The sequence below is a fragment of the Crotalus tigris genome, unplaced genomic scaffold, assembly GCF_016545835.1.
Source record: "Crotalus tigris isolate CLP2741 ecotype Arizona unplaced genomic scaffold, ASM1654583v1 scf7180000024437.13266115, whole genome shotgun sequence".
Taxonomy (NCBI): Eukaryota; Metazoa; Chordata; class Lepidosauria; order Squamata; family Viperidae; genus Crotalus; species Crotalus tigris.
In genome coordinates, this window is record NW_024100606.1 from 12,808,140 (window position 1) to 12,945,624 (window position 137,485).

Sequence of the window (137,485 nt, forward strand, 5' to 3'; positions counted from 1 at the left end):
TAGTAGTAATAGTAGAGTTGGAAGGGATCTTCTAATCCAGTGGTTCTTAATCTTTTTGAATGAATTGCCCCCTTGAGCCAATGAGGAAGTTGTCATCGCCCCCCTCCCCCAACATAACCTCTCAATCACAACATAGGAAATAATTCTTCAATTTATGCAAACACTTTTTGGGTTTTCTTTAAGATTGTCATCAGGACATATTGATGCAAATAATTTATTTCCAGTCTTTTTCCCATACCTCAACTGTGTGAAAAATTTTGGTGCCACCCATCACATTTAATGACTGAATTACAAGTGAAATTTAAGACGCAAAAAGAAATATAAAAAGGGCATAAGAACAAACCGCAATGCAGGAACTAAGAATTTCAAGACGAAAACTCTGAAACTAAATTAAGATTCAAGGAAAGTATATATAGTCACGCACACTGTAAAAAGTTTTAAAAAGACACAAAGAAAATATAATATCGAACTGGAGTGCACGCTAAAAAAGTGCAATACAAAGACACACAAAATGTATTACAGAGCACAACAAAAATTCGAAAACAAAACTGAAAACTCAAACGGGAACGTGAAATCCAACGCAAGCAAATACAATGATAAAAGCATAGACAATTATTAACAAAAAATATATGTACACAAAAAGCAAAAAAAAAGAATATCAATGGCTACCTTGTGCTTGGTGAACTGATGCCAATTTCTTAATGTGTGGAACCATTTTTGTTAATCGCATTCTTAAATCACCGCGCTCAGAGATCTTCAACATTACAGCTGACATCACAAGGGATAGCCATTCAGCATGCGATGTTTTGAAAGAAGCGCTCCCCCCCTCCATCACTGCCCATTCTGGGCAATGGTGCACCACTGTATGGGTAGAGGCTACTGCTCAACGTGCATGAAGATAAGCGATGCGTATTCACATATGTACGATGTTCTGTACTGAAGCTAGCTGGAGGAACCTTTGATAACAATTCAATCCACTAATAGCGAGCAATCTGGTGTTTTTGTACAACAGATATACAGCCATTCACTGTACGAAAGTCTCAAGTGTCCCCAAAACATCTCACTCCATCGCCCCCATATCGCCCCCTTTTCGTTCCTTTGCCCCCGCGTTGCCCATTTTTGTTCCATCGCCCCACTGAACAATGAAATTGCACCCTGGAGAGCAGTATCGCCCAGGTGAAGAACCACTGATCTAGGGCCACACAGTGCCCCACCTCCTCCAAAAGAAACCTGGGGTAGAGCATCTCTGGTCTGCAGCGCTCCCGAGGACTGGCAGGTGGCACCAAGACCCGTCCTTTGCTGTCCCCTGATGGTCAATAGCAGAGCTGCTGCTCGGAGGTACTTTAAGGGCTGGAAAAAGCCACCATGTCACCCACAACAAAGACGGCAGTGGTGCCCCTCAAAGTGATGCTCGCCGCTGTTGCTGGGAGGTGTGAGGAAAGGGCCAGGGGTCCTGAAGGCTGGAGCTGCAGGGATGCCCAGGGGGGGCAGTGCAAGTGGAGCAGCCTTCATCCCCTCCCGGATCTAGGGAAGCACTGGCCGGTACCATGCTTGTGCTGGGCAGAAGAAACAGAAGCTGTGGAAAGAGGTCGCTGTTTTATTGTTTGCAGCTGTGGCGAAGACGGGGAAAGGAAAGGAATGAAGTGGGTGAGCACTTGGAAGGATGCCCCTTTTATGGCTCCTGGACTTCGACTCCCAGAATAGCTGATGCAGCCAAATACTGTCCATGCGGGCTCAGGAGTTCTGGGAGCTGAAGTCCAGAAGTCATAAAAGGGCCATCATTCCCCACCTCTGGCCTAGAACAACCTAAAGGAGGACCCAGCATGACCCAACCTGCTCCCCACTCCTGGGTTTGCACATCCAGACCCCTTGCCTGCTTCAACACGCTCTTTGGAAGCCAACTTAACTTGGCATAAGAGTAGCCAAACTGAGCAGGCTGTATAAATGTGAGAGCTTCCCTTTCCATTGAGGCTTATTGCAGGGACTCGCCCAGGTAGCGTCCACAGGGAGCCATCTCCAGGCAGGTAACTCTCAGTCTGTACCTGGACAATTCTGGATGATTTGTAAAGATTGTTTAGGCTCAGTTGGCAGTTGGATGGGGGACCATTAGGAGATGCAAGAGATGTTGTCTAGCACTGGAAAATTAAAAAAAAGAACCAGCTCAGTCTATATCGCTGTTCAGAAAATGCCTCTAAGGTGCTTGTGAAGACATGGGCTGTTGGGTTTGACTTGAGGATGGTTTGTCTGCTCAGTTGATTAATAGCTGATCTGGGAAAAGGTTAATTCAGGTCCAGCCTCTTTAGCACCTGAAGCAGGGCAGGGACTGGAATTGGAAAGGCAGTGATGGCCCATTGCTTACATGTTGCTCCCAAGAGAGCTGCAGACCCCTCCCCTCTCTAATAGCATCACCCAAAGATTTCTGTGCCTCAAGCAGCAAATTTCCATGCCTCCCATACCTCTTTGAGGAGGGGGCTTTGCTCCTGGGCTGGGAGGGGCAGGCAGGTGGTTGAGCCACAGGGAGCTTTGGTGTGCAATGCAGTAAGTGTTTTTCTCAGATGTAAACATTCGTTCCCCTTTTATTCTTCTCATAGTCATTGGGCATTGGGCTGCTCTCCAAATAAAAGAAGTCATTCCTAAATAAACAGGCAGCTCCCCCCAATTCCCTGCCCTTGGATATCCCAGAGAATCCCTTTGAAACATCTCTGATGGAACTTGGTTTCTATCTCAGGTATGCAGGACACAATCTGCCAAAAGTATTTCCAAGGTGGCTTATCATCATGGAGTCATGACAGTGAAATGCTCAACGTGGAACAACCATCATGTTATTACTGATTAAGATGGGCTGGTTCTTGACTTGGAGGGGAAAAAGTGAGCATGACGTCTTTTGCTCCCTCCCCCTCTCTTTCTCTTTTTCCTGGTTTGATGCTTCAGCTGCTGAAGCTGGAATGAGTTCCTGGGAACAGTTCAGAGCTGATATTGGTTATTAGTGAAGGCAAATTCAAATTTAAAATAGAGCTGGAAGGGACCTTCGAGATCAGGAGGAGACTCACAGAGCTGGAAGGGACAGTGTAGGTGGTAATAATCTTAATACTAATAGAGTTGGAAGGGATCTTGGAGGTCATCTAGTCTATCCACGTGCTCACGCAGGAGACCCTATATCATTTCAGACAAATGGCTGTCCAGTCTCTTCTTTAAAACCTCCAGTGTTGGAGCATTCTGGAGGCAGGTAGTTCCACCGGTTAACAGTTCTCCCTATCAGGAGATCTCTCCTTCCTTCCCCGGCCAGTTTCCCTCCCGACTTCAGGGAAGAGCTGGGCCCCCTCCTCTTCGGGCGCCATCCAGATATGGGAAGGCTGCTCTCACCTCCCCCCCCGCCCTTCTCCTCACCTGCTCCGACCCCCCCCCCCGCCCGGAAGAGGGGCTGCCTGGGGCCCGCGGGAGGGCCTGGCCGGAGCCCCCCAGGGGGAAGGAGAAAGGAAGCGCCCCCCCGCCCTGCCTAGGGAGACACCTCCAGTATGGGGAGGGTGGAGGGGGCCCCTCAGCTCCGCCGGCCTGGATGCGGGGGGGGGGGGGGGGCGAAGTGGGAGAAGACTTCAAGGGGTGCCCCTTGCCCCACCCCCTTGCCGAGAAAGAACCTTCGCTACTGCGCAGGCGCTATGTGGCTCATGGTTGGAAGGAAGCAGGACGCGGATTGCTCGCTCTGGGGAGGGCAGTGATTGGCAGGAGGACTCCTCGGGGCGCTCCATTCAAAAGAGGAAGAGCTACCGGTTACAGGCAAAGGTCTCGCAGCGAAGTCCCGCCTCCACTTCCGGAAACGAATGGAACGTAGGCGTCTGATTGATTCGGCCGCGGGCTGGCTCGCAATCCAAGTAAGGCGCAGGAGATGCTGGGAGTCGCAGTCCGAGAGATTCTCTGGCGGAGAAGGGAACCCCGGGGGGGAAGGGGGAGCCCGAGGCCTGGCCTGGCGGGACGGGAGCTGGGAGGGAGACCTGCCCGGAAAGTCTCACTGAGAGGCGCCACATGATGATGGATCGGGGGAAGACGTAGATTGGGCGCTCTGGGCAGGGCAGCGATTGGCAGAAGGATTCCTCGGGCGGTCCATTCAAAGGAAAGAGGAAGAGCAACCAGGAAGAGACCTCGCAGCGAAGTCCCGCCTCCACTTCCGGGAACGAATAGAACTGAACTGCCCTAATTGGTTCATCCACGGGCGGGCTCGGACCCAGGTAGGGCGCATGGGATGCTGGGAGTCGCAGTCGAGGGGGGCTCTGGCGGAGGGAGGGGGGAGCCCGAGGCCTGGTCTGGCGGGACGGGCGCTGGGAGGGAGGCCTGCCTGGAAAGTCTCACTGAGAGGTGGAGGCTTCGGCCTTCCTCCCCGGGCGGGTCTGGGACTCCTCTCCGGGGAAGGGACGGAGCCGTGACCCGCCTCTCCTCCTCTCCCTTCGCCCCTGCAGGTGGACGGGCGAGCCCGGCGGAGGAAGGAAGGAAGGAAGCGCCGCCCGAGAGGAGATGAGGCCCCGCGGAGCAGCCCCGGGAGGAGACGGCGGGGAAAGCCCGGAAGGGATGAGCCGAGGGGGACTGCGGGAAAGAAGGACGCCTGGAGGGAGAAGCGGGGAGCAGGAAACGGGCGGAGACTCCGAGACGGGCCTGGAGGGCGGAGGGTCCTTGGGGACAGGCGGAAGACTCGGGAACCCCCAGAGAATCCAGGAGGGAGGAGAGAAATATGAATGCGCAGAATGTGGAAAATCTTTCAAAACAAATACAGTTCTTGTAAACCATCTAAGAATCCACACAGAAGAAAAACCAGCTTTTATATACATCAAAAAATCCACTCAGGAGAAAAACCACATAAATGCCTGGAATGTGGAAAGAGCTTCAGTTAGAGGGGACACCTTTATATACATGAAAGGATCCACTCAGGAGAGAAACCACATAATGAGCAAACTTTATATACATCAAAGAATCCACTCAGGAGAAAAACCACATAAATGCCTGGAATGTGGAAAGAGCGTCAGTCAGAGGGGACATCTTTATATACATGAAAGGATCCACTCAGGAGAGAAACCGCATAAATGCCTGGAGTGTGGAAAGAGTTTCAATCACAGGAGCAACCTTTATACACATCAAAAGATCCACTCAGGAGAAAAACCACATAAATGCCTGGAGTGTGGAAAGAGCTTCAGTGTGAGCGGAAGTCTTTATAAGCATCAAAGGATCCACACAGGAGAAAAACAATATAAATGCTTGGAGTGTGGAAAGAGCTTCAGTGTGAGCGGAAGTCTTTATGTACATCAAAGGATCCACACAGGAGAAAAACCTTATAAATGCCTGGAGTGTGGAAAGAGTTTCAGTCAGAGGAGCATCCTTTATATACATCAAAGGATCCACACAGGAGAAAAACCGCATAAATGTCTGGAGTGTGGAAAGAGCTTCAGTCAGAGTAGCAACCTTTATTCACATCAAAGAATCCACATGGAGAAACCCTATAAATGCCAATTTAGCTTAGAACCATTGCAGTTACCTTTTTTAAAAAAAATAACAGCTGCTAGCCAGCTCAAGCATCTTCAGCTAGCAAAAGCAAAAACTGGAGCCGGCTCAGCACTTGTTTGGCCATGTTGCCATGGACAAAAAAAAACCCCAAATCCTGCCAACTTCTTGTAGCCCCAAACAGCCAAGGAAAATCAGAGATAAAAATGGCTGCCACAGCATTAGTGATTGAAACCAAGTCACATGGCTAGACAGACCTTTTTGGTCGCAATTCTGAATTTTTAATGTAAGTACCCTTCCTGAATTAATTTAATCGTTTTTGTGAAAAGTGGCTCAATGAACTCTCGTATCTGGGGGACTACCTGTAAATGCCTCCAGTGTGGAAAGAGCTTTACTGAAAGTCAAGATTTCCATAAACATCAAAGCATTCACAGAGGAGAAAAAGCATATAAATGTCGGGAGTGTGGAAGTAGCTGTAGTCAGAGGGGAAACCTTTACAGACATCAAAGATTCCATTCAGGAGAGAAATCATATAAATGCGTGGAAAGAGTTTCTGTGGGAAGGGAAGTCTTTATCAGCCTCAATCCACTCGGGAGAAAAACAATACAAATATCTTGAGTGTGGAAAGACCTTTATTGTTTGTGGACACCTCTATCGACATCAAAGAATTCACATGGGGAAAAAATGCTAAATATGCCTGAGTGTGGAAAAACCTTCAGTCACAATGGTGCCACTGAAATAACAATAGCATTTAGGCTTATATGCCACCCCATATGCTTTACAATGCACTCTGGGAGATTTATAAGGTAAACATTATTTGCATATTGCCACCAACAATCTGGGTCCTCCTTTTACCATCCTTAGAAGGATGGATGGCTGTGCTCGCTTCGGCAGCACATATACTAAAATTGGAACGATACAGAGAAGATTAGCATGGCCCCTGCGCAAGGATGACACGCAAATTCATGAAGCGTTCCATATTTTTTGATTTGTTTATGATATGTTATTAAGGTTTAAAGGGAGTTAAGGTTTAAGTATGATTTTAATTGTTGTATAAATTGTTAAACTTGTTTAGCTTATGATTAATATATTTGTTAACTTAATTAGATTATGTTTAATATGTTTGAAATACCCTGTATTTGGCTCCGGGAAGTTGGGGGGAAGGGTAAATGGGTTTATTTTGTAACTTTTAATAAAACTTTTTAAATAAAAAAAAAAAAGAATGGATGGCTGAGTCAAGGCTTGAGCGCTCTCAGAATCAAATTCCAGGCTGTGGACAGTCTGCCTGCAATACTGCACTAAAATGCTACTTGAATGTTTATCACAGACCTAAGTACAGCTCAGTAAGACAGGTGTGAACTCTTACCCTTCATTGCCATCTCAACCTTTGTCGACATGAGTGAATATTATATTCTCAGGAGTAAGTAAACTTATGCACAGCACCATTTTATTATTCCCTTTATTGCTATACTCTGTTTAATGATTGTGCTCGTCTGTGATGCCAAATAGTGGAATTTGAATAATTTTACACACTTTTTCAAGGGCTATGTAATGTTACTCATTAGCAGCACACCCAGGAATTTGATGCTGGTAATCATCTCCACAGGTGAATCATTAATGCACAGAGAAATGTGGCTGTGCCTGCCTTTTCTGAAATCGACAATGATTTCTATGTTTTTTACGGTATTTAAAACTAGGCTGTTTTCCTTACGCCAGATCACCAACCCTTCAACCTCCTTGCGTTAAGCGCCCTCGTCATCATGAATAAGGCCCGCTACTGTTGTATCATCTGCGAACTTCACTATATGGTTGGTGGCAAACCTAGCACAACAGTCATGACTCAACAGGGTGAACAGCAGCGGACGTGGGACGCAGCCCTGAGGAGAAACTGCTCAAGAAAATGGTATTAGGGGTATTTGTTCCAACTTTCACATATTGCAGCCTTTGGTAAGAAAATCAAGAATCCAGTTACACAGAGTGTTTAAGCCCAAAAGGCCCAATTTGTCTACTAGATGCTGGGGAATGATTGTGTTAAATGGCGAACTGAAACTCTTTGGTTGAAATTGTACCTTTTAGTAACAGCCTCATTTGACTCGTGACACTTTTCCCCATATCAGCGTTCTTTTAATGCAATGCACATTTCAATGGTTATGTTTAATATTATGGGATGTTGCTGTCCATGTCTCTGGCATAACTGAACAGGGTGATTTGTTCCATCCAATCAAGTCTTGTTTTGTACTTTTTCTACTATAAGGCATATAAAATGAAACCCGATTCTGTGTCCTAGATTCCCTCTTTTCATTCAGGGAAATCTCTTTGCTATAATAGACTAATAAATTGCCTTTAAATGATCATCCCACTTGGTGCCTAATTGGACCAAGTGTGACATGGCTGAATCTAGGCTAATTCAGCCTTTTTTTTGTGGCTGTGAAAGAGCTCCATCTCATTTTTGATATAATCTATATAGGTTTTCCATATGTCAGCACCACGTAAGGCCATCCCCAGATGTATGAAACTCTTGTAAATTGGATGCAGTAGAAAAAGTGATATCCCTTTCTAATGTATTCTCCACATTCATCAAGATTTCTCTCAAATGGAATCAAATATAGGCTTAAAATCTACAAAGGCTACAAGCAGTGATTTTGTCCATACCATTTTGTTTTATTTAGAAGAGCGTTAGTCATAAATCAGAATTTATACCCAATACATTATGCAACAATAAACTGTCCGTGCCATTTAATTGCACCAATTTCAACTGATTTCACAGTAAATTGAAATTATTTGGTAAAAAGATACCCTTAAATACTTTTTGCTGCAATGGGAGGATTTGATCATTCACCTTGTCCTTCTCTGCCTCTCCTGCACAGAATTTGAGGGGCCCAAACAGGGCACAGTATTTACAATGAACCGTCCAGAACAATTCTCGGTATTTCATGGAGTTCTGGGAGCAGAAATCCAGAAGTCATAAAAGGGCCATCGTTCCCCACCTCTGGCCTAGAACAACCTAAAGGAGGATTCATTGGGACCCGAGACTGTTCACACTACCTGCTTCCCCACTCCTGGTTTTGCACATCCAGACCCCTGGCATTGTTCAATAGGCTCTTTGGAGGCCAACTTAACCGGGCAGAAGACTAGCCAAAGTAAGCAGGCTGTGCAAATGTGAGGGCTTCCCTTGCCATTGAGATTTATTGCAGGGACTCGCCCAGACAGTGAGCCAGGTGATTCTCAGTCTGGCCCTGGACATTGTTGGCTGACCTGGGAAGTGAAATTTGTTTAGGCTTAGTTGGGGCTTGGATGGAGGACCACCAGGAAATGCAAAAGATGCTATGTAGCACTGGAAAGTTAAAAAAAAGAACCAGCTCAGTCTGTATTTCTGTTCAGAAAATGCCTTGAAGGTGGTTGTGAAGATATGTGCTGTTGGGTTTGACGTGATTAATGGCTGATCTGGGAAAGGTTAATTGGGGTCCAGCCTCTTTAGCACCTGGAGCAAGGCAGGGACTGGAATTGGATGGTCCATTGCTTACATGTTGCCCCCAAGAGAGCTGCAGACCCCTCCCTTCTCTAACAGCATCACCCAGAGATTTCTGTGGCTCACCCAACAAATGTTCCATACCTCTTTGAGGAGGGGGCTTTGCTCATGGGCTGGGCTGGGGGGGGGGGACAGGAAGGTGGTTGAGCCACAGGGAGCTTTGGTGTGCAATGCAGAAGTGTTTTGTCCAGGTGTACACATTGTTTCCCCTTTTATTCTCTTTTGTAAATCACTCAGTTATTGGGAATTGGGCTGTTCTCCAAATAAAAAGTCATTCCTAAATAAACAGGCAGCTCCCCCCAATTCCCTGCCCTTGGATATCCCAGAGAATCCCTTTGAAACATCCCTGATGGAACTTGGTTTCTATCTCAGGTATGCAGGACACAATCTGCCAAAAGTATTTCCAAGGTGGCTTATCATCATGGAGTCGTGACAGTGAAATACTCAACGTGGAACAACCATCATGTTATTGCTGATTAAGATGGGCTGGTTCTTGACTTGGAGGGGAAAAGGTGAGCATGACGTCTTTTGCTCCCTCCCCCTCTTTCTCTTTTTCCTGGTTTGATGCTTCAGCTGCTGAAGCTGGAATGAGTTCCTGGGAACAGTTCAGAGCTGATATTGGTTATTAGTGAAGGCAAATTCAAATTTAAAATAGAGCTGGAAGGGACCTTCCAGATCAGGAGCAGAATCACAGAACTGGAAGGGACAGTGTAGGTGGTAATAATATTAAAAATACTAATAGTAATAGAGTTGGAAGGGACCTTGGACGTCATCTAGTCCAGTGGTTCTTAACCTTTTTGAATGAATCGCCCCCTTGAGCCAATGAGGAAGTTGTCATCGCCCCCTCCCCCAACATAACTTCTCAATCACAACATAGGAAATAATTCTTCAATTTATGCAAACACTTTTTGTTTTCTTTAAAATTTTCATCAGGACATATCGATGCAAATAATTTATTTCCAGTCTTTTTCCCATATCTCCCATATTCTGGCCAATGGCGCGCCACTGTATGGGTAGAGGCTGCTGCGCAACGCGCATGAAGATAAGCAATGCATATTCACCTATGTACGGCGTTCTGTACTGAAGCTAGCTGGAGGAACATTTGAAAACACAATTCAATCCATTAATAGCGATCATCTGATGTTTTTGTACAACAGATATACAGCGATTCACTGTACAAAAAAAATCTCCAGTCTCTTCTTCCAGTGTTGGAGCATTCATAGCTTCTGGAGGCAGGTTGTTCCACTGATTAATTGTTCTAACTGTCAGAAAATTTCTCCTTAGTTCTAGGTTGCTTCTCTCTTTGATTAGTTTCTATTCCATTCCGTTGCTTGTCCTGCCTTCAGGCGCTTTGGAGAATAGCTTGACTCCCTCTTCTTCGTGGCAGCCCCCGAGATATTGGAATACTGCTATCATGTCCCCCCTCGTCCTTCTCTTCGTTAAACTAGACATACCCAATTCCAGCCATCATTCCTTATATGTTTTAGCCTCCAGTCCCCTAATCATCAATGAGGGAGCAATCCTATTCCAAAGGCTTTAATTTAATTTAATGTTTCATTTAATTGTTAAAGAAAAATGAGTTATCAATCCAGGTGCAGGACAGAGCAACTGAAAACCACAACAAAAGAACCATCCAAATGCTAAGATTTCAACCAGTTTTCTCTCTCAGAATGGCTTTTAAATAAATATTTGTCCATTTCTGCACAATCTAGGATTTTCAAAATTATAATCTGGTAGGTTTTCATTTTTCCAAAATTGGGCAAATACTATTCTTGCAGCTGTTAATACATGTAATATTAAATAATCATTTTCTTTGCCATGATTAGGTCTTAATATACCTAACAGGAACAGTTCCGGATTAAATTCTATCTGGATTTTCATCATCTTTTCTAACCATCTATGAATCTTAGACCAATATTTTTTTGCAATAGAACATGTCTACCAGGCATGATAATAAGTACCCGGTTTTTGCTTACATTTCCAACATGTATCCGATAAATTTTTAAACATTTTCACTAAGTGAACTGGTGTCATAAGCCATCTATAAAACATTTTATATATCATATATTCCGGCGTATAAGACAACTTTTGAGAGTGTTGAAACAGGCGCCGAACTCAGGGGTTGTCTTATACGCCGAGTCATCTTATACACCAGAAATAAAGTAGTTTCTGGCATATAGGACGACTTTCTAGGCATGTGACTCGGTGTCAATCGTCTTATATGCCAGAAATACTGGTAGTTTCCGGCGTATAAGACGACTTTCTAGGCATACGACTCTGCGTCGAACTCAGGGGTTGTATTATATGCCGGGTCACCCTATATGCTGGAATATACGGTAAGTTTTCTTTGTATGTTACTGCTTTAGTAAGTTTGATATTTTTATCCCAGTTTTTGCCAGTCTTCTAATTCTATAGAATGTCCAAAGTTCTTCGCCCATACTATCATTGTCTCTTTTACTTCTTCTTCTTCCATCTTCCAATTTATTAAGTATTTATAAAGCTTTTTAATCAAATGTTCATCTGTTTTTAAAAGTATTTTATCAAGTGGAGTCAGCTCTTTATAAAATCCCATTATTTTTATGTCTTTTTCATATCTTGTTTAAATTTTCAAATAGGACCACCATATTAAATCAATACCTTGTTGTTGAAGGGCTTGCCTGTCTTTGAGTTTTCCGTCCTTGTCCAAAATGTCTTTATAACTAACAAGTTTATCATAATTAATCAGATTCGGATAAGCAAATGCTTCCATCGTTGAAAGCCACTCATCGTTGAATTTTCATATACATTTTGTGTCTAACTTTCTCCCATTCAGAGAGTAAAACATTTCTTATAGCATGGTTTTGAAAGTACTTATGTATTTTAGCTTTCTCGTACCATAAAAAGGCATGCTAGCCTAGTTGAAGGTCATATCCCTCTAAATAGAGAATTCACTTATTTCTCAGAGTAATCCATTCTTTAAGCCAAAGCAAAATAGCTGCTTGATAATAAAGTCTCCAATCCAGAAGTCTAAAACCCCCTCTATCTTTTGAGTCTTGTAGAAGTTTACATTTAATTCTTGCTTTCTTTCTTTGCCATATAAATCTTAATATCATTGTATTTAAATCGTCAACAAATTTCTTACCCAGCTTTACAGGAACTATTTGAAATAAAAAAAATTAGCTTTGGTAAAATGTTCATTTTAACAGTCCCTATTCTTCCTAACAATGATAGTTGGAGATTTTCCCATTTTTCCAGGTCAATTTTTATTTGTTTTATTAGTCTCTCATAGTTATCTTCTTTTAGTAATGAATATTTCGCCGTAAGAGAGACACCTAAATATTTAACTTTTTCAGCTATTTGAAGATTTGTCTTTTTGGCGAGTTGAGTTTTCTGTTTATTAGTTAGATTTTTTTTAGTTTTTTCCCTATTTATTTTCAATCCAGCCACTTCTCCAAATTTCTCAATTTTCTGCAAAAGTTTAGGGACTGTTTCCAAAGGCTCCTCTAAGATAAAGACCAGATCATCCGTGAAAGCCTGTAATTTATATTTCTGGTCTTTAATCTCAAGACCTTTAATTTCTATGTATTGCCTGATGTTTCTAGTCAATACCTCCAGAGTAAAAATAAATAGCAGGGATGAGAGTGGACATCTCTGTCTTGTGCCTTTTTTAATATCAAAGCTCTCTGTATAGTCTCCATTTATAAGTATCTTTGCTGATTGTTTCTTATAGATCGCTTGGATTGCTTTAATAAAGTTTTCACCAAAGTCCATTTCCTGTAGTTGTTGAAACATAAATTGCCAATTTAAGTTATCAAATGCTTTTTGTGCGTCAAGAAATATGAGCGCCATCTGGTTCCCATGGGACTTTCTTTATGGGTGGCTGAAAGCTAGGAAAGAAAAGCTTCATTCCACAGAAATCGTGATTGAGGATCAAAAAAATCTGTGATGAGGAGTATGAGATTTCTGTTTTGTCTGAGAAGCCCTGGCTGGAATAGCAATGGACTGAGATTGCAAATTATTGTCCACTTCTTTTCTTTTTCACCTCTTGTGTCTTTCACTTGTTTTAGCATTTTCACTTTGACATAAAAATAATAATAATAAAGTGTCTGGCAGCAGCTACCAAAGTGATCCTTCCTAGAATTTTGGAGAGGATGCACTAGGGTTACAGGAGAAGGATTTAGAAACTCCTCCATGCAGGATCTAATCCAGCGCATTCCATGCCTGCATACACACTCTGTTACATTAACAGTCAATGCCTTTCCTGTAGCCAAAACCAAGTTATAATCTTATAATCTCTTTCTATAATCTTGCGTCTTCCATTCCACATTTTCTGTGAACTATCTGATCTTGTACAGTAGGTTTATGTATGTGTGTGTGAGTGTGTGTGTGTGTGAGTGTGTGAGAGAGAGGGAGGGAGGGAACTACTACTCACCAACAGTAAAAGAAAAAAGAATATAAAATTCTTTTTATATTATACTAAGTTACTAAGAAAGGTAACTAATGGAGCTATTGTAAATCAACAAGCAATCTCTCGGCAGATTCCTCTTTTCTGCCCACGCCTTGTTGCTAAGGATGAGGGCGTGGTTTCCTGTGAGGTTACGCCCGTTACTTTCTAAACAGATCAGAACATAAATCTAGCGGAGCGCAGCCGCTCTCTAACTTAACACAAACTACATTTCCCAGAGTGCCTGCAAGTTTTGCCACGAGGAGTCACAATGAAGAGAACAGGAAAAATCAGGGTCGCCTACGAGGAAACCCGACGGAAGTGGAGGCATGGTGAGACTTAGAGGTAGTCCTCCTGGCTCTGTAAAAATACTTCCGCTTCTCACCTGCGCTCTGTTTCCTTTGTGAGAAGGCACTTGGAATGCATGCACCTCGGGTTCTCTAACAGTATTCGGGACCCTTGTGCTTTATTCTTTAGGGTTGATGCTTCCACTTCTCCCCTGCAGCAATTCAACAGATGAGGTCAGAGTTGTGAACGGCGGTGAAACCGATCTCTTTGAAAAACACCAACTTCCGCTCAAAATATTTACATAGTGGCTGGTGGGGGTGGAGGACACCGGATGCGTCCTCCTGCAGACTGCAAAAGTTGCAGCACGTTCAGCAAGAAGGCAGATACAACTACAACTACTTGCAGATGCACGATAGCCCAGGATAGGGCAGGGATTTGATCTCGCCAGAGAAGCGTGAGTGCCTCAAAAGTAAGGTCCATTCTTTACGGCCTGTCCCCGCTGTCAGGGTAGAGCAGTGTTTCTCAATCTAAGTGGCTTTAAGATCTACGGACTTCAACTGCCAGAATTCCCCAGCCAGCATGGCCATTGCTAAGAATTCTGGGAACTAAAGTTGCAACTCAAAGTTGCCCAGGTTAGGAAACGCTGCAAAGTGTGACTCAACTTTTATTATATCAATATATTTTATTTATGGGGTTTATGCTTGTTTTTATATTGATATGTACTATCTTAATTTATGGAGCTGCCCTACCACCTAGCAAAATACATTGTCCTCATTGGTAGTGACTGGGAGAATATATTAAGAACATGCAGACTGACTGATGAATAGCAATAGTATAATGTATACAGTATAATGTATTAATTTTTTTCTTGAAAATACTAGCATCTCCTCTGGGTAGCAATAACTGATTAAATCTAGTCTAGAGACATGATCTCATCCATCCACATATGATACAAAATACAATAAAGTTTACATTCCATGGTTCTCCATTGGTTTAAACTGGAAACAAAAGAAAGAACTTGTATATATTGTTTTATTATGCCTAGCATTTTGCTTGATTCCAGCAAATTATAATAAAATCATAATTAAACTCTGGGTTAGCCCACTGTGTGAACCGCCTCATTCTTATTTTTCAAAAGCATAGCTAAAGTCTCTTTTCTTCTTCTCTCAGCTAGTTTGCTGTGAGATTGAGTGACTTTCAGTTAAAAAAAACTTGATAAACTATATATTGTCTATAACAGTGATGGCAAATCTTTTAGAGACCGAGTGCCCAAACTGCAACCCAAAACCCACTTATTTATCGCCGGGTGCCAAGTGGGTGTGGTCCACTGGATGGGCATGGCTGTGATGGTCATGGCAGATTGGGTGGGTATGGCCAAGCTGGGCGTGATCACCTCAATGTTGCTCGTGGGAAGGGACGCCTGTGGGGGCCGGGCAGGGTTAAGGGAGATCCAGGGGGTCTCTGGCAGGTGGGGCGGTGGGCAGGAGGCTCGTCCTGTGGGGAGACGCAAGGCGAGGCAGGGCAGGGTGCCATTGTCACAGAGCAAGGTGAGGCAGGGGCCGGGGCAGCTGCTGCTTGACACCATCGACCCCTGCACACAGAGGCCAGATAGTGCATGGGTGCTGGGATGCATCCAGCCACGTGGAACCTCAGCGATTTAGCAGGCGGTTGGTTGAAGAGGGACGGTTGCCATCTCCGGGGCATGGCGCGGAGAGGGCTCTGAGTGCCGCCTCTGGCATGCATGCCATAGGTTCACCACCACTGGTCTATAAAGAAGTAAGATCCATCAATTTTTCTATAAAAATTACTAGGAAAGACGGTACTGTAGCATTCTTCAACCTGGATACCTTCCAGATGCATTGCAGTTGCTTTTCCCAGGCCATGTTATCTGAAATTGTAGGAGCAATAGTCTCCAGATGTTTGGCGAGTTCCAGGATAACTTTGGGTTTATTTTTACAATAAATGCTGTTTATGTTTATTTGGTATTAGAAATACGTACCTGTAAAAGTGATCTCAATTCCCTGAAAACAACTATTAAGTAATGATACACAGTAACTGAGCAAATCAGTTCCGGTCCAGTCCCCTCGGTGCAAACAATATTTTAAGTCTGCCGCTCTGATTCTTGACGGGCAGCTCAAAGGCAAGTCACGAGGCAATCCGAAGCTTTAATCCCGCCTCGACGAAATGCTCCATAGCTGCATTCGGCTGGGGCGTGGAGTAAAAAGAAACGTCTCGGTAGGCCGGTTGTGAGGACGCTGAAAGCACGATGAGCGGCGAGTCGCTGACTTTGGATTGTATTATTCATCTCTTCTCGTACTTGGAAGTACCGGATCTACTCAGAGCAGCTCAAGTGAACAAGGTACACCCGCTCCCCAATGTAGACTCCGCAGCAGAACAGGGATGGTGCGTACTTGACTAACTCACGGCGGTGAGTCAGTCATGCTCAGTACCAGTTTTCCCCAACCTGCTGCGGCTGTTGGGCATGAGATTTGCAATCCACGGATCAGGTTGCTGAAGGCTAGTATAGATCACGCTAACTTCAATCCTTTCCTTCGTATAGTCCGTTCATTTGCCAACAAGAGTGCTCTTGCCTTTTCAAGGCGGGAGGGAAAATGTCCCAAATGGACCTTACAATTCTCGAAGGAAAATGAAAGGGATTTTCGAATAGTTATTTTCGAAACAAGTCTTTATCTAGTTTAATAGAAGGGAGAAGACAGCGCGATCTTTTCTCCACCGCAAGAGCCTTTGAGTCGCTGCAGAATAGAGGAAGAAGGGAACCGGAAGTCTCACCCTTTTTAGGGAACTCAGTTGGCCGTGACGACATATCCGATTTTTGTTGGTTTACATGTTGGATCCAGTTTGAGTACTTCAACATTGCGTGCTGCGGGGGGGGGGGGGACTTTACTTCTCACTTTGGAAACCTGCTTGTCCTACATTTTATTGTCTTGAGGGCTTCAGAGCCTTTCATAGCCAGTAAAGCATTTGGCCCCACTTGACTGGATGCCAGGAATAGCTTTACCAACTGAGTTGATACCACTTGTAGGATTCTTTAAGGGTGAAATTCAATAAGGCTTTCTTATTTCTCCCTAAAGTAGCGCCTTCCTGGGAATTAGGTGTACATTGAATAAAATGGGCTTGGATCTTTGAGTAAATACAGTATGGGACTATCTTGCAGTTTTTCAAGCACTGGTTGAGTTCCTAAATTTTACTAAGCCATAGCTAATGTTGCATAACACACTAAACCACAATTTATTCAATCTCATTTGGGTTTATAGGACACACAGAACTATAAACCAGAGGGGCTGGGTTGACACAGTATATTAGGCATGTTTGGAGTTCAGTGTGTGGCATGAACCCAAGCATTATGGTTAGTTCAGCTATTGTACTTAGTAAGTATACAATGAATTGCCGTTGAGTATTAAACATGAGCCGTGTCATTATGGTTTATTCTGTCATGGTTAAATCAAATCATATTCTGTGCAAGCTGTGAATTCAAATCTTTTGGTTCAGCTGCTTCTGAAACCTGTCATTCCTTTCCTTCCCATTTTAGACATGGAATGAAGCAGCAGAGACCACCTTTCTCTGGAGGTGAGAGCAGCAAGAAATGGGAAAGTCTGGATTTCACCTGAAAATGGATGTTAGTGGATACAGAGTGTTGGATGAAGATACACTTCTTTCCAACAATTTAGTCCTGGTTGTTAGGTGGGAGGGTGAATTGTTATTTTTGCCACATCCTGCTTATGGTTTTCCCAGCGGTAGTGTTACTGGATCTCAGTTGCAAAAGTTCAATCTTGCCTGGATTTTTGTAGCCCAGATCCGTAGGCTCAGTGAGAAATGCCCAGTTGGTTTCTATATCAACAGAATGCTAGACTAGAGAGACCTCCAGTCTGAGAAAGTCTCTGTGCAGTCTTAAAAATCAGTTAATAGATGTACCTGGTAAATGCCATGAAAGTACCGTACTATAATCACATCTTTTTGCTTACTAAGCCTTAAAAGTTCCCTTTTATAAGAAAGGCTGGCCAGGTGCTGCCACCTACTGAGACTAAGCAAGCTTGATTGGTCTTGGAAACTCCATGGTAATGTCTAGATGGGAAAACTGAACCAGATGTATCAAGGGCATAATTATATTTCATATAAATATAAATATAGGACCATCATTTGAGGACCCTTCCATTTAATAGATACAGATGATGCCAAAAAGAAAAAGGCCTTCTTGGTCTTCTATTTAACAGCATTTCAGCATTTGATAAAGACTGTCTTGTTCAAAGAAATTCTCATTTTATCAAAAATGTAATTTTCATTTTAGCTCCTGAATCAGCTTATGTTTGCTATTTTTATTTCCTTAAATATGTAATTATATTTTATTGTTGTGAATCAGCCTTATGATTTTAAAGCTCCAGAAGAATATAAATGTTTAAATAATTTACAATGTGCCTATCGTAAATACTTGCATATTTGTTTATTCCACTGACTGTTAAGAAATGTAGGTGATTGCTCTATAATTGTTAGTAACTATTGAGTTCATGATATCTCTCAGTATTTACAGTACTTTAATTTCTTATTACAAATTGAGATTTGAAGAATTCAGAAATGACATTAAAATAAACCTTCTAACATTCTATTTAATCTAATAAATCATCACATTTTCAGAAGATGATTGTTAAAAATAAATAAAATTACTATTTTGTAAAGCAGATTTGGAGAAAGCAATTTACATTTCTCAGTAATAGTGCAATTGTTTATATTTATAGAAATATGTGTCTAAAAAGGTGGGCTTTCTGCAATATTTCTGTGATCCCAGGAACGCACTCTTGGAAAAAGTATTACCTTCATCGCTCAAAACTTGAATCTAAGATGACATCAGGACAACCTTCTGTTGATTATACATGTAAAGCTATAAGAGGACACAATGGTATGAGAAATGTGATAAACCACCAAAATAATCTTTTCTAGAAGAAAAAATATATTGCAATCATTTCTAATTCTCAACTTGCATTATACCATAGTTATGTGTATGGTTTGTATTCTGAAAAATAACTTCCAGTTCTGCAGTAATGGACGTGCACAGGATCCTATAAAACTCTGTGTGCATTTTTAGAAAGCAAGAATTCATAATCTGAGAAAATATGCCTGGTATATGTACCATAGTTATCAAATATTTTCCCAATCAGTAGCTTGTCAGTCCCTAGGTTTGGGGCCTCCAGGGAATTTTAAACCAGTTTTCTGGGAAATAGTTGAATCCATATCCATCCATCTATCCATCTGTCCATCCTCATACATTCATATAAGTGTAGAAACAATCTAAACCTATATAATTTCTCAAGATGGGTCTAATTCACCTCCTCCATTACTGTCATGGTTTCTGAATCTGAATGCAAATATTTGTTGGCTCAAAAAGCCTAATGAAATCATCCACTTTTACCCTGGCTGGAATGGCCTAGCAGGGCTTGGAATCAATTTTCTATTTAGGGAGTTGAGTGAGGGAAGAAAAATCAATTGCATCGGTGGATGCAATTCCACTGTTGCAATTGCACCACTGCAGACCATTCCAACAAATACATTGCAAAGGTTCTCTAAGTCAGGGCTTTTCAACCAGTGGTACGGGTATCACCTGTGGTACATTGGCACCTGGCAGGTGGTACACGACCATCCTAGAAAAGTGGTAGCGGGGGAGGGGAATGAGCTGAACCAGTGGCAGCACTGCACAAGCCTGAGCAAGAGATGGCTGAAGCTGAGGGCTGTCAGGGCTCAGCGGAAGCGCCAGGATCAGTGCATCTTCGGGGCTGTCAGAGCTCAGTGGAAGCGCCAGGATCAGTGCCGGGCTCCAGCTGAGCCCAGAAGAACCGCCTATCAGCTGGAATGTTGCAGCATCTCCAGGGTCTTGTGATTTACATTCAGATGCTTGGCAACTGATTCATATTTATGATGGTCACAGTGTCCCAGGGTCATGTGAAGTGACCAAAACCTGCTGCAACCACCCAGCAGAAGGGGGGGAATAAAAAACAAACACCCCCACCCCACCCCCGCTGCCAATCCTCAACAGGAATGCTCACAACAATTAAAACCTCGGATAGGAAGAACGCCGCAGGCAGGTGTCTTGCTCGGCTGTGCCTTGGGGGGCACGTTTTTCAGTGCTATTGTAACTCCAAACAGTCATTAAGCGAACTGTTGTAAGTCAAGGACTACCTGTACTTTATCACTTTTTTTCCTTTTTTTTTTCATCAAGTTTTTGACACTTTGCTAGGCGACTGGTGGTACTTGGATATTGCCGTATCCTAAAAGTGGTACAATGGGTGAAAAGGTTGAAAAGCCCTGCTCTTTGTATTTTATGCACTTCTACTCATTTGTGATCCAATTTTTTAAGACTGATCCAACTGCTAATATTTATAGTTGATTGTAAACCTACAGTGTATTATGCAAAGTGAAAATGCCATGGGATTGATAGTTTAGTTTTCAGAAAGAAACTGTTCTTCTGGAGCCATTGAACTAGATATGCAAGCCCCCCAATATTTTGCTTTTAAACAAAGATCTGTTGTGTTGCTGCAGGGGTGATATATGAAATGGCTTATCTATCAGAGAATGAGCATACGTTTGCAACAGGAAAAGTAAATTCCACCATATGTACCGTATCTTCTGATGGCACAGTCAGGGCATGGAATGTCCAAGAGGTAAGAAAAAGGAGCATATAGAGTAAATAACTTCAAAGATTTGCAGAGGAGAACCATAAAGACCTGGCTTTTTCCCAGGCTTCCGGCTAGTGTAGCTAATGCCCCCTTTGTTGGATGTTAGTTGATGCTGGGATGTTTTGTCTTTTTCTTTGTATCTGATTGTGTTTGATTATCTCTATTGTACTGTTTTTATTCAGTATTGTTTTTGTGTATTGCGAGCTGACAAAAGCCATTTGGAGTCAGTATCAAATTGGATAAATATATAAAATCTTTAAAAATGTTGTACATAAAAACTTAAAAAAAACAAACAAATCCAATGCATATTACTGAGCCCTTTGTTGAAAAGTTGGAGGTCTGAAGCTTCCTCTACCAGAAGATCTCTGTATCATGACACTCTTGTCCCACTTCCTGTTTTGGGAGAGTGGCTCAATAATTTCCTGTTGCTACCACCTATCTTTCAGGAGTGGCACATCTGCTGTCTACCCCTGACCCCTAATGTGCTTCCTTTCTGATGATTGAAAGGTCAAAAAGCAAATGCAGAAATAATTTTTATAGTTCCACCTCCTGGCCATGTAGCCTAAAATAATGTGAATAGAGAATTCAGCCCATTTCCCCCCCATCCCTGCTTTAGAAGTAAAACAGCTTCTAAAAATAAACAAAATAAAATATTAAAAAAACAGAAAAGAAAATGTAAAATACTCTATTCAGTTTTATGTAGTGAAATGCAAATAATCAGTGCTGTGAAAGAAAAGGTACCGTTACATCAATCATAGTCAACAGTCTTAAATTCTAAAAGAAAATATATTGGCCTGTGTAGGCCAGCAGATCATTCTTGTTGAAATGAGTGCTCTTGAGCAGAATCTCAGAGATCTCAGAAGAGATGCTGTTTACAATTGTTTTATAGATCATAAAAATATTCTAGAACAAAAGGAAACATTTTTGGATGTATCTGTAGTATGCAAACATACTATTCAGTTCCTTAACTTCTATAGACAAAAAGAACATGTGATCACCATCTACATGTTCTACACCATCTCAGCTAGCTTCTGATAAGCAAAGTCAATGGAGGAAATCTAGATTTACTTAATGACTGCAGATTTATTTAACTGTGATTTGCTTAATGTCCATGACAAAAAATGATTGTGAAATTGGGTGTGACTCACTTAACAACTATGCTGCTTAGTAGTGAAAGTTAGGATCCCAATTGTGGTCATAAAATGAGAATTGTTTATATATCTATTCTTTTACTTCAATTGGCAGGAAGTTATTGTGATTAAAAGTTGTCTTCTTATTGTTCATGAAACAGAATTCTACAATGAGTATTCATCAATGCACTTAAACAATATAGATGATTAAATTTTTGATTGCCAAAGGAACCCCTTTAATTGAATTTCACCACTGAATATAGGTTGTTTATGGGGATAATGGTGGTAAAATGAGCTTTGTGCATTGCTGGGTCAAAAATCTAAAGATAGTGAATCAGGCAAAACTGAATTTTGTTATCAAGAAGAAGGTGGATGATCTATGACAACTGATGAGTTTCAGGTAAGAAAGGCTGATAAGAGTGGTTGATGAACAATCAGCAGATCAAAAGGAAATTTCTGTCATATTGTTGCTACTCTTCCAAATTGCAAGATTTGTGCAAGATGCATCCTTTGTATGCTAATGGAAGAGATGAAAATGTCAAGAAATTTGCCAGCAAGTCATGTTATGAGAATAACGATGACTTTCTTTACTGCCTTGTGACAATTGATGACACTCAGGATCATTATTGTGTCCCAGAAATGACCCATCCATCCAGGGAATATCATCACTAAATTTAAGTTGCTTTAAAAAAATGTAAACCCTGGCTTTGGCAGGAAAACTCATGGTTAGTTTTTGGGGACTTGGATAATGCTATTCACATGGGTTTCCTGGAACCTGGCACCACTATCAACTCAGTGCTAAACTGTAACATTCAAAACTTTGAAACAGTTAAGCAGAATCCAGAAGCAAGAAATAAATTTTGCTGGAAGGTGGTAACATTAAACTTGACATCCCATCAGCCACCCAAAAGGCAATTGTAAAGTTGGAGCTCACTATCTTACCCCATCCATCATACAGCCCAGTTCTGGCACCATGTGACTACTTTTTCCCTAAATTGAAAATTTACTCTCAAGGGAATTGTTTGATCCAAATGAAGAGGTAGAAAGGACTCACCAAGGTCTGGGTAAAAGGATAAGTTAAAGAAGTTCTTTCATAACAGCTTTAAGATGCAAGTAAGAGAAAGCTGACCCACTCTATTTAACACATTCAAGAAACAGCATTAAATAACATTCCAATAACGTTCTGAAAGTGGAATGTTATTTTGAAGATGTAGTGCGAGCTATATAAACAATCTACTGTTTCTTGAAGAATGCAGCACATGAAAAATAGCTGATAAAGACATACCTGAGGCAGATAACAAAAAATCATGTGAAAGGAAATAAAGTATTACAAATCTGGATATTTAGACACTTTTTTCTCCCAAGACTGTTTTCACAACAATGCAAATTTTTAAATTCCCCGGTTTAATGGTCTTTGGGGGCATAGACATCACAACTGCGATCCAAAGGAAGTTCTTATTTTATGTGAAATGAACTAAACTCTTTTAGGAATTTTTGACCACAGCTCAGGACTTTGAAATACAATGGAAAAGTCTGACTCATTATCATGATCTAATAGAGAAATAAATTAAGTGAACAAGTTTCAACAAGATAAAAATTATTATTTTTTGCTAAATAAAATAAAAATACAGTTTTTCACCAAACAAGTGTATTGGAACAGAAACTAGATATCTTTTCATGGAAAAGTATTTCAGATTGAAAAGAATGCATGGTACATAAACTTGCAATAATGATTGCACTAACAGGAAGATGTGTTTTTTTTTTTTTTAAAAAAGTGTTAATCAGATAGAATGAATTTTCTTTTTTCTTTTATCAGGGTAAACAGATTTGGTCTAGTCCCCAACAGGAATTTCCACTAGTAAATATTATCACATTTCCTGCATTTAACCTGGCAGCTACAGCAGACACTCAGGGGACAATCACACTCTGGCATGGGACTACAGGGGAAGAGCTTTCTACTTTTTCAGTGTTATCCACATCATGCTGTATGGTAGCCTACACAATAAAGAATAATCCATTCTTAATGGTAAGTAACACACTAAAAGAGTTGATCGCCATCCTCAAGGAAACTTTCTTCTGATTGCAAAATATTTATAAAATAGGACTAAATATTTATAAAGTTATAGAACTAAAAGTAGCCTGTTTACCTGTGGCAGCTGTGTCAGTCAGAAATCAGCACCATCCCTTTTGTGTGGCCATAACATCTTGGGGCATCCATGGAGTTTGGGAAGTAGCACCTTTTTCTTACTTCACAGTTTAGCAGCATTTCCTCTAGACATGAAGCATGGGGAGTTTCCCATTGCTTGGAACTCCCACATTTCTCTTCTTAAAGCCTGGAATTTCCCCCTCTCCCTAAATGGTAAAAGTGGTCATCCTATATTCTCCATAGTTGCTTGGAAGATTAGGATTAGGTCTTTCTCAATGCGGGAAGTTTTGAAGATGCCTGATTCCTCTTGATGTGAAAAGAAACTTTAGCAAGGACGCTGAAAGGAGGCCAGGCACCAATTAGCTGCCACAATGTTACCCCGTTGGCCAGCTGTAAGAAAAATATTATTTGTAGTTCAGCGGTTGACATTCAAGGCTTTATAGAGCTGATGGAATTAGCTGATGGTCCAATTAGCTTAGCAATTTTTGTAGATACTAATTTGCCAGAAATTGGCTGTAGTAGAGTAGAGCTTTTGCTTATCTCCAGTCTGTTATTTTGAATTTTTATGAAGCAATTAGTATCTCTGAAACTCATTGTATTTTGCATACTTTTTCCTCTTCTTTGATTTAGGTGGGCACTGAAGAAGGCTCACTTTATACCTTGGCAGCAACTGATCTAAGCCAAATTTTATACAAAAAATTGTTTCAGAACTGTGGTATACAGTTGTCTTTGTGTTCACCAGATGGACAATGGATACTTGTTTGTCCTAGTGATACTGCTTTTTCACCAAAGGTATGGCTTCCATTATGATGAAATGTGTCTGTTGAGACCTAGTGGCATTGCAACAAAGCAGACAAAACCATTTGTAATTATTTCAGAAGGGCTAGCTAGGCAAAAAGCAAGAGGGATAAGAATGGCAAGGAAATAGAATTCAAGAGTCTTAACAGTTAAGAGATTCAACTCGCGGCGAGGGAGACTTTTCTTCACTGGAGGTGTGTATACAAAACATGGATGCCCATTTTTCAAGGTTACTACATAATGGATTCCTGCCGTGGTTTGGGCTTGATGACTTATAACAAAGTAATTTGCAACTGTTATGTTCTTTGACATAGGGCAGTCTTGGTGGATTTTAGAATGGCTGTAATATTTAAACTCTTTTGTTTCCTTCACATGACTAACATTCTGGATCTGATTGTTACTGCTTCTACCCAGCTGTTCTTTCTGAGAAAACATTTGTGAAATGCAGCCACAAAATTGATCGCAGCTAATACAGACTGAGGACAGTTACAGTAGCAAAATTATGGTTTTACTGTTTTGTGCTGCATTGTATGTCATCCTGAGAGTTTTGGCTCTGACTTATTAAATGCGTAAATAAAATAAGCATTTGTGTTTGCTCCATGTTTATTCTTTGCCTTTCTTTAATAAGTTGCTAAAGAAAACTAAGAACTTGAAATTTGTCTAATTAGTTTTTTGGTTCTAGTAGACATTATTCTGTTCAGATTTTTCTAACAAATTGGTAATCTGCCTGTAGCAGATCTTGTATATCAAAGTTTCACCTGTAGATAGTAGCCTAGGTTCAAAGAATGGTATTTCTAACTTTATGGTAAGGTTTGCATTTTTCAAATGGGAAAAATGGGAACAAGTTTCAAAAATCATGTATGATGCATTCAAATAAGATGGGTCAGGTATTAGAAGCTGTGGATTATAAGCAGATCAAAGGCTCAACTCCCAGCATTTTAGAAAGGTTTAGAAAGGATTTCTTGGAAAGTTGTTGCCAAGCAATATAAACCAGATGCTGGTAACCAGGTGCTTTCTCAAGCATTTGAACTGTAATTCCCATCGGATATGCTGGCTAGAGCTGAATGTAGATACACCATTTTTTTTATCTCATGGATAGACAGTCCTGAGATAAATCAATGTCCCTAGTTGGGACAAAAAGTTTAATATATTGACATATATTTTTGAATAAAGTTCAAAAGTTGCACTATTTCTAAAAAGTATAAAATAAATTTTTGGATCCCAACTTATTGGTATGATTTTATTTTTGCGTATCAGGTATTTAACACACTTTATGCAACTCAACCAGAAGATGATGATTTGATGCTATCTAGTCCTTTACCTATTATAAATCATTGTGATGTGATGTGCTGGTTACCAGCAGAATCAGCAAGAATTGCCATTTTGCACAAAAATGAGATGTTCCACATTGATAGCTTTGATATAGTAATTGAGAAGTCTAAATGCAAAAAGAATGTAACAGGTAGGTTTCATCAAGTTGTTGAGTAATTTTAGAAGTGCCACTGGATATTTAAAATGTGCTGAACCATAATGGAGAAAAATATAAAATGTTTTGTCAGACAGTAACATTATTAAGACTAAATATATCCAAATAGTAGCTTTTTACTATTTTTGACAACAATATATCCAAAGTTTTTCTATACAAACATACAGGTGTCATTTCTAATCCCTGAATAATATTCTGGAGAAAATCCTTTCTGACAGCTTTTAGAGTTTCTTAGATTACATAATCTTCTAAAATGACTTACTCTATTTGAAGTTCTGTAGAAATCTAGAGCCTTTAATTCCTTTTGAGTATTCATTCTTTGTTATTTGAAATACTCATACCCTACTTTGCTACCACAGTCTCCTGGAATATTTACAAAAAGGAAATATATGATAGTTGGAGTGGACAAAATGGTAAAAGAAATATAAATTATATTGGTTGGTTGAATTGCCTAGAAGATTGGTAATATACAGATTCTAAATTAATAGTTGGCAATCTAGTGCATATGATAGTTGGAATGGAGAGAAAGATAAAATAACTATGGCTGATAATTGGTTGAATTGCCTAGATGGTTGGTAATATACAGATTCTAATGACTTGCAATTTGTTGTAAACTGCCCAGAGTTACGTTGCAGTGAAATGGGCAGCAAACAAATTTAATAAATAAAATAAATAAAATTCATTTATTTATTACCAGGCTGTCCTGTCCTTGGTTAAGCTTTTCCTTTTCCTTTTATTTCTTTCAATTTTTATTGTTCTTATTACTTTCAGTTAAAATAAGCTTAGATTTGCTCACTAATGGTTGCCTAAATGCCTATGATACAGCCCCAGCTGCTGGTATGGACTCTCTTGGTGCAGCCCTATGTCCCAAGTGTAGAGACTCTGGTGAGTGGTAGCCACCAAGATGTCTTTGGAGGAATGAGTCCCATTGCTCATGCTATGCCAGAAGACTGGGTGACTTTGGGCCTGTCCCTCTCAGCCCAATTTGCCTCACAGAGTTTTTGTCGTGGGGAAAATAGCACTATTGGATATGTTCATTGCCTTGAGTTATTTATAAAAACAATAAAGGCAAGATGTAAATAAAATTAATAAAATAATGTTATCAAGTGAAATTATCTTCCCATCTTTGATGTTATTTGGCAGTGTCAGGATTGCAATTCTTAGAACTCCTAATCAATATAACAAAGAACTTTTGGGTGAAATAGAATACAGATTTTGATTGTTTATATGATAGAAGAATGAGTGTTATATTCTTTTTATGCAAAAGCTCAACAGGTTGCAAGCTTCACACTGCCAGCCCATCAGCAGATGACAAATATGAAAGGATTTGGCAAACAAACCCTTCTTATAGCAGCTGGACCAGAACTGACAGTATACTCTCTGAATGGGACTGTATTGATGGCTTTCAAGGATCATCATAAAATTATTACATCTATTTGGGTGGTATAGTGACTCTTCCTCATTTACAGACATTTTAGTCTATTATTTTGCTAAAAAAAAAAAACCTGAGTAGTTGTTACTTTCTGCTCTGCATAAGTATTAGGCATATTTAACTAAACAACTTTCCATCCTACCCCAGGATCCTTTTCATGTTGTGACATCTTCCATGGACCTTTCACTCCGTGTGTACTCCTGGAAAAATAACAAATCCTCTTTGTTGACAAGTTGTTATCATTTATTGGGAGGATCTCACAGATGGTCAAGGTAAGTTTCATCTTTTAAAAACTGTTATGGTTTGTTGCCATTTTAACGGCCTAGTGACAGTGTGAACATTTCATTTAATATTTTTTAAATGTGATTATAGTATTGAGCACCCACTGGCAATTTATCTTGTTCAGGACTCCCGTATAACTAGTTGACAGTTTCTCCTGCCTGAACTTGTCTATTTAAGATGTAGCAGAGAAGTCTTTTGTGTATTCATGCAGGCTTTCTGCACAGAAAAATTCCTCCATTCGTCCCCAAGTTGTTACATGCAGATTGAAATTTTCCTTTTCTTATTCAGCTTTCAAACCTCATCTGACCCTTTCAGGCTGATTAGAGAATATTTTAACCTGATTTGCTCATTATTAGCCATGATGTTCTCTTTAAAAGGTGGATTAAAAATGTTTAATTTCTTATTGTATATCTCAAACGGGGTGTGGGAGATCCGCTTTTCCTTTTATGGTGATACCTACTCACCAATTTATCCAAGCATTAGCAGGTTAATAGCTTTGATATGTCAAGTAATCTCTGTATATTTTTAAATTCTTTTAACATTTTTTTTATAATCACAAGTATTTGTATCTGAAGACCACAGATAAACTTTCCAATTGCAAATTACAGAATCAAGTGTAGTGCATCATGCAATGAGCCAACTGATGTAGGCTTTGGAGTATATCTCAGCCTGCAATGAAATATTCTGTTCCATGTAAAACCTGGGTCCATAGTTTGATTTCTTGTACTTTACATATTGATTTCAATCTGACTTGTTTAACTAAGTACAACGCAAATATTTCATTCACATAGTGGCTTCAGATCTGTGACATGCGATGATGTCAGTATTGTTGGAATAGTGGCTGGAATTGATGGCAAAGACATTTTAAGAGCATATTCTTTTCATCTGTAAGAGTTCTGTGCACTTCTGTTTCACTCTAAATCTTATCCACCAAGTTGTCCAACTCAAGTGACAATAGAAGCATGATTGAAACCACTACAACTAATTGACTGAAGTGATCAATTACCTTTTCAATAACCAATTTGACTAAATTCCACTTGACATGAAAAAGACCTACAAGAGCTTTGTTTAGCTTTATTAAATATACCTTATACCTTAGATGTGTGTGTATAATTTTACATTCTGTGTTTACATATGCTTGTTTTGCTTTGTTTTTCCATTAATAAATGCTACTTTCTAAAAGTTATGTCTGAATATACAGTATAAATTATACTCTCCAAGATTTTTGTTCATTGTGGAAAAATACTTCCTAGGCTAAGTGTCATTATAAATAAATAGATAACCTGTTTGCTGCATGAACAATGTGTATTTCAAAAATCATTTCATAGGGATCACCAAAGGTTATGTACTAGAGGTAGATATATTTTGTAGTGTTAAAGAAATTCTAATTTAATAATTGCATATATTGAACAGGATCATCCAGAAAACAATATGGAATTCTTTCCAAATCTTTAACACCAGTGATATTAGGAGATGTTGTTTTTTTAACATAGCAAAGTAACACGCTGTGCCTACGTGCAGACATATTGCTTCTGTTATGGGTAAGAATCTAGTCAGAGATATGAGAAACTGTATGAACAATAATTTAATAGGTACAAGAGGCAGGCCAGTCAAGGGGGGCGGGGGGTTGTGGGAGGAAAAAAGTTCCAAGATTCTATCTGAAGTGGCTTGCTGTGTGTATCACTTTTAGTTTTTGTGTGTGTTTTTTTTAAAACTGGGAACTTATTTTTATAGTTTAAGATTATGCTTTTTATCCTTAATGGCATTTTCAGTCACTTTCTGAAATTTGCTTGGCTCTTATTCCTTGAGTTTACCAGCTATGTGAGCTTGAAAAGAGGTGCTTATGTTTCCTGTGTTTCTGTTCTCCTCTTGTTTGCACGTTTATATTCTGCACTGGGAACCATGAGTCGGGCTGAATGAACCAGGAGGCGAGAGACTTAGAATGGAGCAGTTGACAACATTTCAAGACACTGTCCAATTGTCTTTCCCAGAAGAATACATTGGGAGAAACAAATTTGGGATTCTTTTTTCTCCCTGGCTTGATTCAGCCCATTTTTACTGTTTTTGTTTGTTTTTGCAGGATGGGGTGAGAGGAATCTGGTTCTTTTCCAACACCTTCTACAGTCCTGTTCTGTACAATTTTAGGAAAGTTATTCTTCTGATATGAAGACCAAATCTCAATCTCCTTTACCTAGAACACAGTTGCTTAGGCATACCAACAAAAAATATAGAGGTTTTATTAAAATATTAAAGACGTTTGTAGAAGAAAAAAACAGAAAATATTAGAAGTGAATACATAAGAAACACAATAAGCTATCTCAAAATAATTTCTTCTTGGACTGAATTTATATTTTATTATGAACATTACAAACATACAACAGCAGTTCTAGGCTTAAAATGAATTTGAAATCACAACCACACTTCTCCCTAGTATGCAGGTACATTTTTCTTTTTTGGTTCCTACATTCTTCTGGCAAAGGGAAAAGTATTCCATCAAGGCAGTTTAAAGAACCTCTGCATTATTGGTTTGATTCAAGGGACAAAAGTGTAATGGTAAATCTTGCAAACTTATACAATCACTTAAGATTAGGAACATGTAATTCGACCAACTATGATCCTGTTGTGATATTAAAGCCCTAAGAAAGGCAGCAGGTTGTATAGTTAACTCCTTGTAGGCAAAACCACTGCCCTAAAACTATGCAACCTACTACCTCTTCCTAGGAACCCCACCATTTCTTCTGTAATTCTTCTAAAAGAAAAGAAGTCATTGTGAAAAGTTATGCACATCTTTAAAGATTATGCAGTATAAAACACATGCAGGTTCATTACCATTGTTCATTTGTGGTAAACAGGAAACATCCTTAAGTGTTAAATATTTTGATATATGAAATCATTAATATATACACACATATATCCCCAGTCCATTTAAAACAAAACAATGGCTACTTTCTTAAAGTACAATTCAGCTTCCCTAGAATGTAGTTTTGAAATAGATATTCAGTAAGACCATGAATATACAAACATAACAGATATACTCTGTCCCTCATGAAGTATATTTCAGTAGATAAAAGCAAATGATTCTTACAACCTCATGTACATAATTTGACAGTAAAAACAAAGACACTTGTAAATTTATTTTAAGCTAAACTACAAATAATCCATTAAGAATACTGTAGAATTTTTACTCCTCAGGGAAGGCAATAGATTGTATAGTTATCTCCTGAAGAGGGCAAAATAACTACCCTACAACTATACAATCTACTACCTCAACCTGATAAGAGAAATATATTTAGAAAGTAAATTTGTTTAGAGAATATTCCTTTGAATTTGATTCTAAAGTGCACTAGGAAACTTTTGTTTCACATATCCCCCGCATCAAGGCTATATAAAAAGGAGCAGGCATTTTAAACTATGGAAAACAGGTACTAGGAATAGAAAACTACTGCCACAACTGGTCAAAAGTAATTTGAACACAAACATTTTTTTAATTACCTTTGCATGAATCATTTCCCTCGCAAGTCCCCCATACCATGGCTCAACTTTGAGTATTATTAAATATGACACTGGTGCAAGTTCCCTGTTGTTCACTTTGCTTCCTTGAAATAATGTTCAATTACGTACATTATCTACCACTGCAAGTACAGTTTCAGTAATAAAACCAGACTGATATTGATGATTATCTGCTTCCTTAGGAAAGACAGTAGACTGTATAGTTATCTCCCAGTGGTGGGTATGACCCTAAAACTATACAACCTACTACCTCATCCCACAGAGCAGTATTTTCATTTAAAAGATGGCAGTCTTTTTTTAAAAGGATGCTAAAACAAACATCTCTTCAGTTGTTTAATCATCTATTTCAAAGCCGTTCTTTCTAGTTCGATATCCAAATGATTCAGTCTGGGATAACTTCTTTGGATGAAGAAATTGAGTGCAAATACTGATGCAAGGCAACTATTATATGGCGTTTGTCATTCTATTCCACTTTCAAACCTAAAAGGAGGAAGGAAAGTTAATGAAAACCATCCTAAATAAATAAAAGCAAGCAACTGCAATTTCAGCAGTAAGAAATGCCAGATGTTATGACAATGCATAAATGGGGCACGAAAACAATCTTATTCTTTATACTGAAATAAAATGCAGGTTGTAAACAATGTTTTGGTGCATTTGTTATAGTGAAAATTGCTCCTGTAGATAACAATATTCAAGTGTTAGAAATTCTGAATGAACTATAGAAATGTTACTTATGTTTAAAATCTAGGGGTTTTTTTCTCCATCTCAAACAGATAATATATGCAAAAGTGAGTAAGAAATAGACAGGGACAAGTTGGGTGAGAATGAATAACCATGACAGTAAATAAAGATAGGGGACATACTGAAATTTGAAAGACAAGTATGTCCAGTGAAAGCTATGAGAAATCCATAGTTTAAAACCATAGGGCCACATAATAAATTTAAACTTTATTATATTTGAGCGGGATAATCAAACCAGTTGAATAAGGTTTATACTCCTATCAGAAAAACTGCCCTTGCAATATTCTAGTAAATTTACCTAAATTAATAAATTTACTGTGTTAAAGGTATGGCTTGTGTTTTAGTACATTGGGAATGAATTGAACATATTACATTTGCTTCTTTGCTCAATGAACTCTGTGATGCATACCATTTTTAAAAATACACATATTTTTCAGATGTAACAGCTCCTGAAAAGCTTATAAAATATTTGATCTAAGGTAACTGTATTCAATTACTTCTTCTAAGGACGAATATAAAAATGAGGAAGGCATATGACAGCTTATTCCTACAAGATAACTTTATTAGTATTCAATAATTTGATTTAGTAAATTTGTCAATCAGATTTCATGTCATTATTTGAATTAATCCATCAAATTACTTGAAATGCATAAATTTCATTGAAGCACTAACCCAGGGATGTCAAACTCGCAATGGCACGTGATATGTTGCGACATATCGTGACTTTTTTGCCATTGCTGGCAATGGGGTGAGCATGGCTTTGTTATGATGCATCTGGCCTGCGGGCTGGCAGTTTGACACCCCTGCACTAACTCATCACTGTGCTAGCTTCACTTTCAAGACAAAATGTTGTCAATTCTCCCCAACACCTGCATATATTCATAAATATTTGAGGTTTACCGGCAGAAGCAATCACTCAGCATTTGTAGCAAACAATCAAAAGGCATTCACCATTTGTTTGTTTCAAAAGTGCTTTTATAAGTGCTTTTAATCTTTTATAAGTTTAGGAAAAGATCAAATACACTGAAAGCAGCTCCCATATTTGATAGTTGCTTGAACTAAGCTTCACATATATACTAATATGCTCCAATTAAATTGAAACCAAATCCCTTTCAAATTGTTTAGTAAATCCTTACTCAGAAATGCACAAATATTTTAAATTTTAAAAGCCACGTTTGCTGTGATAATTGCTGTGTAAATTGAATGATTCTATATTCTATGAATTTCACACTAATATTAACATATTCCCCACATATTGGAAGTTCTGACCTTGCTCTTAGAAATAAAGTTGTCAACAGTCTATCCTTCTGTACACAAATAATCTTTTTGGAAATCTTGACTGGCTTAGTTTAAAGTAAAAGCAAATTGGTCAATTTCATGGCTTTTTATATGAAACTTATCTCTGTTACCAATATATTTCTATTTTGATATCTGTTATAACAGTTTCCAAAGAATGTTAAGAGTTGTTTTTTGAACAAATTACTAATTTAATTACTTTCAAGACATTACATATACAGGAAGTTTTCTGAAAGACTTCATCTTAGGTTTATGTTTATGTCTGGAAAAGAGAAAAAACATTCTACATTCCTTCATCATTTCAAATTAAGACACTGTACTGTCAGTTTGAAAAGTAAAGTTTAACTTAACAGGACCAAAACTTGCAGTGGCAAAAGAAAAGGCTTAAACACAGTTTTAAAGCATTTTCCTTTATCCCCTTTCAAAGATAAAATAGAGTCATCCCATCCAAGGGCAATGCTTCTCCTTTCCCAGCTGTGCATAAACAGATACACCTTGTCAGCTTTCAAGTAGGTAATGCCATGTAATGAAATTTCACTAGAGAAGAAATTTTTTGCAACTTTACTTCCAACCCAAAAGAAGATACAGGAAGGGCAGCTGAAAAAAGTAAGATACCAGCATCCATTAAAAAAGTACTATTCCCAGATTATAATCGCTCAATGTTTGAATTGGAGGTAAAGCTGCATCAAAAAGAATAATTAGCAAACCTGCCAGCAAGAAAAGAAAAACCGACACTCAAAATCCATTGTAGCCTTCGCACCTCCAACGAGTCCCAACATGATCTGCTGATTAAAATAGCGGATGGCTTAAATAAGGAGCGCCACAAAATGAAAAACTCCCCCTATCTCTGACGAAGTTACATTGCTTCAAATTCAAACTACTTTTAGTTTTCCAACCCGAGACGGGCTGTTCGAATCAGCTAAAGAGGCGCCAAACATTTCATTGCCAGATCTCCTCCAGCTGTTTCCCCAAAAGCAAGCCGCCTCTCCAATGAAAGGAGCAGGCTCGCCAAGCCAGCGTGGACAGTATTATTCCTCCGATCAGAAGAGAAAGACCGCGCGGGAAGGAGAGACGGCGCGCCTCGTGGTAGCAAAGCCGCTTGCCAAGAAGCAGCCCACCTCCTTTTTTTTGACCCGCTCCGGCCCAAGAGGCTCCGGGCCATCGGGACCCCCGCCGCCCAGCAGCGGGCCTTCCCTCATCTCTCGCGCTCCTCGCTCGCTCCCTCGCCCGGGCGCTCGTGGTCCGGTGCTCGAGCCGGTGGGGGAAGGGTGGGGGCTCGAAGGCGCGCGCGAGGAGGAAACTACGACAGTGCTCGGCCGGCAATAGGCGGGAAGTGGGGCGTCTCGAGAGATGGGGCGGGGCTTGCCCATCGTGCTCGGGAGTCCCCGCCGCAGCATCATCTCGCGCCCCACCCCCTTCCCATTCCCTCCCTGGCAGCCAAGGTCTCCCTTGCCCGTCTCGAACTTGCTACGGGAAATGACGCGCCACCTAGGAGAGGCATCTCCGGCCAATCGCGGGAAGGACCACAGCCCAGAGGCCAATCAGTCGCCGCCAAATGGGCGGCGCTTCTCGGACATTCAGGTTTGTCAGGGAAGGCGCGGCAAGGAGAGGGAGGGGGCCGAAGGGGAAGAAAGGATGCAGGGATAAAGCGGGCAGAAAGAAAGGGCGGGAGGGAGCGGGAAACTTCGTCCTTTTCTCCCTCCCACCCATCGCCTCAGAAATAGCAGAAAGATCGCCTGAAGGCCGATAGCCGTCCTCCCGCGCAGGCGAAACCATCCCGCTCCTGTGTGAACAGGCCAACATCTTTCGCTGATCCCGTCTCTCCCCTCCCTTGGCCGCGATCACACGACCGTTACCTGCAGCACGGTCATTCACGTCTCTACAGCACTACCAGGACCCGGATGAAGTCGTCCTTGGTAGCGGCGACGGCGCCGCTACTGCAGCAGTGCTACCGCCTTTCACAGCGTTGGATCACGGGAAAAAAAACGGATGACGTTCCCACCCCCTCCCCAAAGCGCCTAAGAAAGCTCCGCCTTCCAACCGTATGGCGAGTTAGGAGGGCGGACAACCTACCCGTCCGTTACCATGTTTGGTTTCAACCATTGGCGTAGAGTCGGGACAGCTCCGCCCCTTTGGTAGATTGAGAGCTCTGATTGGACAAGATGAGCGCTCCGGTGGCAGCAGCTGGCTTCCTTACCTGGTTGGGGCTTGAATGCTGCGGACCTCGATTCATCTCTTTCCTTTTTGTCTTTTGCCAAGGCGGGAGAATGTCTTCCCATTGACAGGGGCGGGGGAGGCTGAGCATCAAATCTCTCCGTAACATACCACACTGTCCTTCCTTGAAGATGAGTGAGAAGTGAATCCGAAGAGGTTCGATGCCAGCATTCACGGAAATCTTTTCTTGCACCCAACACCCCCCCAAAAAACTAAATTAGGATCCGCCCCGCGCGATCCTACTTGCAAATCACATTGAGATCCCCTGTAAAATGTTTTCGGATCGTCTTCCTGATCTGAAAGCCACTAATTCGATAATCAGGTAAAATACAGAATTAACACCATCTCCGAGTTCAATTAGGCTTACTGTCAGGTAAATGTGTATAGAACTGCAGCTTCCATGACTTTTGCTGCAACGTAATAACACGGCATGGCAACCTCTCGAGCATGCGGAAAATGGTATCCTGGAAAATGGAACCTTCCAAGAAATCTGAGTCCTGTGGAATTTGATGGAAGCGCGTTTGGAATTGGGTCAGACGCTTCTTCAAGCAAACTGCCAGTTATAAAAAGAGCGTAATAAAGGCCAAGGTGGTACTGGTGATGTACTTGGACCGGCAATCTGAGAAAATTGCTTTTGCAGTGTAGATGGCTATGATTCTTTTCATGGATTATGTGCCTTCAAATCATCTATGACTACACGAAAAAAAATCGTGATGCTGTTTCATCTGTGATTGCAGCTTTCTTACTGCTATAACTCTGCAATTTGCATATAAGTATCTTGTGGGAGCAAATTTAAAGTAGAAGGCATTTTCTCTTTACTGAAGTACTAATTTAAATTTAATCTTCAAAAATTATACTGCATAACTTACACCCACACAATAATTAATTTCTGTATAGCAGATTCAGGGAACTTTAGGCTGCAAAAGGGCTGTTTCATAATAGACACCGTATGTGCAATGGCTTATGTTCTGTATTTGTGGGCTCACTGTTGGTTGTAAAAAAAATGTTCAAAGCACATGACAGGCTTAAACAGTTCCATTGCTTCTTTTCAACAGAGAAACACTGAAATGCTGCGTGCTTCTTCTTTTACAAGTTTATTTATGCAAAGCATGTGATATTTTATCTGCAGCTATCGCCTCTTCCTTGCATGGGATCCTAAGAAAGCAGTCATTCATTAAAAGATTTTTTTTTAAAAAAAGCAGAAGTTCGCTTGGAATGGAAGCTGTTAGTTTTACTTCCTTACTTTTAACTTCTTTGTAAAGGGAGCACCATCACCATTATGTGTTCTTCCTCTTTTTTTGTCCTCAGCTCCTCTCTTTGTCCTCAGCTTCTCTCTCTGAATTTATAATTTTTGAAAAAAAAACTCTACAGTAATTGTTTATTTGGATATTGAGATGACATTAATAGGCTAGGTTGATCATTTCTATAAGGCAATCTACGGGGGATGTTGTACTCTAAGAAACTTCCAATTCTGTTATTAATACAGTCAGGAATAGAGAACATATATTAGGGACAGAATTTAAAAAGGTACAGGACTGGACAAAAATGACTATGTCATAAAAATGTACACAAAGGTAGAGCCTATCTTAGCATGTCCTATAAATATGTAGAAAATATCTGCATTTTTCAGGATAAATACAGTGACCAATCTGAAAAAGGTAATATTAACATTCTACAAAAAGCAGGAAACTGAGTTCTAATTCCGCTTTAGGTATGAAAGTTGACTGGGTGACATTGGGCCACTCTCTCTCAGCCAACCCACTTCATACTACTGTTGTGGAGAAAATAGGAAGAAGGTACTTGTTATAAAAATAATAAAGACAGTCAGTAAATAAATAAATAAATAAATAAGTAAAGCAAGGGGAAGCAATACAGCTCTGAGGGTTCAGTGACCCATATCACTTACCTTCTAAGAATCTTTTATTAACCAAGCTAAAAGTTGAGCAACATCATGGTTGTACCTGTTAACTGAAAATAATCGTGACAGCTCATAAAATAATTTAAGGTGTTATCCTCTTGTTCCTGTCCCTTTTTTCACTTAGTCAATGTCTTTTCTCTAATGAATTTCCTATTTCAATGAAAATGGAATTGCTATTGAGATTGGTACAAATGTATAAATAATTATGTTGGCTGAGGAAGTGGGATTTTATCATTTGCTCATACACTGTTACATAGAAATGAATCAAACATTTTCTCTAAATCGTTTCTAAAAGATACCGAAATTTCAGTTCTATTTTCTATCACAAGAGGGAGCCTGTGTTTTACACACACACACACACACACACACAGTTTGCGGCATTTAGTTATAATATGAGAACATGGCCCATTTAAGTTCTTTAATTCTTGAAATACAGACCTAAGGAAAATAAATTCTTACAAATCTCTGCAAAGAACAATATTTTATTTCTAATGCTGGGCACAGTCATTTTTTAAAGAGTCCCAGGAAATAAGAATGAATATCACTGTAGCCCTACACTGCTTAAATACATTAAATTGAAATGTGAAATACATTGCATTGTAATATCAGTTTCATAAATTTTTCTGAGAAAATTATTTGTATGATACAGCAACTTGGAACCAAGTCTTATTTTCATTGTGCTCCCAGTAAGGATCCAAGTGGTGATTAATGCCTCTTTGTTGAAGGGGGCATTGGTGTACCCTCTTCTTAAGAAGCCATTCTTGAACACAGTATTAGAAAACGTTCTTCCAGTCTCCAGTTATCCCTTTTCAGAAAGGATGTTTGAGAAGGTAGTTAGCCCAAAGCTACAAAGGACCCTGGATGAAGCAGATTGTCTTAACTCATTCCAGTCTGGGTTAGGCCAGGGCACAGCACTGAAAAACAGCCTTAGTCATACTTGTTAATGACCTTTCAAGGGATCAGGATGGGTGGCACAACCATTCTCACCCTCCTGAATCCCTCAGTGGCTTTCAGTACCATCAACCATGGTATTCTTCTGAACCAGCTCCAGGGGTTGGGAGGCACCTTGTTATAGTAGTTCTTCTTCGTCTGCAGCTGGTTCCAGGTGGTGTTGATAGGAAAAGGCTCCTTTTGCTTCTCCTTTTTAATGCCCACCTGAGACAACTAGGGGAGGTCATCTGGGGTCTGGTGTGATCAATATGCTAGTGATACCCAATTATCTCCTATCCCTAGCCAGACAGTGATGTTGTGGGGGCACTGGATAGATGCCTGGAGGCTTTAAGGGTCTGAATGGGGAGCAACTGGCTTGGACCCAACCACGGCAAGACAGAATGGCTCTGGGCTTTTGCTCCCGACTCCTCAGACTCAGGTGATATCCTATCTTTGACTCTGGATGGGGTGGAACTTCCCCAGATTGAGCCAATGCACAATGTGGGAGTCCTGGACTCATGGCTTTTGCTCAAGGAGCAGGTAGCAGCTGTGACTAGGGAGGCCTTTGCACAGATTTTGCAGGTGCACCAACTGTGTCCTTTCCTGGACGGAGAGGCCTTGCTGACACTCACTCATGTCTCGGTCATCTCCTGTTTGGATTACTGCAATGCGCTCTACATGGAGCTACCCTTGAAGACCAACCAGAAGCTTCAACTAGTCAAGAATCTGGTGGTGTGCACAGTGACGAGTGACCCTAGGTTTAGCCATGCAACACCTCTGTTGTGGGAACTGCACTGGCTTCCAGTTTCCTTCCTTCCAGGTGCAATTCAAGGTGCTAGTTATTACCTTTAAATCCCTATATGGCACAGGACCAGGTTATTTGTGAGACTGCCTTTCACCTGTCTTACCGGGTTAGATAAGGTTGGCATGCTCTTCATTCCTTCCCTGAAATATTGTCTTTTTGGTGGCAGGCCTGCCCTATAGAACGCTCTGCCTCCTGAAGTATGGAAGGCCTCTACCTTCTCTCTAGCTTTGTAAAAAGCACTGAAAGCATGGCTTTTCCAAGCACTGAGATAGGATGAGGTGCCAGGTATTATCAGAAACCAGGTGTTAATGTTTATTGCTTTAATAGTTTTAATTTGGTTTTATGCTTGTTTAAGTATTTATGGTTGCTTAAGCCTTGATTGGGAGCCATTTGGTATAAGCTGAGCAACTATATAATTGTTATAAATAAATCAATAAAATATGTGCAAAATTGTACTTAAACTATTTTATATTTGGACTCTGAAATTATAGAATCTGCATAAATATTTTCCTGTTGCAGCAATAAGATAAGAAATTACTCATAATAATTCCACAGATAACTATTTTAAAGTGGAACACTTTTGTTCTCTGCATTAGTCTGAATCTGCCATTTTGATTGATGGAAGTTGACTCAACAAGAAATGACAATCACTACCCAATAATAGGACCTCTATTTTTGTTATACATAATCTTGTTCTTCCAATGCCGGAGAAATATCACCTGGAGCTGTTTGTCCTATTTGATGGGCGACTCATGATTTTTCCGTCATCTTCTTTGGTGTAGTACTGGGTCAGCCCACGCCTGTTAGTATGTTAGTTGATTCGGGGAATGTGCACTCCGCCACACGGTGACCCGGCCAGTTGCAACGGAAACACCGGAACACCGGTTTAGGACTTGCATTACTACTTGGCATCTGGTTGGTACTGTCCTTGGATTGATCCTGGCCCTTACGAGGCTGCAACCGTACTTCACGTGCTCCAGGCAATTCCCTTAGCCCAACATCTAACTCCACCGCCGCCTTGAACCATTCGGAAAGGCGTCCTACGATCCCTCTAACCACACATGCCCTGCGTAGGTCAATATCTAGTCCCGTGCGGAAATGATGGACCAGTAAATGATCTGGTCACGATCTAAGCCTTCCTGCCACTTTTTGGAAGTCCTGTATATAATCTTGTACTGGCCTGTTGCTTGTCAAACAGCATTCGAGTCCTTAAAGACATTATTCGCTCAAGAACCTGTATTAGTACATCCTGATCCGGGGCGGCGGTTTGTTGTACAGGACGATGCGAGCGACGTGGCAGTCGGAGCGGTATTATTGCAGCGTAATGACCAAGGTATTCTACAACCTTGCACTTATACCTCCAAGAAGTTCACTGATACAGAAAGATGCTGGGCGGTATGGGAAAAGGAAGCGTTTGCCGTGAAATGGGCCCTGTCCACGTGGCGCCATTTGTTGGAGGGCGCACAGCATCCCTTTGAAGTGTGGACAGACCACAAGAATTTAACGGTCCTCCAGACACCGAGGAGATTAGCTCCCAAACATGTTCGTTGGGCGCAATATTTCCAACGATTTAGGTTTCATTTTAAAGTTGTTCCAGGAGGGAAGAATTTCTTAGCGGACGCACTCTCACGTCTGCCACAATATGACAGCAAAAAGGAAGAGGTGATCCAAGCTATCATGCCTTCTGGCAGTGTTGAAGTCATACGAGCAGATGCCTGCGAAAAAACGACAGTATTCGAGGATGAAGTAAAGTCTGCTTTGTTAAATGACTCTTGGTCACTAGCTAATCCTGGATTGTTGACCTACCGAGATGGTTTAGCCTGGCACGGTGATAGACTATACATTCCACAGCGGTTACGGGACCAAGTGTACCACCGGTGCCATGATTCCAAATTAGCAGGCCATTTTGGGTTTTTGAAAACATTACATTTGGCGAGACGGCAGTTCTGGTGGCCGAGTTTGCGGAAGGACATTGAAAGCTATATGAAAGGGTGTCATATTTGTGCACAGGCAAAGGTAATTCCTAAAAAAACAATGGGATTACTCCAGTCAGTGTCTAATCCAACTCGGCCATGGCAGGACATTGGGATGGACTTTATAGTAGATTTACCAAATGTAAAAGGATATACAGTTATATGGACAGTGGTCGATTTATTTTCAAAGCAGGCCCATTTCATACCGTGTAAGGGACTACCATCGGCAAGGAAATTGGCTAAAATGTTCGTATACCAAGTGTTCCGACTGCATGGGGCGCCTCGCTGGATTATTTCGGACCGAGGTGTCCAATTTACAGTTCATTTTTGGCGGCAATTTCTGAGGTTTATTGGTACCACACAAGGGTTGAGTTCTGCATATCACCCTTGTACTAATGGGGCGGTGGAGCGGGCCAATGCGGCTATAGAGAGATATCTCCGATGTTACGTGTCTTACCAACAGTCCAATTGGGTAGATTTGGTACCATTTGCGGAGATTGCGTATAACAATGCGGTACATAAAAGTACTGGCCTAACCCCATTCCAAGTGGTATATGGACATGATATTACTCCACTACCGGAAAGTAGAAACCGGGAAACCCAGGTCGGTCAACCAAATGAGTGGTTGTCGCGAGTAGGTAAGGTTTGGAGTACAGTACGACACGCTCTGCAGCGGGCAGCTCAGACATCAAAGTATCAGGCAGATAAAGGTCGCAGAATGCCATTTCAATTATGGGTAGGCGACCTGGTATATTTGTCAACCAAGTATATTAAGTTGCAGGTGCCATGCAGAAAATTAGCACCAAAATACATCGGACCATTTCGTATACTCCAGATCCTCAATCCTGTGACGGTGAAGCTCCACTTACCGAAACTACTTGGTAAGATACACCCGGTTTTTCATGTAAGTTTGTTGAAACCCATGGGAGGACCATCCCATGAGACACCCCCAGGACCTGTTACGCCAGGACGATATGAAATACAGGACATAATTGATTCGCGAGTAAGGGGGGGTAGACTCTATTATCTGATATTGTGGAAGGGATACCCTCTGTCCGAAGCCTCTTGGGTAGAAAAACACGATATATCCGCCCCTGATCTAATCCGTCGGTATCACAGAGCACTACCACACAAACCAGGGGGTGACTGGAAAGGTTATTGTATGTGAACATTGGCATGATTAATCAATTTCCCATTTCTCACCTTCAGGGGGCCCTGTGGTGAAGGGGGCAGAATGTCAGACCCAGCGTGATACTTACCTTCCAAAGTCCAGAATGTTCCAGTTAACCCTGTGTTCCAGCCGAGTCTGGTAGCTTCGTGAGCTACATCGCCAACAGCGGCGGCCGAACGGGTCACATGAACATCCTATGTTGCCAGCACATAACCGGACGGAGGCTACATAGAAATGGAATATGGAGAAGCCGACTGCTGTTAAAACTGTTATGGCTTATGTTGCTGGAACCGTGACTCTGTGAATGATGGGAACTGGGACGCTGGGTCTGACAACACTTGGATACCGGGAGGGGGTATTATAGGAAGAGGTTGAGTGGGACATTAGGGATGAGAATGGCGTGAACGGAACGCATGGACTCAATGCAAGGTTTGAACATAAGTACTAGCTGGATCGGGGCGTGGACTCAATGTAAGGTTTGAACATAAGTACTAGCTGGATCGGGGTGTAGGTAGGGTGGAGGACTATCACAAGGCAGGTATGGGGAGGGGGACAGGTGGATTCCAGATGACCAATTAACCGTCAATTGGGGTGTGTACTCTGGGTGTGGTGGAGGAATGTATTTAGGGCAATGAATGGAGCTTCGTTCCAGTGCTAACTTAGTTTCAACATAGTGAATAAAGCTTGTTGAATACTGCAACGTTCCTGTTTCCTGGCTTTCGCGAAGCGCGGTTAGGATGTTCTGTTACTTGTTCTGTATCTTATATAGTGGACTATTAATAGGATAAAATAATTCATATTCTTGTTTTTAAAATTACCCAGACTGCATTTTTCAAATATTTGTTTGCCATACAAAAGCAGATTGTATGACATTTACTCAAAGATCAAAGATCTTATCCAGATATCTCCAGTAACTTAAGCTGTGGATCAAGTAAATTTGTAAGTAATGTTCTTGCATTGTGGGCAATCATTTCTCTAATGCTTTTTCAGGAAATAGGTAATGGGAAAGATGACAAAGGTAATAGTAATACAGCCCTACTAGGTAGTTTGTTCCTATTATCTATTTCCTTATCTTCTTATGGCTATAATTTTGTTGCTTGTATCTTATGATTTATATTATTTTTTTTATTTAGTATCTAGTATGATTTATGTTGATTGCTTATTTAGTATCCTATGACTATCACTGAGTGTTGTATCTTATGATTTATGATGAATGTATTTTGTTATAATCATGATTTATTATTTGTTGCTTGTATGTACACTGAGAGCTTATGCACCAGAGGCAAATTCCTTGTGTGTCCAATCACACTTGGCCAATAAAGAATTCTAATTTTTCAGATAGACAACCAGTTGCCACAATTTTACTACTTAGCATCTGAATCTGAGAGAGATAGAAATTTTGTCCCACATGTATCCTGATAAGAAATATGAACCTTAAGAGGGTCTGATGAACTGGTGTAACAAAAAACAGCCTCATTTTAAACATAGAAAAAACCAAAGAGATCATTGTTGATTTCAGAAAGGGAGGCACAGTCACACACCTCTATGTATTAATGATTCACCTGTGGAGGTGGTTAGCAGCATCAGGTTTCTGGGTGTGCAGCTAACAAGTAGACTAGCTTGGTCACTCGGGCACAGCAGCATGACAGCAGCACCTGCATTTTCTACATCACATGAGAAAAGTACATCTTCTTTCCCCTGTCCTTACCACTTTCTGCAGAGGGACAATTGATAGCATCTTATCATATTGCATTATTGTCTGGTTTGGAAGCATCACTGCTTCATACAGGAAGGCGGTGCAGAGAGTGATGAGGATGGCAGAAAAGATTATTGGTAGTTTGCTTCCTTCTGTCCAGGATATAGCATATAAGTGATGCTTGAGCGGGGTCCGCAGTATTATCTGCGACACAACACATCCTCTTCACAACCTGTTTTCTTTGTTACCTTCTAGGAGGCTTCATGGTATCCAAAGTAGAACAACCAGATTCAGTCACAGTTTTGTTCCATATAGCATCAACTTGTGAACTCGCAAATTTCCTCTTTCTGCTATGTATTCCAAATGGGAAAGTGATAAATATGTATATATGTGTGTATATATAAATATATGTGTGTGTGTATGGGTGTGTGTGTGTGTGTGTTTATATATATTGGTTTTCTGAGGTTTTCGCGGGTGTTTGTATGTAGGTCTTTGGTTATTCGGGTTTTCTCCCACGTAAAATTGGAAGTGTCTTGGCGACGTTTCGACAAAGTCTCATTCGTCATCTTTAGGCTGGTGCTTTCGGCTTCGTGCTTCTAGGAGCAATGTGTGATTGTAGCTGTTTCCTCCTTTTAACTGCCAGTGGGGGTATATAGCTCTCATCCAATCAGTTCATACCCCCACTGGCAGTATGATATATACTTTCTTCTGAGAGTAGGTAACCGAATTTCATTTTTAATGTGGGCCAGTAAAAAAAAAATGACAATAAAGGTTATCTTATCTTGATCCAGAATTTTATTATTCAAATCACAATTCTGTTAAATGCTTCATTAATAATTTTCAGTATGTTTCTTGTAACTATCAAGGAAGATATATTAAACTTCTTATGTAATTAAGGCTCTAAGTAAGATTTTGATTCTCATTTGAGAAATGAATGAACTGAAAGAGAAAAACAATGACTCTAAATTCCATTTTTTGTTTTTCATAAAGTTGACATAGGACTTAAGAAACTTGCATTCCTTGTATCATAAACAAATTGGATTTGTCATTTAATGAAGAGCTTTGACACTACTAAGCATGGAGCTCAGCAAAGCTGATAATTTTACATATTGTAAATGGAAAGAAACTTATCTTCCTGACACCAAGGAATGAATTCAGAACATGAATCCATTATCTGTCATAGAGTCTTTGTAAAAACAATTTAAAATTTTTATCTTCTAAAAATAAAAAATTGAAGCAGTATGTTTCCATATGGTCTGGATTTAATTATTAGCCTAAGGATTGAATTAGTTCTATACCGATGCTACACAGATATCAAACCTTTTTTTTGTTTAGCTCCATGGTGGCAAACCTATGGCACACGTGCCACAGGTGGCACGCAGAACCCTCTCTGTGGGCACACGCGCCGTCGCCCCAATCCTAGGCCTTCAGCTGAGTTTTATAAAACCTTTTCGCTTTAGGCCTCCGACGGCGTGTGCAAAACAAAAAAGGTTCAATCAATCAATCAATTTTAACTTCTCACGGGCAAAAAAAAGATCTCGCAAAGTTGGAATTGATTGATTGCACTTTTTAGTCCCACCCAGTCTGCCGTTACCCCCGCAGTCATGCCCACCCAATGGGCCACACCCACCTGGCACCCGACAATACATAAGTGGGTTTTGGGTTGCAGTCTGGGCACCCAGCCTCTAAAAGGTTCGCCATCACTGGTTTAGCTAGTTTCCATCCCTTTTTTCTTTTTGTTAATTTCTTTTAATTTCCACTAATATAGATTTTTTTTACTCACTGTATAACCACTAATGTGTTCTTTTCTGTCCTTGATGTAATTTGAATTACACTATTAAAAATAATTTAAAAAATAAATATCATTTTTAAAAATCCTAATTTACACATCCTAATGCTCTTGTTATCGACATACTGCTTGTCAAGTTGAAATGATAAAATCTAAGGCAGTGACCATTTGTAGCATTTGTTTCAGTTCCATTGATTGACATATCAATATTATTCCCATACAAATTTCTAATATTCCTAGTATTTCTTTCTCTTCTTTTTCATCCTGAATCACTTCATTACTTTTAATACTATTCATTTTGCCAGAGACTTGCTCAGCCCTCTTCACCAATTTACTTCCATCAAAATAGTTTTCAATTTTCTTTGCCTCTGTTAATCCTTACTCTTTTTAATTACAAACTTTGCAAGCATCCTTTTATCTCTACAGACATTATTCCTAATCTTTTTTCCAGGATTTATTAGAGGAATCAATACACATGGCACATTTGTCCTCTATGCCATGTGTTCATGCTGTTCTATGCAAGCTAGACTCCATAATCTAGATTCTTCCTTGCACGCCCCCATCCTGTGAACTAGGTAGTATAGAAGTTGTACTGACATGACAGGGTATTGGCAACTGTGCTATGAAATATAAGAATGCAGAGCCATTTTCCAATGGTTATTTCATATTTAGAAACAGTTCTATGGTTTCAGCACTATAAATTATAAGTAATAAAGACCATGTGGCAAAGTCGCTACATGAGAGTGGTGTTCATATCTACCTTTACATCTTGCAAATAATTAGCCTCTCTTTTATCAGCCTCTTAATCTGCTTCACTGAAATATGTTTTAATTTAAGCAATACAGATTGTCCCAAATTGTTAAGAACTAGAATGCTAATGTTGACTAGAGATAAACAAATTTTTGATCATATTGAGGTAAAATTGGGTTTATTTGGAATGATTTTCAACTGATGATCCACAATTACTGCTAAAGATGCTACATGACATAGGGAGATTTTAATTGTTCTGTAATGACAGAACTTCAACGCCTTTCAACATTGTGTAGAATTGCAAAGTAATTCTTACTTTGCTTAAAATGATCTATGAGGTATCTAGGGTAGCAGATTTGTCACCTGTATTATATAAAGCATTGTAATCCAGAGTTGCAGAGAATTAAGATTTTGGGAAATTCAGTCATATATTTATTGGAGAACTCAAATAACAGAATCTGCAAAAGGCCAATAGTTCCATAACCCTTTTTTAAACAACTGAGAATCCTCTTTATTTTTCGCCATCATCAGATTTTGCATTTCTTTTTTTTCCCCAGCTTTTCAAATGACTTCGTAATCTGAAATTGATAATTAACACCGCCTGGTATGTGGTATATCAAATAGCATACTTTATTGTTGCATTTATAAATATTTTACTTCAGAATTAATACCGAACAGCCAGTACATTGACATTTTGCCATTAGTTTTTAACTAATTTGTATGTGGAATATAAATATGGTATTCTTTTGTAAAGCATGTTACATCATAACTTTCCTTGATGCTCATTCTGCTTCTAGCGAGAGGTCGATTTTACGTGGTGTATTATTTCCTTCACTGTGGGAGATGTGTGGATTAGGCTCTTGGTTCATTTCACTTGATTTCTGGAAAAAATCAAGTACCTCTTGGCAGAAATATTCATCAGGAAATCCACCAGAGAAAGAAAATGCAGGACATTCCAGCTTGAATGCTTCAGGGAGCTCACTGGAATTTGCAAGAGTTTCATCAGAATTAGAGGAGATATAATTATTAATGCTAATGCCTTTGATCAAATCTTTGAAATATTGCCCAATGGAAATATGACAGCCATTTGTATCTTGCTGTATAGGCTTTCCTTCTGTGAGTTTCTCTAACTTGCTTCTAAATAGTTTATCTTCTTGAAGAAAGCGCACTGAATTGGTATGCTGTTCCAAAAAGGTTTTCATTTGATGATAAAGGTGTGTGGGGACTTGAAGGTCATTTGCTAAGAACTGCAGCTTTTCTAGTTTTGTAGAATAATCCTTGCATAACTCCCCTTTCAGCTCAGCCATTCTGCATCTGATACCTTTGATTAGGCTATTCCCTACAGCTTCAATCATAACCTTGACACCAGTATTGGTATACGCAAGTTCATTGATCTTTATTTCAATTTCCTGCCAAAGTATAACACATAAGAGCTTAGAAGCAGTCAGAAAACTATTTGGAGCAATTTAAATATTTGAAAGAGAGTTCTGAATACTTGTTCAACTCTGATAATCAAAACAAAGATTGATAAATACCTTTGACGATAAAATTACAAAGATATTGTAGCTCTGATATTGTAGATAGTTTTCTGTACAAAATCACATCTCATGAAATGCAGCACTTCAGAGGAATTCCTACTTTCAACTAGGGCTTCATATATTTTGATTATGTGAAAGTCACCTCAAATGTGACATAATTGAATGGCAATGTGACTGCCTATTCTAATATACAAAGTAGACTAATATTGGCAAAATGTTATGATACTGTTATTGTATCCTATATCAAATACCATAATAATAAGAAAAAGGTACATTTAAGAAATATTGCTTACTATATGAATCAAGATAAAAACATAAGAAGTTGAACTACAATGACTCCATTGGCAGAAGTAGAGGTGGATATACACTCATAATTTTCCCATAACCCCAAACTACAGGTAGTCCTCAACTTACAATAGATCAGGGGTGTCAAACTGCCGGCCCATGGGCCAGACGCATCAAGAGGAAACCACGCACATTCCATTGCCAGCAATGGGGGAAAAGTTCCGATACGTCGCACGTCATGTGACGTCGCGAGTTTGACATGTCTGCAATAGATCATTTAGTGATCATTTGAAGTTTTTTGAAAAAAAAATGACTTATGACCATTTTTCACACTACAGCCATGTTACAGCCTCCCCATGGACATCTGATCAAAATTCAGATGCTTGACAACTGGTTCATATTTATGACAGTTGCAGTGTCCCGGGGTCATGTGATCCCCTTTTGCAATCTTCTGACAAGCAAAGTCAATGGGGAAGCCAGATTCACTTAACAACCAGGTTACTAAATTAACAACTACAGTCATTCAATTAACAACTGTGGCAAGAAAAGTCATAAAATGGGGTAAAATTTACTTTCAAATATCTTGCTTGGCAACAAATTCTGGGTTCAATTGTGATTGTAGGTTGAGGATTATCTGTATAAGTAAAAAGAGACTTGGCTCATCTGGGCTTTGCTCCAAAAAAACCCTAGAAAATTTTACACTTCTCTGCACTTAAAATATTGTCCCTTTCTTTTATAGCAGACACTGAACTGCATTCTAATGACTTTAATATTGTCCATCGATGATAGATTGACCTTTTCATTTAATTTACACAGTTGCTAACTCAGTGTGCAACTCTTGGAGGCTCTCTTCTATTTAAAAACAACAAAACTCACCAGAACAAAATTAAAAGTCCATTTATGCTTCTACACTAATAAACTCCCTGAAAATGAGCTCACCTAAGGTCTTGGCTCATTGCCCAAGAGAGGAGGGGAGAATCAAGTATTTAACACCTACAAAACAGCACTCTTGTAGGATGGTTGGGTTGGAAAAGATCTTGGAGGCCTTCTAGTCCAATCTCTGACCAGAGTAGAACCCTCAACCATTCCCAAGCCAAATGGTTGTCATTGTCACGGCTTTTGCTTTTTTGCTTTAGAAGCTTTTTTCTAGGCTCTCTGAATGCTCATCAGTTTTAGTTTCACATGGGATATTTTGAAGTCTATCGTAATGGGATGCAACTAATTTTCTCAAAGGTCATTTCAATGCCCACAGTGACATTGAAATGGCTTTAATATAGTAATACAAGCAAACATATTTAAGAACTAATATAATGGAGTCATACTGGTGACAGCTTCGATCTCTCGTTTCTTTTCATTCCTTCCCGCTTAATTGCTGGAAGTTTAAATCCAACAACACTGACTCTGGTGCCTTATGACTACTGGCCATAAGAAATCAGCAGGTTTAGATGGAGAATTAAGAATTTACACCATGCCATCCCTTTGCCTGTCACGGTGACTTGTCTTTTGATTGCTACTCTCAAGTTACTTTCCTCTGCCTTTCCTCCCAAGTGAACCCACAAACACACACACACACACACATATACAGCTCATAGTGTTTGATTCTCTTCCTGGCAGGATGCAATTAGTTAATTGGGTTTTACCTAACCATATAATTTACTTCCTATAAATGTATTTTGTTCTGGTTACTATATGTACTCCTTGATTTAATGATGGTTCGGAGTTACAATGGTGCTGAAAAAAAATTGACTTATAACCTGTCCTTGAAGTAACACTGTTGCACCACCCCCGTGATCATGTAATCATGACAGGGGCACTTGGCAACTGGATCACATTCAGGATACTTGCGATGTTCTGCAGTCATGTGATCAAGATTGGCAACCTTCAAAATTGGCTTCTTCAAGCAAACTGTGTGTGGGGGAAACAAAATTTGTTTAACAATCATGTGATTCACTTAACAACCAAGGTAGACATGGTCATAAAATCAAGTCTGGTGGTGTGATCTGAGTTTTGAAATCATGAAATAAAAGCACTGAAATAAAAATTTCCATGTCACGAAATGAGGGAGTCAAGTTTCTTGGACTGTACCTTCCTTGCTTGTTCAGCATATTCAGACTGTTGGAATACCCAATCTAAACCTTTGATGAAACTCTTTTTCCTCTCTGCATACACGTCAGCAATTTTTGCTACAGTATGGGATTCATGGTCTCCAAAGAGCTTGCAAATGGCACATATTGGTTTATCATCAGTTAGACATACCTGAATGAAAATTCAAGAGACATTGTTACGTTATTACCTGGCGGCATAGCTTTAGGGTGCAATACAATATTTGCTGCTGTCGGTGTTTTTCTAATGGGCTAGATTAGGGCTGCCATCCCTAAATTTAAAACTTCAAATGACTACTTGACGATTTCAGGTTTTCAAAATCTCTTTGCTGTTTACAAGCAAAGGATGAATGAAAAGTTTATTTTAGTTATGGTACTATAAGAAATCTGGAGCTTCCAAAGTAGGGGAGAGCCGATCTGAAATACAATTCCCATCCATATCTCAACTGCTACATCCAATAGTGAGACATGTACCTAATTCAGAAATATCTGCAGGGCCACAAGTTTCTTACACTTCCTTGCTATAAGGTGAAAGTATTGCTTGTCACCGGAAACATAACAAGCAGTAAAAAAATAGAGAGACATCCCAGCAGATTTTACTTCTCTAGTCATTGCTGACTAAATTGAGCCAGCGTTGTCTGAAGACATTTCCATGGTCATTGGCCAGCATATCATGGAGCGCTGTTACTTCCCACCAAAGTGGCACTTATTTATCTACTCACATTTGCATGATCTAGGGCAGGGGTAGGCAACCGTGGCTCTTTTATGACTCATGGACTTCAACTCCCAGAATTCCTGAGCCAGCCATGCTGAGGGGAAAGGGAGAGGTTTCCAAGCTGAGCCATGCTGGCTCAGGAATTCTGGGAGTTGAAGTCTACGAGTCATAAAAGAGCCAAGGTTGCCTACCCCTGGGATAGGGGAAACCTTTACCTTTAGATAATTTATGTGATAATTATTATTAAATTTATTTGCCACCCATCTCTCATTACTGATAGAAATGTGATTGGTTTTATACCAAATTCATGCTTTCTCCATGCTGTTCACATATTTGAGATAAATGGTCTTGTTCTCTGGCATGAAGATTTTCAAGCTCATACTTAAATTTTTCAAGAATATTCTCCACTAGGATATTCCTTGGCAATCCAATGAGTCCTCCTCCTCTCAAGTACACAGTCTGAAACAAAGCCATTGTATAAAGAAATTTTTCTTTTAGTACCTGCCTTACACTCAAATTCTTTTAGCAAACAAATCTTTCAACCTAGTTTGTCTTCTTGTGGCCATGCATGCTAAACTATAGTCTTTGCCTTACACAACTGTTCATTTAGCAACCATTCAAAATTATGACAGTGCTGAACAAAGGGACATATGACCTGTACCTGAAGTTGCAATTGCTGCAGCGCCCCCACAATCATGAACAAAATTTGGGTGCTTGGCCATCTACCCACCCTTACATCTAACCACAGGTATGCTGCAATGCCCCCTCCATCTATTTCTCTCCCCCCATCTTGCCCCACTGGGTCTCTGCAGGCTTTGGACCTGCTTCTCCACACTGTTTGGGTTTGTATCCTGCCCCATTTCCCTTCCGCTGTACTGTATAGGAAGGCCCTGCAGTCTCCACATAGGAAGGCCAAGTGGTGCTGTCCTAAGAATGGGCACCATTTTGGGAGCAGCTGAAATTCTCAGATCACAAAAACTGCCCCACTTCCAAAATGGTGCCCAATTCCAGGATGGCACCATGTGGCCTCTGAGTAGGCATGTGGCAGATTGGTTGCTTACAGAAAAATAAGTATGCCGAGCCGTAATGGTGGAGGGGAGAATGGTATGCAACCCAGAGAGATAAGAAGCAGGTTCAAGGCCTGTGGTGACTCAGCAGGGTGGGGAAGCACCTCAATTAACAACTTATGAATACAGTATAACGTGCACACTCTGTTATGGTCATAAGTCGAGGACTACCTGTATTGATTGTATGAATAAGTATGGCTCATAAAAAGGCATTTCGTGATATTTTCCTAAAGATGTGCTCTCTGACTTAAAACTTTGCTGAATATAGTGCATCATTTTCTCTCCATAGGGCATCATTTTGTTCTATCCTGATTTGTATAATTGGCTTTTGTTCTATCCAGGTTTTGTATAGTTGACTTTATCACAATGGAATGTACTTTTTTATTTCAACATATCAAAGGATAGCTTCATATGAGGGACTTTCTTCATTTGCACTAGGTAGGACATTGGATTTTAACTGCTGTCAGTCAATAATTCTGATTTTTCCATGGTCTGCGGCCTCAGGTTTCATTTTCCACAGATAAATTACTTGGTAACTGTCTCTTGGATAAAGCATAGTTCTTGGAGTTTACTCATTGAGTAATATCAGAACAGGTTTGTTTAGAAAAGTAAAAAAAAATAGTAATAGCATTTTGAGATCCTACTTACTTTTCTGCACATAGGACAAGAGAAATGCCCATTGACATGGCTACAATTTTGGAGGATAAGAATCTTTTCCAGGCATTTTTTGCAGAAATTATGTGCACAACAAAGGACCAGCACTGGGGGAGTGAACAGTTCTAAGCACACTGGACATGAGAGCACCTGCATCAAAGTTTCCATATTCCTGCACTCAAACAGATAAAGACCAACTGTAATGTTCTTTTCTAGTTACATTTAGTTACATTCTGGAATGTCACTCTATGACTCATTTCTCACAGTAACTCCATAGCAACATAAGCCAACAGTAACCCCTCAGTTTTTAAAGAAGCAAGATCTAATGAATTCTGAATTTTAAATATCCATTTTTATATCATGGAGATGTAAATTACATTTGTATATTAAATAAATTATACAATAATAGTTACATAACTAAAGATTTTACAATTGACTTGGAGCTAGATTGTTCATCAGTGAACAGAGCCACTGAACTCAATGAGACTTATATTACTGTAATCATCATTAATTTAACTTCCTTTGTTCCATTGTAGGGATTGCTAATTTGTAATTTCCTGTTAGAGAGAGCAAACAGTAAGCAGTTCAATTAAACAGTGGATTGATGGATTAGTGCAGCTAATGGCACCCTCGATCCGCTGTCTCTGTAAGAAGGCTCCAGGTGGAAGCTTAAATTAAGAATTATAATAAAAAATAAGTGTTGGTTGTCAAAAATATGCATATCAAAAACAATGCTGCAATTTTGGCATCTGTCGAAGTGCAAATATAGAAGAAAATAATTTGGCCATTTGCCAAGTATATTTTTTACATTTCAGAGAATAAATGGATAGTATCCAATGTTAGTTTTGTAATAGGGAAAAGGAGTTTTAGTCACTATTTTTGTACTTTTACACATCCAATTTTCACTATCTCCTAAGTGGCATTTCTGAGGTTCCTGGGATTTTCTTGAAAAGGTGCTTTATAGCACAAAAATAGCACCTATCTGCAACATCTTCAAGCAACTTTTTTTGAGGACTATGAAAAGCTTATGTCTTTTAATAAAAATTGTTAATCAAAAAAGATGCTACCAGCCTCCTGATCTTTTGCTCCCTAGACTAGTGTGGCTTTCATGTTCCTAAATTCCCAGGACTAGGTGGCAATCATCCCCAGGAATGCTTAAGGTATTGCAGACAGGTGGGGAAAACTGGATGCTTTCCTAATTCAAGAGCAAGACATCCACTGAAGCCCAATTCAATGCAGGAGGTTAGAAGAAATGCAGAACCTGCCTTCTGCAGATATTGCTGAACTATAATTGCCAACAATTCTAGAGAGCAGGATCAATGTTGAAGGATGTTAGCTTATATTCAGCACCTTTCAAAATCTACATATCACATGTATTGTTTAGAGTAATTTTGTTTATCTCACATTTAAAGATGATGTCTAGGATGCTTCCCGATATGACAATTGCACATCGAAGGAATTGTGTTGCTTGCATCACAAAAACTATTTCCTTTAATTGCAGATGTTTCGATTTTACTGAGTGATTACAGTAAGTAACTGAAGTATGATATAATTTCTGGTTATCCTTCTGAAAAGGGATATTGTACTTGGAAAAAGTACAAAAAAAGAGCAATCAAATTGATGAGGCAATAGATGTAGCTGTTATGCAAGAAAGGACTGCAGTGTTTGAGGCTTCTTTGGTTTGGAACCAAAAGGGAAAGAAGTCTTTAAAATTCATTTGCATGAAATGAAAAACATAAATAACAATTTCCCCGGTCATAAATTAAAACTTAGGTAACCATTAAACTAAATGCGAGATTAAGGATTATGTACTTTACATAAGAGATCATTAGAACTGAATTTGCTGCATGGATATGTGGAAATGGGCAACAATTTAAATGGTTTTCGAAGGGAACTACACACACAGATGGAGGGTTGGGCTATCCATGGCTTCTTAGGTTTGATGCCTACTTACGCAATCGCAAATGACATGCCTTAGCATTACTAGATTAACAGTGGAGAAGAGCTATTGCCACCTTCTCCTGTTTCAGAGTATCCAGAAGACATCTAGTTATTTTCAAATAGTACAGAATGCCTGAATAGATGGATAATCGGTCTGATACATCTCTTATATATGTCATACAACTCTTACTAGTACTACTACAACAGATGTGAATATGGCTACTCTACTATAGAGCCTGTAATAGCTCTGATTATTTTAAAAAATGATTTTTATCCCATTTTCACTGTTAAAATCAAATTATTTTTTTTTAAATAGTCAATGGACAGAGATTCCACATTAGAGGTGCACTGTTATGTATCAGTGTTACTAATGGGAAAGGGTTGGAAGAGACCTATTGAGAACAGAAGCAAGATTTGTGGGAAAGGCAAAGAAAAATGAAAGCTTATCTTCTACTATTTGTAGTTGCCTGCGGCACTTCTACATTCTAATTGGCAAAAATAATTTCATGTCCCTTTCAGATTTCTAAACTCAACAATTGTATTAATAATAGTTACTAATGACAGAAGCCAAGACTTTCTTGAAGGGATATCTACACAGAACGCTTCCCATCGTATCTTTTTCTCAAGGATCTTGCTATCAATCCTGCTTCTGACAGGATATTTTATATTAGTGCTGTGCAAAATACTGGGCAAGCATTTTTAGAAAGCAAATGATCTTCTATTTTGGAAAATCAATCTCATGGTCAAAATAAAATCCTCTTCAGGTCTTTTTTTGTACTGATCCTGTAAAAGTAACTAAGTGACACATTAGATATTTTTGAATGTATTTAAACTCATTTAAATAGTTATCTGGATTAAGATAAAAATAGAATGAAAAGCTAAATCAAGAATGTCAATAACCACCAGAACAACTCATACTAGGACTATTATCCTAGTAAGGAAAGAAATCCTGATTTATCAACAGCCAGGAACATTTTTCACTGTAAATATTTCCTTTATTCATTTTTTTTTAAAAAATAAGCTACTATAACACAAATCTCACTTTTGCAGTATTTTATTTTTAAAAATATAAAGTTTCAACTTTCTCATAACCATTTATAAGCTGGCAGTTGTCTACCTTCATATTTTAAGTTATGTTTAGATTTTTTGCTACAAATTTATTTTGGCATTAAAATCAATTCTTTTATGGCTACCAAGGAAAAGTCATATAGTTGTACAACGGTCATTTATATCAGTCAATGTTTACTAATCACAAAATAAAACATAATACCACTAATGTAAACAACGTTTAGGTTTAAGAGTTTTAATACGCAAATATTTAACTGAATAAACTAGCACATTATGGCAGTGAATTATGGCAACAATTCAATAGCAGGTTAAATGTAGATTTCATTGAGCCAATGGGATCAGAGCCTAACAGAGTGCTGCTGAGATCATCCCTGTTGGGGAAAAGCAATCTAGGCTGATTCCTCATCTAACAACAGCTGCCAACACCATTGATTAGGGACCTCTATTCTTCTGTCCCTAACCCTCCTGCACAGATTCTTGGTGACATACGGGAGAGGAGGAATCAATGAGGATCACCTTATCCACTATGGAACAAAGGGATTTTTCTCCTTGATCCAACTAATAAACTTATCACTGAAAACTGTATAGCATTTTAATGTAATATTCAAACCCAAAATGCCACATTACAATCACAAAAATGGCAAGTTATTACATAACAATGCATATGCATACATAAGAAAACCACCTTCAGATATTGAATAAACAATATTAACAGAAATGTAATTAATGCAAAACAAGGGATACAAAAGAAAAGTAATTTCTCAGCACTACAAAGAACTGTAGCATAGAAATGTAAACATTATAAAAGCTGTTCCGTTTCTTCACTGGTATATTGTCTTTGGTGTTCGAGTATCTGTTTGAAAACATTCTTTAAAATGCTGTAAACATCTGATGCACCTTCAGAATCATAGTTCATCTGCTGAAAACAAATTTAAAGTTATCTTACAAAACATAAGAAACATCAGAGTTTTAGGCAGAGGTTTGTCCTCTGAGCTTGCTGTTTGGCTCCAACTAGGTAACATCTTCAGCGGGGTTTTGGGTGAAGTGTCTTTCTGCTTATATAAGTCTTCTGCTTATATACTGTCTTGTGATTCAATCAGTCTTGTTAATCACAAGACCAACTAATCATCCAGGACCTATATAAACAAACAAGACATTTCAGCCCCAAACCCGCTAAAGATGTTACCTAGTTTGGTAACGAAATGTCCGGGAGCCAAGCAGCAAGCTCAGAGGACAAATCTCTGCCTAAATCTACAAATACTCTCTACAACCTCTAATATCAGGATTTATCCCAGTAGAATAATATAAAGTGTAAAGGATTCAATGAAATCAAAGACTCAATCATTTATCTCAGAGATCTCCAACTCCGGGCCATGCCCACTTCAGGGCCTTGAGCTTTTTGAACTGGGCCTGCCGCTCACACAAATGGAGCTGAGTGCAGATGCTTGCCTGCCATGCTCACAAAAGCATTCCCCTCCCATTCCCAATCCTCAAAACCAAAAAGGTTGGGGAACTCTGATTTGTCTGATACACTCAGATAATATACTTTTAATTTATAATGTTTCAAATATAATACTTCACAATTGCTATAAGAGAACAGAATAATGAGGGCCTATGTAAAACATTTTTCTGAATTATTCAAAGTTCTAGTAAGCTACTTTTTTCTTTCAGTTATTCTATGCTTTATCAAAGCAAATGTTAATGAGACATATATGCACTTTATTTTTTTCTTACAACTAGGGAAAATGTGTGTGTAGTATAATTTTGTACATTTTTAATAAATGTATTCTGACTCTTGTCATATGTGAAAAAATAGTGAAAAAAAATCTGTGTCATATCAAAATAAACAGTAATAATGACTAAAGTACAGATATGAATTTCCTTCCAGTGCTATTCTTTCTTTAGATTCCAAGTGTGGAAAGACATCCTGGATGTGCTAGAGTGAGATAATATAAATTCTTTCACTGAAACTTTGGATTCCATACAAACAACTTAGTGCCACTGAGGAAAATGAAACTTTTTATTGTATTATTTATTTATCTGAATGTTGCCTTTATTAGTTTATAAATACTTGACGGAATGAACATACCAAATACTCATTATTCCTCCTATTTTTCCTTCAACAACAGCCCTGTGAGATAGATTGAGCCGAGAGAGATGGACTGGCCCGAGGTCATCCATATGATTTTTGTGTATAAAGTGGGACTAGGACTCACAGTTTCCTGAGTTCTAGGGCCAGCACCTTAACCACTACACCAAGCTGTCTCTTCAAGCTTTATCCCAGCCCCAGGTTTACTGACAGAAAACAGAGGGCCATCTCTCTTCTCTCCAAATAATCATGTCTATAGACGTGAGAGAGATTGTTAGGTACATATGCATGAAATAGAAGTGAAGTTATGTTTTGCTTGGATTTTTGAATCACTACCCAAACTGAAATTTAATCTTCCAATATCTGCACTTCTCCAAATATCGCAGGGCAGTTTGCCGTGTGTATGAAAATCTGCCTCAAAATTACAGAAGGAAATATTTAAAATAAATATATAGAAATTTACAAAAATGCAGGAAAATTGTTTGCAAAAATAACTTTGCAAACAAAATTCAACATATTGTTAACACAGACACAAACCCAATGGACAACATACAAAAAAAAAAAGGAAAAAAATTAAACTGACAATCCAGAGTATTAGAAAGAATGGATGTACAGGATTGTGTTGAACTGTAGTCACTGATACGTTTTGTTGAGGTAAATGCAAGAGCCTAGATGCAACGTGTCCAGAAATGTTTATCTGTGCCTTGTACACGGATTACAAATGTTTCAGATATTAAGGCAATGCCCACAATGTGGAAGACTAAAATCATACTTCTTTTTCCTCTTCTCATAACCCTGCCCTCAGACTGAAAATGATCCAAGTTCCAATACCTCCATTACTCAAACTTTTACATAAATTGCTAAAATTAATAAGCTATAAGGCAAACTCCATAGAAAGCTGCATATTCAATTATTCCATGGACTTAAATCGACGAGGAACCATTTATAAATTGGTCTCATTAGAAGGGGACAATTCAAGCTCCTGGCAAGGAATACCTGTTTGAATACTTTATTATCAGGATTATGATTAGTACTGTAGGCTGATCAGCAGCCGCTGATGTATTTATAACAAAAGGCCACAGTCATACGCTACTTGCCTTTGTGAATGCTTTAATGGCACGATTAAGAAGCAGCCCTTCCACATCTGTTGGTATTGTCTGCAAATTCACCACGCAGTTTAAGATACACAGTATGGTGTGATATTTTCCCTGAGGAAGCATAAATCAAACTATTAGGTATTATTAGAGACCAACTCTGAAAACAAACAGGACAAAATTCAACCCAAGTTAAGCAAGAGGTAAGCCCTTTGGAGGTGACCCTTTGGATGCAAGCTGTGATTTACAGCTATCATTGGATGAAAGATGCAAGGGGAAAACTCCTAACTCCAATCACCATTTGAAACTGTGCGGGAAGAGAGTCGACAAACAGGGAAGAAAGATGAAAACTAACCAAGGAGAGAAGCAACCTAAAACTAAGGAGAAACTTCCTGACAGTTAGAACAATTAACCAGTGGAACAACCTGCCTCCAGAAGCGGTGAATGCTCCAATACTGGAAGTTTTTAAGAAGAGACTGGACAGCCATTTGTCCAAAATGGTATAGGGCAGTGGTTCTCAACCTTTCTAATGCCGCGACCCCATAATACAGTTCCCCATGTTGTGGTGACCCCCAACCACTTATACATCACCGGGTGCCAGGGGCGTGGCCAAAGAAAAGGGGAAAAAATGGCGGACAGCCTTGTTTGGCGACCCCCGTGAAATGGTCGTTCGACCCCAAATGGGGTCCCGACCCACAGGTTGAGAACCACTGGTATAGGGTTTCCTGCCTGAGCAGGGGGTTGGACTAGATAACCTTCAAGGTCCATTCCAACTTCATCATCATCATCATCATCATCATCATCATCATCATCATCATTATATCATCACCTCTTCCCCCTCATCTTGATTCACAGGGGCCCTTCCATTCACAAAAAGTTAGTAAGTCTGGAGAACCTAATTCTGTTCATTCAAGTATACCTGATATTGAACTGAAACTAAGAGGAAATGTCTTTGCTTAATATTTGTTAAAATGTACGTAACTCCTTTCCACAAATATCATCAAGATAGTACGATTTAAAATCAGTAAAATAATCAAATATTACTAGCAGCTTAAAAGGAACATTTAAAGACATTTTTAACTCCTTTGCTGAAGGAAGAGAAAGCAACCATTTAGCAGCATATAAGAAGAGGCACTCTTTTACATGTTACTGTTATTTTGAGCCTTCTCCAAAGGACTTCTGTTGAAAATCACTGTTAAGTGGGCAATCCCTCAATGTCTAAAAATATATCTTATCACATAAAAATCTTGTAATAAACAAAAAGTAACATTTCTTCAAAAACTACTCCAATAGTATTGCAACCTAATAAATTGGACAAGAATTGTTTCCCTCTTCCAGCCCACACCTCCTGGACAATTTTAGCTAACAGTACAAACAAAATAAATCTAGAATATGCAGTAATTTCTCCAAATATGTCCCATACAGGTAGACCTTTAGCAACAATACTTGGGACCAGCAATTTGGTCATTAAATCTCTAAGTGAAATTATGCCTATGCCTATGATCTTACTTCAATTATCTTTTCCTGTGAAGGTTGTAAAATTATTTTTTTAATCACCTTTGTGAATACAAGACAATCACTAAATGAGTACTACCTATATTCATATCTATGTAACTAGTTAATCTATCTATCTATCTATCTATCTTAGAAAGAGATTCCGATTGGTCCAAGATTGTCTAGATTGCTTCCATGCCCTCCTCCACCCTCTGCTTTTGCCTTCAAATCAGACTTGACTCCTGGCAATCAGATGGAAAGTCTATGAAGTTTTCTAGGCAACATTTTGTAAGTGGTAAATGCCATGTCTTCTTCCTGGAGCTGACAGAGGAAGACAGGCCTAAAGTTATATTGCTGGCTTCTGTGCATAAACCAGGATTTAATTTAGATTTCCCCATTCCTACTCCAAGGCCATAACCACTAGACCAACTAGCTCTCAATCTATCATTATATACTACTAAAAGAGAAGAAGGAATTCTATCAAGAAATAAAGGTCAGAGAAAACATTAAGTCAAAGAAATAAATATAAATGCTCATTCATCATTCATACAAAATTAAGAACAAGTCTATTGTAATTTTTCTGCATAAAAATGCCTTGAAAGAGATGTCAAAACTATATTTGAAAAAATATATGACAAAGAATGATAACCAGGGGTGTCACTAATATAATGAGAAAGATAGAAGCAAATACCAGTTATCTAAAACAGAAGACCTCACTGTAGATATATTAAAAATTTAATCAGCAGAATAAATTGCTTCCCATTCATTCTGCAACAGGATATTCAATTGCCGCTATATTTCAAATGATTTTAAATATTAGCTAAAGCAAGTATATATTGTACTTTTATTCGATGCAACTCATTTCTGCCCCAGAATGTCAGGCTGATAAACATACACAAATATATGAATAAATCACTCATTTTTCACTTACAGTAGAGAAGCAGGGAAAATATCAAAGGCACTTCATCTGGGGAGGCAAAGAGAGTTGGTCTGACAAAAGCAGCATCATAACATCATGATGCAAACCTGCCACTGTTTTAAAGGCACAATGCTTCTCACATGCGCAAAAGAAGAGCTTCCAGATTAATGGCATAAGTCAGGATGGCACAGCTGCTTTCATTGCTCTCACAAGAGCAGCAAGAATCTGAAACTGTTGCTGACCAAAAAAATCTGAACAGATACATATATTATTTACCTTTTCTAGTAGTTTGAATGCTTCTTGAAAATCTGTGTTATTTTTTGCTAACACATCCACATCAGCTTTGGTTAGAAGAGGTTCTTTAAGTTGCTCTATCCAGGACCACATCAAATTACTGAGAATAAAAGGATCTCTCTCAGTACATATTTTATCCCAGGCCCCATTCTGATTATTCAGCTCTTTCTAACAAAAAGAAAAAAAAGCTATTTAAATATATTTTCTATTAATTGCATTTACATTCATGATTTTAAGACAGGTCTGCCTTATCTCTTGGCAAAAACAACCACAGGAAATCCTTTCTTCTATAACAGGGGTGTCAAATTGCCAGCCCATGGGCTGGATGCATCATGCCGAAACCGCGCCCACCCCATTGCCGGCAATGGAAAAAAAATCGCAACACGTCGCAACACACCACGTGATGTTGCGAGTTTGACACCCCTGTTCTATAACATCATAACTATGTCAAAGAAGATTGTAGGGTAATGTTGACTAGTCCTTCGCCTGCTCAGTCTCTGTCACTATTCAGACATTTATACGCCTGAAAGAGGGCATTCTGAAGACAACAACCTGTTGTATGCCTAATTGTTCTCCACGTTTGTTCTAATCTTTAGAAACCCTACATATCACAGATTTCTCTCTTCAGACAATCTCTAGTTTACTGACAATGGCAGGAGCCTTACCTTCCTTCGGGTGATTAAGATCATAAGCCAACACCTGAAGTGTGACTTATGTATTCCCAGTCTGTGTGCCAAGAAAATGAGACTAAAGAAAGAGGCAGTTTCTGTTTTCTGTTAGAGAATCAATGGGCACAGAATGCTTAACTCTTTCTTAATGTAGAGCAAACGTCTTAGTTTCATGTAGCAAATGCTTCCCCAGGAAAGTAAATTACTCCAAGCCAAAGAAAGTTTCCTTTTGTTTTCTTTAGACAGCAAAAATATCGGTGGGAGTTCTTCAAGATGCACAGTGTCCCTCCCTGACTTTGAAAGAGCCAAGGGCATTTAAAGCCACAAGTTCTACCAAAGAACATTCCCCACAAAATTGTGCATGCTCTAATGTAAAGTCTATATCCTAATCTCTCCATCCTCCAGGCTTCTGCGCAAGATAATCAGGAAAGAAAGAAGGGCAATTCAAAATATTTGTTCCCATATAAATACATTGTCCCAACAATAACATTTAAGGAAAATTAATTTACACTGTATTCATTACAAAAAGTTGGGGGGGGGGAATGTACAGAATATTTGGTTCCTTCATATCTGTTTTAATTTTAGGCTGCACTCCCTAGTTCCTATTCAAAAGGAAAACAACATGGGTGGTTGTTTACTCATCACTGAAGCTTAGGAAATAGAAGACCTCAACTGCTCCTAACCAGGGACGTTCTTTCCATGTTTACCTAATGTACACATCTCTGACAGATAAAAATATTACAAAATGAAATACCTGCCACATTTCTACTTTAGACTTCATTTCTTCTGCTTCCATAAATTCATTTAGACCTGCCAGAGCTTTGGCTGCCAAAATTCTTCGTGCTTCTTGAGTTAATTCTGATTGCACAATGATATGGGGGATTGTTTCCGAAAGTTCTCTGATATCATAGATCTCATTTTCTGCTTTAGAAGAGTCTGAATCTTCAGATGATATTTTTCTACCATAAATATCCTTTTTCACAAAACTATAGTTCAATGCTTTTAACTCCTCATCTTCTTCTTCCTCCTCCTCCTCCTCCTTTTTTTCTTTCCCATGATATGCAAGGCCTGAAGAAAAGGTTTTACTACGCAGTATTCTTTTTGTACGTCTAGCTCTATGGCAGGCAGAAGAATCGTCTTCATTTTTTCCTGGATTAAATTTTCCCTGAGCTGAGAAAGTAAATGTATTACGAATTAAGACTTCTTGGTTTAGCTCAACGTGAAGAGGCTCACAGTGGTCCACCTTGCTTGGCGGGTTAGATTTGTTACAGGGTGGCACTTGTAAAGGCATGGACCATAGTGTTTCTCCTTGCTCAGCGATAAATGCAGCTTTTCTTAAATCTGATTCACTATAGCTAAGGCGCCTTTTGGAACGGCTAAGAGACAAAAAGTAATCGGTGGCCCTTGTTTTGCAAAGAGGACCAAATTCATGTTCCCTGGGATGAAAAGGATTTGATCCTGAGAGAGAGAATGGCTCTGAAGTACTACTGTCTTGTCTTGTTAACTCCTTATCAAGCTCCGTAGAAGCTAATTGAGAAACTGTCTCCTCAATTTCAGCTGACAGGTCTGGCATATCTATTAATGCTTCCTCTATCACCTGCCGGTTTTCAACCAAATCTAAGAGCAATTTGCAAACAAGATGAATAAGTTTTGGCACATGCTTGAGATGTCTGCTTTCGTATCCATGCAGCAAGTGCCGCTGCCTGATCAAGTACTGGGAAAGAGTTACTGCATGTGCTTTAGGCTCACAGGTTGCAAAAACATTTCTGAGTGGAATTAAGAACTGTGAAAACTCCCTTACGCACAACAACTGTCCTCTAGTCTGAATAGAATTAGGCCTTTTTGCTCTTACAAAAAGGATTGCTTGGTCTGCAGTCATTCGTGTTGCAAAAACCAAGTAAGAAGCTATTAAGACACCTGGAAAGCGAAACATAAAAATAGATCAATCTCCAAGTTCAGGTAAAGTCTAAAATGATAAACTCAGAAAACAACACATGCATGCTCTTTACATCACAGCAGTCTGTTATCTGTTGTATAAATTCCCACCAAGTGTTAAGACTTAGATTACATACTCTCTCTCTACATATGTGTGTGTATGCGTGTATGTTTATACTGTAAATATTTTAAAAAATAAACATGAACATTATATAAACAAACATTACACACTGAAAGTTCATTGAGCCAGCCAGTTTTATGAATAAATGGCACGCAAAATCAGAGATCACAGATGAGAAAAGCATTTTGATGCATAGAGTTGTATTTCGTGAGGAAATAAGGTCAAAGAAGACCGTATTAAACTTTCCTACAAATATTTTTTCTGCTTTAGAAGTGGAGATGAGAAATTCTTAAAAATAAATAACCAAACAACTATTTCCAAATGGTAGGTATGCAGACAGAGAGAGAAAGCATTCATAATTTGCATTTCTATTTAAGGGCATTAAAGAATTCCTATTCCTTCAAATAATATTTTTGAAATAACTAAATTTCTACTCCAAAGTTCTATTTTCTTTTGAAATAATGACAACTGAAATACAGTTGAAAACTAGGATTTCTCTTAAATCTTTATAGATGCTCTCATGATTAATTCTCAATTTCTTCTTTGAACTCAAGAAGCAGTTTAGAGGCATGGGCCACTTTCCAAGAAAAATTCCATAAAATGCCAGCAAGCAAATACAGGTAATCCTTGATCTATGACTACAATTGAACCCAAAGTTTCCATGGCTAAACAAGATAGTTAAGTGAGTTTTGCCCATTTTACAAACTTTCTTGTCATAGTTGTTAAATGAATCACTGCAATTGTTAAGTTATAACATGGTTGTGAAGTGAATCTGTTTCCCCATTTGTTTGTCAGAAGGTCACCAAAGATGGCCACATGACCCCGGGACACTGTAATGGTCACAAGCACATGCCAGTTGCCAAGCATCCAAATTTTGATCACATGACCATGTGTGAGTGAAAAATGATCATAAGCCACTTTTTTCAGTGCCATCATAACTTTGAACTGTTACTAAACAAATAGTTGTAAGTCAAGGGCTATCTGTATTTCATGCAGGCTTTGCAATGCATAATGTACAATGCATAAAGTTCAATACTGAATTATAGAAAAATACATTTTAATTAAACTAGTAGTTGAATATTTGTACCTGTTCTGCCAAGTCCCGCATGACAATGAATAGCTACTCGCCCTTCCTGTAAGGCAAAGGTCATCACTTTGACCATATCGAGGATAGTAGTGAGAGAAGCTACACCATAGTCCTTCCATCCAAAGTTATAAAAATAAACTAGAAAAAATATTTAGAATATTATAAATAGAAGACCAAAGACTGCACTCACAATGTATCCTAATGACATTCTTAAGATATGCAGGAGAAGAGAATGAAAGCTCTTCCAGCGTTGTGGAAATTTTTTTATTATTTTAATTTTCCAATCTTACAGTCCAAATTCAGCAGGATGTTTCCTTTAGAAACTGGCTTATAAAACCTACAATGAAGGGGGAATGCATTAGTTTCTGTGTATGTGTGTACATGCACCCAGATAGTATGTAGAAATACACACTCAGTATTCTTAAATTAATTACATCCTTTTTGAAATAGTCAAACACAGCTATTTATTTGGACAGTGTGGAAAACTCTTCTTGTGAAAGAGAAGCTAATTAAGTAGATATGTATGTATCTGTAACACACAAACACACATACATATACACACACACACAATTACTGCCAGTGAATATATGCCTATTGTCCTGTGAAGGTATTTACTATTTTGTGAATAATTGCTAATACTGTTAAAGATATTGTCAGGTGCAACTTTCATAATTTAGCTGTCAGTTCCATGGATGCCTTAGTCATTTATTATACCCGCCCCCTGTTTTTCTACATTCTCATTAGTTCTATGTTATTTTTTTGTCGATATACATTCCTCAACTCGCTGCTTTTACCCTTAGAAGTAGGTGGCAGAAACAGCCTGCAAGCAAGCACACACTTTATAATTAACCAGGAACTGCAGCAGCAGGAGCAAACTTACTTCCCGCCTCCATGAAGGCTTCAGGAAGATAGGTGAAACCACTCTCTTGTTCCAGTGGATTCCCACAGCTAGCATGTTCCCCGGGACGCTGAAGGTTAATTACTGTTTTTATGTCACATCTTAGGCAAAGAAAAAGATGATGCATTACTGAATGATGCATCTTTTCAGAGTCTTTTCCACCCGCATCCCATGTTCTTTCTTACTTCAGAATAAATTGCTACAGTATAAATGATCTGAGCCAATGCAGTCTCATAAGAACTTTAGTAATTTGTTACCAATTTCTTTTACCTTTGGAACTGTTCAATAATATTATATTTCCCAATAAGATCTGTGGAGGGTCGAGACATAGCCAGTATGTTATCTGTTATCCTGAAGAGATGAGGGAAGAAGACATGAAAAAATAGAAATAAAAGTGTGTCTCAGCCATCTCTCATGTTTAGTTGTTTTAGCAAATTAATCATAACATTTTATATGCTGTGCTTTCAAACCGTGAAATGCTTTTCATCTGTGTTTAATAAAATACTTACAGAACAGAATGCTAATAAGATGTCAAGATATGATGATAATAAAAACGGAGCTCCATTTAGCTTTTTCATAACTTGTATTTAAATTTGATATTTTATAGATTGTATTCTTTCTTTCTTTTCTTTTCCTTTATTTCTTTTTTTTCCTTTTTTTTCTAAGTATTTTTTTAATGCTTATGTTTTTATTGTTATATATATATTATTGTTAATTACCTTATAAGTTGATTAATTTTTTTTTAGAATTTTTAAAATTTTAATTAAGCCTATATTCAGCTCTGGGAAGCTCGGGGGGGGGGGATGGAGGGGGGTGGTTTGGGAGGGTTTGGGGGAGGGTTGTTTTATTTTTTGTTGTTGTTTTTTTGTTTTTTGTAAAACTTTTAAAAAATTTTCAATAAAAAAAAACGGAGCTAACACCACTTTAGTTTTTTATTTATGTATAAAACATTTTTTTTCTTCAGTGATCTTTTTAAAATCTTTATAAAATGATCCCACACATCTTGACAATACTTTCATTATATTCAGCTGGGTTTTTTTAATTTAACATTTCAGTTCAATTACATAATCAATACATTTGAATCTGAGTTACATTTAAGTCTGTAATAAAGGTATCCATAATAAAATCCATGTTTCAGCTATAAACATATTACGTTGAATTTAGTTTCTATTGTCACCAGTAGAATGCAGTCAGTATGATTAATGCTTAGATGAAAACAACTGACTTTTGTTTGAATCCAACCAACAGTTTTAGCATATAAATATTTCAAGCAATAAGCTCACGGACACAGACGTTATATATAAGCTGTCCAGCATTTCTGAAACACTTAAATCTGTATCAAACTGCTTTCTTTCACTGAATGTATAATTTAATACTAAGCATATTTATTTGGAAATTATTCAACAGTTACAAACTGCTTCATAAGGTATTTAAAAGTAACATTTTTGGAAATGTATCATAAATTAATGCTGTATATTACCAGGAGGAATATAATCCTTTAATAGCCTGTTCTTGTTCACTCCACCGAGCTGGATTTTCATATTTGCAAGCACGGCCACCACATGCCATGGAACACTGCATATGACTGGGAATAACATGACGAAGGCGTTCTCCAACTTTCGTATATTTTGCAGTTGGACGTCTAGATCTTCCTATAACAGAATGGCAAGAGAAAATAAAACTTTCCAACAAAGATCAGTTCTGAAAAAACAAAGATAAAAAGACAAAAATGTAAGCAAAATCCAAAAAAACATTTGCAAAGAATGTTTTCCTTCTTGATGTTTGCATCTGTAGTATTTCCTTAATACAGGATCATGTCATTATCTAGAAACATTTAACAACAGCTGTCATCTTTGTTCGTATTATAAACAAACTCATAAAAGCCATGAGCATAAAAGTGACACAGTACTATTTTATTAATTAAGTGATGCGATCAACTTAAAATGCTTAGTTATAAAAGAAGATCAGAATGAATATAAAATGATAAAAATGCTGATACTTTACTTTTTCTTTCATGGAAAGCAGCATTTAGTTCTTCGGGGCTTACAGAGGAAATGGCCACCATAACCCTGTGGGTAGAAGTCGAGAGGACCTCTACAACTGAGCTCCGTCGCCGCTGAAGCACTCGGAGAAAAGGATCAGAAGAAGAATGTCTCCGGCCCTGAAAAAACTTGCTAAAAATATTCACTGCTAAGCGCCTCCTGGGTGATCCTTGCATGGTCACCCACTACTTGCGGCTAAAGGGTGAAGCTGAATGACAAAGCTTACTTGCTCCGTACTGAACTTATACAGAGACACGCATCTTTCTGTAAGATCTAACAGCCATTCAGCATTGGCTGCTGTCTCCATAGAAACTAACAATGAACTCACTGATGGCAGCTACGCCTTTTGGCAACTAAATTCTTATATACATTGATTTTTTTTTTCTTCTGCAGAATGAATAGTTCCACTACTGATGAAGATTAGAATTACTCAAAGCAGGTAATTCTGAAATGGTCCAGGAATTCTGAAATTGTTTCCTATGAACAGAAATGAATGCTGGAATTTGAAGAACTGAATCTAGCATCACAAAGTATAGCTAATTCTTCAGAAGACCTTTAGAACTTTGCATCCTTCGAGCAATCTCAAGTTAATAAAGATATAAAAAAGGCAAAAGAAACTTAGATACGATTGTAAAATGAAAAGCAGAAACATTTATAACAGAACTATTATTCCATGAAGTGTATAATTTTAAACAGTTGTTTTAGTTTTATATCTTATTGCATGGTGGTAGGAATTCTATTTGGTAATAAGTGCTTCCGGATATTGACAGAACTACTTTGTTTAGTTTGGTTCTGCTCCATCAACCAGCAATCATTTATTCTGTTACATATCTCATAAGACAGCAGAAATATTGCTTTTGTACAAGGACCTTTCTTGCTGCTGATTAAATGTATGTGAATGATTGACTGGATAGTCTCTCAAACCTTACTCTGTCTTTGTAAACTCTTTAATGCAAGTGCTAAAAGCAAAATGAGTGATCATTGCTTTGCTTACAAAATGAGCTGGTGACACAATTTGGGAAGGAGAAAAGTTTGTTCTATGATTTCACTTCAATTGCTGTCTATGATCTTTAAAAATTACTGCCATTCTTCTGAAGAAGCTAATGTTTTTAAATATAATTCAATGACAAACATTACATACTAGCCAAATTTTAAAATGTTAAACTATATCCCAGTTATTTCTAGAAATATAGTAACACTATCAGCCAGAAATTGAGTGTTGATTTGTTTTTTCTTTATCTAAAATCTGATCCATAGGTTAAACAGTATGCTAGATAATGTGCTCCTGTCAGAATACCAATGTGGAGGAAACTGTTATGGACCAGCATGGATATTCTGAAATTCAGTCTTTACAAGGTCATCCATACACAACATTTCAACATTTTTAAAATAACAAACTAGATAAGTAAGACTTTAGGTCTATCAGATATCATATCTGCCCCACCTACCAACTGCAATGAACCTACTCAGTAAGCAGATTTAATGCATTTAGGTACAAAGTATTAAGGGATAGAAAGTTCTTCCTTTAGCCTTTATAGACAAGGATTTTAAAGGTTCAGAATCTTTGTGGCGTTAACTCACAAATGCCCATGTTGAATAGGCATTATGGAACCGCTGTATTAGAATCATAGCATTATTCACAATTGTAGTGGCAGAATTGGGTTGAACCCATAGGGTAAAAATGTCAAAGCTCCCCTTGCAGGAGTCCTTGGGTTCTGCATGCTCTATTTCTGCCTCCTGGCTTAATGAAGTGGTTTGGTAGTTCTTACCTCCACTATCTATTTCTGGGTGGGCGGACAGGTGCTTTTACCTGTCATCCTCCCCCCAGAAATCATATAGCACCTATACAAAAATGAAGTCAAAATGAAAAAAAGGAGAAATAAATTCTATAGCACTGCCTCCTAGCCTTAGTCACTGAAACATATGGCAAAGGAAATTAGCCTATTCCTTTAGAAGACAAATGAATCCCTCAAGGTATAAATAGAATCAAACTTTATTTCTAAAAAAAAAGTAAAAAGAAAATGTAACAAAATCCCTTTTTGGGTTTCAGCAGTCATTTAAATATTCAGTGGCAAAATCAATAAAAATATACTGTAGAGTTGTTCTAACTACAGAGTGCACCTTAAAAGGACGTTCCATAGAAAACTATAAAATACAATAGAAGACTCTGGGCAGGCAAAGGATGATTTTGGTCTGCTCTTAATTTATAGGGACTCTGTTGTTAAGTGATTCCAAATTGTATGAAAACACAATTTACAGAAAACATAAATATCACAGGCAGTAATGCTTAAAGAACAACATAAGTAGATTAGAAGATCATACTGTAACACAACACTTAACTTTTTCCCATTCCTCTAAAAAAATACACTAGCCTTGAATCAGATTGCAATTTAAACATGACAGGTACCATTTAACAATTCTGCTTAACAACTAATTCCTACAACACTGTCAAAATACTTAGTAAAGCTGTACTACTATGATACTCCTCATCTTTCCTATTACCTCTCCTTATCTGACTATATGACTATAATTTTGTTGCTTGTATCCTACAATTTATATTGTTTTTTGTACCCTAGTATGATTTATGTTGTTTGCTTAGCTCTATGACTATACTAAGTGCTGCATCATGATTTATGATGAAGTGCTGAATTTCATGATTTATGACAAATGTATTTTCATGTTGTATATGATCATGATTATCACTATTACTTGTATGTACAGTGAGAGCTTATGCACCGGAAACAAATTCCTTATGTGTCCAACCACACTTGGCCAATAAAGAATTCTATGACAGATACCATTTGGAGTTTTTACATTAGACAAAAAATGTCTTGGATCAAATATTAATATAATGTTTATATGGCATAAAATGAAGACATTTGTACCACAGCTAATGCATACCAAAAGCTACAGAACCTCTTAGTTTATGTTAAACAGTATCAGCTAAGTCATAAAACTTGTAGCCCTTTTGAGTCTATGACAACACCATGCAATTTGTATAGTGCCATATGACTTTGTTATTAATATCACTTAGAAATTCACCATCTTCACTCCCATTGATTTTGTTTCATTTAATAATTTGTAATGAATACAATATGACTTTTAGCAGATAAAAATATGTTATTCATATTATGCATCAAACCTATTAATTTAAACCATAACCAAAAATAAAGAGTGTTGTTTTCATGCATACAATAACATTCCACAATGCTACCATGTGGGAATTAGGTAATAATTTTAATGAGATGGCAATTACTGGCCATTTTCTGCAAAGAATATGAAGCAATAAACCTAAACAAGCAGAATAATTTATTAATTTTTATGAGACAAGTTGCATTTAGATGTAATCTTCCTGGATATCTACTGAATATGTTCATGCAATACATCCTTTCTTTGCATAAACAAGAATGTTCAATTTAACATTCTTGATTATGCAAAGAAAGAATTATTGCATGAAATAAATGATAAACCTCAAATTGCTACTATATTTGGACTAACAAAGAAACAATTTTGGTTTAAATGAATGTTAAAATCATGATTATTTTGTTAAAACGTGAGACAAGAGAACACGCATAAGCACAGATTATCTTTAGTTCTCCAATTTAATTTTAGCTGTCATAGGAAATCTGTATGAACACAAAGAGATATTACTTTTAAAAATCTTTTAATGATCTTAAAAGCTTCTGCCAAAGAGATAAATTTGGCATCAGAATTACAAATTGTAACAATGAATATTTGTTCTCCTCTTCTGTCAGTATTAACCTTTTAATACATAGAATTATTATTTCACTATTCCTTCTGACGCAGTTGCCCATTTTCCAACCTGATATTAAGACTGAAAATATATGAAGCAAAAAACAAGTTAAATAGCTAAGAAATTTATTAGGAAAACTGTGATATTATCACATTGCTTTTTTGTTGTTGTTGTTAAAAATCCACAGTAAAATGGTTTTTAAGTATCCAAGTAAGATAAACATTTGTGTTGCAATAAATGAAGAAAAATTTTGATTTCTCACATACAACACAAATAACTTTTTAATACTCAGAATACAGACTGATGAAGTAAATTGGACAGAATATACCATATTTTCCGGCGTATAAGACGACTTTCTAAACCATGTAAATCGTCTCCGAAGTCAGGGGTCGTCTTATACGCCGGGTCGTCTTATACGCCGGAAAATATGGTAATTTCCGGCGTATAAGACGACTTTCTAACCATGCAAATCGTCTCTGAAGTCGGGGGTTGTCTTATATGGCGGGTCATCTTATACACCGGAAAATACGGTAGTATAATTGGGAGGTAATATCAGCAGAAGTGAAAGATATGCACATGAGATATTTGCCAAAAAGTTGATTGGCATGCAAACTATTCCTTTGTGGCCCACAATTATTTTTAATTTATTGTGGCCCTTTCACTTCTCTAAGTTACGCAAGCCTGCTCTGCTCTATATGGTATTAATACAAGCAAAAACATTCAAATTGGGTAAGAAAGATGTAAAATTATGGCCATTTCCTACTCCATTTCCACTGTTAAGGTCGGACCATCTGCAAGAGTTGTGGTCCTTCAGTTGTCCTGGGTTTTACTCAACGGAGGAAGACATGAGGTAGTTTAACCAGTTCCATGTGGGACACATTAGTGAGACCTGGCTCCCTGTGTTGTTCTACATAATTTTATCCCTGCAGGACAAAGCAGAGAGATAGTAATCTGGGCTTTATCCGACATGAACACTGGCCGCCTACATAGGATGAAACAGTTACGTCCTGGCTTCCAATTCATCTTGCAAGGAATATTTTTCTTCAGGAAGAGGAAAAATAGAAATTATGATTTGCAATACCTTCCTTCATAGAAAACTGAATAATGAAGGTAAAAAAATGACAGGAGTTGTTATTACCTAAGCTGTTATATGGCCTAGAAATAATAATTTCACTATAGACTCCTTTATCTTCCTCTCTTGAGTCCTTGAACAAAGGTGAAAGGTTATAGCAATTTTTTGCAGGGAACCTGGGATTAGTAATGACAATTTATTCATAACATCTGTTCATTTTTTGATTTGGTTCTTTACCTGGATCCTATTTCAACTGATGGAACTATAAAATCAACTTAAAACAAGCTGGTTCAGTTCTGCATTCAGAGTTTAGGTATATTCAATACCCATCCCTATTATTATTCACTACTGGTCCTATCTGCTAAATGTCATATACTAAAAAAATAATTACCTGTATTCATGGTTGTGCTGCTTGTTATCAGAGAACAATAAGGTGCCTCATTTTGCAATAAGACTCCAGCAGCCATTGCAGTACCTGTAGAAACAAAATTTTAATAATAAGCATGGTTTTCTAGGTATGTGCATGTGTGTCCAGCTCTACAGATCAGATTCAAATGATCTGGCTTTTTAGTCAAATATATTTAAGTATTGTAAGTATTTTAATTGCTGACATGCCTTTTCTTTACATTTTAATTCTTAAAAATATTACATTACCTATATTACTAAACAATGTAAAAACCTTGATTGACCATGTCAGAAAAATAAATGATAAACCAGATAACAAATAAAATAAAATTAACATAGAAATGTCGCATGTCTGCAGAATAAAGAAAAAGAATGTAATAGATCCAATTGAAGGAAGCCTCATCTTGTGGAATGGTTTTGATGGACATGCATATGCCAGGATATAAAGGTACTGGTTTAATTATGAATGAAAGAATAAAATTAAAGTTTGAAAACATGAAAGAAAGAATCCATGTATCAGTGGATTAGTAACCATTTATAGTCAGCAAATGGTGATAATGTAAGAACTAAAGATGAGTTTTAGAAAAAATGGTAATGCTTTGATAAATCTAATTCAGAGGAAACAATTATTCTGCTAGAAGATATGAGTGCAGTACTAAAAAAATATATGTGTTAAAACAAGGAGAGAAAAAGTGAAAAATGAATGGATACTGAATGAATAGGAAGTAAATATAAAAATGGGTTTTCGGGAGAAGACTAGGGAAACAAAAACCTCTCTGCAAAAGTGGACAGCAGCAGAGAATTAAGAACAAGTCAGCAGACCAGCTCTTTGGAATCTTTCAGAACAAGGAGAGGGTGTGAAATCAGCCACATGTGTTCTGGATGCAAATCATAATCATCTGACAATGGGTTCTGCAACCATTGTAAGTTCAAGCCAATTGTCAAGCACCCAAATGGCGATCACATGAGCATGGGTGTGCTAGGGCAGCTGGAACTTCCTGAACTGGTTGTAACCGCCACTTGTTCAGCACTGTCATAACTTTGAATGTTCACTGAACAAGCAGCATTAATCAATGACTTCTAAGCTATTAGAAACTTTCAGAACAATAACTTTGAAAATGTTTATTGAGTCTGCATTCAATCCTGAACAACAAATTACTTATTTTTATCCCACCTTTATTATTTTTATAAATAACTCAATACAGCATATACACATAATAATCCTTCCTCCTCCTCATTTTCCCCACAACAATCCAGTGAGGAGAGCTGGCTTGAGAGAAAGTGACTAGCCCAAAGTCATCCAGGTGGCTTTTATGTCTAAGGCAGGGGTAGGCAACCTTGGCTCTTTTATGACTCGTGGACTTCAACTCCCAGAATTCCTGAGCCAGCATGGCTGGCTCAGGAATTCTGGGAGTTGAAGTCCACGAGTCATAAAAGAGCCAAGGTTGCCTACCCCTGGTCTAAGGCAAGACTAGAGCTCATAAACTGCTGATTTCCAGCCTGGTGTCTTAATCATAGACCAAATTAACTGTTGTTACTTCAGTCAACTCTGTATGGACTTTCTATGATACGAGGGCAGAAAATATGTTCTATGTATTTGTTTAGATAAGAGATGAGATATGGAATAAAGAAATAACTGTAACCTTTGATGGGTGAAAAGTTACTATATATTTGTTTAGTGAAGGCTGAAAGTCACTTCCTTACATATTTTTGTCTCTATTATATTCTTATTTTTCTTTCACTTTTTATTCATTCTTTTTTCTCTTCTTTTAGTTTGTATTCGTTGTTACTTTAATAATCAGAATTGACACACAGAGTCATTATGAGATTTGAATTATAAAATATATGAAAGAAAAGTGAGTGAATCAGAAGACATCATGACTGAACAGAGTTGAAGATATTCTCAGAGAAGGGAGCGTTTTAAAGAATAAAAGGCAATATATGAAGCAGTATATGGAAACAATGGGAAAAAGGCTGGTTTACAAGTATAAAAAGGCAAAGAGAAATATAGTGAATAGCGCTACAGTGAATAGTACAAGGAAGAAAGGATAGTATTTTTCAAATACTTTAATTTTCCTTCAGAATGAGGAAGTTTCAGTAGGGGAGAAAACAAAAAACTGAGATGTCTCAACTGCTTTCAATAATATATGTAACTGTGCTAAATTCTTTACCCGCTCCCAGATTTAGATGCAATACCTATAATCTCATCAAAGTCACTGACTTATTGCAGTTTTTAACGTGACAGAATGAAAAACATTAAATGCACAAAAAACAATCATATTAATTGTACTATTTAGCATACTGTATCAGTCAAGAACCACATTTGCATCTTAGTCAAGAAATACAGCTCAAGCCTTATTTCAATAATACGTTCACAGAATTGATCTGTTTCTTTAAAACACATTTCTTCCTTGGATTATAGTACATAATAAAGAAATCCAAGATTTTAGTATATCTTTTGATTTTCTCAAACACAATGTTGTAAAGATTTTGTCTTTGGCATCCTATATGAACCTGGAAGCTCTAACTCAAATAATAATTGCCTACAAAATTATTTCAGTTTCAAAGAGTAAAGATCCACATCAGATTGTTACAATGTGTCTTTTAATTAAAAATATTTCATTTCAAAATGTATCTACATACCAAAATAATCCTTTCACTATATAGGTACCTCCATCTTATTTTTAACTTCCTAAGTTTTCTGCTATCATGAATACTAGCTAGCAACAAGTCTCATTTCTCCTACATGTATCTAATCCAATTTTAAGTCCATCACATTTTATTTGGCAAATTCTATAAACTATGTGTTAAGTAAAAAGTTAAGACAGTTGTGCCTTGAATTTATAGCTATTTGGTTTCTTTCTTTGTTTAGTACATTTTCATCATTTGAGGAGATTTTTCTGTTCCTTTTTTTTATCTAAAGCCCCATTTCACTGAGTTCATTGTAATATTGGAATGCTTTAATATTTTTCATTGTTATGTTGGCTTTTAACTGAAGTGAATGCTATCAATTCATACAGATATAGTTCTTAATAAAACTATTTATCTAACCAAAGGAGCTTGAGGCTGTTATGAACTCCTGCATCTAAAGTAAGCTGGAGTAGGTAATAGTAGTTTGTGATGGTCCTTTTCTTATTTTTTTTAAAGGCATTTACTTCAAATTCCAGAGGGGTTTTTCTCTCTTAAACTCTCAGTTCTAGTACTGATGAGGTTTCCAGTTGACTAAATGCATGATATTCAGTTTATATAGTGTAAAGTATTGTAAAACATTAATAAATTGCTAATGGAGAGATTCAAATGGTGCCAAACTAGAATAAGCATTGGAATTGAAATGTCAGTATTCATGCAATATTCAACAAACCAACTTCAATATTTATTTTGATTGCCAATGTAACTTTTAATGAAATGATATTTTATGTTTGCTCTAAGGCAGAGGTCCCCAACCTTTTGGGCGCCAGGGACCGGTTCCATGGAGAGAGGTTTTTCTGTGGACTGGAGGGTGCGTGGTTTTATGTGCTGCCTGCATCCCACAGATGGGGCTTTGCTTGTTTGTGCGGACCGGTTGCTGGCATGCCACAGACCGGTACTGGTCCACGGACCGGGGGTTGGGGATCCCTGCTCTAATATGATAATGAGTTCTTTACTGTTTAATAGCAGCTTTACATATTTTATAGGAATATATATATATATATATATATATATTCAAAATAAAATGACCACCAAGGTATTAATTAAAACTATAAAAAGTTTAATTTAAAAACGCCAAGCTTTCGCCGTCACCTGCCAGCATCATCAGGGCTGGGCCGCCAGGGTGTGAGAGAGTCATTTTATAGGCAGGCCGAAGTCTGCACTCGGCTCCTCGATCTCGTCACCGGACCCAATTGGTTAAATTGTGCTCTGGTGATTCGTTTCTTTCTGTCCTTCCTGGCTCCGTGTATTCCTTCATCTATCTTCTTTTCTTTGGATTCTAAGGCAGGTGATGTAAACTCCTTGCCTCTCCGATTGTCTCTATCCTTCAACCCATTCTCCCCTTCGGGTTCGAGTGGTGGTTTGCATTTGTCCTTTTCTTTTCCCCAATCACGCTTCGCACAGTCACTTTCTCTATGAGTATCTTTCCTTTCATCCTTAACGCCCCTCCCTCGTACCCAACTGTCATCAAGATGGTCGTACGTGTTGTTCCAGGTTGGCTGGGGTGGCTCGGTAAGTTGTTTATCTATGGGGGTGGTCTCGTAGTTGTGGTTATCTTTAACTACCACACCTTTCCCCTCCTTTTTGTCCTCTGCGCTCTTTTCACGCATGCTGTAATCTGAGGTCTTAATTTGGGGGGGGGGGGTTGAGTTGCGATCAACAATCTGGCTCCTCATTTTACCGACCTCTCAGAAGGACGGAAGGCTGAGTCATCCATGAGTTGGTCAGGATCAAATTCCTGGTAGTCAGCAAAATTAGCATGCAACACTGCATTCTAACCATTGCGTCACCAAATATCTTGCGCTGATATTGTTCAGCCCTTTACCACCACAACAGCATTTATTCCAAAATATAACAAGACAATATTTGGTACTGAAAGGCTGCTGCAGTTAAAGAACACTGCATATGCTCTATTTGGTGAATGTAATCTTCATTTAGCAAACAAATTGGGACTAGGTTGTTAAGCAAAGAGATTGTTAAGTAAAACCGTGCTTATTTTACTCCAGTTTTCCTTTATTTTACAGAGTGAAAAGGTTGTAAATGTGAGCACTAGTCATATAGTTACAATTTTAATCACTGTCAAAATACTAGTAGTTGCTAAACAAGGACTACTTGTAGTTTTAAAGTTTGAGCTCTACATTCTTAAACAAAAGACCAAGCATGGGCAAAATGTTCTAGTAGACATTATTAAAATTACAAAGTAATGGGATAATCTAGATGGCCTTAAATTAGTAATATTTCTAGTTGAGGAGGGTTACATTTGATGATACAAAGTAGTTAGGATGGTATCTCATTCACTGGCGAGCTGTGCAGGTGGTATCTCATGCACACAGCTGATCAGGATTTTCTGGTTTAGTGTAAGGTTTCTTATTTTTTCTAAAATATTTAGGAGTTACATGATAATTTTTACTTTCTTATGTTGGTGAGGGATCCCACTCATAATTTTTGGCGAGGGTGTTCAAGAGCTGCATGCATTCTTAACTATGATAACCATGCCATTCATAATTTAGTCAGTTTCCTACTTTCAGTAGAATACTGAACTGTATACCAATCCAATTCCCACTTAATTTTCCAGAGCACAGAGAAGACTTTTATGATTACAGAATGGGAAAAATGTTACATATGTATATTAATGAAATAGTCTGATTCATAGGATTTTTTTCTTTTTCATTATTAAAAACATTTCTTTTCCTGAACAGAGGAAAAAACTGTATTGTAAATGATAAACAATACTTATTAAGAAGTTGTTCATGTCAACAATTGGTTAATATTTTTTTTTTCAGATTGTTTTTTACTCAAGAGATGTTGCATGTTATTTCAGGTTATGTTCCTAATTCTCCTGCAGAGATAATATGCCATATGCCTTTGGATCATTAGCTGCTGGCTAAGCAGATCAATTACATTTATCTAGGCAACATGTACCTCAGATTAGAAACTATACTGAATAAAGGAGAAGCTTGCCTGGCTTTTCCAAACACTATCTTGTTTACACAACTTAAGTAATGTTTCATCCCTGTTTGTTTGTATAACAGTTCTTGCCTTTTTCCCTCAAGATTGTCACCCTGATTCTCTACTAAAATGATCTGAAATGGAAATTTTTCCTCCCCTTATACTGATTAAGGTCATTTCCTAAGAACATGTCTGAAAGATATTAATTGGAAGGATCCAAGTCAATTGAGTTTTTTTGTCATGATCTGAGATTTCTGTACTTGAGTTTTATGGTCAATACCAGCTACAAGATATCTATAGGAGGGACAGCTGTCTTGTTTCTCTTCATCCTTTTAAAGGGGAAGAGAAATTTCCTGTTGTGGGTTATCGGTTCCTTCTAGAACCTCTTACAAAATAGGGCTTTATGGTCAGGATAGTGCATCTGGTTGTTCTTTCTTGCCAGGTGTTCTCCAGAATATAATTTTCAGCAACAAGTGTTCAACTCCAGAGCTGCTAGTTCATAATTTTATTCTCTGTTACTTAAAGGATGAATGGCCGTTCTCAGTAAGATAATCTATTTGGGATAGAAATGCCTCTAACATGCAGATTAAGTTCAGGAATAATGGCATCTTCATCTAATTTCAAGAAACAGAATATTTAACACTGCTTGGAATCAACATTGTGGATAAAAATGAACATGACAAGAATGAATCCAGAAAGGTTGTTTCTGTTTAAGTTTTGTAAGTCAGTGGAAGACTTGTCTTTTAGAGGAGGATCTGACATACTCTAGAAGGAATCATGATCACCTAAAAGAGCTGATTTCACCAGAAATATTTATTATATATTTATTATTAAAATATTATTTTAATAAATAATAAAAAATGTATTATGAAAAAAGCACTGGAATATTAATGTTACTTCATGAAGAGATATATAATTTAATCCCAATATCTATTCTATAGGCTTCCTCTTCTTCTGTAAAGTATTAGACTAAAAATCATAATACAAGTATATAAAAAGATTTGCATTAGAAAAATATAGTTTGCGATCCATCTATGTAATATTCAGCAGATATTTCACTATAATGTTTCTATCTTTAGCAAGACTGAATAATGGGATATATTTGGTGGTAGAATTTGTTTGCAATAACTGTTTTCTTTTTTCTCAAAAAAATCTGTGCTGTTAAGATTATGGGCATCACTATAGTATCCAGCACTATTTTCCTTGCACTACTCTTTCATTGGTTATTTTGATTTTTCTAAACACTGGGTTTGGTTTTATTGGGCAGACAATCATTAACAGATTTAACATAACTTGTTAAGTAAATGTACAGTTCTCAAATAGTATTTAGGAAGTTGCAGAAGAAACAATAAATTCTTGCAGAACCTAAATCATTAAGAATTTTAATCTCAGTTCTTTGTTAAATGTATTTCCTTTTTTATCATCTATTTAAAAATCATCAATTCTATTCCTTTTAACAAAGTGAAGTACAAATATAAAACATAGCTGAGAATGTTTCAGTATCTGTTTATGAATTGCTCAAGTCATAAGCAGTTGACAAGTTTTTTTTTAAAAAAATCAAGATAACACTAGGTCCACTATGGATCAGAATTGGGATTACATATCCTAATTCAACAGAACTTAATGTAAAAACCTAGTCCACTAATCAAATGTTCAACTGAGAGAGAGTATTCAAAAAGATAAAGTTTTTGAAAAACGTTACCTTTGGTTTTACCACATTCAACATGGGGACTCTGGGAATTGGTTAAAAGATGTTCATGGATCATACACAATATATATGCCACATTCTCTTCATTCCTCTCCTAGACTTAGAATATTGCAGGATATAACTACCTATGCAACTACCTTTCAGTCCCATCATTGTTTACAAGGTCAATGAGGGCAAGTGACCAAACTAACAACAAAAAACAAGCTACAGAAAATTCTGGGAGTCAACCCTCCTGCTTCATTATATGTGGCCCTTGGCAGATACCCATTGACATCTATACCTGATACTGAACCTGCCATGGACCATGAGGAAAGATCTCATATTTTTTAGACTGGCTTAGTCCAGATTGCAAAAACAAAGATATAATCAAGAAAGTTTTAGTGCAGACCAATGCAAGGCTGAAGCTGAAGCTTCCTATTAAGAATCAATGATATTACTTCATTAGCATAAGGAAAGAGAGTCAGATTTTTATATACGATAAAAATCCAAAATAATATAAGAAAGAAAAAAAAGGATTTGGAAATTAACATGGTTATTAAGAGCTTACGTACTACTTATAGAAGAGGATTACATTATATTTTATTATGGTGTCAAGCTTATATAAAACCTTATGGTTTTATATTGAAGCTTGACATGTGGCTCAAATTAAAAAAGTACCTACATATAATCTTAAAATTCAAAACAGGACATAATGTTTCAGTGTAGGAAAAAATTACCTTGCTGTTTTAACAATATATATTTAAACAGTATATTGGTTTTGAATCTCTTTCTCTCTCTCTGTCTTACTTCCTGCATGCACCCACGAAATGGATAATTTTGAAATTACAAAGAAATTACAGAGGTAGTTCTGTGACAGTTTTTCTCTCTCTTCAAATTCTGCATGCCACCTAATGTCAAGACTTGAATTTTAAGGGAACAAAGAGAAAAGGAACGTGATTCAGTTACATACTGAATATAAGTAATAACCGACAGTGTGAAATAAAACAGTGAATAATCAATGGGGTTGTCGTGAATGTTTGTCAATGGTAATGAGGGATAATTAACAATAGTCAATTAGGGAGGAAAGATTAGCCATTCAGAAATGCTTTGGTTTTGCTATTTCAACTCTCAACACAATTTTCATCCATGGTAAAACTCAACTTTAGGCAAATGCTTGTGCTTTTTCCTATTGAAATCAAGTTAAAATCTGCTACTGAATTGAATTAGTTGCCATCTATGTTACCATTATAACAGGAATAATATCTCTGTACTTAGGAATGCTCACAACTTTGGTTCCAACTTGATTTTGTGAAGGGATTGAGGGAAAAAAGCATTAAGAGATTAATACATATTTAAATGGAATAAAGCTTTCAAAGTATAAAAATGTTAAAGAGTAATATATTGCTAGTATACCATATTAACTGAATCAATAATACAGCAAAAATTATTCCACAATCTTATCTGAGTCCATCAAGGAATGAAAATACATGCAACTTCAACTCCCCAGCCAAAAACAAGCAACGGAATTACTGGAGTTCACAGTCATACAATTATTGAAAAAAAAAGGAAGAAAATACAAGATTTTACTATATTGGTGTATTTTTTATTTTTTAAACAAATTTTATTGGTTTTTTAACTTTTACAACAAAAACTCGAGACACACTGTTGTGATGGGATAGTCAAACATCCAAAAACGAAATCATATATGAATAACTCAAGTAAATACATTAAATATTCCCTCTCTATTTCCCTCAAATAGTATAATATATTTAAGATGATCCATTTCTACATTAGATTTCTATAAATCCTAATCCTGTTTACAAATTTTATTATTTTAGTTACCATAGCCCAATTTAATCTTAAATAAGCATATTATCACTTCGGGTACCCCTTCCAAATGTATTCTAATTCTTAATCTCATGAGTCATTAATTTTATCAGAAATCTCTCTTATTTCTTCTTCCACTACAAAATAGTTATCCTGATTAAAATAAAGTATTACTTTACCCTATACATATACAATCCATCATTCAATCTATCTCTATAGCAAAGCAAAATAATACAAAACATTAAACCATTTAAATCCATTAGGAAGAATTCAAATCTCATTCAGGTAGATATCATGTCTAAAAACATGCATATTATTACACAAAGCATCATCTTACTAACTTAACATGCTCAATTAATTGTTAAATCAATCCAGATCTCTAAAACCTCTTCCATTTTCTTATTCTCATTCCATTACAAAATAATTTTCATACAAATAAACGTATTATTCCAAAAAATACATTTTTACTCTATTTAATATATATATTCTAGTAATCTCCAATTTTTCTCTCAGTTCTAACTCTAAATCTTAAACCTTAAGTCAATCCATATTTCTACAAAGCCTTTTTAATCCGTTAGATATAATTTTAAATTTCTCTTTTTAGTTTTATTCTGGCTTTCTTTTTGTGCCAGGCCGGTTTCCATGACAAAGCCTCTGTTTCAGCAGATAGATCTCCCTTTATTGCTCGTAACATCATTTGGGTCAGTAGAACACATCTTATCCTTTGTGTTAGAAGCCTGGCTCTTTTGTCGTTATCGTTGCTTTAAAAGTTCAAGTCTCAATCTTTGGTTCTTTTGATCCTCAAGGATGTGAGTAGGATACTTATAAGGCAATATAAATTCCTCTTTAATCTTGATTGATTCCTCTTCTGGTATATTTTGGTTTATAGAACAGTCAGTTGAAGTCTGTGAATCAGTTTGAAGGTTTGGAGTAAGGTTTCTGGCTCTTATTTCTGTAGTAATCTCTTTTATTTTAGCACATACCTGCTCAGTGGCTTCGTAATTTTTTTCCAATATAAGTTTACAATTTGATTGTAAGTAAGGTTTCTCCATTTCAATAATAATTAAAGACAGTCCTTTTTCTCTTTTAGTGGAGGTAGGTGTATTTTTTATATATGTATTATTGTGTATTTTTATATTGTTGCTTGTTTTATATTGTGAGTCACTCAGTTACTTTGAAGTTGGCAAGCATCTGAATCCAATAATATACCTTAAATATTTTTTTTAAATTCTTTTTGGGTAGAAGACTTTTTCTGGAAAGATTCTCTATGGATGGGCCTTTTCGGGATATATAGCATTCAAGTATCTGACATAATCACTTGAAAAGCAGCATAGTTGAAACAAATACATAGTACTTCCAAGGACATTCATCTCATAACATCTCATAAATCCTTAAGTTGTGAACAACAGAAAAAACAGGTGCTTATACATCTACAATAGTAGCATCTCATATATAGCAAGTGGGAAGTTACAACATGTAAAGTACTCCAATTAGTTCTTGAAGTGAATTTAGAAACTTCACTACTCAACGCTGCACCAAAGGTCATTGAATAATGGTATTCAATGGTCATTGGTGGTCACTGAATAAGTGGCATTTGAATTTGAAGTGCTGTTTTTCTCTTGGCAAAAGCCATTACTTCAAATCTGAGACAACTGTATTCTAAGCAGAAATTCTGATACAAAGAATTAGCATTAAAGAATTAGCATTTATACTATGAAGGTTGGCATATATAAATTACGTATCTTTGAAAAAATAAAAATTCCAGAGTTGGCACAATCTTTCTTCTGAGATGCCAGATAAACCCAGAACAATATTTTAAAATAACAGATAAGTGAAAAGTATTCCAACATCCAAGAAAATCTCTCTTCTTATTTACAGGCATTCTCTGTCAAAATCATAGATTTTACTTAATCATTAACGTTAACACAGTCATCATTGCTTACAATATATAGAATACATACAAAAAGTATAAGGTTATATTATTCAGCATTTGGAAACGCTTTACATTTAAAAGTAAAAATATTTATTAGCAATAAATAATCAATTGCCAGATTGCCATTATACTGAGTCCAGCATAAAAATGTTCAGAAATTTTACAGTAAGCTGAACACGTTTTCAGCAGAAAATGAACATCAAAAATCATAATGGAAGATTAACAAATTGTACACAACAATTGCTTCAAAAATAAAAAAAATATATTTTTTCAATTTTATTAGAATCACCAGTTTGTATATGGATTCAATAACTATACCTACATTTTTCTTTTACAACTTGCCTATTTTTCAACAAATTGGTTGCAATTCTTTCATACCTGCACTTTTCATAAATCCTAATTTTATACAGAATTTTACACCTTAATCCTAATCTTACTTTAAATAAATTTTAACAAGCAATGCCCAATAATTTCATGTTCCCTCACTTACCTGTAATCCAGGAAAAAGAACTGGTAATGGTGGACTCTTCCATTACTTTCAGTTCCACTTAATCACAAGAAATAAACCATGGTAGAGGATATGCTTGCACCATAAGGTTACTAAAGGAGCACTGCAGTTTTTGCTGCACTTAATTGGATTTATAAAAGGTAATCTTGGAAGTCATTAACAGCTTAGATTCTTGTGCTGTGCTGCATAGTAAGTACTAAATACAATACTACTAATATACATCTAGATTGGAGCTGCATTCAATTTTATTTTCTGCTCTTCTGTTTCTTCTCATTTTTATTGTATTGCTTATTATATTGTATTTATTTTCTTCATTATAAATTACCTAGAAAATGTCAAGTTATGGGATAAAACAAAAATATAGCTAATGGATCAAAGATAGTAACCCAAGGTTCTAACATTAATATCACTTTTAAAGAAAAATCATAATGCAATATTTTTACTATTTTGAAATCCAACTGATTTTAAAAATGTCATTTTAATAAGCTAATATTAATAATACATTAATATATAAGCATATCTTTATGAAAATTATATTTATTTTTACTGCTTTAAAAAACAGAAAACCAAAGGAAACTAAACACAAAGATAACTATAATGCAAATACATACAAAACTATGCAAAAAACTGCTTTAAAACTGAAAAAATGCAGCAGAAGAGAAAATAAAGTATAATGTATCATAGCCATTAGTTACAATCCTATATATACTTATCTAATATAAATATTATTCAAGTACATATATATTTCTAATATATTTATAAAAATATCATTCATTTTTAACCTATTATATTTATGAATGCCTATCTAGGTCCAGACTTGCAATACAATCCATTTTTTCTACTCAGTTCAATGGACTGAATGTAAATGCATAGACTGCAAGCTAAGTTGCTTGAATTCAGGTATTACTGAAATATGTTATAATATGATTATTAATGTCATGTTGTGACTATATGTTATCTATCATTCTATTAATTTCAGTGGAATTAAGTGCATAAAATTTAGTTTGATTTCTATCCTTTATATGTAAAGTTAATTCAATTTACTTTTGCAATATTATCATTCTTTCTAAAATGTTCATTATTTAGGAAGAAAATACAAATGTCCTCCAAATCTTTAACAACTCTTTGTCTGCTGTAGACTACATGGCCAATGCTAAGGGAGCATAAAAGTAGTAACCCAAAATACCCTTCTCTTGTAATGAGAGTCTGACAAAATATAGTCTGAACTACTTAATCTACTTAAAGTAAATGTAGTAATTGAAGAGAATAAAAGGGATAAAATAAATGCAACTGCCAAAACCTGATAAGGTAAATAATTTTGGACACTGTATCAGAACTCAAAAAAATGGTAAACAGCATTTAGAGCAGTTTATAAACTAAAACGAAATTACATTTTTAGCAACAAATTTACATGTTCTAATGATTGTTCCTTTTATGTTACTGACAATGTATGAGTCACTGTATTCATTATGATCTAATTTCATTAGAGTAGATAATTTAAATTCACAAAATTTTAGAGAAAAGTATTTATTCTATTTATGCAAACATTAAGTTTCTAGACTGAGGCAGCTACTATATGTATGACGCCTAAATCTGCAATCTAATTAAGTCTAAAAATATTGTATCAGCTGACGATTTGTCTCTGACTACTAGGCAGAGACACTGAGTTTCTAACAAAGGTACAGTGTTGGCTCATTGGAGTGAGCTCATTTAAAAGTACAAAAAACCCTAAAACTATATTTAAAAAAACAAACAGAAAAAGCACAAAATCTTGCCTCTGATCACATATATGAACACATCTCCATCCATTCTTATTATCTTGCTCACTGTTGCTTTCAATCTGTCAAAAAGTATTAAATGTGGCCTTTGGCCACTAAAAAGTTTCCCACCCTTGGCTTTACATTAACTGTTTATGTCCTTATGTATTTTAATGTCATTTTCTTTGTTAGTAATACTTGCAGTTTTAAACTTTGACCTTCACTCAATGGTGGGATTCAAATATGTGAACAACCGGTTCTCTGTGTGGATGCCGCTTCCGGAAGTCCATTCTGGGCCTGGGCAACAAAAAATTAGCTACCGGTTCTACCGAAGTGGTGCAAACCAGCTGAATCCCACCACTGCCTTCACTCCAGAGCCAGAATTGGTGGCAACATCAGTTGACTGAGAAAATGAGAATAGCTTTGCTGATCTTAGTCCCATCAAGCTAATAATCCATTTGACATGGCAGATTAGGTAAAGGCAGATCTAGGTAGTGCTCAGTAGGACTATATGGAAATACTAAAGTAGAATAATTAACGTTAAAAGGTAGTAGTAATAGTAGTACAGTAATGTTAAACCACTTCAATATTGTTGCCAAGGAAACAGCATGATTGGGTCTCTATATTTTTCAGGAACTAAACTTGAATTGAAGGATTATCTTTTTACCTCTTCAATAGATATTTTTGCATAAAAACAATACAAATGCAATAGCCAATACTATTCACATATACTCTATATATTGGAAAAGAAAGAGGTACAATCTTACCTTCATTTAAAATAAAATTTCATTTTCTGTTCATTCAATTCATTCAGTTTCATTTCAGTTTTCTATTCGTTCTCAAGTAGACTGAATGTGTATCGATATCTCAGATCATCACTGCATGATCTGCAGAAGCCAACTTGTATCTCATTACCTCTCAGAGAGGGAATACCATTCACACAAGGCAAACTCAAACTATTAGGACCCAGGACCCAGATTGTTGGGGGCAATGTAAATATATATATACATTGCTTACTGGTGTACACCGCTTAGAGAATGCTTGCACTTAAAGCGGTATATAAGTCTCATAAATAAATAAATAAATAAATTATTACTAATAATTAGTACATTACTTCATGTACACTAAAAATGGGCTTTAATTACTATTCCAATATCCAAGCACTGTATCTTTTTTTGATGTATGAATAGCCATGTTTTAAAAATATCATAAGCCATCAGTGGAGGTTCTCAAGAAAAGATTGGACAACCAGTTATCAGAGATGGGATAAGGCAGTGATGGCGAACTTTTTAGAGACCGAGTGCCCAAACTGCAACCCCAAACCCACTTACTTATTGCCGGGTGCCAGGTGGGCATGGCCCACTGGGTGGGCGTGGCTGTGGTGGTCATGGCAGACTGGGTAGGTGTGGCCAAGGTGGGCATGGTCACCTTGATGTTGCTCATAGGGAGGGACACCTGTGGGGGCCGGCCAGGGTTGGGGGAGATCCAGGGGGTCTCTGACAGGTGAGGTGGTGGGTAGGAGATTCATCCTGCAGGGTGAGGCGAGGCAGGGTGGGGGTGCCATTATCTCAGGGCAAGGCAAGGCAGGGGCCGGGGCAGCTGCTGCCTGACACCATTGGCCCTCGCACTCAGAGCCCAGCGAGCACATGGGGCCCGACAGTGTCCATCAGTAGCCACAGCCTGCTGGCGACCAGCGCATTCTGGGGCTCCGCAGCCCGCCACCAGTTCAGAAGAAGTGCCCACAGAGAGGGCTCTGAGTGCCGCCTCGGGCACGCGTGCCATAGGTTCACCACCACTGGGATAAAGGCTCTTGCCTAGGGCAAGGGAAGGTGTCCTTATTCCATCCCTGACAAATTAGAAGGCCTCCAAGGTTGCTTCTAGTTCTATGATTCTATTATGAAAGAAAGAAAGAAAGAAAGAAAGAAAGAAAGAAAGAAAGAAAGAAAGAAAGAAAGAAAGGAAGGAAGGAAGGAAGAAAGAAAGCTACCACAGGTATCTTTTATGGGGAAAATACCCATGAATTTATTTCCCATCAACCATAAAGCATGCACAGTGTCATAAAAATATCCCATTTCACTGATCTGGAACAGCAATATCATGCAAATAAGTCATTTCAAAAATTAGTCGTATGAGTGCTGCTCTTGAAGACAGTCCAGGTACAAAACACAGTGACAATCCATGTACTCTTTAGTTAACTATGGTAATTGGGGCCAGAATTTCCATTGCAAAGCAATATGGTTGCAAAGCGAGATATCACATGACTGCATTGCTTAGCGACAATACCAACAGCTCCCATTGCTGTTGTTAAGCAAGAAGCACGGGTTGTTATGTGAGAATGTTCTCCCAACTCCTGCCAGTTTCCAACAGCAAAAGTCAGTGGAGAAGCTAGCAGGACGTTGCAAGCCCCAGATGGTTCATAAATGGGCAGGTAAGTGTCTGCTGGTTAAGAGTGGATGCACATAAGATGGCTGGCATGGCTTGAGTGGCTGCTCCCAGTACAGTACCACCTGACTATGGGACAATGCAATTGTCATAAATGCAAGCCGGTTACAAAGTGCCGGGATAACAATCACATGATCACAGGAATGCTGGGACAGTCATTATTTCAAGGACCAATCATAAGTAGCACTCATTGAACACCATTGTAATTCAACCAATTGCTGAAAAAGTGGTTGTTACCTGTAATACTAACTACAGCTGGGTATTTCAGACACAAATATAACAAAGTGCTTCAGAACAGGCAGGTGTGCAAATATACTACCTGTCTGCAGTTTCTTAAAGCATCTGTTCACAGGATCATATAGTCATCCACAGCAGGGCAATATCAGAAAAAAATGAACGTGCTTTAAAAGGGGGCAGACTGAAGTTGCATGCATGACTGGGTATTCTGAGGCAGTTTTCTTCTTTTGAATCAGAAGTATTAAACAGACTTGGTATTAACTGAAAATGCCCAGCATATGGTGCTGTTACAGTGCTATTTTTACTGATTTCTGATTTGTTTCTACCGTGAGTTGAAAATGCTACTTTTTAACTAAAAAGCCTTCATGGGACTATAATTTCTTCAGTGTTGTTACATACTCACATTTGGCAAATGACTGCTCAAAGTGAGCATGGTACCCTCTCAAAAAATGTAATGTTATTCATAGAAAGTTTTTGATCAGCTCTTAATTTTCTGAATTCTGATAAGGACTTTTTAATTCTATTTAGTCTTCCTCCCTCTGCCTCCCTGCACCTTACTCTACTTATTATAGGTATATTTGTTTTAGATTTTTGGAGATTAAGCCTTGCACTATTATTCTTTACTTCTGCACATTACATTTTTCTGCTACTTTTAATGCTGAAATTGATTGTTTTAATCAATTTTAATGTGCATAACCTTGAAACGTATGGTAACTGAAAAGGAAGATGCTCATGTATAATATTACCTGAATAATCAATATGTTTTGTATTAACCTTAAGAGAACAAAATAGTAATTTTTAAATAACATAGGTTAGATGCCAACATGGGATAGTTAACTATATAGAGAACTAAGCTGCAATTCTGGACATTTTGTTTATAATGCGCTTCTGAATTAAGTTATGCATTCTTTAACAATAATAGAAAGGCAAAATACTTAAATATTGCCTCATTTGTTTATATATTCTCTTGTTATCTAACTGTCTAACACATACAATTACCACAAGAGAATTACTGTTGAGAAAAATAAGATGAAAATATTGCTTCAAAAGCATTTGTAAGTGCTTGGTTTAATTGAACATATTACCCTGAGACTAATTACCCCATAGGTTTGGCACCCAGTTTTTATAGACAACAATGCAAGGCTGCTAAAACAAATGTTCTTTCTAATAAACTAAGCATCAAGGCACAGCATGAAAGAAAAAAATATTTTTCTGCCAGCATGCTATCTAGTCTATCACCTTTTATTGTTTGTTAATGCAGAAAATTGTAATATGTGCAAAATAACATTAAAAATGAAGGATTCAAGAGCAGTTTTTACAAATGTAGTATACACACACTGTAATTTGAATCAGTTTTAATAAACTCCAAAAAGTTGGTAATATAAATAATAATGCCATTCCAAATTCATCAAACCCCACAAATGAAAATATTTATGTATAAAATAGATGGTGTACTTAAGTGCAAAGTGAGGATGAAACATTTTACTATGAATTAATGACAACCACATTATTGAAGAAATATACTCCTATCTCAAGACATGTGTAATTCCTTGAACTTTACAATATTTTAATACTGCTTAATTCCACCAATGGGATTATGCAACTTCAATATGAATTGGACTAATAGGGACATTTGCACTCAGGGCTTTTTTAATGAGATGCAACATTTGTCTGCATTTGTCTGTATCCCACATAAGGAAGTAAATTACCCAAAGTAAAATTTATTATTAAAAATAATGATGGCTCAATCTTTTTATTTTAGGCAGTAAAAGTCCTGAGAATAGTTTCATCACTATGGGTTTTCCTACATGATCAGATTTACTTAGCCACTAAATTAAAGGGATAAATCAAATTTTATATTGACAGGGGTTGCCATGAAAGAAATCTGGAAAAAAGCTCAGTGGACATTCTGGTCAATTCAGGCTTCTTAGATTTTTAAAAAGATTTTAATATATAAATGAAATTATCAAGAAATAACATGTGATTGATTGAGCACCATTATTTTTAACTTACCACAATGGGAATATAAAATGGATGTTTAATTGTCTCACATAAAAGTCAGTAATGGGCTTTAGCATACTTAATGTTGGAAGAATAAATACCGAAGTTATGGTATTTCTGTGAAAGGAAACAAAATATTACTGGCTGACATCAGCCAAAAGCAAATTGTAAAAAAAAACAAAACCCTGTAAACCGCTGGATCCTTTAGTACCCTGACCACAGAATTCTAACACTGGTTCAAATCAAGCTTTGAGCTATCAAGACTCAGAAGTATCTTTATTTTAAAAAAAAATTACAGTATTTCTAAATTGAAAACAGTAGAATTTGGTTTGGATTATTGTTAGCCTAAATACAAATGTAAAAAAACCAGTCTAGGAAGCTCCCTAGTCTTCCACTCCCTCACACCTGTTTGCTTCTATTTGGAGTCGGAAGAACGGACTCCCACAGAAGACAATATAGGATGCTCAAGCCCGAAAAGTGTTGAGAAGATGAGAACTTAGATCACAGCACAGACTATCTTCATTTGCAAAAAATAACAATGAGGAGGACCAAATCGAGAGTCACGGAGGCAGGGCCTGGAATAGGAATATTGGGGGCGGGGGGAGGAGAAAGGCCACAGGGCCCTGGCAAATCCCAGCCCCGAAGGGCTGAGCCGCGTGTGGAAGCCAGCCTGGAACAGCTGCGAGCAGCAGGAGAGGACGAGCCGCCACCGCCGCCGCCGAGGAAGACCGACACGCGACCCCGAACGCACCGGCGACGACAACGAACCCACCTGATCAGGGCCGGGGCCGGAGTGCCCCATGCGGCGCTCCTATACCTCCTCCCGGCGCCGGGCCCGGCCGGCATTGGAGAAGGCCCGCGGGAGGGAAGGGGAGGGGAGGGGGATGAGCGGGCGCGACGAGAAAAAAGTACCGGCGGCCGGGTAAGGGAAGGGGCTGCCAGCGCGCCTGCGTGGCGCGGGAGGCCGGCTTTGCGGGCCTGGTTGTCTGGCGGGAAATTCGAAAACTTTCACTGAGATGCTTTTCGAACGGCCTGGATTTATGCTGCACAAAAGATACGGCTGTTACCTTTTCCATGTTGGGTGTGGACAGAATGCTCCTTTATATTCAAGCTTTGCAGTGAAAAAAACCTCTTTTGAAGACCAGGAGTTAAAATCTAAATTTTTGGTCTCCCTTGCCTGCACTGTCCCTTTGGACCTTATTGCCTGATCCCCAGCAACCAGCCCCTCTGAAGAACACCAGCTGGTAGGACTTTGGGGAGGGAGAGTGCCTTAGAGTCAGTGCCAGACTCGTGACAACTACCTGGACAAGTCCCTGAAGTTATCTTGGCAAGTTTTCAGAAGTAGTTTGCCATTACCTGCTTCCTAGGGTGAGAGAGAATAGCTGGCCAAGGTCATCTTAGGCAACTTGTGTCTAAGGTAGAACCTGAATTCACAGTCTCCTGGTTTCTAGCTTGATGCCTTAATCACTGCACTAAACTGGCTGTCTTAAGAGGATTGCCAGATGTCAACACTACCAGAAGATACAGTTCCATACATTCTTTGACCAAGTGACAAAATTAGTGGATCAGAGGAATGCTGTGGACATAATTTACTTGGACTTCAGTAAGGCATTTGATAAAGTAGATCACAACCTACTACTTGACAAGATAGAAAAATGTGGGGTAGACAGAACCACCACCAGATGGATCCGTAGCTGGCTGACCGGCCGTACTCAGCGAGTGGTCCTCAATGGAACTGCATCTATATGAGGGAAGTGTGTAGTGGGGTGCCCCAGGGCTCTGTTCTGGGCCCAGTACTCTTCAACATCTTCATCAACGATTTGGATGAAGGGATAGATGGGGAACTCATCAAATTTGCAGATGACACCAAGCTGGCAGGAATAGCCAACACTCCAGAAGACAGGCTTAAGATACAGAAGGATCTGACAGACTTGAACACTGGGCACTAACTAACAAAATGAAATTCAATGGTGAAAAAAGCAAGGTTCTACATTTAGGCAAGAAAAACCAAATGCACAAGTACAGCATAGGTGGCACCATGCTCAATAGTAGTAACTGTGAGAGGGACCTCGGAGTCCTAGTAGACAATCAATTAAATATGAGCCAGCAGTGTGCGGCAGCTGCCAAAAAGGCCAACACAGTACTAGGCTGCATTAACAGAGGGATAGAATCAAGATCACGCGAAGTATTAATACCACTCTTCAATGCCTTGGTAAGGCCACACTTGGAATACTGCATCCAGTTTTGGTCACCACGATGTAAAAAAGATTTTGAGACTCTAGAAAGAGTACAGAGAAGAGCAACAAAGATGATTAGGGGACTGGAGGCTAAAACATATAAGGAACGGTTGCTAGAATTGGGTATGTCTAGTTTAACGAAGAGAAGTACAAGGGGGGACATGATAGCAGTATTCCAATATCTCAGGGGCTGCCATAAAGAAGGGGGAATTAAGCTATTTTCCAAAGCACCTGAAGGCAGGACAAGAAGCAACGGGTGGAAACTCATCAAGGAGAGAAGCAACCTAGAACTAAGGAGAAACTTCCTGACCGTGAGAACAATTAATCAGTGGAACAGCTTGCCTCCAGAAGCAGTAAATGCTCCAACACTGGAAGTTTTTAAGAAGAGACTGGACATCCATTTGTCCGAAATGGTGTAGGGTTTCCTGCCCGAGCAGGGGGTTGGACTAGATGACCTCCAAGGTCCCTTCCAACTTTACTACTATTATTATTATTATTGCTATTTTACTAGTTACTTCTTCCTAGCAGATCATAACTGTACCATAGCAACATTTTTTTGTTCTGCCATCTCTCAATAATGGTGCCTTCATCTCATTCCCAGTCCATGAAGGAGATAAATTCATTGTTATTCCAACATCACCCAAAGATATAAATCCTGTTAGGCTTTGACACCCATTGCTATGGAAGGAAATCTAATGATTTCAAACAGTAAAATAACAGAAGCAAGATGGGGACAGACATGGGGAGACTCAATCCTATACCAGATAGTTTTCTATCAACTTAAAGACGGGGTCAAGTTCAACTCCAGATGAACTTTGTTAGAGAATTTTAATTTCTCTATTGGTGAAAAATAAATCAGAAGCTCTCACAGTTGACTGCATTTAGCTGATTCAAATAACTTTATATTTATATAAAAATATTTACAATACCATTCTTCTTTACAGCAACATAGCTTAATGAAGTCTTCTTACAGAGACAGACCAGAGACAAAACTTTGAGACTGGAAATCCAGCTCCTAACTCAATACTCTTTTTGCACAGACTCAGTAGCACTTTCTTCACATTGGCTGACTGAGTTACCACATGACTCTTCCTGTTCATGAATATTCCAACACTGCTCCCTTCATGACAGGAAGAGACATCAGACCTATTAACTTAATACATTCTTTAATTGCGAAAAACCTGGCCTTATACTGTACATCATTATTTGGCAATACCTTTTTCTTATATACCCACTTACAACCCACAGCTTTGGTTCCCTGTGGCAAAGTCACTGATTTAAATACTTCATGGTCTCCCATGGATTTCATCTCTTTATCCATGGCCTCCTTCTATCTTTCTTGTTCAGGTTTTGGTAATGCCAACACTTCTTTATAACTTCTTGGCTCATACCACACATTGCAAACCTTTACCTTGCTGGCAGAATACCTGTCAGGCGGAATTCCTTTATTACATCGCTCTGACCTACGTGGTTTTAACTGCTCCTGTGTCTCAATTCTTTCTGGTTTCATGTCTTGTTCTGCCTCTCCTCCCTGAACATTGACATCTTCAATAATCATTTTTTTTATCATTAGATGAGTTATTGTCACTAAACAGATCGCCATCATTAAGTGAGACATACCCAGAATTTGCATTAATTCTGTCCCAATTTTGTTCTGCAAAATTAGCAGACCTTGAAATTAAAATTCTTTTACTTCCATCGCTAAAGCGATATCCTTTTGACCCTGGCTCATAGCCTACAAACCTGAGCTTTCTTGCCTTTTGCTGTCCCTTTCTTCTGATTGCTTTTGGAATATGTACCCATGCAGTACTTCCAAAAATTCTCAAATGTGCCAGTGATGGCTTTCTCCCATATAGAATGGCATATGGAGTATTATTAACGGAGGAACTCCACAGCCTGTTAACTATATAATTGGCAGTCAATATGGCTTCTCCCCAATATGACCTGCTCATACCAGAATCTTCTAATAATGAATTTTTTATTGTTTGCAAAACACCATTCCTTCTTTCAGCTACACCATTCTCTGCTGCTGTGTAAGGATTTTTACGTCTGTGTCTTATCCCCAACTGCCCCAACCATTGTTGGAATTTAGTTGACATAAATTCAATACCTCTGTCAGTTTGCAACTGACACACTTGTTGTCTGTACCTTCTCTCTACAAAACTTACCCACTGTTTGAATTGTTGTAGCACCTCTGTCTTATCTCTAAGCAAATAGCAAAATGAATACCTGCTATAATCATCAACAATTACCAGTGCATATTTTGCTTCTCCCAAACTGGCTTGCATAGGTCCCACCAGATCTGCATGAACCAGCTCTAGAACTCTTTTTGTTTGTCTTGTGCTATATTTATTAACTGGGAATGCCTTTGACTTTGATGCTTTGCATACTGCACAGTCCAAATATGTTTTGCATCCCTTCAAATTTAGCCCTTCTGCAAAATCTTGCATTTGCTGCAAAACTTTAAAGCTTGCAATGGCCAAGTCTTCTATATAGAAGATGAACACATGAATCATGCTCTGCAACATTCTTAAATATATGGGAACATTGAACCTTTTGTCCCTGCAATACATATAGATTATCTTCCTTTATGCCTTCTGCACAAATATTCCCATTCCTTTTGATGAGACATTTCCCATTTACAAAAATGACCTCAAAACCTTGTTTGTCTAAATTAGACACACTTAACAAATTATGTTCCATCTCAGGTACACAAAGCACATTGGTAAACTTTGATTCCAAATATGGAATTTTTACATCGCCTTTTCCAATTACTTTTGCTTTCTGGCCATTTGCCAAAGCCACAGCTTCTTGTGCTACTGGAACAAACGTGCAAAATAATTCAGAGTCATTAACAATTGTTTGACTTGCCCCACTATCAATTAGCCACCTGTCTCTGTTGTTGCTATAGCAAACTTTTGCAACACCAAAATGTTCCTTTTGCAAAGCAGTCCTTTTTCTTTGCACAAATGTCTTTTTCTGCAAATTGTTCCTTTGCAAACAGTCCCTTTGCAAATGTGTGCTCGCTCCACAAATGTAGCAATTCTTCCCTTGTAAAGCTCTCTGCTTGCAAAATCTCTCTTTTGTTTCAATTTGGTCCGGGTCTGATCTGCTTGTTTCTTCTCCTCTGGAGACTTGCAGTCTGGACCCCCTCCTCAGGAATTTCTCCTCCTCGTGGCTGCTTCTAAAATGGCGTTTTTCTTCTTCATTAAGCAAACATGCCTTTAAAGCCTCAAACTTTAAGTCTTGCTCTTCTTTGCACTCAAATATTGCAGAAACTGTGTCCCAGGTTTTATCTAAACTGTTCAACACCAATAAAACCTTCTGGGACTCAGGGAATTTAATCCCACGTTGTTCTAAGTCCAAAAATAAACTTTGCATTTTATTTAAATGCTGTTCCACAGATTCACCTGGTTGCAAACAGGCCCTGTAAAGTTTTCTTGACAATTGCACTATATTGCATGCAGAAACATTCACGTGCACAGCTCTCAATTTCAACCAAATCTCCTTTGCAGTCTTTAAATTTGCAACATTTAGAAATTGGTCATCATCTAAATTCAAGATAAGCCATAGCTTGATCATGGCTTTTCTGATCTGCTGCTGCAAACACTTGTGGTGGATTTTCAACAATATACCACAGCTCTTTAGCTTTCAGCAAACATTCCATTTTTGCAGCCCATACAATGTAATTCTTCTGGCCCAAACGAGGCACAGAGTTTTCTTCAAATTCCATTGCAGCCATTCTGCTAATTCTGCTTTGTTCTTATATTTTCTAAACACAGGCAATTTCTTCCAGCTTTAAATTACAATGCAGTCCTTAGTAAGCTCTGGGCCCATAACCTGTTAGAGAATTTTAATTTCTCTATTGGTGAAAAATAAATCAGAAGCTCTCACAGGTGACTGCATTTAGCTGATTCAAATAATTTTATATTTATATAAAAATATTTACAATACCATTCTTCTTTACAGCAACATAACTCAATGAAGTCTTCTTACAGAGACAGACCAGAGACAAAACGTTGAGACTGGAAATCCAGCTCCTAACTCAATACTCTTTTTGCACAGATTCAGTAGCACTTTCTTCACATTGGCTGACTGAGTTACCACATGACTCTTCCTGTTCATGAATATTCCAACAAACTTGATCAAATACTGTGGTCACCAAATGAGAAGAGAAAAGATCCTGATGTTGGGAAAAATTGAAGGCAAAAGGAGAATGGAATGTCTGAGGATGCTCTGGTTAGATAGTGTCATCTGATATTGATGCAAGAACATGAATGGGGCAAACTCTGGGAGACAGTAGAGGACATAGCTGGCATGCTCTGGTGTATGGGGTCATGAAGAGTCAGACACAACTTAGCAACTGAACAATTCAACTCAGCAGAGTAGAAAAAGTGAGATGGTTTTCTAAGTGGCGAGAAGAGTGTTTCTCAACCTTGACAACCTGGAGGTGTGTGGACTTGCCAGTATGCCACATGGAAACTGAAATTCGCAGATTGAGAAACAGTGGGCTATAGAGATTTGCATGACAGAGATGGTAATCTTTTCACACAGATTAAATCACAGTAAACCTCAATGAAAGATGTATATTTACTTTGGATTATTGAGTGCAGGTAAGAGCTTCAATCTCATTTGAACTTCCTAAAAACGTATTGTTAGAGACAGAAACAGTTTGCTCTAACACGTCTGATTAAAAACATTAGCAAGCTGCATTTGTGTTCCACAAGAAAATAAGCTGAGTCCAGCCAAGGCCAGAAAGGGAACAGCTGACTGTTCACTTGGCCACAGATCACAGGAATGAGGCAAAAAAACTTTCTTCCCACCATGGTCAGAAGCAACAATCTACCAGAGGTTGAATGTATTCTTTCCACCCAAATAAAAATGACAACAAAGGAAAGGCCTCTGAGAATTACATTCAATTCATCATCTTTTTATGACACTTTTAGTGTTTCTCTTCATGATTTATAAGCCCAAGATCAAAGTTTTGGACTGTTTTAAGTTGCCTTGGAAAATATTTGAATAAAAATTGAAGTTAAAATATTTAACAATGAATTTCTTACATTTTCTGCAAGTTCTTTGTACTGATAAGACCACTATTCTAGACCACAAAGAAAAGCATTCAATATTTTCAACAGACCAAAGCGGGAAAAACATTTTCCCCACTTTTCCATTCCAGCAGTCCTTATTTTTATTCATGATGTAAAAATAATCAGAACAAAAGAGTGGGTGCATGACCACACTGAATTATATTAGTCTTTCTGGATTTCTGAATTCAAAAGAAAATGTTGTAGGAATTCTGAATTACTCCATTGTTGCAGTACAATGCTAATCTGCAGAAGACATAAGAACAGAACAGTGCTTTCTTTATTGTATCCCTTGCAAGTGTTTCTGAATACCAACAATTCATGGTCTAGCACATATACTAACAAAATATTATATAGTATTTTAATAAGATCCAAGCATGGGTGATAAGGAAAGGTGCATTTTACTAGGGCCTGAAAAATCTATGTTGGGAAAGGGGACCCAAATGGCAGCCCATTCGTAAAGAGGAAAATCTTTGACTAGAGCAGTGATGGCGAACCTTTTAGAGACCGAGTGCCTAAACTACAACACAAAACCCACTTTTGTATGGTCCGGTGCCGGGTGGATGTGGCCCACTGGGTGGGCATGGCTGCGGTGGAAACGACAGACTGGGTGGGACTAAAAAGTTAAATCAATCAATTCCAATTTTGCGAGATCTTTTTTTTCCGTGAGAACTTGAATTCGATTGATTGAACCTTTTTTTTTTTTGCACATGGCGGCAGAGGCCTAAAGCGAAAAGGTTTTATAAAACCCAGCTGAAGGCCTTGGACTGGGGCGATGGCGCGCGTGCCCACAAAGAGGGCTCTGTGTGCCACCTGTGTCATGCATGCCATAGGTTCACCACCACAGGACTAGTGTGTGCTTGATAATACCTATATAAATCAATTTTACATAACATTAAGTATAGAACAGGTAAATTACAATACATATTATGCAGGGATAATATATAATTTTGTATAATAAAAATAGAAGGAGGAAGGAGTATTAGATATGTTCACTACCTTGAGTTATTTATAAAAATAGTAAAATAAAGGCTGAGTAATTAAAAAAAAATAATTAAACTGTACCTGGTTATCTTTTGTTTCTGTTATTGTGATGATGATGATGATGATGATGATGATGATGATGGTATCCATTCAGTTGTATCCTACTTTTGGCAGTTCTATGGGCAGGTCTCTCCACATCTGATCTTGCACTACTTCTTTGAGGTTTTTTCTAACTGGTATCAACTTTGAGAGTGTCTATCCACTGTGTTCTTTCACATGGTGTTTGTTGTTATATAATTTAAGAACTTCAAATCCCAGAGATTTTCTATTATGGATGTCAAATTAACATTATAAACAGAATTATTAATCCAATAGATTAAATAAATGAGAATAAATGTTGTAGGTAGAATTTACAGGTACAAAGGTACAGGTGATAAGAATCTACTTCATACACACCACACAGTTACATCAGACTATAAATAGAGAGTAGGCAGAGATTTCTGAAAAAAAATCTTTGTGAAATGAATTTTTGTAAAAGAAAAAGTTAAAAAGCTGCAAATCAATTCACACTTATCTTTTCCCCACAGCTAAATTATAGCGAAGCTCTACTGATTTTTTTTAGACATTACCTGTATTAGTAACTGAACATTTCAGCATCCTAGCATTCATCAAATACTGCAACCATTCTCTTGTGGGACCAGAACAATTTAAGTCATCTAGCTATTTTAACTGGCTTCACAATTCATGAAGTGTGTGATTTCAGCTACTCTTACCTTATAAACTTTGACTTAGCCTTTTATCTAATATTTGTAATTCCATTTATCTATTAGAATTTTTTAAATTATCAGAAGATTGGTAAGATAAATGCATTTATTAAGGCTAATCAAATAGTTACAAAATAATTGATAAGTTTTTTTAAAAAAATGTCCAATGTGCACAACTTAAAATTTAAAACATAAAATAATCTAAGCTGAGAATTAAAACACTTCAGCTATTGGTAAAATGTAGAACTATTGAAATGGTCTTTTGGGAGCCGATATCAATACTTGGTGATTATGTGGACATATTCACATAGTTCTCTTAGCAATAATATGGAAGTTTGCCATTGTCTTCTTCCATGATGCCTTCTCAACTTCACAGTTAATCTACAATTTGAAGATTTTCCCATAGTTTCCCCTAAGTGTAAGGGCTCAGGCTAGTGAGGCAACACTAGAGAGAAAAGCACTACCATCCTAAACAAATTTGCACCACTAGGCCAACAAGAGACCCTATCTACTGACTCACATGATCAGAAAGAAAAAGCCTATGGTTTAAACTCTATATCTTGAATATATGTAAAGCTCTGGCTCCTTTGTGCTGCAAATAGGCAATTAACTCTTGTGTTTAAGGTTTCATTCTACAATTAAGATCATAATCTAGCTGAGTTATTTTCTGAGAGTCTTGGGCCAAATCTGAATAAAAGGTTAAGAGCCTGGAGAACTCTGATTTACTGCAGGGTCCTGGTGTGAAGCCTGACACCAAGTACTAAGAAAATCCTTTTTGAGATCAGGGGAGCTTGACTGAGCACCTGCTGTGATAGAAGCTGTGAGCTGCTGAATATAAATTCTCCTTAAGGGTACAATTTGCTCTGCAGGCCCCAAGGAAGTATCTAAAACTGAATGACTGTTTGGAAACCTAGTTTGAGTGACTCAGGAAATGCTATGAATTATGGATTATGAGATAACTAAAAAGAGTGAATTGGTGGTTCCAAAACATTATTTCTCAATTCCAAAACTGACGTTGCCTTAAGACAATATTTTCTTTTTCAAAAAAGAAAAGAAAAGAAATATCTGAGTTTATCACTTACTTAGGCCCCAAGTTAAAGGTAAAGAATGAGAAGAATGTAAACCCTTATGGAAAGAGTAATCTATATAAACTCTAGTCATTTGAGTAGTGTTCTCCTGGGTGTAGGATAATAGAAAACGTTTGGTTGCAAGCATGCTGAAGATTAAACTATGGCAGCCATTTTATGAATGTGGTTCATATCATAATCCCAATGTTGTAACAGTTCATCAGATTGGAGAACTTGGTTTCTTCCAAGCAGGAAAAAAGGATTTTTGCTGCTATTTGGTCAAACTCCAATATTAGGAAAGGGACTAGGGCAGTGATGGCAAACCTTTTAGAGACCGAGTGCCCAAACTACAACCCAAAACCCACTTATTTATCGCCGGGTGCCAGGTGGGTATGGCCCCCTGGGTGGGCATGGCTGTGGTGGTCATAGCAGACTGGGTGGGTGTGGCCAAGGTGGGTGTGGTCACCTCGATGTTGCTTGTGGGGAGGGATGCCTGTGGGGGCCGGGCAGAGTTGGGGAAGATCCAGGGGGTCTCTGTCAGGTGAGGCAGTGGGCAGGAGGCTCGTCCTGTGGGGTGAGGCGAGGTGAGGCAGGGCAGGGGTACCATTGTCGCAGGGCAAGGTGAGTCAGGGGCCGGGGAGGCTGCTGCCTTATACCATCGGCCCCCGCACACAGAGGCCAGCGACTGCATGGAGGCCGACAGTGTCCGTCCACAGCCAAAGCCTGCCGGCCCCTTGACTGGTGCACCCTAGGCCTCCGCAGCCCATCACCAGCAGTTCAGAGAAGCTGCCTCTGAGCTGGATGGCCTTCCGACAGCTGAGGAGGCAATGCAGTGGGGAAAGGAGAGTATGCAAGGCCAGGAGGGATGGGACGGGGGGGGGAAGGAAACCAGCTGTGCTGGGATGCATCCAGCCACATGGGACCTCGGCAAGTTAGTGGGTGGCTGGTTGAAGAGGGACGGTTGCCATCTCTGGGGCATGGCGCGCGTGCCCACAGAGAGGGCTCTGAGTGCTGCCTCTGGCATGCGTGCCATAGGTTTGCCACTAATGGACTAGGGTCAGTATTATCATTTGTCTTCCTAGCCATTTCAGGTAATTTGTACCCAGGTGACTATTCCCAGTCAGACCAGTTATTAAGCATCCAAAAAGTGATCACATGAGGGGGACGGCTGTCAGAACTTCAAATCCAGATTATAAATATCTATTTTTGAGTCCTCCAGGTGACAGGTTGTTAAGTGAGAGCTATCTCTCTTTGCAAAACCATAAACTTCATTCTAATTCTAGTAAGAAAAGAAAGTCACATGTTTCATCTTTCCCTCTTTCAATTGTGCCTATTATGGGAAGTTGTTTTACCTTTGCCCTTTGGCTAATGGAACACACTCTTCCCAGAGGCAGCTTTGTTTCTTGCCCTGTTTACACAGAACACATTACACAATTGCTGTCTTGATTGTGACAATGGGACAAAGAGGAGGCTTGTCAGCAGATACAGCACTTGTTCTCTTCTATGCTGAGAGCTGTGTGTGTGTGTGTGTGTGTGTGTGTGTGTGCTATTATTAAATATTCTTCTTTTGGAAGAGTGATTGAAAAGTGTGTATATTATTCTAAAAAGTAAGAAGGTAGAGGAAATAAAGGAAATAACGTTGGGACAGTGTTTCTCAACATTATAAACCTTAAGACGTGTGGACTTCAACGCCCAGCATTCCTCAGAACAGCATTGTTCTAAAAGCAATCTGTGCAGAGTATTTCTATATAATGCTGAGTATATTTATTATTTGATTCTTTTACCTTACGCCTTTTTATGCGTAATTCAAGGTGGTGAAAATACCTAATATTCCTGCTTCCTCTTTTCCTGTGAGGTGGGTTGGGCTGAAAAACTGCCCCAAAGCCAGTCAGCTGCCTTTCATGCCAAAGGAAGGCCTAGAATCACTGCCCACTAGTGTAGTTGCTAGGCCACACTTTAACCACTATACCAAACTGGATCTCATAATATAATCAACACGTGGGAATTACTTGGCATGTTAATATTTAAATGGGAACAGTTTTTGGAATAAATTGCCAGATGTATAAGCAAGTTTTATAACCTATACATGTATAAGTATCTTTTTATGTCAGGTTAGCCTGGTGATTTAAGGTGCTGGCCTACAAACCAGGAGACTGTGAGTTCTAGTCCAGCCTTAGGTATGAAAGCCTCTGAGTAACTTTGGGCCAGTCACTCTCTGTCAGCCCAACTCACAGACTGATTGTTGTGGGGAAAATAGGAGGAGGAAGGAGTATTAAGTATTATTTATTTATTTATGAGACTTATATACCACTTTAAGTGCAAGCACTCTCTAAGCGGTGTACACCAGTAAGCAATGTATATATATATTTACATTGCCCCCAACAATCTGGGTCCTCATTTTACCTACCTCAGAAGGATGGAAGGCTGAGTCAACCTTGAGCCGGTGAGATTTGAACCACTGACCTGCTGAACACAGTCAGCTAAAGTAGCCTGCAGTACTGCACTTTAACTGCTGCGCCACCTCGGCTTTTATGTTCACCCCCTTGAGGTATTTCTAAAAATAATAAAGATAGTATATAAATAAAGCTCTAAAACAGCCTTCCAGATATGTTGCTATTGCAATCTCTGGAATTTTCATCTGTGGGAAGTCAGTCCCCCAGAGAAGAAATATTAAAAGGGCAGGAAAATATATTTCCTCAAAGGATCTTAAAGAGGCAGAAAAGCATGCCCAGTTTTTCTTAGTAGCCCCAAGTCTCCCTTCCCCAAGCAGAAACCAGCTCTATAGAAATGCATATGTAAACTATCAGGAAGGTTGAAGCTAGAAGCTTAGGAAGACAAAGACACCTAAAATCTACATACCCCACCCAAACTCTAAGTCAGGACATAATAGGATTAATTCACAGATGCCAAAGGGCACACCCAGACTCAGGTCAGAATAATGATACAGGAAATAGCCTCAAACAGGAACGGGAAACAACTCCAAACAAAAGGCTCCGGAGGATATAAAAACCCACTCCCTACATGTGCTCTCTCTCTTTTTTTCCAGAGACATCTTCCTGTCTGGATCTTCAATAAACTGCAACCTTCTTTCTAAAGCAGTCACCATTGTTTATTCCCAGCTTGGACTGAATCACGATGAAGACTTTTCTTTCAACACAGCCAACAAGGGCAAAGGTTATATTGCCTAGTAATTCTGGGAAGGAAAGTGTACTCCAATACATTTGGGAGGTGCCAGCTAGGAGGGGGCTGTTTTTGAACGGATTGAATTAAAAACATTAAGTTTAGATATTCATCTGCAAACACAGGAAATGAAAAACTGCTGCTTATATCTAAAAACAATTCATTTGGCCTAATTTTCTCCATCAAAGGTAAATGCCAAACAATCTACCAGTGTGAGACTCAAGCTGCTACATTTAATTTCTATTTCATGTTGCAAGGCAACATGGTCAACTGTTAATTATGTTTTCACTCAGCAGCTTTACGGACGTGGGTAGCTGCATGAAGCCATTGTCTCTATATAACTTACTTGCACATTCACTTAAATGTCATTCCAAATCATTTTTAAACAAAGAAAATACAGAGGTGTGTTATAAATACAGTGAAACTCTCATGTTCTACATTTTAATTATCTGAACCTTCTAAGTAGCTTCTTCTTGTAGCTCTTACCATACCAGTGTATTCATTCTAAAGCAGAATTCATATTTCCCTGAACTGCTACTGTTCTGAATGTCCTTTGAAACAAAGCATTTATAGTCACCCTTTAATTTATTAATATGTATGACATTTCCCTAAACAGTTCATAACATTGCTGAATACCTGCAACAAATACTCTGGACTTCACCATTCTTCCAGAACCTTAGAAAAATATACCAGCATCCACTGTCAGTAAGTAATTTCTCCATGGAGAAGAGATTAGTTTTGAAAATAACATCTGCTGAATATTCCTCCTAAAGTGATACAAAAATGACAATAATGGTTCCCTATCTCAAGTAAAGCTCTCTCAGATTTAACTAGCTAGCATGTCTACCTTTCAACTGCATTTTTACAGGGAAATGATTTTGGGTTAACCAATTTTACTATTTTTTATACTTCTACGATAAATTTTACTTATTGTTTGGACTTCCTTCTGAGACTAAATTTTCTATGCAACATGACAGCTAATTAAATTAATATATATTTAATTGGATACTTATAAAATTATGATTGGATACTTATAAATACAGTATAAATACAGTTGGGTAACTTCCCTGTATGTGTCAGTTTACTGCATTCATCTCCGAGCTGATGGGATATAAACAACAAAAGATAATCTTTAGGTTAGAGCAGAGGTCCCCAACCTTTTGGGCACCAGGAACCAGTTACCTGGAGAGAGGTTTTTCCACGGACCAGAGGGGGTGTGGTTTTGTCTGCTGCCTGCATCCTGCAGATGGGGCTTTGCTTGTGTGTGTGTTCTGGTTGCTGGCATGCCGCGGCCCAGTACCGGTCCACGGATCAGGGATTGGGGACCCCTGGGTTAGAGAGCCTAGGTTGCACATAATAGCATGATGATACTTCAGATGAAACTGAGCTTCGGATTCCTTTGTAGTGAACTGCCAAATGCATGCAGAATTGTCTAGTGCTATCCTTATCAATAGTAGGTAATGCTACAAGTCACATGAGTGAAAGTGAAGCTGGAAACATAACCTATATCAATGATGGCCAACCTTTTAGCAACCAAGTGCCCAAACTGCAACCCAAAACCCACTTATTTATAACTGGGTGCCAGGTGGGCCTGGCCCATGGGTGGGTGTGGCTATGGTGGTCATGGTAGATTGGATTGGTGTGGCCAAGGTGGGTGTGGTCACCTCGATGTTGCTCGTGGGGAGGGATGCCTGTGGGAGACGGGCAGGGTTGGGGGAGATCCAGGGGTTCCTGGCAGGTAGGGTGGTGGGCAGGAGGCTAGTCCTGTGGGGTGAGGTTAGGCGAGGCAGGGTGGAGGTGCCATTGTTGCAGGGCAAGGCAAGGCAGGGGCCATCAGCCCCCACACACAGAGGCCAGCAAGTGCATGGGGGCCGACAGTGTCGGTCAGCAGCCACAGCTTGCCAGCCCACTGCGAGCAGTTCAGAGAAGCCACCTCTGAGCTGGACGGCCAGCCAACTGATAGTTGAGGAGGCGATGCACTGGATTGTGCCCGGGAAAAGGAGAGCATGCAAGCCAGGAGGGACAGGATGGGGGGGGAGGAAAACCAGCTGTGCTGGGATGCATCCGGCCACATGGGACCTCGGCAAGTTAGCATGCGGCTGGTTGAAGAGGGACGGTTGCCAACTCTGGGGCATGGTGTGCATGCCCACAGAGAGGGCTCTGAGTGCCGCCTCTGGCACCCCTACCATAGGTTCACCAACACTGACGTATATCTTCTCTAGTTTGCTGAAAAGTCTTTTGGGATTGACTTCCAGTCTTGCACAGTAGCACAGAAGCCAAGGGATTTCAGGATTCCATGCCCTTTGGCTGAATTTCTTCCAGTTAGGGGACCCTAAATGGGCCAGAAGCCACCCCGAAGAGGCGGTAAAGAAGGAAGGAAGTCCTGTGGACCACGGAGAGATGGTGGTTGACCCGATCAGTCCAGGAGAAGCCTTCCAGAAACCAACAGGAGAAAAGGCTAGCCTAACTTCAGACTCTAGCCCAAGCTACAAGCAACCAAAGTCAAAAAGCACTATTTTAAGCTGATGGTAAACAGCGCATTTGAATGTGGGTAAGATCATCTATTTTCTCTGTCCTAGTTATTAACTTTCCTGGGGAAAAAATTCCCAAGAAGCAAAAAACCTCTGAACATGAAGGAGGGGGATTTTTGCCCCACCCTTTTACTAATGGAAGCAGTGAATTAAACCTTTTATGGAGACCAAAACATACATAAATGAAATGAAATGAATATAAAACCAGAATTTGGATAAGTTTGGAATTGTTGAATGGTTAAGATTCTCATTTTAAAGGCAATTTTCTATTTTGATAATTTGAAAAATAAACTGGTGCTGACATCTAGTGGTGGATAAAGACTATGACAGCTATGACTTTTATACAGGACTTAGCAAGGTCTGGAAAAAATTAATCTGTGCTTGTGACCTTCAAAGTTATAACAATAGAGAACAGCTGTGACAAAAAAAGAAAACAATTTGGGTTGCAGACAAAGAGGATTATAAAATTCAGGAAACCTTTTTGAACCTTTTTGGATTATAAATATCTACTAAACTGTGACTCTAAAGCTATTTGCAGAGAAAAGAAAACCTTGATTCTTAACCACTATGGAAAATCAGAGATTTGCAAAAAGAACTTATCAAGAAAAAATAAATACTTTTCAAGCGGAGACATATGAGATGCTGCAACTAATTCAAACAACAATGATTTCAAACCACAAAGAAATCCAAAATAACTTTGAAAACATAAACCAATTCATCTTCAATTTAACTTTACAACAACAACAACAATAAAATCCCAGGAAATAACAATAGAGAAGGACCAGATAAAACAGATAACTGAACACAAATTCGAACATAGAGACTCAATGATGCAACTTAACACAACAAAGAAGTATGATTTAACCCAAGTGGAAAAAAATTTACAAGAAATATTGGTTTTGGAAAAGGCAACTTATACTTTAAGACCACAAGACAGTTTTGAGGATAAGAAAAAAGACTGGTCAAAATGGACTGCAGAGACATCAGGAATACCACTAGAACTGGAGAGGCAAAAAATGATAAGAGATATAGAGAGAAAAAGAAAGAAAAAGATTTTCAACAAACATGAAAGAACAAATGCCTCTTACAAAGATATTGTACTTGACTTATTTTTTATATCTACAGTAACACCTACAAGAATATGGAAAGACTCTTCGATTCAGCAGAATATATTGATTAAAGATATTGGGGAAAAAAAGAAGGCCAAAGTGAAAATTAAGAAAATAGATGATGGGACTTATCAGAGAAAATATTTAAAAAAGAAACATCTGTTTGAATATGGTTAAAGTAATAGAAAGATTTTGGATATGAATTTTACTTTAAGAAGGAGGAGTCCCTCAAATAACATAGTACTCTCTCTTCCTTCTCTTTTCTTCTCTTATTTCTTGATATGAGTAATATAAAAGAGTTAGAATGACCTATATATGACATATTTTAGATATTTAAATGTGATTGATTTAAAAAAAATTACAATGGATTGAGAAAAAATATTTTGAATAACAGTTAAAAGACCAGATGACTAGATTTATTAAATGGAATATTTAAAGATTAAATATATTCTTAATTATGGTAAAAAAGCATGGAAAATTTTGGAAATAAATATGTATTAGCTTAGGGGAAACCTGGACTTTCAGTAGTACACTATCTTTTTAACCCTCTTTTCTCTTGTTCTTTTTTTCTCTTTTTTTAGTCTTATTTATTCCATAAGAAAGGTAAAAATTATGGGATGGTTTACATGAGAAAAAATAGAATCAAATATCTAAATGTAATTATCTTTGAGAAAATCTTAACCAGTAAGAATGTCTTGAATGTTGTGGGAAAAACAAATGTAAACAAGAACTGTAAATGGGATCTAGATGAGGTAACCAGAATGACTAGATAGAAAAGAAATATTATATTGATGTGATTATTATTTGTGGAAATATTAGAAAAAAAATATATTGAATTGTTATCTATCAAAACAATAAGAATTGTATTACCTTAAGGTTGGTAAAAGAGAACATTATGGAAAGAAGAGGAAATCAAGTAAAGCTATTATGTGGATTATAGATCATAGAAACCAATTGTTAGCAAATGTTTTTTAAATGTAAAGCCAGACAACACACTGTTTACTGAATATTAAGGTGACCATGTTAAAAAATTAATAATATTATATATATATATATATATATATATATATATATATATATATATATATATATATATATATATATATATATATAAAATTACATTAAAAATTGAAGAATAGTGATTCCTGGGTACATACATTTCAGTAAAAAAGGAAAGCGTCCATGCGTAGAGTTTAGGTGTGGCTATGCTTATAAGCAGGTTTCCTCACTAGCTGCTGCTTGTATCCTGACGATGATGGCAGATGTTAGCCATCGAAAGCTTGATTTTATTTATTAAAACCTTGGTGTTTTATTTCCTGGTGATCGCTTCCTTTTTTACTGATATATATATATATATATATATATATATATATATATATATATATATATATATATATATATATATATATGTCTTTGGTTGTTCGGGTTTTCTCCCACGTAAAATTGGAAGTGTCTTGGCGACGTTTCGACGAAGTCCCATTTGTCATCTTCAGGCTGGTGCTTTCAGCTTCGTGCCTCGAGCAGCAATGTGTGGTCTTAGCTGTTTCTTCCTTTTAACTGCCAGTGGGGGTATGAACTGATTGTGTGGGAGCTTGGCTGTGTTCTGATTGGGTGGAGGTGTGTTCTGATTGGTTAGGGGCTTGGCTGTGCTCTGATTGGCTGGGGGGTTGGCTGTGCTCTGATTGGCTGGGGGAGTGTTCTGTTTGGTTGTGCTCAGGTTAGTCTGAGTTGCACGGGGTTTTAAGATTTTGTGCTGCCTTGCTATTTTTTGGCTTCACGTTCGTGGTCATGCCTCATCTTCATGGAGGGTGTCAGTTTGCTTCATGTATGGATTGGAGGGGTTTAAAGTGGCTAATGATGCAGCTGTGGTCTGGCTTCTGGTTTGTGGTCATGCCTCATCATCGGTGTGGCTTTGGGTTTGCTTTTTACGTGGATGTGTGGTGGTGACATCCTGTGTGGTTTTTGTAAGTGTGGGTCTGGTATCATTTTTTGTGTTAGGGAGTCATTTGTCAATAAGGGCGGGTTTCCAAATGGCTGGTAGGCGGGAGATATCATCTCGCTTGTTCATGCTGTATGGGCATTTTTCTATCTCGATGGCTTCTCTGATTATTCTGTTATTAAAATGTTCACTTTTGGCAATGGTTCTGGTATTTTTAAAGTCAATTTCATGTCCTGTGGCTTTAAGGTGTTGGACCAGGGAAAATGTTGGTTCCTCTTTTTTGACTGAGTCAAAAAACTGAGATTTTAAAAAATCTCCTCCCCCTGTCTCTCTCCTGATACAGCTGACAAAGTGAGAAAGAGCCTGTGGGCTAGAGGTTATAACAACTGCCTAACATGCATATAGCCCAGGTTCGAATCTCAGAAGAGTAAGTCTGCCTGAAGAGAGTTAAAGGAACTCGAAATAGCTATCCCAGTTCTCTCTTTATTCTTTGCTAGCAACCTAAAAATGCAAAATGATGTCGCAGTTGGCGACTGCTGCTTGTGGATGGCTCTGGATTGAGCTGATACAGGCTGATACAGGCAAAAGTGGGCTGACAGGGTGCACACTTAAGGTATATATATATATATATATATATATATATATATATATATATATATATATAGTTTTCTGAGGTTTTCGCGGGTGTTTGTATGTAGGTCTTTGGTTGTTCGGGTTTTCTCCCGCGTCTCTCACACTTCCAATTTTACGCGGGAGAAAACCCGAAACACCAAAGACATATATATGTATGTATGTATGTATGTATGTATGTATGTAATAATATATAATATATATATATATATATATATATATATATACACATACATACATACATATATATATATATATGTCTTTGGTTGTTCGGGTTTTCTCCCACGTAAAGACTATACATACATACATACATACATACATACATACATACATACATACATATATGTATAGTCTTGTGTGATCAAAGCCAAAATCAAAGCAGAAGTAATCATCTCCACACTCATGTGATCAAAATTTGGGCCCTTGGCGTGTGTTTACAACGGTTAAAGTGTCCTGGGGTCATGTGATTGCCATTTTCGACCTTCCCAGCCAGCTTCTGACAAGCAAAGTCAATGAGGGAAGGTAGATTCACTTAATGGTGTGATCCAATTAACAACTGCAGTGATTTGTTTAGCAACCATGGCAAAAAAGGTTATAAAATCAGGCACAACTCACTTAACATCTGCCTTGCTTAACAACAAAAATCCTGGTCCAAGTTATGGTCATAAATTAAAGGCTACCTTTAAAGGGGTAAAGGGGTAGAGAGAGACTGGAGCCTAATTAATAGTGCTCGAAGTTCAGGGATAAAGAGATTATGGCTGCACAGGCATTGTTGAATTACAGTCCCTATTGCTTTGGCCCAATCCGGTTAGTTAATAACTCAAGAAGAGTCATTCTGGATCAGAATAGAAGTTGTCCTATCCAACATTCTCTTTCACAATAGCTAAGTAGTTTTGTTTGGGAAGTGCACAAGTAGAATAACTGAATGACTGGCCAGCTGCAGTGGTAGGATTCAGCCAGTTTGTACCACTTCGGCAGAACTGGTAGCTATTTTTTTTGTTGCCCAGGCCCAGAATGGACTTCTGGAGGCGGTATCCACAGAGAGAACCCGTTGTTCACATATTTGAATCTCACCACTGGCCAGCTGGTATTAATGATTAGCTCTTCTTCAGGAAATACTTAGGAAGTTTTAACAGAGATAGCTGGTATTTCTAGTTTTTAATTATTAATAGGTACTATAGCAAACATATCATGATCGATGTTGTAGCTATAGACCTGGATACTTAGTGAGATACATACTTAAATTGCAGTCCTCCTCATCACAAGAAGACTGGAATTTTTTCAAAAGGAGTTGTTGCTCTTGTTGTTGTTTATTGATGTCTGTAATATTTCCTGAGCTTCATGGAGAGGTGGAGGTATAAACATGGGATAAAATAACATTTTGGTCTATTGGTCTTTTGCTGACTGATGGCTTCTAGCAGTTCGGCAGTTCGAGTCTCACTGGCTCAGGGTTGACTCGGCCTTCTATCCTTCTGAGGTGGGTAAAATGAGGTCTCTGTAAACCACTTAGAGAGGGCTGTAAAGTACTGTGAAGCATTATACAAGTCTAAGTGCTATTGCTATTGCTACTGCTATTGCTATTGTAGAAAGTTTGAATGTACTGTTATGTTTCATCATTTTCATAGTATAGGTGGAGAAGTACCACTTGATTTACATTGCCTTGCTATTCTGTTAGACTCTATAGCCCTCTCCTGGTCACAGTTTTTATTTTTCTGATGTAACTTGAAATGCAAATGTATCAAATAACATAGATATTTCTATGTAACTTGCCCTTGTTTTTTTCTGAAATAATGAAGAGCAGTCATGATGTCAGAAACCATAAAAAGCTTTATTGTACTTGCAAAAAGCAATGTAACTAGAAACAAAATATATTGGGCCTTTTCTTTTATACATGAAACCATCCCATCATGTGCAATGTACACATAGAGTTCTATGACAAATACCCTTTTATCTCTTGGTAATATTTCTGAGCAGCATATCCCCTGTAGTTTATATTTAATAATTGCTGTAAATCAGCTATGCTCTTTTCATTTAATTCAGATAATATTAAAAGACAGGAAGATTATAAAATATCATGCTTGTGAATAACCTTTTTATCCTTAAAAGATGCACGCACCCAGTAAGTATGAATTAGTTTCATACATAACTATCCATATAATTAAATTACATTAACTGAAATTGGCAGTGATGGTCTCATTGGATACAAAAAAAGCCTTTGACATGATACAGTGGAATTTTAGGAATAAATTTTAGCCAAATATGGATACCATTCTTTTTTTTATCAATTGAATTAAAATGTTGTATTCTTATCCTTCTGCCAAGTTTGTTAGAAATGAAATCAGTTTTTCTAATGTGTCCTCTAGAACTTATGACAGAGTTGTTGTGCATAAAAATTGAAGTAGTGGTATAAATGAATATTTCTGCTTATGTTTAATTTGATATTGGAACTTTTGGCCTAGAGGCCCTAGATCAGTGGTTCTCAACGTGTGGGTCGGGACCCCATTTGGGGTCGAACGACCATTTCACGGATGTCGCCAAACAACGCAGTCCGCCATTTTTTCCTCCTTTTCCTTAGCTGTGCTACTCCCTTTTATTCTATTGGCTTTTGAAAGCCAATAGAATAGACTCTCTTGAAGAGAGTCTAATTCTATTGGCTTTCAAAAGCCAATAGGAATTGTCCAGGCTGTCTCTGCCCTGCTGAGCCCACCAAAAGTCCCATTCTGCAAACGGTGCTGCACCAGTTGAGTAGTCCTTGACTTATGACCGGTTGACTAGTCCTTGACTTACGACCGGTTGGGGGTTGCGGCATTAAAAAGGTTGAGAACCAGTGCCCTAGATCATTAGGCAACCAAAGAATATTCTGGATATAAAGGCAGTTGGAATCAAACACCAATATTTGTTCTATGATAATAATATCTTAATGCCTTGGTGATGATTATGAATGCTCTGTATCAAAATTATTATAGAACAGAATACTCTATTAATTGGATAAATCTCATATAATTCCTATAGGCTCTAGTTTAGCTATGGAAATTTGTAACACTTGGAGCCTGGGCCTTTATTTGTTCAGATTCCTTGTGGTTTTCTTGGAATGGGGTTGTTGTTATTTTAGTTTTTGAGCCTTTGAGTCAGACCTGCCTGGACTAATCCCTGCTGCTTCCTTGGTAATAATTTTCCAAGTGGTTTACCATTTCTTGTTCCCCAGGGCTGAAAAAAAAACTTTGGTTAGCTGAACCAAAGTCGCCCAACTGCCTTCCATGCCTGAGACAGGACTAGAACTCATAGTTTCTGGGTTTCTAGCTTGGTGCCTTTAATCATTATATCAACCTGGCGCTCTGTTTCAAATTAATAACCACATAAACAGATGGTTAGACATTCTAATTAATTTGGGGAAAGATATTTACCTCAGGACTAAAACGTATATTTAAAGGTATTTCCATACAAATACTTTACAAATATTTTAGTCAATTAAGAGTAAACAATTAAACCAGGGGTAGTCAACCTTGGCTCTTTTATGACTCGTGGACTTCAACTCCCAGAATTCCTGAGCCAGCTGGCTCAGGAATTCTGGGAATTGAAGTCCACGAGTCATAAAAGAGCCAAGGTTGACTACCCCTGAATTAAACAATATGCAGTTTATGAGCACCATGTGAAATTGAGGGGGAGGGGCTTATTTCTCCTGACTTTGGGCTTTACTGCTGGATATATCTTCAGATTCTCTATAGAATTTAAGTGATCAAATCTAAAAACTGAGTTATAAAATGTTTATGTGACCCCCCCCAAATACCATTCCTTTGAGATAGTCCAGACAAGTAACCAAAACTATGAATATTAACATTAACTTTATTATAAGGTATAGTAACTGAATCTTGCAGGTCTCACCTGTCTTTACTTTCCAGGACCCAAGTGGGATCCCTTCTGAGATGCTTTTCCTTTTCCCAGTCCTTCAGTGGGCTAAGCTATTCCTTATCAGGCCATTGTCTGGGCTGTGGCTCCTCTTCCTGCTGCCCCCAAGGTTATTCTCATACCCCATTACACCCACTGATATGATGTCAAGATGCTGGTTCCATGTTTATTCAAATACTGTCATTATTAATGACTGCAAGAGATGCTTTGAAATGCTGGAGCTGAACCATAATTTTTATTTATATCATTTTTTTTTACTTCAGGTTAACTCCAATTAAAAATTGCAAGAGAGGAGTTGGAAATTGTAGGTTAGTACAGTGTTAATGAATTAAATCAGCTTATTGAAAATTATTGTCTTTTAATTATAAGTTATTGCAAGAGGAATGTGCATTGCCTAAAATTGCAGATTGGCAATATATTCAGTTTTAACATCTCCTGATTTCAGAGTTTGGTCCAGGTACATGAGCAGCATTTAAAATTCCCAAACTACAATCATTCTGGAAATGTGTTTTGAACAATTCCAGATAAAACATTATTTTGTACAGATAATTAAAAAGTACTGTTAAGGTGACTATAATTTACCAGCAAGAATATTCAGATTATATATAAAATTGAGAATCTTAGGCATAATTCTGTATTCTGTTTTAAAGTTTTAAAACATTATTTTAATCTTACTGAGGTAAAATTCTGCTGCTTCCAATAAGCAATGGTGTCTCTGCACCATTACCTTGAAGTATCATTTATTTAAAGAAATTTTAATGGTGACAAAATTTCTAGAAGACTATAGTCTAAGACAGTTTTTCTTGTACTGTTCTACCCTCTCACCGACTTTCAGAGAATTCTATGTTCCACCTCTTGAAGTTACATCTCCTTGGTTTTCCCCTCACTTATTTTTTCTCTGGCACTTTTATTTCATGACTTAAGGTAGTCACATTTTATAAAGAATGACAATGTAAATAAATTTATTCTGGAAACAAAGATGGGGTAGCACATGCACATACTAGACTTCTCACAACCATTCGAAATAACAATAGTATACAAAAACGCAGCCAGAAATAAGCTCATTCATTCACCGCAGGGAATATATTTAGTTCTGTTTAAGCCATTTAACAGAATAACGAGTTGTAAGGGATCTTGGAGGTCTTCTAGTCCAACCCCCTGCTCAAACAGGAAACCCTATGGCATTTCAGACAAGTTAATGTCCAATTTCCATTTACTCCATTGACTAGATTGTATTCTGCTTAAGCCATTTCAGAAGTGAAATTTAACGGTGTATTTAAAATATAAATCAGTATATATATGTGGGCATCTTTAATGCTACTTAAAAAATGCTATTCGCAAAGTCTGTGGTGTTCAGTAAGTAGCATTCAATGACTCTGGTGTAGTTACATCCCAAAGCCAGCAGAGGGTGGTCTTGTCTATGAAGAGAAATTCGGCAGACTATATGACAGTCTTGTAGGACTGTTCATAGTTTGAGTCCTGTAAAAGTTGGCCTTAGAGCAGGGGTCCTCAATCTTGGTAACTTTAAAACTTGTGGACTTCAACTCCTCCTGGCTGAAGAATTCTGGGACTTGAAGTCCACAAGTCTTAAAGTTACCAAGGTTGAGGTCTGCCTAGAAACAGAATAGAAAAGCAATTTTCTTATTTTATTTTATCTTCTTTGCTTCACCATCCCATTAGCACCCTCATGATTGTGTATGTATTGTGTATGTATGTATATATACAAATAATTATGTGACTATTAAATATTTAGAAATCCTCTAATTTTGTTATCTTTCATGATCTGTACATTATGAAAGCTAGGAAGATTAATTTGCATAGAGCCTAGGAAAATTTCTGAACTTAACTCTTAACAGAAATATAATACTGTACTTTCCTGGTGCCACTTAACCAGCTATGTTTGGCTCCAAGATGTGTTAAACTAAGTAAAAATAACTCATTTAGCATCCTGATCTTTTTGTTTCCACATTGTGTGGCATATTTGTTGACATTCATCAGCGAACATTATTACTACAAATAGAGATTCAAATCCAGATTTAAAATACTAGTTGTAGGGGGAAATGACAATACTTTAAGCCCTAGCAGCAGCTGAATACTGGGCTACCAAGGCCTTTAGACTGATTCAGCACATAGAACATACATACATAATATTTCCATGTTATTATTGTTACCATTTTCTAATTTGTCTTTTTAGTAAAACAATTTTCAAGATTGTCTATACCAGTGGTGGCGAGCCTATGGCACGCCTGCCAGAGGCGGCACTCTGAGCCCTCTCTGTGGGCATGCGCACTGCTGCTGCCAGCAGCTTGCGCAGGTCCATTAGCCACCACCACTCGGAACGGCAGCCCCACCCAGCACAAAGGAGGTGAAGTGGCCAGCTAGCAAGCTCGAGTAGAGGTGGTAGAGCACACCCACACCCAGCAAGCCAAAGGCCGCCCCGAGCAGGGAAAGCCAGAACCCCATCAGCACCATGGCTCCCCAGTCCCAACTAGGATTGCGTGTCTCCCCACATTATGCTGGGCCTCCTGTCCACCGTGCTACCCACCAGAGACCCCCTGGATCTCCCCCAACCCTGCCCAGCCCTCACAGACATCCCCCCATGAGCACCATCGACGTGGCCATGCCCACCCCAGCCATGCCACACATCTGCCGTGACAACTGGAGCCATGCCCACCCAGTGGGCCGCGCCCACATGCCCCCCTGAGGGCACCACAATGCTGATGCGGCCCTGGCACTTTGTGATAAATAAGTGGGTTTGGGGTTGCGGTTTGGGCACTTGGTCTCTAAAAGGTTCGCCATCATTGGCCTATACCGTAATTTAAATAAATAAGTTGTCTTAAGTAAACCCTCAGCTCCATCTAGTCACGCTGACTCTACCCCAAATTAAGGGATTACAGGGTCATAAAAAGGGAGTTTTATTTGTCTTAAAACAAATAATTGTTCAGAAATAATCTCAACAAGGAAAACAAGAAACCGTTGAAGAAACCAACAATAATAAATAAAATAATAGTGAAAAAACACAGGAACTCACTGTATTCCAGATCAATCAGTCACTCAGAGACAAGGGGGTTGCTGCTTCTGGACTGCAAATGACTCTCCAAGTTCAGGAGAAAGGTCTCCCCTGTCATTTGTAATTAAAGTTGCCACGGAATGGAACATTTTATATTCTTTACCACGCTGGAGCTTCCTGTCTCTAACAGATCTTGTTAGTAAACTGTTTTGGGATGGTATGTTTCACTGTCATTTGTTGAGATAGGCAGCTGTAAAAATCAAATAATTAAATAAATTGCACACTGCCCAGACTTATGTTCTGTGAGATGAGCAGCCGTATAAAATGGATAAATTAAATTAAATAAATTAAATACTGTATCTTGAGGCAAGCTGACTATTGATCCGTTGCCATATATTACTTGCCCATCAGGCTACTCATTTGAGTTGTAAACAATGTTATTATGCAAAGTGTAGAAAGGGAGTAAGAAATAGTAAGTAAAAAAATTAAATATGACAAAAATGTATAGTTAAGTCTAATATATACCAACATCCTCTCCTTACAAGTCTTCCTTTCTTTCACCAGATTTATTCATACAGTGCCTTATTTTTACATTTTTTGCCCCTCTGAAGAACTCATCAACCAAAACTTATTTTTCCTTTTGATCAATTCATTCTTTTCTCATATATTGGTTTTGCAGTTTGATTCTCATTCATTTGCTGAGAACATATTAATATCAAGAAGAGTTTTGCCAGAGTTCTCAGTAGGAATTCATACACTGATATAAACATCGCATATCAATTCTGATTTTGATTAGCACATTAATAATACCAAATTAGCATGTTGGAGTGGAAATATAGTTTGTATATGGAAACAATGTTAAGGACTTGAGGTTGGCAGAACACACTGGCTTCTGAAGGATAACATCTTTTGAATATAATATAAGGTTAAATGAGTGAAACAGATATTTGCAAATTACAAGTAGTTCTCAACTTACAGTAATTCATTTAGTGACCATTCAAAGTTACAATGCCACTGAAAAAAGTGACTTACGACCATTTTTCACACTTACGATCATCGCAGCATCCCCATGGTTACATGATCAAAATTTAGATGCTTGGCAACTAAAGCAAAGTCAATGGGGAAGCCAGATTCACTTGACAAGCATGTTACTTAACTTAACTGCTGCAGTAGTTCACTTAACAAGTGTAGCAAGAAAGGTTGTAAAATGGGGCAAAATTCACTTAACAAATGTTTCACTTAGTAATTTAAATTTGGGGCTCGTTTGTGGTCGTACCTTGGACTACCTGTTCTTCTTCAACTGTAACCACAGCAACAGTGATTTGAACTAGAACAGGGGTAGTCAACCTTGGCTCTTTTATGACTTGTGGACTTCAACTCCCAGAATTCCTGAGCCAGCCATGCTGGCTCAGGAATTCTGGGAGTTGAAGTCCACGAGTCATAAAAGAGCCAAGGTTGACTACCCCTGAACTAGAACAAAGACAACTTTCAGAAATGTTAGAACCAAAGTCCATTCCTGGTTAGACAAAGCGGAGTGTTCCATTCTCCATACTATGGTGAATCATTGTTTGTGGAAGCAGCTATGCTTGGGTACCATCTCCCATAGGGAACATGGAAAACTGGACAGATTGAGAACGGGTGTCATGATGAAAGAACTTAAGCATGGGGCTATATCACAGGAGAGGGAAAGTGAATGTGGGGAACTCCAGAGTCCTGAACATTTATTGATATGCCACAATCTTGATGGATCACGTACAAGGGACAATTTATTCCTGGCCAACGGTAAAGCTATTCAGACCATTACTTCCTGTGCCTCAAACGCTATATAATGACACATAATAATTTTAATGTTCCTTAAATAGTTATTGAAAGTTTTCTTTGTTTAGATTATTATACTAATTTTTAATCTATTTTCTCTTTTTTGGACTCAGAAAATAAACACATTTTTTGTATCAATTAAAATCAAAAACAGATGAAGCTTGTATCAATATAAGAAATTGTGTTGTGAACAATGCACTCTCTTTATGGCATTAATTTGTCCTCAGCTGGATCTTTCATGTGGAATTCTGGCAGTAACCGGATTATTAGAACTAAATTTGGATCCGCAAGCAACATAGCCTCAGCAACAGAAACAGCCCCTCCAACAATCAAGAACAAGGGCGTCCTTGTCTTCTTCTTAACTCTTGAGAGATCATTGTGTTTTATTAAGGCAAGAGCCTGGTTTGAAAGCATGTATACATGGGTAGTTTTGTATCTCTTTTGTTTTGGTCTTCCATCCATAAGGAAATATTTAGAAGAACCTCTCATTAAAGGTTCTGGAAAGAAGATGGTGGTGTAAAGGTGAGAAAATGTTCAGAACATAATGGTGAAGCTTATGTGGATGCCAAGTATGTGATCTCATAGCACATTTTTTTAAAAAAAAAAAATCACAGCCTATTCCAAATGTCTGCTAGGGCCAGATGCTTGAAGAAAAATCATTTTGGGGGAGAAAAAGTGATACATGTTTAAGTGCTGATTAAATTTTGCTCAACTGTGAAGTTAAAACATATTACTCAACTCTGAATTATGCCTTCAGGAATGCTGACGCTTTGTGCAACTTAGACTGTGATATCACGTGTTCCATGACATTTGGTGATTTCCCTAAATGAGAGTCATAAACAGAGAGTCAACTGGAGATGAGTGATTGGGTTTCCCTTTCTAGATACAATGCAGAAGCAGCAGAAGAGTAGAGCCCCTGGTGCTTTCTGAGCTTGGTGGTTTGCTTGCAGGCATTTCACCACCTGACTAGGTAACATCATCAGTGCCATTATCCAGGATCATCCATCTGTGTGTAATGATATGTGAGAATGACCTTAGGAACAAGGGAAAGAAATGTGCCTAGTGAATGATCAGGCAAGAGAAGCAGGAACCACAGTTGCTTAAGGGTTACACGGAAGAAACTTAGGAAGAGCCCATCCTTAATTCATAAGGCTACAAATAGTGAGGGGAGGAGACTTATACTTTCAGACTTGCAAGAATCTGTTAATGCAGAATTACAATAAAGAAGAATTAAACCATCTGGTCATGTTTCTTGTCTGGTTTACCTGGGAAGGCTGACCCCATATCTTATGAAATTAAGAGTTTTCATCATGTATTCTGACTGCTAATTAGTGTTCGTGGATGTACTCTCCTAGTCTTCTGCCTGACTGTTCTACATAGAAGCTCCTAACAGTCCTTATACTGTATACTTGTTGATGACTCCTGTTTTATCTTATTGAGCTACTGACTCTTTTGTAGGGCTTTAGTTGGTTTGTATGCTATGGTGATGCTATGCAGTTGCAAGGGTATGTTGGTTGTTTTTGAGATGTTTTTGATGTATGGTAGTGTTCTTCTTTTCAGAGCTTGTGTTAGTTGTACTGTAGTGGGTTGAGTACTCAGGCACTTTCTGATAGAGTTGGGTGGGTATCCATTTTGTTGGAAGATATTGTATAGGCAGTCTGTGTCCTTCTCCTGGTGTTCTGGGTTGCTGCAGTGCGTTTGAACTTAATCTTGCACACATGGACAGACTCAACCATAGTTACACTTGGGAAACAGTGAGCATCCCAGACCAAGCTAAATTAAGAAATCTTAAGAAATTCTTGGAAGCTTGGCATTCAGACAAATCAGCCAACAATAGACATCTAGAGATAAAGCATATTTACGAACCATTCAAAAGAGCCAATAAGAAAACTAAGAAGGAAATAAAAAGACCAAAATACATCCTTTCCAGCAGCCTATAGCCGGATAAACACCAAACAATAAAGCAAAAAAAAAAAAATACCCTATTCAAGGAACTACCAAAGAGAAAACCAACATCGGCAGGGCAAGCTACTGAGCAAAACCTACACTCACCATCGCTAATGATGTTACCTAGTCAGGTGATGAAATGTTCGCAAGCAAACAACTAAGGTTAGAGAGCACCAAGAAGAGGATGAATAAGAAATATTTATTTATTTATTTATTTATTTATGAGACTTATATACCGCTTTAAGTGCAAGCACTCTCTAAGCGGTGTACACCAGCAAGCAATGTATATATATATTTACATTGCCCCCAACAATCTGGGTCCTCATTTTACCTACCCCGGAAGGATGGAAGGCTGAGTCAACCTTGAGCCGGTGAGATTTGAACCACTGACCTGCTGAACAGTCAGCTAAAGTGGCCTGCAGTACTGCACTCTAACTGCTGCGCCACCTATATCATTTGAAGAGTTCAGGAACATATAGTTTAGGTGGATCTGGAGCCACCATGTTGAAAGCTTAAGTGCAGGAAGTCAGCCCTGTATTTTTATGCCACTGAAAATGGCACTGAAGAACATAAGTCTCCTAGGTTTTTCTATGCAGCAAATAAGCCTCACTATTAGGCTTGTGTGCCGAGCTGATTAATGTGTGTATCAATGAAGCAAAGCATACACATCTGCTTCACACATTATACTATGCCATGATTTCCCTAATCATAATTTACTGCTTTCCACTTGATAACAAAAAGAAGATTCCTAAAATAGATTCCTTTTTATGGGCCCCAGGACCATTTCACCATTGGCTCCTAGCCCTGAACCCTTTTACAGCACTGCCATTGGCATTCTCTGCATCCTAAACTAAGTCATGATTTAGATAAACCCACCATAACGCCCAGCTTTAAGCAATACCCAAATAAATCACTTCTTTTTGTTTAAATTTACAGGGGTTCTCAACCTTGGCAACTTTAAGACTTGTGGACTTCAACTCCCAGAATTCCTCAGCCAGCAAATTCTGGGAGTTGAAGTCCACAAGTCTTAAAGTTGCCAAGGTTGAGAACCCCTGGTTTAAAAGATTGGTCAATATATCCATAGTTGGTTGACTGTATGAAAGCATCTACATTTGCCTAAAGATGCCCTATTCTCTTTCTCATCATATTAGTAATCTTATTTTAAAATGGACGAGATTAAGGCCAGTTGATGCCCTAATCACAGCCCAACAATGATGCCTCTCGGCCCTTCCTCTGCTTAAGTGGCACTACATCATGGCTCAATAATTGCTGAAGGTGAAATAAGAAATTAAAAATTTAGTTTTCTTCTAGGCCGGTCTTCACAATTTTATTAAATGTAAATTTTTTAAAATTGTTTTTATTTAACAATAAGCAACATATTATCCGATTTTTACTTGTAAATTGGACAATAGAATAAAATACAAATTCTCCACACCTTTTAATATAGTTTCAATAAAAATGTCATAATATTTGGAAAATTAGATTAGATTAGATTAGATTAGATTAGATTAGAGTTTGGGAGAGAAGAGTTCCTAGAAGGGCATTTCTCTCATGCATACATTGTTTTGAAACCACTGCAAAGGGCTCCAGGCATCTTGGAGATTTAGCACAAAACTAAATTGACTTCCCTTGCCAGTTGCTGGGAGAATAGTTTGGCCTTAAACAAGATGCTGACAGCTTGGATGAGAAGGACTCCTGGTCCAGATCTGACCTGTCAGCAGAGGTTCCTTGTCTCTCTTTCATTGATATGATTATTAACAGGTGAAGGAAAGGCCTTTTCACTTGATTTCTTACCCAGTTCTCCTTAGAAATTGCAAAACACAAACAAAAGAGACAGATGACAGATTGAGTCCTAGCTTAAATTATACCCTGATTGTCTGAAATGTTACTGAATCATATAGGAAGGGGTGGGAATATCATGGAATATAACTTAAATGTCAATCACATTTCTGAGTGAAAACAAATTTTGATCCGAATAATTTTTACTACATTGCAACAAATATGAGGATTAGGTTGCTTCAGAAATGAGCAAAGAACTAATCATGCCTCTTATCTTTGCCATAAATAATTCCTTAATAATCCGCTAGCTAAGAATTTTGGGAGTGGCACTCTAAATACTTTTCAAAACTGTTAGACTGAAGAATGAAGAAATAGGCAATGTTAGAAAGAAAGGAGGAAAAAAATAATCTTTCTAAACACCTTTCTCTATTTGCATTGTTCTATATATTATCTAAATTCAAGCTTCCCCATTTTTGGGCCTTAAATTTCAGCAGTCCCACATCCTATAAATCCTATACATTTGTAGGGTTCCAGACTGGGGAAGACTTGTCCTAATTAAAGCCTTTAATCCTTCATACTACTGTAGTATGGACCCATTGGTTTCAAGCACATTTTACTTATTTACTTACTTACGTGTTTTATGAAATCATGCTCACTAGTGAGTACTTAAGGTGTCTAACTTATTTTTTAAAATTCAGAATATAAAAAGTTTAAAGCAGATATACAAGTTAACAATAAAACAGCCCTTAAAATTCTTTAGTAGTTAGAATCCTGGATGAAGAGGTTTACAGTACTGATAAAATGCCAATCCCACCTCCCTCCCGCCATGCCATTCCCAAAGAAGCGTGTTTTGTAGTCTGTCAGCCATGCAGGAGAAAGTCCCCTCTTGTATGCCACAAAGTAAGTAAGGCCTTTCCTACTAAACCTAAGAGCTGGGCAGGATCATCATTTATATAATATGAAATGTACCTGAGGATCTAAGTAGCCAAACATAGCTTAAGGTAAAGAATGTCAGGGTAAATGGCTTAAGCCCTTATTCTTAGGGTAATCTGGAAGCAAGTTGTAGTAGTCAAGGATTAATTAGCACAATGCAAATGCATCAGATCTCCAGAGAGTTTGAGTAACAATTTTCATAATTCCATAAAGCTGGGAAATTTTGGAGTGCTGCGGTTGACAAATCTGTAAAAGGGCCAAGTTGGGAAAGTCTAAAATAGATGATTTGTCAAGGATGGTGAACATGGAGTTAGTAGGCTGGTGACTTTTACATGTTAAATAAGCATTTGGATAATATCATCCAATAAGTATGGATAATATTGTCCAGTGCTGTTTACAGTTGCGGCTTCTAATATCACTATACCTATAATAGTTGAATTTATACATTGCAGTAACCTCTAGTTATAATCCATGATTTATGGTTAGTGTGATTGAGAATCCCAACTATATGTACATTAATTTACAAAGCACAGTTTTGTGTAATGCTTTTAGGGAGTAATTCTATTATTCCCCTCAATTCTAGGACAGCATATATAACAACCAAAACATCAACAACAGCAACAATAGTAATAATAGTAATAATAATAATAATAATAATAATAATAATAATAATAATAATAGAGTTGGAAGGGATCTTGGAGATTTTCTAGTGCAACCCCTTGCTCAGGCAGGAAACCCTTTTCCATTTCAGACAAATGGTTGTCCAGTTTCCTCTTAAAAACTTCCAGTGTTGGAGCATTCACCACTTCTGGAGGCAGGTTGTTCCACTGATTAATTATATCCTCTATTTTAATGTCACCCTACATACTCCACTCATAGGCCCTGGACATGCCCCTGCAGCATCCTTTTCCTGCTGTGTCTCTGTGTCCACATTACCTGTGCTTGATCCCATGCCCTAAGTGAAACAGGCTTCAGGCATTTTAGTCTTAGCATTAAAAACAGTGCTTCACCCTTTATTCCAGCCTCTTCCAAGGACAGCCTTACGATATACAAGATTTTTTTTTAGCTTTTTGTTTCTTAATTATTTAGAAGAACGTCTGGACACTGAGATGATTGCACACAGAATCAATATAGGCAGGATAAGAATGAGCCATGAGGGCACAGATTTCACATTTGCAATTTTTTTTCTGCCCCTTTGAAGGCTGAGCACTTAACAGTCAGGGAAAACTCATAGCGTATTTTAATCATCATCATCATCATCTCACTATCACTCTGCCAATAGGATAAAACTGGAAGTCTTTAAATCACTAGAAACACTAGAAAACTCTGTAAATCGAGCAGGAGGGAATGGCCTGTTGGAATAGCCCTTGGCTAAAGATGTACTTTTATAGTGGTGGAGGAGGACTGACCATTTCAATTCAGCCTTTCCAACCCCATATCACCTTTAAAGTTTTCATTCTGGAATTATTTTCCCAGCTGCTTGATTTTCTTTGGTTGATTTAAAATGTGAATCTTGCTTAGACATCAGAAATTCAACACACTTCATTCGATTTCCGCATTCGCTCTTTTTCCTAAAAATTAAGGGGTTTTGTACATAGGATTGCAGTTTCAAACCTCTTTCCTAACTTCAAAGTTGTTTGGAATAACTTCGTGATAGGAGAGAGCTCTTTCCGCCTAAGATAGTCAAAAATTATTTCAATGCCCTGAAGTCATTTTTTGAAGGGCAGACTATAAGTCTGTCAATAGACTTACTCCTGCTAAATGTATGGGATTATGGGGGGGGGGTGTTTGAATCTGTGGAGATGTAACACTTTTATTAGATCGAATGAAACTATATGAAATTGCTGTAAGCTTAAAATCATTTAAAGGCATTATAGATTTTTGTTCTGCTCAACAAATAAGTGGGTTTTAACGATGGATCTTATTTACAGTTTCTAGTTATGGTGTTATGAACAGGAAGGTATTGTAAATAAATCCTTTTGTATTAGTTCTTATATTACCTCCTAAGCAGCTGCATACTTCTCAAGCCCTGCGGCTTTGGAAGGCTCAACACCTTACCCGGTAAAGTAGCCAAGCAACTGCAGATAATCCTTCTGGGTTACAGGTGGGAAAGTGAGTGACAACACTATAGGCTTTGATCTTTTTAGCCCTTGCTCTCTGGGGTCCTTTTGCAACCAACTGGCAAAAGGAAAGGCCTATCCAGCTTTCTTTGCCGGATCTTCTGCCATCCAAGGATCCTGTGGTAAGAGAGGGGGTGGGGATGAGTTTATTTTTGAAGGGCAAGGTGATGGAAAGAGAAATGCAACTGGAGATTGGCTGTTTTTCTAGACTTCTAGGTTGTCTGAATATACAAGTGGGAGGAAGAAAACAACAACTTTCGGTGTGAAACAAATGAAGGCAGAATGACAGAAGCCCCCAAGATTGGCATCGATGGTCTCTCCCCCAGTTTGATGCCGCTTTACAAAGTTTCCTTGGCTGACTTGGCTAACCTGGAGAAGGTTATACGGAAGACGAGAAGTTGCACTCCCAGTCCAAGCTGATTTAGGCGTCCAAAGAACGTGGGAAGCGTGTGAAGGAGTCCAGCCATCTCGGTTTCTTGCGGCGAGTTGTCAAGTTCAATGAAATTGCGAAGGCCGTCTGCAAGGCACTTTCCTGTTTACCAGGGGAAAGTGTCACGGACTGAATTCAGCTGTCCGTCCTTGAAATCTGCTAAAAAAAAATAAAGTCCACAAAAATGGTCCAGGGCCGTGTTTGTTTTGCCCAGGACTAGCTAGTATTGAGGCGCTCCGGAGCGAGGGCTAGCCGTGGGCACGGCCACCTCTTTTCCTGAGGATAAGGCTGCTTCCTCTATATACCATTAAGTCAGGTATAATTAACCTCGTCCGTATAAGCGACTCCACACCCGCAGAAGAAACGAGGCCAATCTCCCAGCAAAGTAGAAATATGAAATTTAGAATTTAATGAGGTTTCCTCACCCCCCCCCCTCCAAAAAAGTCGCAGACTTTTTAAAAGTATTCGAAGCGGGCGATTTCTTCCCATTATGTCAGCGGAGCAGACGGAGCAAGTAAGACTGGAAGCTTGAAATGGCTTCTGAAATCAGATCCGAAGACAGAAACTCGCCCCACGCGCAAACCCGCAGCCAAATCCGCCAGAGCGGGTCACGAAGGGCGGCAGCGACGCGCCTGTGGCCTCCGTTGCTCCGAGGGCAACCCTTCCTCTTCCGGACGCCGGAGAAGCGGCCCTCTGCTGGAGGGCTCTTGATCTCGGCGAGGGCAGCGGCCCAGAGGCGCTGCTGGGGCGGCCTGCTCGTCTAGAGGCCGAGAAAAAGGCGGCGAGGGGGACCTGAGACGGGGAGGGGGACCGAACCGCGATCCTCTACTAGGATCCTTCATTCCGCAACGCTGCTCGGGCAACGGGCGCCCCTCAAGCCTTCGCTCCGGACACCAAGCCGAAAGGAGGGGGCGAGGAGAGGGCGGCGCGGCCTCTGCAGCCGCAAAAGTAGTTCTGGGAAGCGGCGATCGCAGCCATTCTTGTCTCCCCCCCCCAACTGTTTTGGGGATCGGTTTGGGGCGACCTGAACGTGCTGGCGGGGCTATTCTGGGTTCCTGGCGAACGGCGGGCGTCAGCAGCTGGAGGGAACCGGCAAAGGGGCTGCAGGAGAATCACCAGTATCTCCCTAAGTCGAGAACTTGATCCTTCCCGCTCGGCGTCTTTCTCTTTCTCTCCGGGAGGACGGGAAGACTCGGCCAGACCTTCTCGACACCGCTTCGGATTCTCCTCCAGTCCTGACTTTTATCTTTTGAACGGCGAACTAAATCCGCGTCCTTGGGAAGCGGGGGAGCGCCCGGTCAAGCCCAGAATGCCGCGAAAGGAGTACGGACGGCGGCTCTAAAATTGCCACCAGGTGGAGTTTGGAGTGACAACTCGAGAGAGTCTGGAAGGGCGCGCTAGAGACGCTTTCGCGACCCACGCTCTTTCCCGTGCCGGGAAGACCCCATAAGAAAAGGGGTGGGTGGGAATCCTGGCTTGTTTTGGCAGCCTTGGGCTAAACCCTCTTCTTTCCAGTGGTGCCAGTTTCGGTTCCTCGAATGACTTCGGAAGACAATTTTTTTCGTCTCCCTCCGGGCTCCCTGGAAAGTGGCTAGTTTGTTTTTTCTTGCTATCGTCATGGGGAGAGGGGAGCCCATTTCCACTGCTTCCTTTTGCCCAAACCGACAGTGCTAAGCGTGGCCTTATCAGCCCCTGTGTGCGAGTGAAGCCCCAGGTCTAAGCAACTTTACCCCACACCTTTCTTTAAGGCACCGGAATGCTGTTGCTCGTGCTAAAAGGCTTCTGTTTTCTTTCAGCTCAGCTGGACTCCCGCTGGCCTTTTTTGGGCTCTGACTATAATAGGAGAATAGCCTAAAAGTGTTCCTGTACACATTCACTAGGAAGAAAATTCCCAGTTTCTTACCAATTGATCAGTTATCCAAGATGGGGCTGCAGAATGAGTCTCCCAGGTTTTGTTTTGTATTTTCTTTTTTAAATCCCTCAAGCACATAGATTCTTTTTATTTCTAGGAGGTATTCTATTTTAGTGCAAAATAAATAATTTTGAATGAGGCAAAAATACTACCTATCATTAGATATTTGTGATGGAGTAAAATAATTGTACAATTACGTAGAATATTCATTTATTATTAAAGAAGGGCTAAGCAGAACAAAATTAAAGATGACATTCAATACCTAAGATGCTTACCTGACAGTTGGCCAAAAAGAATAGCCTAAACCCCGCACTACTTGAACCTATGGAAGCCTCCATGGGAACAAGGCTGTAGGCTTATTAACTTGTCAGCATGCATAAGATGTTGCCCTTTGAGGCCAATAATGTCTTCATTGTATCTGTCAAGTGCTTCATGAAATAAATTGCTTATGAGATGTATAATTTAATATTTTAAGAGAACTATAGTATATTGTACTTTCCCCAGGCCTTGGCATATTTGGGTCTTTTTATATATGTATATACATATATATATACATATACATATATGCATATGTATATGTGTGTGTGTGTGTATGTATGTGTATATATCTGTGTGTGTGTGTGTGGCTTGAGTGTTTTTTTTTATGCACCCTGTAGGCCCAAATATGGTTCCCCTTTAACTGTGTTAGCAATCCAAAAAAAAAAAAAAAAGTGCAGTCTTGATAGATTATTGGGTTGTAATCCTGTGGGCATATTCATGAGAACTTAAAAACACAAGTTTCTTCTGCAGAAGTCAATTATGCTGTCAATGTATTCATAAAGTTAACAGCAATAAACTAAGAAATATAAGTTATTACTACACAGATTAATACTACCATAGATCCTATGTCTTCTCCTTCTGTGCAGTATCCTCCTCAGGTACTTTAATTGGAGTTTAATAGCTTTCCTTGCAGTAAATTTGGTCCAGTGAATCACTATTATAGACTTTCTCTTCTTACAATTATCTGAGGCTTCACTCTTTGGCCAGGGTGTAAATGGATAAGTTTACCACCACTCACCCTTCCCCTAAAAGCTCTTGAATATATCTTTGATAGTGAAGTGCAACTAAAATGTCTCCTTGTTACCTTCTGGGAGGAGGCTTCGTGGTGCCGAAGCAGAACATCTAGATTCAGCCATAGTTTAATTCCATACAGCATTAACCTTGCGAACTCTCAAGCTTCCTCCTTCCGTTATATATTCAAAACGGACAATATTTAATATTTATTTAATATTTATTTGCTACGTATATGTAGGGATGTGGGTCTATACATATGTTGTTCATAGTATGTTTAGGTATGTTCATTTTTGATGTGTGCCATTGTGCCCACAATATGAAAATGACAATAAAGGTTATCTTATCTTAATAGTAAACATCCCATGATAGAAAAAGCATTGGGCAAAATACAAATTGTAAAACAACTGTCTGCCATCATATAACTTCCCAGCCACCTGTGTAATTTTTTTAAAAAGCAAGTATATTGCTTTTAAGTGGTGTCAGACTTTAACCTGAAAAGGAGGCTATCCTCTTCAGGTTAAGTGATTCTGAAGAGACGAGCATCAAGAAAACTGTACGCTAGATAGACACATCTTCAAAATCTCCAGGATGTGAGATCATCTCACCTTTTGATGTCTTGACCCCTGATGGGTGCCTCAACAAGTTCATCAAGGCTAGCTGTGAAGACTGGGCCGGTTGGCCAGCTCAGGATTCAAACTTCATTTTCGATAACTCAGTTATGGATGGTAGGTGAACCCAGTCCCTGATGAACTAGTCTGCTTGTCAAGTAATATCTTCTTCCCCCTTTATATGCCACCACCTTTCTCTGGTTAATTTTTCCAGCTTGTCCCCAGCATAAAGTGCTTAAAATTAAGCTCCCTTTGCTACAGTTGGATTTCTTCCAGCTATGGAAAAGCTTCAAGCTTCTGTAGAGACAGAGCACCAATGTAATCCCCTTTTCAGGACCAGTCCATGTACAGTGTGTGTGTTCTATCTGTTCAAAAGCTTTGTCTGACACGGTTGGCTTCTGCTTCCTTCCCCTGGACAAACCTCTCTACTAGACAAGCTTTTATATATAAGTGGCTTGACTGTTCATTTTGAATTCTCCGTTCTTCCTTCCCAAGCTGTCCTTCATGGCCAATGACATTTGCTCACACAGAAAGGTGGATTTTCTTACCAGTGAGTTATAACTCCACTAGCTGTCATTCTCACTGAAGTGACCTGGAGCAGCAAAACAAGATGCTTTGTTCCTTTCTCTGGCATTCTTGGAAGGATGGGGACAGGTGGGCAGGGATTTATACCAAATTAAAGCCTTCTTTGCACCTTTCTTAGCCAGCATGTGCTGGGAAAAAAAAAACAGGGAAGGGAAGGTAAACTATCTCCCAATTAAACAGCAAACAACAATTGGAGATTTGTTAGCATTATCTTGTCATTAGGATTCAAGGGGGTTTCATTTCAGAGTACTGTAACTCCATCCTGACTTAGGGTGCTCCAGATAGATGCGACCTGGGTTTTGATGACTGGGGAGCTCATGCACCAAACAAATCCTTCCTGCAGAGAGATCAGTAATCAGTAGCTGGGAAGTAATTTCAACCAGAAAATAGAAATTGGAATTCCAAACAGTTTTCAAAGTCTGCCTGATTCTTAAATCCATCTATATGAACATTATGTCTAGAAGGACTTTTCTCTAGTGTGTTTCAGACAGAGAAGTCCTGTGATCCTAAGTCGGTGCTTTCTATTAGGAAGGTCGCTTGAACTAAAGGAATTGGATATCCAGTTAAACAGGCCTTTTCAGATGTTTCGGACTTCATCTCATACAATTCTCAGTCAGCAAGGAGTATACTAGCAGTCTGACCTCTCTGGAAGGCTGAAATCTGAAAAAGACCGAACAATTTGCAAAATATTAGGCTATCGGTGAGAATTAAGTCTGAGCAGGAATGTGTGTGATTGCACTTTTACAAAGGTACTCTACGTTCTCATGGTGATCTTGCTTTCAAAGATCTAAATCAGGCTGACTGAATCTGTGTAACCGCACTAGTGATTTATAGCATCTTAAAGACGTCATCTTTGTGCCGCTATGTAAGTAACAAAGTATTTATTTTTTTATTGCAGGATACAGACTTATGCACTTCCAGAAATATTTGCAGGATACAATAAATATGGGCAATGAATTGCCTTTTCCCTTAACCATTATATAACTGGGGAAAACTAACTTGTTGGATTTTTCCTGGCTGGTTCCAGGTTGAACCACTTTCTCCTCTGGTGCTGGTGCAGCCCAGCCATCCTTCTTGAGTCATCATTTTCAGCTAGGTGTAGGCTTGGTTGGCCAAGCTAGAGTGGAGGTGGGAAGCAGACAGAACAGAACAGGTTTTTGTTTGTTGGGACAACAAACTAGACCAATCACAATAAAGTCTTTGACTTTCATCATCTTGGCAGATTATTACCTAGACTCCATATGATTGAGGGAGCTGCATTTGCAAAATGCTTTAGTAAAATTGATAACATGGCTGGGCTGGATCTCATCACCAGATTAAAGATAGAGGCAGGCAAACTTGACTTTTCTGCTCTCTGCTTCCCTGCCAAAAGCAGCCAGCAGGACATGGAAGGTGTGTAGCTTTCATAATTCTTGCTTTTGGGATTCATGATCCTTCCCCAACAAAATGAGACTGATACCTTTAGCGTGAGGGAAACTTGCCATTTGATGCCTTTGGCTTGATTTAAGTCCAATTCAACTGCAAAACTGTACACACGCCAACTATTCCCCCCCCCTTTGATTAGATATTATCAAAGGATTATTGTCCTCTTACCACGTCAGGAAAGATGGTGGAAGGTGGAAGACATGACTTGTGTGGTCAGAAGTATCCACAGAGTTGGATCCTTACACCTATGACACAAAATGACAACTTCATCTGGAACTTCCCAGGAGGCCTCCAAAGACCGGTTCTGAAATAAAGTAATAGAACGGGGAACTTAGTGTAAAAATATTTGGGAAATAATAATATGGATGACTATAATACAAAACATGTGAAAGGAATGGAATCCATTTTCCAGATTGGCCTCTTAGCACACCCCAGCTGAAGAAAGTTGTGATTTCCTATGAAAAGTCGCCTGAGTGTCATCACAGGGATCAGTAATTCCTTCTCTCTTTCCTCTATAAAATGAATCCAATAAAACCTTCCCCTCCGTGTCCCAGAAGACACACACACACACACACACACACACACACACACACACACACACGGAGATCTCTCCTTAAGGTGGTACACACACACACACACACACACACACACACACACACACGGAGATCTCTCCTTAAGGTGGTGTTGCCCCAATAGAACCTGGCGTTTTTTAAATTCTGTCTTCCTACCCAAACAGCAAAGGAAGTCCTTTACTTGGGTATTTTCAAAGGATTTTTTAACCTTCATTTTTTTATTATTTTTTTTTTACCAGGAACGGGGCAGGGCTGAAAATGTTAGATTATCCTTCCTGCCAAGCCAGACTTTGGTAGAGGCTTGTTTTTTTTTTTTTTTTTTCCCTGCTGGTCACTGGGGAACTCAAATGTACAGTCAGACGTGCAGAATGACTCTCAGAAATGCACCGAGTCGAAAGGGAAGTGCAGGCCAAGTTAGACTAGGATTTATGTAACATCAGCAAGTGACACCAAGCAGACACCAAGTCTGCTCTAGGAATTTCCTAGGAGCCTTGGGCCACCCACGGGGGCATTTCCTAGGTTAAACAGACCGTCGGATTTCCTGCCCCACTCTCAGTTGTGAATCCACCCTCAGGTTTGGCTCCTTCACGACCGCTTCCTTCTACCCTTCTCACATGGGCCACCCTACACCTAGCGATCTCCAAAGATGATGGACTGCCGTTCTCACCATCCCAGACGGGTCCGCAATCCAACAAAATTATAGACCCCTAAATTAGGGACTGCCGCCTTATATTGGTAGGTTGCATTAAGACAGAAAGAAATTGAGGTCGATTACTCGCCTCGGTTTTAATCCAGTCCAATTTGCATTTTCGGGGGGGGGGGAGGAAGGAGAGCTAGTGGAGAGAATGGTTGTGAACCAAAAACTCTTTCTGTTATACGGTACTACTCTCCTTGCTCGTGTTTCACCCCCCCCCTTTTTTTTTTTTTAGAAAAACTAGACGACTAAGGTTGCCAAATGCTCTCCGGACAGCATTTGCCCACACCAGTTTTTGAAAAGGGTCGCTAGACCGCCCCAATTCTTCCAGATCTCCGAGGATCGAATCTGTCAGACAAAGAAGTGGGGGACTTGGGCTGCAATCAATTTCCTCCTAAAGGAGTCCGAACGAGACTTCTGTGGACTCTAATGAAGAGGCGGCGACGGGCGTCTTCGGAGAGCCATTTCTATCCTGTCCGCAGTCTGATATAACGAACGCCGGCTAGGCAAGCAGTGGATTGCCCTTCCAGGACTGCGCCAATCTCGGCGGAGTCCCCGAACAGCGAGAATGAAAAGCGAAGGCCCTCCGCGCAGGGCAGAATTGGTCGTTTTTATAGCAGAACTCCGTAGAGCCTTGTATTGCTACTCTCTGTTGCCCCTTGGAAACTGGCGATTCAAACCCCAGTCCAAATATTTGGGTGGCGCTCACTTTGAATAATAAAGTCTGATTCGATTCTTCCAGTTGTCAGCAGAATTAGGCACTCAAAGGATGGTGCCCTAAGATAAAATGCCAGGTGGTCGGTCCAATACTTACCAAGGTGTCTCTTCAAATACTTCCTGAGCAAAAGTCCCCCAATTGGAGGTCCGGGGTAGGGAAACAGAAGGTTGAGAGATCTTTAGCAGTTCCCGCCTAGCTTAAAGGTTGAGCAAACAAACGGGATATAAGAAAATGGAAGCTCGGAGAAATTTCAGAGGAATAATATTTTGGAAAGGCCAAAAGCAGAGAACGTGATTTTTTTTAATAGTGCCTTTTGATGACCTCCCCACAGAACCTTGGGTTGGCTTTTACATTTCTCCCTACCAAAAGGCAGGCTGTCCAAAGTGCGGACAGATCCTAGGGAACCACACCGCGGTACAGTACAGAACGATTGTCGGCAAGGAGACGGGCCCGATTATTCCAGTCTATCAACCTCGTGTTCACTAGTCGCAAAGAAACTGCCACTTTTTCTGGGATTCCCTTACTCTTGGATAGGATGTGAACAGGGTGTTCTGATCTTTAGAGCAAGTTTGTTATCTTGTTAACTTATCACTCTATATCTGTGGTTTTTTTTGTTTTTTTTTTAAACAGATCCCCTTCCATACACATTTCTTCTTGGCCTTTCGGTTTACTTTAGGTACGGGGTTGGTTTTGTTTTGTTTTAAATCGGGAGTGCCATTTTCAATGAGGGGGGGGGGCAGGGTGATAGGCTTTTCTTTGGGTATTGTTTCACGCTGATTTCAGAAGCTTCCTTGGGTATTGTTTTGGGATTGTTTTTAATCATAAAGTGGGCTAAGCATTCTATTGAATTAAAACATAATGAATTGGCCAGCGTTTGGAAACAAATCCAATTTCTAGCATAGACGAAACCAAGCGTAGCCCCCACCTCTTTCCTAAAACAGCAGCAGAAAATAATCTCCAACGGTCAAAGGACCTGAGCGTCCAACCGAAGTAAAGGCTTTTAAATAGTTTGAGGAAAGTGACAAAGAGGTGCGCTGCATGGTCCTAAGCAGGGAAGCCCCCACAGGCTCCTGCTTCCGAAGTAACACAGCTTATCTGAAGCCCCAGCATAAGGGCGTCTTCAGCCGGGCAATCCCAGCAGATATCCGTCTTCCTGAATTCCCGGGCAGGAAGTCTTGGGTATACCTGACTAGAGCTGCCCAAATCCTTGCTAGATCTAGCCATAATCACAATCATAACTTGGCCAGTTTGTGATAAGTCAAGTTGTCTCTTGGTTCAACTGCCTTCTTTCACTACCTCGAAATGCTGGGCTTCCCTTACAGGGACACTAACCTACATTTGGACAAAGCTTCTGCCTCCTGCTTGCTCTCCTTTTTCCTAAATTTGAAAGGCACCTTCGGGCACTGCTGCGATAGAGCAGTTCCTTAGTATTGAGGGAACATGCGTAAATGTTGCCTGTTCATAAAAGCTCAGTGGCTCTGGGATAAATATTTTCTAAGAGAAAGGGGGGGAGAGGGAGAGGGAGAAGGAGAAGGAGGAAAGGGAGGGAGGGAGAGAGGGAGCGAGAGAGACAGAGGGGGGGAGAGAGAGAGAGAGAGAGGGAGAGAGAGATTCTAACAACCAATCAAAAGAAATACATTTCTGTGATAGAATTTTATCTAAATTGGTTTGATGCACGTTTCCCAAAAGATTTCTCAGAAAACTCTGGGGGAAAGAACGACCTACTCCTAAGAAGAAGAGGAATGCAATCTTTTTTTTCCCCTGTTGTATTTGGAGACGTTTCTAGTATAATTGCTTCAATGCTTTCGATCTTTTGTATACTTTCAACCCAGCGGGAGATGCTTCTGGTTAAATAGGCACAGAAGTATCTAATTTTGTTGGGACACTCATGTTGTTTTTACTTAGGTGGACAGTGCAAGTCTACTCAGCTCCAATTGGTCGAATGGCACTAATTTCCAGATGGGTATTAGGTTGCTGCCTTACCCAACTTCTTGAACATTACAAAACAATATTCAAATAATCTTACATGATACTGTTGACCATCCTGAACACTTTATTAGGTCATGATTCTCAAATAACCTAAAAGATACAATGAGGTCTACAACATTTGTACTGTAAGCGAGATCGTTTCTGCTGCCCAAGGCTAATTAGGGATGATTGGTCTTCAAACGTAGCATCTTCTGACTCTGGAATCCTATTTCAACAGGAGTAGGGATCAGCGGACCAAAAAAAAAACAAAAACAAAAAACCCCAGCGGGGATTATTCCTGAGAGTAATCTTTTTACTGTCAAAGGAGCAACCAGACATTTAGAAACATTCTCGTTATCCTCAGTTAAGTCCAGTGGTTAAGGCACCCAGGCTAGAAACGGGTAGAATGTGAATTCTAGTCCATCCTTAGCCATGGAAGCCAACTGGGTGACTTTGAACAAGTCTCTCTCTCTCTCTCTCTCTCTCTCTCTCTCTCTCTCTCTCTCTCTCTCTCTCTCTCTCTCTCTCTCTCTCTCCCTCTCCCTCTCCCTCTCCCTCTCCCTCTCTCTCTCCCTCCCTCTCCCTCTCTCCCTCAACCCACTTTACAGAATTGTTGCGGGGGGGGGAAAAGGAATAGGATAAAGGTGTGTTGGCTACATTCAGTATGTTACAGTATTTGAAAAATAATAAAGGTGGGATATTAATATAAATAAAACCTTCATATTCTTACATCTCAT

At 38.6% G+C, this 137,485-nt stretch overlaps 3 protein-coding genes and 1 non-coding gene across 12 annotated transcripts; 3 read left to right on the forward strand and 1 right to left on the reverse strand.

Annotated features, from left to right (window-relative positions):
• The first annotated feature begins 6,362 nt into the window (after positions 1-6,362).
• Positions 6,363-6,469, forward strand: LOC120302819. The gene has a single exon (XR_005555233.1). It is a non-coding gene; the product is annotated as a U6 spliceosomal RNA (small nuclear RNA).
• An 8,896-nt stretch (positions 6,470-15,365) lies between these two features.
• On the forward strand, positions 15,366-28,980 carry FBXW12 (F-box and WD repeat domain containing 12). 3 transcript variants are annotated; one of them, XM_039331507.1, is made up of 10 exons: positions 15,366-16,083; positions 17,275-17,312; positions 18,476-18,636; positions 20,271-20,392; positions 23,354-23,563; positions 24,314-24,475; positions 25,739-25,943; positions 27,235-27,407; positions 27,547-27,671; positions 28,473-28,980. In XM_039331507.1, the coding sequence occupies exons 1-10, from the start codon at positions 15,991-15,993 to the stop codon at positions 28,570-28,572; spliced, it is 1,389 nt and encodes a 462-aa protein (XP_039187441.1). In that variant the 5' UTR covers positions 15,366-15,990; the 3' UTR covers positions 28,573-28,980. The 3 variants fall into 3 exon arrangements, with proteins under 3 accessions (XP_039187441.1, XP_039187440.1, XP_039187442.1); XM_039331506.1 differs by having other exon boundaries at positions 15,690-16,083; positions 27,235-27,410; XM_039331508.1 differs by having other exon boundaries at positions 15,925-16,083; positions 18,526-18,636; positions 27,235-27,410.
• Positions 28,981-33,684: 4,704 nt separating this feature from the next.
• LOC120302706 lies at positions 33,685-42,407 on the forward strand. The gene is made up of 3 exons (XM_039331531.1): positions 33,685-33,737; positions 34,154-34,809; positions 42,278-42,407. The coding sequence occupies exons 1-3, from the start codon at positions 33,685-33,687 to the stop codon at positions 42,379-42,381; spliced, it is 813 nt and encodes a 270-aa protein (XP_039187465.1). The 3' UTR covers positions 42,382-42,407.
• A 9,027-nt stretch (positions 42,408-51,434) lies between these two features.
• PTPDC1 (protein tyrosine phosphatase domain containing 1) lies at positions 51,435-92,690 on the reverse strand. 7 transcript variants are annotated; one of them, XM_039331454.1, is made up of 11 exons: positions 87,833-88,393; positions 85,291-85,633; positions 73,703-73,786; positions 67,924-68,095; positions 66,714-66,794; positions 66,426-66,544; positions 65,546-65,683; positions 63,157-64,319; positions 61,717-61,902; positions 59,031-59,141; positions 55,815-56,763 (listed from the first exon to the last, which is right to left on the reverse strand). In XM_039331454.1, exons 2-11 carry the CDS (start codon positions 85,331-85,333, stop codon positions 56,644-56,646), a joined length of 2,217 nt encoding a protein of 738 aa, XP_039187388.1. In that variant the 5' UTR covers positions 85,334-85,633; positions 87,833-88,393; the 3' UTR covers positions 55,815-56,643. The 7 variants fall into 7 exon arrangements, 6 of the variants coding, with proteins under 6 accessions (XP_039187388.1, XP_039187389.1, XP_039187387.1 ...); XR_005555187.1 differs by lacking the exons at positions 55,815-56,763; positions 73,703-73,786; positions 85,291-85,633; positions 87,833-88,393 and adding exons at positions 51,435-51,573; positions 52,830-53,007; positions 68,448-71,760; XM_039331455.1 differs by lacking the exons at positions 85,291-85,633; positions 87,833-88,393 and adding an exon at positions 92,518-92,690.
• Between the last annotated feature and the right edge of the window lie 44,795 nt (positions 92,691-137,485).

Bases quoted from the DNA above. Each gene is read 5' to 3' on its own strand.
- FBXW12 (XM_039331506.1), top strand. From the start codon at position 15,991: ATGAGCGGCGAGTCGCTGACTTTGGATTGTATTATTCATCTCTTCTCG. The intron at 23,564-24,313 runs GTAAGTAACACA...TCTTTGATTTAG, and splicing joins AGAATAATCCATTCTTAATG to GTGGGCACTGAAGAAGGCTC. The intron at 27,672-28,472 runs GTAAGTTTCATC...TCATTCACATAG, and splicing joins GGATCTCACAGATGGTCAAG to TGGCTTCAGATCTGTGACAT.
- LOC120302706 (XM_039331531.1), top strand. From the start codon at position 33,685: ATGCTTCTCCTTTCCCAGCTGTGCATAAACAGATACACCTTGTCAGCT. The intron at 33,738-34,153 runs GTAGGTAATGCC...AATCAGCTAAAG, and splicing joins TACACCTTGTCAGCTTTCAA to AGGCGCCAAACATTTCATTG. The intron at 34,810-42,277 runs GTTTGTCAGGGA...TCTCACCTTCAG, and splicing joins GGCGCTTCTCGGACATTCAG to GGGGCCCTGTGGTGAAGGGG.
- PTPDC1 (XM_039331451.1), bottom strand. From the start codon at position 68,661: ATGCAAGGATCACCCAGGAGGCGCTTAGCAGTGAATATTTTTAGCAAG. The intron at 64,320-65,545 runs GTACAAATATTC...TTCGCTTTCCAG, and splicing joins TGCGGGACTTGGCAGAACAG to GTGTCTTAATAGCTTCTTAC. The intron at 61,903-63,156 runs GTATTTCATTTT...TCTTTTTGTTAG, and splicing joins CTAAAGTAGAAATGTGGCAG to AAAGAGCTGAATAATCAGAA.